The 144,179-nt window shown below is 41.4% G+C and overlaps 1 non-coding gene across 1 annotated transcript; it reads left to right on the forward strand.

Annotated features, from left to right (window-relative positions):
- Positions 1-50,089: 50,089 nt before the first annotated feature.
- LOC118485294 lies at positions 50,090-50,196 on the forward strand. Its single transcript, XR_004875598.1, has one exon. It is a non-coding gene; the product is annotated as a small nucleolar RNA R71 (small nucleolar RNA).
- The last annotated feature ends 93,983 nt before the right edge of the window (positions 50,197-144,179 follow it).

Consider the following 144,179-nt stretch of genomic DNA (forward strand, 5'->3'; position numbering starts at 1 on the left):
GCAGAAGCAGAGGGACTAGCAGCAGGGGTCTTCTTTCTTGAAGACTTGACATTGGCAAGTTCATCAATCCCGAACTTGGAGGCAGACTTAGCAGGTTTCCCAGCACCTACACAATCAAAACAAGATAAGTTCCCTTACTAACTAAACAGTCTTACATATAACTTACTTATTAATAAGGATACTTACTTGACATAGTGGCAGATGCGGAGGATACTTCTTGTGAATCTTGGATGGTGACTTGAAAACTTCTGGTCTCAGGATCAAGCTTCTTGAAAGCTAAAACTCTCTCTCTTGCAGCAGGAGTTAACTTGAGATGAGTAACGGATATAGCTGAAAAAACAACAAAAGACGAAAAAGACATTAGTGATCCTCATCATAAGAGACAAGTCTGATGGTGATCCTTCCAGGATCCTCTATCCTACCATGAGTAGCCCACTCCTTGGGCAGATCCTCCCCGTTAGGGATGGTATCTCTCCTAACAAAGAAGAATCGTCGCTTCCAGTTGGTATCATTTTTTGTGACCTTAAAAACAGGGTGATCCTCTCCAGCTTTCCATTTCAACAGGTATCGACAGGAACCAAATGTGGTAAGATCATATAACTCGGCCAGCTCCGGCATCCCTAAGTCAATCCCCTCCTGCTCGATGATCCTCTCAAGGGTACACAGAACCCTCCAGATCATCGGCATGGCCTGGATATAGGACATACCGGTCAGAGAAAAGAAGGACTGGGTGAAGGCTGGAAAAGGATATGAATATCCTATGGTAAACGGAGTTGCAGGAAAGGCCACCCAGGCGTCGGAAACGAAATCACTCAGAGCGGTGGGAGTAAAAGACTTGAAGACGGTATCCGCCGGAAAACAGTGACGGATCCTATCAACATGAGCATCAGTAAAGCAGCACCTCTCTGTAGGAGGGTCTTTGACGATCCCTTGGCTTTTCAAGGGACTGATCTTCTTGTGATCCTTGTGAGGAGAATTTCGGAGCAACATACTCTTGGCAGGATAAAAGCAGAAAAACAGAGCAAGAGAGGGAAGAAAGAGAAGAGAATACCTGATTGATCTTCGGTAGAGATTATAAAGGGAGAATATCTTGAATTTAAATGAGGATCGATCCCAACCCTATCTCCTATTTATAATCATGATTTGCAGGGATGTCACTTCAGTGACGTAATGATCGCAACGGCTAGTTGTAACGGCTAGTTATTCGGAGTTGCCCGTTGGAGATAAAGATCAAAACAAAATACAACTCGTTAATTTACAATAAACTCCTTATATTTTGGGGGCAATTGTTAGGGCTGGATTTTTTACAATACATGATCCTCACATGTGATCCTAACCAGTGATCCATGTTTCTTTGGCAGATAGTGATCCTCAGCAGACCTCCAGGATCAGGATCACGGACCATCATAGGATCCTCATGCTAACAGTTGCTTTCGTTGAATTTGGTGTTGTTTTGCAGGAATGACTAGCAGGATCCGCTCTTAGCATCACAATTAAAGGACACGTCTTCACAACTATGGCATGTGCTTAATCGGAGATGGACGTTGTGAAGGATACGGAAACTTGGCATGATTTAAGGGCGATAATTTAGGCTAGATTTACTTTTATTTCTAAAGGGGTAATGAGCTGATTATTAGTCTTTTTACCTAAAATAGGTCACCTACACTTGTATATATAACACTCTTCCTCATTCGGAAGGACACACAACACAACTCTCACACGCTTAGACACTCGAAACTATAGTGATCCTTGTACTCAGCTCATTATCATCCAAAGTTGTAACTATTTTTCTTATATTGAAGTTTGGTGATCGGTAGTTGCCATCACCCGAGGTTTTTTATGCCACTTTGGTGTTAAAGCAGGTAAATTCTTAGGATACATGGTGACCAAGAGAGGCATTGAAGCTAGCCCGGAACAAATCAAAGCCTTAGTGAATATCAAATCTCCTGCCAATGCTAAGGATGTCCAGAGGCTAACAGGCAGGATAGCAGCTTTGAACAGATTTATATCCAAATCCTCAGAGAAGTGCAAAGAATTCTCTGATATCCTAAGGAAGAACAAGAAATTTGAGTGGACTGAGAAGCATGAAAATGCCTTAAGAGCTCTCAAAGATTACCTATGCTCAGCCCCGGCCTTGATGAAACCAGAAAAAGGCGATGTGTTATCCTTATATCTTGCAGTATCCTCAAAAGCAGTAAGTGCAGTCCTTGTTAAGGATCATGAAGGTACACAACATCCTGTCTATTATGTAAGTAAGAGTTTACTTGATGCCGAATCCAGGTATTCACACCTTGAAAAGCTTATTCTTGCATTAATCATGGCATCTACTAAGTTGAGACATTATTTTGAAACTCATGTTATTGTTGTTGTTTTGGTCAAAAATCTAATGAGAATAATGCAACCAAACTCTTAGTTACGGGGAATGATGCTTGAAATGAAGAACAATAATAAGGATCACTTCGATGTAAATTGCACAAAGAACACAAGGATTTATACGAGGAAAAAGCCCTTGATCAATGAATGATCTCCGGCATAAAAAACCTCGGGTGATGGAAACTACCGATCACCAAGCTCAAATAAATCAATAAAAGTTTACAACTTCGGATAGTGACGAGCTAAGTACAAGGATCACTATGGTTATTCGTGTGAAAGTGTGAGAATTGTTAAGTGTTTGATGAAAGCTTTGAGACTGCAATTGCTCGAGAGTGTGTGTGTAACTGAAAATGGCTAAGTGTTCTAAATTTAGCTCGTCACCCCTTTTAAAAATGAAAGCTAACTAAGCTAACTAATTGTCCGACTTTCGTGCCATGCTCCCACGTTCTCCACAACGTCCATTTCTATTCAAATGTGTGCGAAATACCCGTGGAATATTCCATAGTAACGTTGCCAAGACCAAGTCAAGCTCAATACTCCTGCAAAATAATACGAAACACAAACAGCCAATCGTTAGTATGAGGATCCTTAGGGTGATCCATGATCCTGATCCTGAAGCTCTTCTGAGGATCACCATCTGTCACAGAAGTAAGGATCACTAATTAGGATAGCAAATAAGGATCACTAATTATTAGAAAATCCTCCCCTAACAATTGCCCCCAAAATATAAGGAGTAAAATGTAAAATTAACGAGTTATGTTTTCCTGATCTTATCTGCAACAAACTCAACGGATTTATAGCCGTTAATATCGAACTATCCTTTGCATTATAACGTCACGGAAGTGACACCCCTTCAAAAATCATGATTATAAATAGGGATATAGATATAGATGTTTTGGTCAAAAATCACACAAGGATAATGTAACCAAACTTTATGTATTCGGGCTATGATGCTTGGTTAATTATGAAAATAAAGGATCACTTTCGTGATAGAGATGCAAAGACACAATGATTTATACGAGGAAAAAGCCCTTGATCAATGTATGATCTCCGGCATAAAAAACCTCGGGTGATGGCAACTACCGATCACCAACTTCAATATAAGAAAAATATGATTACTACTTCGGATAGTAATGAGCTGAGTACAAGGATCACTATTGTTTCGAGTGTCTAAGTGTGTGAGAGTGGCGTTGAATGTCGTGTGTCCTTCCAAATGATGGAGAGTGGTATTTATACAAGTATAGGTGACCTATTTTAGGTAAAAGGACTAATTATCAGCTCATTACCCCTTTAGAAATAAAAGACAATCTAGCCTAAATTGCCGCCCATAAATCAAGCCATGTTTCCATATCCTGTGCAACGTCTATCTCCGATTAAGCTCTTGCCATAATTGTGAAGACGCGTCCCTTGATCTTAGAGCGTATCCTGCTAGATATTCCTGCAAAAATAACATTGCATTAAGCGAAGATGATCGTTAGTATGAGGATCCTATAATGTCCCATGATCCTGATCCTGAAGTCTTGCTGAGGATCACTATCTGCCAAAGAAACAAGGATCATTGGTTAGGATCACGTGTAAGGATCACCTATAATAAAAATCCATCCCTAACAATTGCCCCCAAAATATAAGGAGTTTATTGTAAATTGACGAGTTATATTTTGTTTCGATCTTATCTCCAACGGGCGACTCCGAATAACTAGCCGTTACACATGGACTAGCCGTTGCGATCATTACGTCATAGATGTGACAATCCCTGCAGATCATGATTATAAATAGGAGATAGGGTGAGGATCAGTTTGTATTTAAATTCAGGATACACTCCCTTTATATTCTCCACCGAAGATTGATCAGGTATTCTCCTCTTCTCTCTTTCCTTTCTATATTCTCTTTGCTCTGTTTTTTGCTCCGTCTCTGTTTCTGTTCCGTCACAAACATGTTGCTCCGGAATTCTCCACACAAGGATTCCAAGAAGGATAGTCCCCTAAAAGGCCAAGGGATTATCAAGGATTCCCCTACGGAGCGATGTTGTTTTACTGACGCTCACGTAGACAGAATTCGTCATTGCTTTCCGGCAAATACTGTTTTCAAATCCTTCGTTCCTACAGCCTTGAGCGACTTTGTTTCAGATGTTTGGGTGGCTTTTCCTGCTACTCCGTTCTCCATAGGGTTTTCATATCCTTTTCCAGACTTTACCCAGTCTTTCTTTTCCTTAACCGGCATTTCTTACATCCAAGCTATGCCGATGATCTGGAGGGTTCTGTATACCTTCGAGAGGATCATCGAGCAGGAAGGGATTGATCTGGGGATGGCGGAGTTGGCCGATTTTTATGATCTCACCACATTTGGTTCTCACCGGTATTTGTTGAAACGGAAAGCCGGGGAGGATCATCCTGTCTTCAAGGTCACTAAGAACGATACCAACTGGAAGCGTCGCTTTTTCTTTGTTAGGAGGGATTCCATCCCAGATGGGAAGGATCTGTCCAAGGAATGGGCCACTCATGGTAGGATAGAGGATCCTTGAAGGATCACTATCAGCCCTGTCTCATATGATGAGGATCACTAATGTCTCTTTTTATCTCTTGTGCAGCTATATCCATTGCTCATCTGAAATTAACCCCTGCTGCAAAAGAGAGAGTCCTAGCTTTTAAAAAGCTTAATCCTGAAGTCAGAAGTTTCCAAGTCACCGTCCAGGATTCTCAAGAAGTATCCTCTGCATCTGCCACTATGTCAAGTAAGTATCCTTATAGAAAATAAATTATATGTAGGATTGTTTGATTAATAAAGCAACTTATCTTGTTTTTTGATTGTGTAGGTGCTGGAAAGTCTGCCAGGTCTGTCAAATCTTCCTCTAAATTTGGGATAGATGATCTCACCAATGTCAAGTCTTCGAGGAAGAAGGCTCCTGCTGCCAGTCCTTCAGTTTCAGCCCCAAGGCACCTATCCGGGGCAAGGGAAAAAAGAGGAAAACCTCTGAAGATCTCCAAGGATTTCCCCTCCTCCGTCAGCAATTCCTTGACTACGTGAATGAGGTAAGGATCACTGCCCCTGTTGATTATCCGTTTCGAATATCCTGTTTGTGTATCCTGTTTCTTTGAGGATCATCCGGTTCTGAATTTACCTTATTTCCCTTTTTGCAGAAACTTGCCGAGATCGAGACCTATCTTGGCCATGTTGAGGATCAAGAGAGCCAGATTGCCGACCTCCAGCAAATGGGTGTGTTAAAGGATCTCAAGATGGCAGATCTAGAGAAGGAACTCCAGGCTACCAAGGATGAGGCTGCTCAAAGGCTGATTGATATGGACAACGAGAAGCAGGAGATCACCCAAGATGCCAAGGTCTCCGCGGCAATTGCTATGTACAAGATACAACTTCAGATGGCTGAGGAGGCTCATGATCCTACCTTTGACAAAAGCTCGTGGGACGTTGAAGGTTGGAAGGCAAGGCTGGCGGACCTGGAGGACGAGGATGAAGCCGAGGATATCCCAATGCTGGAGGGTGGTGATGCTGACAAGGATCAAGGCGGAGAAGCTGGTGGTGACGAAGCAGCGAAGGTGTAGGCTGCATGATTGGGCGATGATGGATATTTTTGACTAGGCCGGAGCCCAATTTTTTAGGTTTAGTAATGGTTTTTTGTGGTTGTTGATGGTTTGTGAACAATTATGGTCTGTAATCTTCGAACAATAGTTTTTAGGGTTAAGGATCCTGGATCCTTTGAACAGTAGGTAGGATTGCAAAAGGTGGAGGGATCCTCTGTTTGGGGGATGAAGCCTTTGTGATCCTGCCGCTTTTAATTTCCTGCACAATGCTAAGACCGCATAGACAATGGACACCCTTTGCCAACCCATGTGGATGGGCCACGTTTTGCTGGTAGAAATGTGGGTTGGCAATTTTGACAACTTTTTGAAAGGGTTAAAGATCCTTTTGTTTAATAATATAACTTTAATTTTCCTGGCTTATCTCGTGTTGTTATCCTTATCTTCTTGTTTCTCAATTGTTTTTGTAGTATATTTGTTAAAGTGACAAGAGTTGGAAATATGTTATCCAAATTTAGGATATGATCCCAGATCAAATATCCTGATATTGAAAATTTTCAAAGTACTTTAATTCAAGGATCATAGGTTTGGTTGTCAAAGTGTAAGGGTCGGTTAGGATAGTGAGTATAATCAAAATGGTCAAGGATCATACCTGAGGATCCAAGTTAGGATCCTAACCTTCAATCGAGACAATCGTAGATAAGATTTTGATGGATAATAAGGATTAAGGATCCTTATGTGGTCTAACTTTGACAATCCTGAAAAACGAAGCACAACTTGGGACTAAGCCAATGTAAGAAATAAATTAGTAACTGGGGGCACGCCCAAAGGATAACTGAAGATGATCCCGGAGGATTACTGGGGACAAGCCCATAGGATAACTGAGAATGATCCCGGAGGATCACTGGGGACAAGCCCAAAGGATAACTGGGGACAAGCCCAAAGGATAACTGGGGACAAGCCCAAAGGATCGTATGTAAACTGGAGTATGGCCCTTTCTGGCGACTATCCAAACTTAGTGACATGAAAATGTCAAAACCTTAGCTAACGTGAAAACGTTAGAAACCTTAGGAACGGATGTATGGTACGTCTACCATTATACGTAGGATCCTAAATATAGCCAGTACGATGAGGTTGTCAGCCCCGGAAGTGGGTACTGGTCCCAAAGACGCGAACTATATCAGGATCATCGTGCGCTGCTGGCGGAAACTGGGGATAATCCCAAGGATTACTGGGGTTGGACCCAAGGATCTGCGGTGCTTTTGAAGATCTTTGACGATATGCTGAAGATACCTGAACTATCATAACTCAAATGTTTCGTGAGTAGAGGATGAAGGATACATGATCCTTATCCTTAGGTAAAGAGTAAGAAAATGCAATAGTCTCTAGGACAAGCATATTACCAGAGTAAGGATCACTGATATCACCGGGATCCTTCAAGGATACTTCAATGTAAGGATCACATGCATGAAGGATCATGTTCACATGAAATATTTCTTTAAGTGAACAGCATTCCATGCTCTTGGCAACAAGTTTCCTTCCATGGTTAGCAACCTGTATGCCCCCTTTCCTGCTTCTGCTTCAATCAAGTACGGACCTTCCCATTTTGGTGCTAACTTCCCGTCAGCATGATTGATAGTATTTTGAATTGCTTTTCTCAACACCATATCTCCGACTTGGAATTTCCTTAATCTGACATTTTTGTTGTAGGCACCAGCCATTCTTTGTTGGTAGCTTGCCATCCTTATCCTAGCTAGATCCCTGATTTCTTCAATAGTATCCAAATCCTGAGCTAGAATTGTAGCATTTTCTTCAGGATCACGAGCACTTGTTCTAGCAGTTGGGATCACCATTTCTGTTGGGATCACTGCTTCTGCCCCAAATACTAAAGAGAAAGGTGTTTGACCAGTGGCATTCTTGGGAGTTGTTCTATCAGCCCATAGCACATAAGGTAACTCCTCTGCCCATTTCCCCTTCTTGGATCCTAGCTTCTTCTTCAGATTGTTGATGATGATCTTGTTGGATGATTCTGCTTGACCATTGGCTTGTGGATGAACTGGTGTTGATGTTATCATCTTGATTCCCCAACTGTCACAAAAGTTAGTGGTTCTGCTTCCAATGAATTGGGAGCCATTATCACATACAATTTCAGAGGGGATGCCAAATCTAGTTATAATGTTTCTTTTAATGAAGGATATGACTTCCTTTTCTCTGACTTGGGCGAAGGCTTCAGCTTCTATCCACTTAGAAAAATAGTCAGTCATGGCAAGCATAAATACTTTTCCACCAGGTGCTTTAGGAAGCTTGCCAACTATATCCATTCCCCATCTCATGAATGGCCAAGAGGATGGTATTGGGTGTAAAAATTCAGCTGGCTGATGGAGGATATTGTTATGTCTTTGGCAAGGATCACACTTCTTAGCATACTCTACAGCATCCCTTTTCATGGTTGGCCAGTAGTATCCTGTTCTAAGGATCCTCGAGAACAATGCTTTGCCCCCAGTGTGGTTTCCACAATCTCCTTCGTGGAAATCTTTCAATACTTCTTCAATTTCAGGATCCTCAATACATCTCAAATATGGTCCTGCAAGAGATCGCTTATATAATACATCATTTAAAATTGTGAACTGAGATACCTTAATCCTGAAAGCTCTAGGATTTTCTTCCATCGGAATCTCCCCGTGTTGCAAGTATCTCATGATTGGTGGGATCCATGATCCTGAATAAGGTTGAGCTTCTTCACTAGGGATCATCGCATTATCCTCTTCTATTTCCATGGCCACCTGATTTTTGATAGCAGGAGCCAGGATATGGATGATAGGGATACTTATATCTTCTGGAATCTTCAAGGATGATCCTAGGTTGGCCAATGCATCAGCCTCTGTGTTTTCCTCCCTTGGTACCTGTGTCAAGCTGAAAGAAACAAAGGAGAGTGCCAATTCTTTGACTATCTCTAAATACTTGGTTAGTTTTTCACCTTTAACAGCATAGGACCCATTAAAGTGATTAGTGATCAACAATGAGTCTACATATACTTCGAGATATTTTACCCCCATATCCTTAGCGATTTGCAAGCCAGCGATTAAGGCTTCATATTCAGCCTCATTGTTAGTTGCTTGGAATTCACAGGCTATGGAGTGGGGTATTATGTCCCCCTGTGGCGATTTTAGTAGGATCCCGAGCCCTGTGCCCTTGACATTTGAGGATCCGTCAGTGTGTAATATCCAAGGATCCTTGGTTTCATCCAGCTGCTGGACCTCCAATTCTGCTTCTTTTTGTAGATCACTACTGAAATCAGCTACAAAGTCAGCTAAGGCTTGTGATTTAATGGCTGTTCTTGGTTCATATCTTATATCATGGGCACTAAGCTTTACTGCCCACTTAGCCATTCTCCCTGACATCTCCGGTTTCCTGAGGACATTCTTAATTGGAAAATTAGTCTTAACAATAATAGTATGGGTTTCAAAATAATGCCTTAACTTAGTGGATGCCATGATTAATGCGAGAATAAGTTTTTCGAGGTGTGAGTACCTGGATTCGGCATCAAGTAAACTTTTACTTACATACTAGATAGGATATTGTGTACCTTCGTGATCTTTGACAAGGACAGCACTTACAGCGGTTGAGGATACCGCCAGGTATAAGGATAACACATCTCCTTTTTCCGGTTTTGCTAATGCTGGTGCTGAGGACATATATTTTTTAAGGTCTTGTAAAGCGTTCTCATGCTTCTCAGTCCATTCAAACTTCTTATTCTTCCTTAGGATATCGTAGAATTCTTTGCATTTTTCTGAGGATTTCGATATGAACCTGTTCAAAGCTGCTATCCTGCCTGTCAGTCTTTGAACATCCTTGGCAATGGCAGGAGATTTGATATTAACTAATGCTTTGATTTGTTCCGGGCTTGCTTCAATGTCCCTCTGGGTTACCATGTATCCTAAGAACTTTCCTGCCTTAACACCAAAATGGCATTTCGAAGGATTAAGTTTCATGTTGTAACTATCAAGGATATCGAATGCTTCTTCCAAATCCCTTAGGTGATCCTCAGCTTTCTTTGACTTGACCACCATGTCATCTATGTATACCTCCATAGTTTTTCCAATTTGATCTTTGAACATCATATTCACCAGCCTTTGATATGTTGCACCTGCATTTCTTAGTCCAAAAGGCATGGCAATATAACAATATAAACCGGTTGGGGTCATAAAGGCTGTATCCTCTTGGTCAGATGGTTCCATCTGAATTTGTTGGAATCCAGATGATGCATCCATAAAGGTCAACAGTTCATGCCCCGCCGTTGCATCCACCATGGAGTCAATGTGGGGTAATGGGAAAGGATCCTTGGGACATGCCTTATTCAAATCAGTGAAATCGACACATACCCTCCACTTTCCATTTTTCTTTTGGACAACGACCACATTGGCTAACCATTTTGGATATTTTACCTCTCTGATCATACCTGCTCGAAGTAGTCTTTCTACTTCTTCTTGGATAATGGCATTCCTTTCTGGTGCAAATTTCCTCCTTTTTTGATGGATTGGTTTGATAGCCCTGTCAATGCCGAGTTTGTGAGTAATAATATTCTTAGATATACCTGTCATGTCTTCATGTTTCCAAGCAAAGGTGGATTTTCGTCTTTTGAGGAAGGATAGTAAATCTTCTTTCATCTTGCCTAGGATCCCTGACCCGATATAGATTTTTGACTCAGGATCACTAGGATCCAAGAGGATTTCGTCCACATCTTGTTCCCTTGCCTCCAAGACATTCCTCGGAGGATGCTGTAATTGCTATTGCTCCCTTGGCTTCGAGGTTGGCTTCATGGATGAGGTATAACAATCCTTAGCCTCCTGCTGATCACTGTCGATCTTGATTATTCCCCATGGGCTAGGGAGCTTTACACATTGACGGTAGGTGGATGGGACTGCTTTCATATCATGTATCCAGGGCCTGCCAAGGATAACATTGCAACAAGATAAACAGTCAATAACACAAAATTTTTGATAATTATGTAATCCTTCCACGTAGATTGGGAGTTTGATGTCCCCCAGTGTTTTCTTCGTTTCTCCACTGAATCCTACAAGCACGGAAGATCATGGTGTGATGTCTGATTCTGGAATACCCATTTTCTTCAGAACATCAAGCTGGATAATGTTCACTGAGCTTCCTCCATCGATAAGGATCCTGCGGACAAAATGGTTAGAGATAAAGAGAGTAATAACTAAACTATCATGATGAGGATCCTGAATGTTAATGCGATCATCCTTATCAAATGTTATCGTCTTCCCTTCTGAAACACTTGATGTTCTAATAGGCCTCTCTCCATTATCCATTTTTGATTCTTTTGCATGTCTTTTGGCCGCCGAGAAGGATGTACCACAGATGTCTGATCCTCCGGATATAAAGTTGATCACTTGTGCATTTGCCGGAGGTGCTGGAGCTTTTTCGGGGATCCTTTCAGGATCCTGGGTCCTTTGCTTTTTTCTTCCCAATAATTCTTTTAGGTGCCCCTTGGTTAACAGATATCCAATCTCTTTTCTTAAAGCTATGCATTCTTCAGTTAGATGCCCGAAATCCCCATGGTATGCACACCATTTTGACTTGTCTTTAGTCCCGGATGGTTTATCATTCTTCCTGGGCCACCTAGCTTTTTCACCTAGATTCTGCATTGTAAGGATTAGTTCATGATTATCAACGGAAAAACAATATTCTGAGATTGGAGGATAATCCTCATCATCCTCTTCTTGGTCAACAGCATGCACATTCTGATTCTCATTTCTATGGTAGGTTTTGAATTTGTTGTTCTTGAAGGAGGATCCTTGCTTCTCCTGTTTCGAGGATCCTACTTGTCTCTCCTGGATCCTCTTGTCATCCTCTAGCCGGATGAACCTGAGTGCTCGAGTTCTTACTTCATCTAGATTCCTGCATGGTGTCATAACAAGATCATCATAGAATAGTGAATCCTTAAGCAGTCCCATTTTGAAGGCTTCAACAGCCGTAGCCATATCCAAGTTGGGAATGTCCAAGGATTCTTTACTAAATTTAGTTATATAATCCCTTAATGATTCATTATGTCCTTGAGTTACCCTATATAAATCACTGGTTAATCTTTCAAATTTTCTACTACAAGAGAATTGGTTATTGAATAAATTAACTAAATTAGCAAATGAAGTAATAGAGTAAGGGGGAAGACTTAGCAGCCATTTAAGAGCTGATCCAGTAAGAGTGGATCCAAATCCTTTACATAGGCATGCTTCCTTCAACTTTTCTGGGATAGGATTGATCTCCATCCTCTCCCTGTATTGTGCTATGTGCTCCTCTGGATCCGTTGTACCATCATACAGCTTCATAGTAGGGATATGGAACCTTTTGGGTACCTCTGCATCGCAAATTGGCGGTGCAAAGCGAGATACCTTATGGCTTCCATCTGCAATCTCTGGGATAGGCTTGACTACCCCTGGAACACTTGAGATCATATCTTTTAATTTCTGCAATTCCCTGGCCATAGCATGATTGACACCCGTATCCTGCATGAATCCATGGTTAGTAGTAAGATGATTATTTAAAGTGTTACCTCCCCTTGAGTTCAAGTTAGTGAATCCATATTGCTGGGATTCTGGGATAACGGAGGGACCAGTGGAAGCAATGGTCTGCATTGGAATGAAGTCCCCTTGATGGACATCCAGACTTCCTGTTTGCAAACTTTTTAGGGATCCTGGCATCTGGAAGGATCCTGGTATCTGGGATGATCCTGGAACGAAGGAGGATCCTTGAACCTGGGATGATCCTGGAACGAAGTAGGACCCTTGAAATTGCTGTGCACCCGGATAAACTCCTGAATTCATGAAGGATCCTATATACTGAGGGTAGGATCCTGCTGGCTGAAAATGTGAGCCTGATGTCTGAGTCATTGCTGCCGACTTGAAATGTAATCCTCTTGACTCCCCTATGATCTGTACGTCGGGGATCCCCGATGGCTGGGAAGTGATCATTGGAGTCTCGAAGCTCAAGGATTTGGGCATTAGTGGGGAATGATCCTCTACCGCTTTCTTTTGTCTTTTGAGGTCTCCAATTTCCCTGAGGATCCTGTCATTAGTCTCATCTTGCCGCTGCATACGATCCTTCATCTGCAAAATTAAAGCAAACACATCACTAGTATTGGGAATAGAAGAGTTCATAGCAGAAGAAGATGGAGGTTTAGAGAAAGAGGGTGTTGGTCTCTTCTTAGTATTTTTCTGGGATCCTGCCGGTGGTGGAGGTAGAGTGGTCTGTGATGAGGTGACTGCAGACATCGCCGTGGACGTGTTCTTCAATGATGAAGCCATGTAACTCTTTGAAATGATTTCGAATAAAAGGTTTTCTTATGAATGAAGCACCAATTGCCCCACGGTGGGCGCCAAACTGTTTTGGTCAAAAATCACACAAGGATAATGTAACCAAACTTTATGTATTCGGGGTATGATGCTTGGTTAATTATGAAAATAAAGGATCACTTTCGTGATAGAGATGCAAAGACACAATGATTTATACGAGGAAAAAGCCCTTGATCAATGTATGATCTCCGGCATAAAAAACCTCGGGTGATGGCAACTACCGATCACCAACTTCAATATAAGAAAAATATGATTACAACTTCGGATAGTAATGAGCTGAGTACAAGGATCACTATTGTTTCGAGTGTCTAAGTGTGTGAGAGTGGCGTTGAATGTCGTGTGTCCTTCCAAATGATGGAGAGTGGTATTTATACAAGTATAGGTGACCTATTTTAGGTAAAAGGACTAATTATCAGCTCATTACCCCTTTAGAAATAAAAGACAATCTAGCCTAAATTGCCGCCCATAAATCAAGCCATGTTTCCATATCCTGTGCAACGTCTATCTCCGATTAAGCTCTTGCCATAATTGTGAAGACGCGTCCCTTGATCTTAGAGCGTATCCTGCTAGATATTCCTGCAAAAATAACATTGCATTAAGCGAAGATGATCGTTAGTATGAGGATCCTATAATGTCCCATGATCCTGATCCTGAAGTCTTGCTGAGGATCACTATCTGCCAAAGAAACAAGGATCATTGGTTAGGATCACGTGTAAGGATCACCTATAATAAAAATCCAGCCCTAACAATAGATATGATCGTTTACATTTAAATTCGAAAGCTACTCCCTTTATAACCGCATTCAGAAGATCAAACAGGTATTCTCCTCTTCATCTTCTCTCTTTGCTTGCTCTGTTTTTCTTCTCTTTTCAGTTATTCTGTTCAAAATGTTGCTCTGGAACTCCCCTGCTAAGGATCACCGGAAAGAAAGCCCCTTCAAGAGTCAAGGGATCATCACAGATTCCGCTAAAGAACGCTGCATTTTCACCGATCCTCAAACTAACAGGGTCCGGTATTGTTTTCCCGCAAACACCATGTTCAAACCCTATGATCCTACTGCCCTGAGCGATCACACTTCTGATTCATGGGTTGCCTTCCCTGTGACCCCGTTTGCCATAGGCTACACATATCCCTTTCCAGCTTTCACCCAATCCTTCTTTTCCCTGACCGGCATATCTTACATCCAAGCCATGCCGATGATCTGGAGGGTTTTGTATACCCTTGAAAGGATCATCGGACATGAGGGGATAGATTTAGGCATGGCTGAGTTGGGAGAACTGTATGAACTTACCACCTTCGGTTCCCATCGATATCTGTTCAAACGAAAACCAGGGGAGGAGCACCCAATCTTCAAGGCTACCAAAAACGATACCAACTGGAAGCGGCGCTTCTTTTTTGTGAGAAGAGATACCATCCCTGATAGGAAGGATTTACCCAAGGAATGGGCTACCCATGGTAGGATGGAGGATCCTGAGGAGGATCACCATAGAACTTATCCTTCAGAATAAGGATCACTGACATTCTTTTGCTTTCTTGTTGTGCAGCTATCTCCGTTTCACACCTCAGATTGACTCCATCTGCTAAAGAGAGACTCTTGGACTTCAAGAGACTTGATCCTGAAACAAGAACTTTCAAGACTACCACCCAAGATTCTCAGGAAGTATCCTCTGGTTCTGTCACGATGTCAAGTAAGTATCCTTGTTTAAAGATTCAATTAAATAATGAAATTCAAGTAAAATTAAGATACTTATCTTGTTTTGGTTATGTAGGTGCTGGAAAATCCACCAAATCTGCTTCAAAGTTCAACATCACCGATCTCACCAATGTCAAATCCTCGAGGAAGAAGACTCCTGCCAGCCCAACTGCTTCAATCCCCAAGGCACCCCTCAGAGGGAAGGGAGGCAAGAAGAGAAAGGCCTCCGAAGATGAGGATCTGCAAGGCCTCCCCTTGATCCGCCAACAGTTCCTGGACTACTTCAATGAGGTAAGGATCACTGTCCCTGCTTGTATATCCTGCTTGTTTGAGGATCATTTGGTTCTGACGTTATCCCTTGTCTTCCTTGCAGAAATTTGCTGAGATTGAGACCTATGTTGGCCACGTTGAGGATCAGGATAGCAAGATTGCTGATCTTCAACAGGTTGCCGTGCTGAAGGACCTCAAGATAGCTGATCTTCAGAAGGATCTCTAGAACACCAAAAATGAGGCTGCCAAGATGCTGATCAACTTTGACTATGAGAGGCACGAGATCACCCAGGATGCCAAGGTCTCTGCCGCCATAGCAATGTACAAGACCCAGCTGCAAATGGCCATGGAAGCTCAGGATCCTGCTTTTGATAAGAGCACCTGGGATGTGGAGGCCTGGAAGGCAAGGCTGGCTGAACTAGAGGACGATGAAGAGGCTGAGGAGATCCTGACACTTGAGGCTGGAGGCAGTGGCAAGGATCAGGGTGGTGAGGCAAGTGGAGCTGGTGGTGATGATGCAGCGAAGGTCTAAGCTGCAGGATTGGGCGATGAAGGAAACTTCTAGACATAGCCGGAGCCCAATTTTTTTTTGTTTAGTGGTTGTTTTATTGAACAATGATGGTCTGTACTCTTAAACAATAGCTTTAGGTTTAAGGATCAAGGATCCTTCGGACAATAGGCAGGATTGCAAATGGTGGAGGGATCCTCTGTTTGGGGGATGAAACCATTGTGATCCCGCCACCTTTATGTTCCTGCATAACTTCAAACCTATTATCATGGACACCCTTTACCTACCCCAGCGGACGGGCCACGTATTGCTGGTAGATGCTTGGGGTAGGTAATTTTGACAACCTTTTAATGGTTAGTCTTTTTTGTTAATAAATAAAATCTTAACCTTTTGTCGCTTATCCTGTGTTGTTATCCTTCTAGTTCCTTTGATTCTCAATTGTTTTGGTATACATTTATTAAATCAGTAGTTTTAAATAAGTCAGATTGAAAACATTTAGGATATGATCCTTGATCAAATATCCTATAGTTGAAAAATCCCAAAAAGTAATATATGTTTTAAGGATCATAAGTTCAGTTGTCATACTTCAAGGGTTACTCAAAGAAAAAATGAATAAAATTAAAAACAAACAAGGATCATACCTGAGGATCCAAGTTAGGATCCTAACCATAATTAGGATAACTATAAGATAAACCTTAGAGAGAAATAAGGATCAAGGATCCTTAGTTGTTTAACTTCAAGGACCTGAAATAGAGCACAACTTGGGACTAAGCCAATATAAGATAAGAGTTAGCAACTAGGGACAAGCCCAAGGATAACTGGGGACAAGCCCAAGGATAACTGGGGACAAGCCCAAGGATAACTGGGGACAAGCCCAAGGATCGTGTGTAAACTGGAGTATGGCCCTAACTGGCGACTATCCAAACTTACTGACATGAAAATGCCAAAACCTTAGCTAACGTGAAAACGTTAGAAACCTTAGGAACGGATGTATGGTACGTCTACCATTATACGTAGGATCCTAGGTATAGCCAGTAATTATCAGCCCCTAAAGCGAGTACTGGTCCCAATGCCTTGAACTATACCGGGATCATCATGCGCTACAGGCGAAACTGGGGTCAAGCCCAAATAACTGGGGTTAAACCCAAGGATCTGGATTGCTTCTGTAGATAATTAACATTATGCTAAGGATACTTGAACTTTCAAAACTCAAAGTCTTGTGAGAGAAGGATAAAGGACACATGATCCTTATCCTTGTATGAGAAAATAAGTAAAGGAAATAGTTCAAGATTAGGACATTACCAGAGTAAGGATCATTGATGCTTTAAGGATCCTTCAAGGATACCCCTAATGTAAGGATCATACGTGCCAGGAGGATCCTGCTCACATGAAATATTTCTTCAAATGGACAGCATTCCAAGCTCTTGGTAACAAATCACCTTCCATGGTCAGCAATCTATATGCCCCCCTTTCCTTTTTCAGCTTCAATCAAATAAGGGCCTTCCCATTTCGGTGCCAACTTTCCATCAGCAGGATTGGTGGTATTCTGGAATGCTTTCCTCAATACCATATCTCCAACTTGAAACTTCCTTATCCTGACATTTTTGTTATAAGCACCAGCCATTCTTTGTTGATAACTAGCCATCCTTATCCTAGCTAGATCCCTGATTTCTTCAATAGTATCCAGGTCTTGAGCCAAGTTCTCATCATTTTCCTCAGGATCACGGGTACTTGTTCTAGCAGTTGGAACCACCATTTCTGTTGGGATCACTGATTCTGCCCCAAATACCAAAGAGAATGGTGTTTGACCAGTAGCATTCTTGGGGGTTATCCTATCAGCCCAAAGCACATAAGGTAATTCTTCTGCCCATTTCCCTTTCTTGGATCCAAGTTTCTTCTTCAAATTGTTGATGATGATCTTGTTGGATGATTCTGCTTGACCATTAGCTTGTGGGTGGACTGGTGTTGATGTTATCATCTTAATCCCCCAGCTGTCACAAAAGTTAGTGGTTCTGCCCCCAATAAATTGGGAACCATTATCACATATAATTTCAGAAGGAATGCCAAATCTAGTTACAATATTTCTTTTAATGAAGGATATAACTTCCTTTTCTCTGACTTGGGCAAAAGCTTCAGCCTCTATCCACTTGGAGAAGTAATCAGTCATAGCAAGCATGAACACTTTCCCACCAGGTGCCTTAGGGAGCTTACCAACTATATCCATACCCCATCTCATAAATGGCCAAGAGGAGGATATAGGATGTAGAAATTCAGCCGGCTGATGAAGGATATTGCTGTGTCTCTGACAAGGATCACACTTCTTAGCATATTCCACAGTATCTCTTTTCATAGTTGGCCAGTAGTATCCTGTCCTTAAGATCCTTGAGAACAATGCCCTGCCCCTAGTGCGGTTTCCACAATCCCCTTCATGGAAGTCTTTTAAAACTTTTTGAACTTCAAGATCCTCAATGCATCTTAAATATGGTCCTGCAAGAGATCGCTTATACAACATATTATTCAAGATTGTGAATTGAGATACCTTAATTTTGAAAGCCCTAGGATTTTCTCCCATAGGAATCTCTCCGTGTTGTAAGTATCTCATGATTGGTGAGATCCATGATCCTGATCCTGGATAAGATTGAGTATCCTCACTAGGGATAATTGCAGAATCCTCCCCTATTTCCATAGCCACATGATCCTCGATAGCAGGAGCCAAGATATGGATAATGGGGATGGTTATATCCTCCGGGATCTTCAAAGATGATCCTAAATTAGCCAATGCATCAGCTTCTGTATTTTCTTCCCTTGGTACCTGTGTCAAACTAAAGGAAACAAAAGAGAGTGCCAATTCTTTGACTATCTCTAAATATTTGGTTAGCCTTTCACCTTTAACAGTATAGGATCCATTAAAATGATTTGTAATTAATAATGAATCTACATGTACCTCAAGGTACCTGATCCCCATATGCTTAGCAATTTGTAAACCAGCAATCAAGGCTTCATATTCAGCCTCATTGTCAGTGGTTTGGAACTCACAAGCTAAGGAGTGGGGTATTATGTCCCCCTGTGGCGATTTTAGTAGTATACCAAGCCCTGTGCCTTTGACATTTGAGGATCCATCAGTATAGAGTATCCGAGGATCCTTGGTCTCCTCCAGCTGCTGGACTTCTAATTCGGCTTCCTTTTGTAAATCACTACTGAAATCAGCCACAAAGTCGGCCAATGCTTGGGATTTGATGGCTGTCCTAGGCTCATATCTTATATCATAGGCACTAAGCTTCACTGCCCACTTAGCCATCCTTCTAGACATCTCAGGTTTCCTGAGGACATTCTTAATTGGAAAATTAGTTTTGACAATAATAACATGAGTTTCAAAATAATGTCTCAACTTAGTAGATGCCATAATTAATGCAAGAATAAGCTTTTCAAGGTGTGAATACCTGGATTCAGCATCAAGTAAACTCTTACTTACATAATAGACAGGATGTTGTGTACCTTCATGATCCTTAACAAGGACTGCACTTACTGCTTTTGAGGATACTGCAAGATATAAGGATAACACATCTCCTTTTTCTGGTTTCATCAAGGCTGGGGCTGAGGATAGGTATTCTTTGAGAGCTCGTAAAGCACTCTCATGCTTCTCAGTCCACTCAAATTTATTGTTCTTCCTTAGGATATCATAGAATTCTTTGCACTTCTCCGAGGATTTGGATATAAATCTGTTCAAAGCTGCTATCCTACCTGTTAGCCTTTGCACATCCTTAGCATTGGCAGGAGATTTGATGTTCACCAAGGCTTTGATTTGTTCCGGGCTAGCTTCAATGCCTCTCTTGGTCACCATATATCCTAAGAATTTACCTGCTTTAACACCAAAGTGACATTTTGAAGGATTAAGTTTCATGTTATATCTGTCAAGGATATCAAATGCTTCCTCCAAGTCTCTTAGGTGATCCTCAGCTTTTATGGACTTTACCACCATATCATCTATGTAAGCCTCCATAGTTTGTCCAATCTGATCCTTGAACATCATATTCACCACCCTTTGATATGTTGCACCTGCATTCCTTAATCCAAACGGCATAGCAATATAGCAATATATACCGGTTGGGGTCATAAAAGCCGTATCCTCTTGATTAGATGGTTCCATCTGAATTTGTTGGAATCCAGATGAAGCATCCATAAAAGTCAACAGTTCATGACCCGCCGTTGCATCCACCATGGAGTCAATGTGGGGTAATGGGAAAGGATCCTTGGGACATGCCTTATTTAAATCAGTGAAATCGACACATACCCTCCACTTTCCATTTTTCTTTTGAACAACAACCACATTGGCCAGCCATCTGGGATACTTAACCTCTCTAATCATACCTGCTCGGAGCAATTTCTCTACCTCTTCCTGGATAATGGCATTTCTTTCTGGTGCAAACTTCCTCCTTTTTTGGTGGATTGGTTTGAATGACCTGTCAATGCCAAGTTTATGAGTGATAATATCCTTAGATATACCTGTCATATCCTCATGCTTCCATGCAAAAGTAGTCTTTCTTCTTTTGAGGAAGGATACAAGATCTTCTTTCATTTTCCAAGGATCCCTGATCCGATATAGATTTTGGATTCAGGATCATCAGGATCCATGGGGATTTCTACCACAACCTACACTCTTGCCTCCAAGACATCCCTTGGAGGATACTTTGATTGCTATTGCTCCCTTGATTTCGAGGCTGGTTTCATTGATGAAGTGTAGCAATCCTTAGCCTCCTGCTGATCACTATCAATCTTGGCTATTCCCCAAGGACTAGGGAGCTTCACACATTAATGGTAGGTAGATGGGACTGCCTTCATATCGTGTATCCAGGGCCTGCCAAGGATAACATTGCAACAAGATAAACAGTCAATAACACAGAATTTTTGATAATTATGTAATCCTTCAACATAAATTGGGAGTTTAATGTCCCCCAGGGTGTTCTTGGTTTCGCCACTAAATCCCACGAGCATGGAGGATTTTGGTTTGATATCTGATTCAGGGATACCCATTTTCTTCAGAATATCTAGCTGGATAATGTTCACTGAGCTTCCTCCGTCAATAAGGATCCTGCGGACAAAATGGTTAGACATAAAAAGAGTAATAACTAAACCATCGTGATGAGGATCCTGGATGTCAACACGATCATCCTCATCAAAGGTTATGACTTTTCCTTCAGAGACACTTGATGTCCGAACAGGTCTTTCTCCATTATCTATTTTAGCTTCCTTTGCATGCCTTTTAGCTGCTGAGAAGGATGTACCACAGATGTCTGATCCTCCAGAAATAAAGTTTATCACTTGTGCATCTGCTGGAGGGGCTGGAGCTTTCTCAGGGATCCTTTCAGGATCCTGAGTCCTTGACTTTTTTCTACCCAACAATTCTTTTAAATGCCCCTTGCTCAATAAGTATCCAATTTCCTTTCTCAATGCAATGCATTCCTCTGTTAAATGCCCAAAATCCTCATGGTATGCACACCACTTTGATTTGTCTTTGGTTGCAGCCGGTCTGTCATTTTTTCTAGGCCATCTGGCTTTATCTCCTAGATTCTGCATCGCAAGGATTAGTTCATTGTTATCAACGGAAAAACAATATTCAGAAATTGGAGGATAATCCTCATCGTCATCTTCTTGATCAACAGCATGCACGTTCTGGTTATCGGATCTGTTATAGGATTTGAATTTGCTGTTCTTGAATGAGGATCCTTGCTTTTCTTGTTTTGAGGATCCTGCTAATCTCTCCTGGATCCTTTTGTCAGCCTCTAGCCGGATGAACCTGAGTGCCCGGGTTCTTACCTCATTTAGGTTCCTGCATGGTGTCATAACAAGATCATCATAGAACAATGAATCCCTAAGCAATCCCATTTTGAAGGCCTCAACAGCTGTGGCTATATCCAAGTTGGGAATGTCTAAGGATTCTTTACTAAACTTGGTTTTGTAATCCCTTAATGATTCATTATGACCCTGGGTTATCCTATATAGATCACTAGTTAACCGCTCAAAATTTCTACTACAAGAAAACTGATTATTGAATAAGTTAACTAGATTAGCAAACGAGGTAATAGAGTAAGGGGGAAGACTTAGCAGCCATTTGAGAGCTGATCCAGTAAGAGTGGATCCAAATCCCTTGCATAGGCATGCTTCCTTTAACCTTTCTGGAATTGGATTGATCTCCATCCTTTCCCTGTATTGTGCTATGTGTTCCTCAGGATCCGTCGAACCATCATACAGCTTCATAGTTGTAACATGGAATCTTTTGGGTATCTCAGCATCATAGATTGGTGGTGCAAAACGAGATATCCTGTGGCTTCCATCTGCAATCTCCGGGATGGGTTTGACCACTCCTGGAACACTTGATATCATATCTTCAGTTTTTGCAATTCTCTAGCCATAGCATGGTTAATACATGTATCCTGCATGAATCCATGGTTAGTGGTAAGAGAATTATTATAAGTGTTACCTCCCATCGGGTTCAAGTTAGGAACATTGGATGTGAATCCATATTGCTGGGACTCTGGAATGATGGAAGGACCAGTAGAAGCAATGGTCTGCATCGGAATAAAATCTCCTTGATGGACATCGGAACCACCTGTTTGCAAACTCCTCAAGGATCCTGGCATCTGGAAGGATCCCTGAAACTGGGATGATCCTGGAACAACGGAGGATCCTTGAACCTAGGATGATTGTGACACTCGAGGTTTTTCCGAACGATCACCTTGTAATATTTCGTGTGTATATAAATATTATTAAATGGAAACGTGATTTTTGCATAATATGTGATGTATGTATGTATTATATATTTATATATGAGAGCTGAAACCACGACCCGAGACCATGACTCGCAACCGGGCGGTTGCGAGTGGGCCGCTCGGTCTCGAGTGGACCGTTGAGCCGAAACCGGTTTGGGCCGAAACCCCAAGCCCAACCCGAAACCCCCTTAGTCTTGTTGACACTTGGTATATAATCCCCCACTTTCCTTCATTTCCTTCATTTGGCACAACACACCAACACATACACTCCTTATTTCTCTCTCAACTAGAACACCCCAAAACAACAAACCATCCTCTCCTTCTCTTCTCGGTTCAAGCTTGGATCCCGGACAAGAAACTCGGACAAGTTCATCACCACTCATTCGGACACTTCATCTCCTCGGCTTCTTCCTTTATTTCGGCTCATTCTTCTCCTTCTCAACCGGTTAGTCATCATTGTGTGCATAGGACTTATGTTGTGAAAATGTTTGGTTAGAAACATTATGCATGATTCTAGGGTGATTTGTGAAGAAAACCATATGTGAAAACCATTTATGTGTGAATGCTTGTGACATGTTTAAAATGACTAGAAAAAGGTAGATCAAGAATGATTATGGCTAACCATACTATGCTTCTTTGTTTCTTGCAAGAATGATGATGTTTAACATAAGATTTTCGGCTATATAATGTATGTTTTCTTGTTTAGCTTCATGATCTTGTCATAATATGTGATTTTTGGTTCATAAAATGTATGATTTGTTGTGGTGAAAACCCTAGAAAAATGAATATAGGATGAACTTGTTGAATGTGGGTTTGAAGATTCAAAATAAGGCAAAGTTTGATCTATTTTTACTACTAGTCAAATGAGGAAAAGTGTTAGTGAAATATTATTGGTTGTTTCCTATTATGGGCCTGAATTCTTGGTACAATTTGGACTGTCATATCTGCATCATCACGTGTGTATGAAAGTGACAGATTACGACTCGCAACCACGACATTACGACTCGAAACCACACGGTTGCGACTCGCAACCATAGCAGGACAACTCGAAACCACGAGATTTCGACTCGAGACCACGCCGTTGCGACTCGCAACCAAAACGTGACAACTCGAGACCACGGTTGCGACTCGCAACCACAGCGTGACAAGCCGAGACCACCTGGTTGCGACTCGAGACCAGCTGGTTGCGAGTGGGCTGCCCATTTTGGTTATTGGGCCATTCTGTGTTAACTTGGGCTATCTGTTAAGTGGACTATGTGTTGCTGTGTTCTGTTTGACTGCGTTACTGTTAGGGCCGGCCCAATAACCCCATGACTATTTACTTGTATGCATGCTACGTGCCCGTATGTGTTTTACGTGAATGCTTGTATACCGAACCTGACCTATACCGGTAACCATGTTAGGACGTGGTGACCAACGTGATTGGCAAGCAACCTAAACCTACCGAGCAACCCAAGGTGAGTTCACAACTTAAAAGCATGCGTCCCGGTGGTTTGGGACGCGAGACTGACAACCCTATCCCCTGGTAAAAAGGGGATACCATTTACATACCTTCCCTAGTTATTGGGAACAAAACTTACTTTTCCTTCCCGGGTATTGGGAAACCTTTTGGTTAATTACTGTTTATACGGATTGCAACTAACAGCACTAAACGAAACTCTATCACTCAAGTCCCTACTACAAATACCGATTAGTCGCCGGGTTCAGGCGAGCGGGTTATTAGTTGATAGCGCTATTTAGGTGTTTACCAGCCTCACACCGTGCCCTGGTTTGGGACGGTCGTGAACTAATGTACTCAGAAATCCGTCAATGATGATAGAACATTGACATCGGGGCATCCTGCGGATACGCAACGGTTACCTAGTGTTCGGTATTGGAAGAACAGTTTAGTCGCTAACTTTTGGGGTAGCTCCCCAGGGCATGTATAAACGGATAAATTAACCGGTGAAACAAGTTTTTGGTAATTAAAACTGGACAACTAGTGAACTCACTCAGCATTATTGTTGACCCCTTACTGCATGCTTTGCAGGTAACCAGTGACGAAGGAGCTTGCAGCTTGGGGACGTGTAGTGTCTGTTCACCCTTGTGTTGGGTGTTACCTTATTTTGAACCATGGACTTGTTTTAAACTACCTTACCTATGCTTCCGCTACTTATTACTGTCTTGAACTTAAGACTTTAAACTCTGAACTTAATATTTGCTAAGCTTATGAATAGTAAGTATTACTTTTGTTATCAACTTAAGTATTCGGTATAATTGGTGGCTGGATCCTGGTCAGTCACGCCCCCGAAGCGGGTGTTATCCGCAGGTGGATTTTGGGGGTGTGACAGATTGGTATCAGAGCCATTGGTTATAGTGAACTTGGTTTTAAAAAGGGGAAAATCTTTTTGGAGAAAACCAGACTATAACCCGTGACTCGCGACGACACTACACTCCAAGTGCAAGGCTCGACACATTTGACCTCACAGCTCGGATCAGTGTTTACTTGTTGCTTACTCTATGTTTCCTGTTATGCTATACGTACTAGTGTGCCTAAACTAGATAGATACACCTCTCTCTCTTCTATCTCATTCTCGCTACATTACGGCATCACACTCATACTGTGTTTTCTGGTTATGAAGACAATGAGTGGACGTGGAAGGGGAAACATCAACATGACTCAGGCTCAGTTCACTAACCTACTCAACACAGTGGCTGCGGCTTTTGCAGCTCACCCTATAGGTAAGCTCGTTGTTTTAGGATGTATAGATCCTACCGCCACATCGACTTTTCGCCTCTAAACCTATACGCTTCGCTTCTCACGAACAGGTCAGCAAGCACCTGCGCAACCACCAGTGTGTACTTTCAAAACCTTCATGGATTGCAAGCCTCTCCCTTTCAACGGCACTGAGGGTGCCATAGGTCTACTACATTGGATTGAGAAAATTGAAGCTGTTTTTGCTGTTTGCGAGTGTCCCCCTGCAAATTGGGTGAAATTTGCTACTGCTACGCTTGAAGGAAGCGCGCTTTCTTGGTGGAAGGCGCAGATTCAGATGTTTGGTTTGGAAACTGCTAATGCTACCGCATGGGAGGATTTCAAGGATATGATTAAGGATGAATACTGTCACCGGGATGACATCCACAAGCTTGAGAATGAGTACTATGAGCTCAAGATGGTTGGGTCGGAAATTGAGACTTACACCAAGCTGTCTAATGACTATGCTGCTCTTTGCCCAAACATGTCACGACCAATGTACCGAAGGATCGAACTGTATATCAAAGGTTTGGCTCCAGAGATTCGAAGCCATGTCACTTCAGCCAACCACACTACCATTCAGCCGATTGTTCGACTTGCTCACAAACTTACTGATCAGGCTGTAGAGGAGGGCAGGTTGCCCAAAAGGGTCAGTGCTATTGTCGGAACTTCTAGTGACAGCAAGCGTAAGTGGGAAGGAAGTCAAAGCAAGGATGCTAACCCCACTCAGGCCCCAGCACAACAAAGGAAAACTGAAAACAACAAAGGCACCCAGCAACAGGGTGGCTACCGGGGAAGCTATCCTAAGTGCAACAATGGGGCATGTAACAAGGGCCAGTGTCAGCGATGCCACAAGATGGGGCACGACGCCAAGGATTGTCGAAGCCAGTTCCCGGCAAGACAGAATCAGCAACAACCCCAACAGCAACAGCAGCAGGGAAACAACCGGGCATGTTTTAAGTGTGGAGCTGAGGGGCACTTTAAGAAGGATTGCCCTGAACTGAATCAGAACCGCAACAATAATCAGGGAGCTGGGAACAACAATCAGAACAACAATGCTGGGAATGGTGCTAGAGGAAGAGCCTTCGTGATTGGAGCTGGTGAAGCAAGGAATGACCCCAATGTCGTGGCGGGTAAGTTCCTACTCGATGATCGTTATGTTTCTGTGTTGTTTGATTCCGGTGCCGATGCTAGTTATGTGTCCCAACGTATTAGTAAGAAGTTTAAGCGTCCGCTTTCGTTACTAAGTTCTCCTCATATCGTCGAGTTAGCTAATGGTAGAAACATCGAGGCCTCACATGTTGTCAAAGGCTGTGAACTAGAGTTGTCTGGTCAGACATTTAGTATCGATCTTTTCCCTGTTACTCTCGGAAGCTTCGACGTCGTTATTGGTATGGATTGGTTATCCAAGCATCGCGCTGAGATCCTCTGTCAAGAGAAAGCAGTTCGTATACCTCGCCGTTCTGGCAGACCCCTCATTGTACAAGGTGGCAAAAGTGGAGAAATCTCCGGCGTTATCTCGTTCTTGAAAGCCCAGAAGTGTTTACGAAAAGGGCACACCGCTATCCTAGCACTTGTTACCAACACGCAGGAAAAGGAAAAGAGGATTGAAGACTTTCCAGTAGTGCGCGACTATCCCGAGGTATTTCCTGAGGAATTACCTGGACTCCCTCCCCACCGTCAGGTCGAATTCCAAATCGAGCTAGCTCCCGGAGCAGCGCCTATAGCTCGTGCACCCTATCGACTAGCCCCCGCAGAATTGAAGGAACTCTCGACGCAACTACAAGAACTTTTGGATAAAGGATTTATCCGTCCTAGTTCATCACCCTGGGGAGCACCGGTACTCTTTGTTAAGAAGAAGGATGGCACGTTCCGAATGTGTATTGACTACCGTGAGTTGAACAAGGTTACCATCAAGAATCGTTACCCTCTCCCGCGAATCGACGATTTGTTTGATCAATTGCAAGGATCAAGCTACTATTCCAAGATTGACCTGCGATCAGGCTACCATCAGTTAAGGGTCCGTAATGAAGATATTTCCAAAACTGCATTCAGAACTCGTTATGGTCACTATGAATTCCTCGTTATGCCCTTTGGAATGACCAACGCCCCTGCAGTGTTCATGGATCTTATGAACCGGGTATGCAAACCCTACCTCGACAAATTTGTGATCGTGTTTATAGACGACATCTTGATCTACTCGAAAAGTCAGGAAGAGCATGAACAGCACCTACGACTTATCCTCGAACTCCTTCGCAATGAGCAACTGTACGCCAAGTTCTCGAAATGCGACTTCTGGCTTCGAGAAGTCCATTTCCTTGGGCACGTGGTTAACAAGGACGGAATCCACGTCGACCCTACAAAGATCGACTCTATAAAGAATTGGCCTACCCCTAAGACTCCGACTGAAGTTCGCCAATTCTTGGGATTGGCAGGTTACTACCGCAGATTCATCCAGGGATTCTCAAAGATTGCACAACCCCTCACTACGCTCACTCAGAAAGGCGTCACCTACAAGTGGAATGAAGCACAGGAATCTGCTTTTCAGAGGCTTAAGGATAACCTCTGCAGTGCTCCTATTCTCTCGTTACCTGAAGGAACGGACGACTTTGTGGTTTACTGTGATGCGTCTATTCATGGACTCGGTTGTGTGTTGATGCAACGCGAGAAAGTTATTGCTTACGCCTCTCGACAACTTAAGACACACGAAAAGAACTACACAACACACGACTTGGAACTGGGAGCAGTGATATTTGCGCTTAAGATATGGAGACATTACCTGTACGGTACCAAGTGCACCATTTACACCGATCACAGGAGTCTCGAGCATATCTTTAAGCAGAAAGAATTAAACATGCGACAACGTCGATGGGTTGAACTTCTGAATGATTATGAATGCGCCATCAAGTATCATCCGGGCAAGGCCAATGTTGTGGCGGACGCCCTCAGCCGGAAGGACACTATACCACGGCGCGTGCGAGCATTACAACTTACCATCCAGTCTAGTCTTCCTACCCAGATCCGAAATGCTCAGATTGAAGCTTTGAAACCGGAAAATATCAGGGCTGAGTCCCTGCGAGGATCGAGACAGCAACTAGAACAGAAAGAGGACGGCGCCTACTATGTGGCAGGGCGCATTTGGGTCCCACTTTACGGAGATCTACGAGAGCTTGTGATGGACGAAGCCCATAAGTCCCGTTATTCAGTACATCCTGGTGCAGATAAGATGTACCACGACTTGAAAACCACATACTGGTGGCCTGGCATGAAAGCCCACATAGCAGCCTATGTTGGCAAATGTTTGACCTGCGCAAGAGTCAAGATCGAGTATCAGAAACCAGCAGGCCTACTACAGCAACCGGAAATCCCGAAATGGAAATGGGAACAGATTTCCATGGATTTTGTTACAGGGCTACCTAGATCTCAACGCGGGAATGATACTATTTGGGTGATAGTAGATCGATTGACTAAGTCTGCACACTTTTTGGCCATTAAGGAAACAGACAAGTTTTCTACCTTAGCAGAAATCTATTTAAAGGAAGTAGTCTCCAGGCACGGGGTGCCAACTTCTATTATTTCCGACCGAGACGCTCGTTTTACTTCCGAGTTGTGGCAAGTTATGCACAAATCCTTTGGCTCACGTTTGGACATGAGCACCGCTTACCACCCGCAAACGGATGGGCAGTCTGAACGCACCATCCAAACCCTGGAAGACATGCTTAGAGCATGTGTGATCGATTTTGGCAAGAACTGGGAGAAGCATCTACCGTTAGTGGAATTCTCCTACAACAACAGCTATCACACTAGCATTCAGGCGGCACCTTTTGAGGCATTGTACGGTCGTAAATGCCGATCACCTCTTTGCTGGGCGGAAATAGGTGACAGTCAGCTCACAGGCCCAGAACTAGTGGTAGACACAACAGAAAAGATTTCCCAGATCAGGCAACGCATGGCGGCAGCTCGTGACCGTCAGAAAAGCTACGCTGACAAGCGTAGAAAACCACTAGAATTCCAGGTCGGGGACCGGGTTCTACTTAAAGTCTCACCCTGGAAGGGTGTGGTTCGTTTTGGTAAACGAGGCAAGCTGAATCCACGGTATGTTGGACCATTCGAAATTAACGAGAAGATCGGTAAGGTTGCTTATAGATTAAACTTGCCTACAGAGCTGAGTGCAGTGCACAACGTTTTTCACGTATCTAACCTAAAGAAGTGTTTGTCGGATGAAACACTTGTAATTCCTTTTAAGGAACTGGCGATTGATGAACAGCTACACTTTACTGAGGAACCGATTGAGATCACGGATCGAGAGATCAAAACCCTCAAACGTAGCCAGATACCCCTTGTACGAGTTCGTTGGAACTCACGACGCGGCCCAGAGTTTACCTGGGAGCGGGAGGACCAGATGAAGTCCAAGTATCCCCAGTTATTCCCAAACGAAAACCCCAGCACTGAAGCTACAACCGAATTTCGGGACGAAATTCCAAACTAACGGGGGGATGATGTGACACCCCGTTAAAACACGCTAGCTTGGCAGTGGCTGCTTCAACTTTCGGGACGAAAGTTCTTAAAACTTGGGGATAATGTGACACTCGAGGTTTTTCCGAACGATCACCTTGTAATATTTCGTGTGTATATAAATATTATTAAATGGAAACGTGATTTTTGCATAATATGTGATGTATGTATGTATTATATATTTATATATGAGAGCTGAAACCACGACCCGAGACCATGACTCGCAACCGGGCGGTTGCGAGTGGGCCGCTCGGTCTCGAGTGGACCGTTGAGCCGAAACCGGTTTGGGCCGAAACCCCAAGCCCAACCCGAAACCCCCTTAGTCTTGTTGACACTTGGTATATAATCCCCCACTTTCCTTCATTTCCTTCATTTGGCACAACACACCAACACATACACTCCTTATTTCTCTCTCAACTAGAACACCCCAAAACAACAAACCATCCTCTCCTTCTCTTCTCGGTTCAAGCTTGGATCCCGGACAAGAAACTCGGACAAGTTCATCACCACTCATTCGGACACTTCATCTCCTCGGCTTCTTCCTTTATTTCGGCTCATTCTTCTCCTTCTCAACCGGTTAGTCATCATTGTGTGCATAGGACTTATGTTGTGAAAATGTTTGGTTAGAAACATTATGCATGATTCTAGGGTGATTTGTGAAGAAAACCATATGTGAAAACCATTTATGTGTGAATGCTTGTGACATGTTTAAAATGACTAGAAAAAGGTAGATCAAGAATGATTATGGCTAACCATACTATGCTTCTTTGTTTCTTGCAAGAATGATGATGTTTAACATAAGATTTTCGGCTATATAATGTATGTTTTCTTGTTTAGCTTCATGATCTTGTCATAATATGTGATTTTTGGTTCATAAAATGTATGATTTGTTGTGGTGAAAACCCTAGAAAAATGAATATAGGATGAACTTGTTGAATGTGGGTTTGAAGATTCAAAATAAGGCAAAGTTTGATCTATTTTTACTACTAGTCAAATGAGGAAAAGTGTTAGTGAAATATTATTGGTTGTTTCCTATTATGGGCCTGAATTCTTGGTACAATTTGGACTGTCATATCTGCATCATCACGTGTGTATGAAAGTGACAGATTACGACTCGCAACCACGACATTACGACTCGAAACCACACGGTTGCGACTCGCAACCATAGCAGGACAACTCGAAACCACGAGATTTCGACTCGAGACCACGCCGTTGCGACTCGCAACCAAAACGTGACAACTCGAGACCACGGTTGCGACTCGCAACCACAGCGTGACAAGCCGAGACCACCTGGTTGCGACTCGAGACCAGCTGGTTGCGAGTGGGCTGCCCATTTTGGTTATTGGGCCATTCTGTGTTAACTTGGGCTATCTGTTAAGTGGACTATGTGTTGCTGTGTTCTGTTTGACTGCGTTACTGTTAGGGCCGGCCCAATAACCCCATGACTATTTACTTGTATGCATGCTACGTGCCCGTATGTGTTTTACGTGAATGCTTGTATACCGAACCTGACCTATACCGGTAACCATGTTAGGACGTGGTGACCAACGTGATTGGCAAGCAACCTAAACCTACCGAGCAACCCAAGGTGAGTTCACAACTTAAAAGCATGCGTCCCGGTGGTTTGGGACACGAGACTGACAACCCTATCCCCTGGTAAAAAGGGGATACCATTTACATACCTTCCCTAGTTATTGGGAACAAAACTTACTTTTCCTTCCCTGGTATTGGGAAACCTTTTGGTTAATTACTGTTTATACGGATTGCAACTAACAGCACTAAACGAAACTCTATCACTCAAGTCCCTACTACAAATACCGATTAGTCGCCGGGTTCAGGCGAGCGGGTTATTAGTTGATATCGCTATTTAGGTGTTTACCAGCCTCACACCGTGCCCTGGTTTGGGACGGTCGTGAACTAATGTACTCAGAAATCCGTCAATGATGATAGAACATTGACATCGGGGCATCCTGCGGATACGCAACGGTTACCTAGTGTTCGGTATTGGAAGAACAGTTTAGTCGCTAACTTTTGGGGTAGCTCCCCAGGGCATGTATAAACGGATAAATTAACCGGTGAAACAAGTTTTTGGTAATTAAAACTGGACAACTAGTGAACTCACTCAGCATTATTGTTGACCCCTTACTGCATGCTTTGCAGGTAACCAGTGACGAAGGAGCTTGCAGCTTGGGGACGTGTAGTGTCTGTTCACCCTTGTGTTGGGTGTTACCTTATTTTGAACCATGGACTTGTTTTAAACTACCTTACCTATGCTTCCGCTACTTATTACTGTCTTGAACTTAAGACTTTAAACTCTGAACTTAATATTTGCTAAGCTTATGAATAGTAAGTATTACTTTTGTTATCAACTTAAGTATTCGGTATAATTGGTGGCTGGATCCTGGTCAGTCACGCCCCCGAAGCGGGTGTTATCCGCAGGTGGATTTTGGGGGTGTGACAATGATCCTGGAACAAAGGAGGATCCTTGAACCTGGGATGATCCTGGAACAAAGGAGGATCCTTGAACCTGCTGCGCTCCTGAGTAGGCTCCTGAATTCATGAAGGATCCCATATGCTGAGGATAAGATCCTGCTGGTTGGAAATATGAACCTGATGCCTGAGTCACTATTGCTGAACCGTAGTGCACTCCTTTTGGTCCACCCACATATTGAACATCTGGAACCTCTGATGGCTGAGAAGTAATCACCGGAGTGTCAAAATTCAAAGATCTGGGCACCAGTGGGGAATGATCCTCTGCCGCTTTCTTTTGTTTCTTGAGATCTCCGATTTCTTTGAGGATCCTATCATTGGTCTTATCATGTTGTTGTATATGTTCCTTCATCTGCAAAATCAAAGTAAACATGTCACTAGTAGTGGGAGTGTAAGGAGCAGAAGAAGTTAGAGGTTTAGAGAAAATGGGAGTTGGTTTCTTCTCAGCATTTTTCTGAGATCCAGCAGGAGGTGGAGGCAAAGGTGGAATGCCCTGAGACGAATTGACTGCAGACATTGCAGTAGAGGTATTCTTCAATGATGAAGCCATATATTCGTATGCAATGAACCGGAATGATCACCAACAGAAAACTTTCTAAGAAATGAAGCACCAATTGCCCCACGGTGGGCGCCAAACTGTTTTGGTCAAAAATCTAATGAGGATAATGCAACCAAACTCTTAGTTACGGGGAATGATGCTTGACATGAAGAACAATAATAAGGATCACTTCGATGTAAATTGCACAAACAACACAAGGATTTATACGAGGAAAAAGCCCTTGATCAATGAATGATCTCCGGCATAAAAAACCTCGGGTGATGGAAACTACCGATCACCAAGCTCAAATAAATCAATAAAAGTTTACAACTTCGGATAGTGACGAGCTAAGTACAAGGATCACTATGGTTATTCGTGTGAAAATGTGAGAATTTTTAAGTGTTTGATGAAAGCCTTGAGACTGCAATTGCTTGAGAGTGTGTATGTAACCGAAAATGGCTAAGTGTTCTAAATTTAGCTCGTCACCCCTTTTAAAAATGAAAGCTAACTAAGCTAACTAATTGTCCGACTTTCGTGCCATGCTCCCACGTTCTCCACAACGTCCATTTCTATTCAAATGTGTGCGAAATACCCGTGGAATATTCCATAGTAACGTTGCCAAGACCAAGTCATGCTCAATACTCGTGCAAAATAATACGAAACACAAACAGCCAATCGTTAGTATGAGGATCCTTAGGGTGATCCATGATCCTGATCCTGAAGCTCTTCTAAGGATCACCATCTGTCACAGAAGTAAGGATCACTAATTAGGATAGCAAATAAGGATCACTAATTATTAGAAAATCCTCCCCTAACACTTGTTAAAACTAATTTTCCAATTAAGAATGTCCTCAGGAAACCAGAGATGTCAGGAAGGATGGCTAAGTGGGCAGTGAAGCTTAGTGTCTATGATATAAGATATGAGCCTAGGACAGCCATCAAATCCCAAGCATTGGCTGACTTTGTGGCTGATTTCAGTAGTGATTTACAAAAGGAAGCTGAGTTAGAAGTCCAGCAGCTAGAGGATACCAAGGATCCTTGGATACTCTATACTGATGGATCCTCAAATGTCAAAGGCACAGGGTTTGGAATACTACTAAAATCGCCACAGGGGGACATAATACCCCACTCTATAGCTTGTGAGTTCCAAACCACTAACAATGAGGTTGAGTATGAAGCCTTGATTGCTGGTTTGCAAATTGCTAAGCATATGGGGATCAGGTATCTTGAGGTATGTTAGGGGAGGATTTTCTAATAATTAGTGATCCTTATTTGCTATCCTAATTAGTGATCCTTACTTCTGTGACAGATGGTGATCCTCAGAAGAGCTTCAGGATCATGATCATGGATCACCCTATTGATCCTCATACTAACGATTGGCTGTTTGTGTTTCGTATTATTTTGCAGGAGTATTGAGCTTGACTTGGTCTTGGCAACGTTACTATGGAATATTCCACGGGTATTTCGCACACATTTGAAAAGAAATGGACGTTGTGGAGAACGTGGGAGCATGGAACGAAAGTCGGACAATTAGTTAGCTTAGTTAGCTTTCATTTTTAAAAGGGGTGACGAGCTAAATTTAGAACACTTAGCCATTTTCAGTTACACACACACTCTCAAGCAATTGCAGTCTCAAAGCTTTCATCAAACACTTAACAATTCTCACACTTTCACACAAATAACCATAGTGATCCTTGTACTTAGCTCGTCACTATCCGAAGTTGTAAACTTTGATTGATTTATTTGAGCTTGGTGATCGGTAGTTTCCATCACCCGAGGTTTTTTATGCCAGAGATCATTCGTTGATCAAGGGCTTTTTCCTCGTATAAATCCTTGTGTTGTTTGTGCAATTTACATCGAAGTGATCCTTATTATTGTTCTTTATTTCAAGCATCATTCCCCGTAACTAAGAGTTTGGTTGCATTATCCTCATTAGATTTTTGACCAAAATAGTTTGGCGCCCACCGTGGGGCAATTGGTGCTTCATTTCTAAGAAAGTTTTCTGTTGGTGATCATTTCGGTTCATTGCATACGAATATATGGCTTCATCATTGAAGAATACCTCTACTGCAATGTCTGCAGTCAATTCGTCTCAGGGCATTCCACCTTTGCCTCCACCTCCTGCTGGATCTCAGAAAAATGCTGAGAAGAAACCAACTCCCATTTTCTCTAAACCTCTAACTTCTTCTGCTCCTTACACTCCCACTACTAGTGACATGTTTACTTTGATTTTGCAGATGAAGGAACATATACAGCAACAGGATAAGACCAATGATAGGATCCTCAAAGAAATCGAAGATCTCAAGAAACAAAGAAAGCGGCAGAGGATCATTCCCCACTGGTGCCCAGATCTTTGAATTTTGACACTCCGGTGATTACTTCTCAGCCATCAGAGGTTCCAGATGTTCAATATGTGGGTGGACCAAAAGGAGTGCACTACGGTTCAGCAATAGTGACTCAGGCATCAGGTTCATATTTCCAGCCAGCAGGATCCTATCCTCAGCATATGGGATCCTTCATGAATTCAGGAGCCTACTCAGGAGCGCAGCAGGTTCAAGGATCCTCCTTTGTTCCAGGATCATCCCAGGTTCAAGGATCCTCCTTTGTTCCAGGATCATCCCAGGTTCAAGGATCCTCCTTTGTTCCAGGATCATCCCAGTTTCAGGGATCCTTCCAGATGCCAGGATCCTTGAGGAGTTTGCAAAAAGGAAGTTCCGATGTCCATCAAGGAGATTTTATTCCGATGCAGACCATTGCTTCTACTGGTCCTTCCATCATTCCAGAGTCCCAGCAATATGGATTCACATCCAATGTTCCTAACTTGAACCCGATGTGAGGTAACACTTATAATAATTCTCTTACCACTAACCATGGATTCATGCAGGATACAGGTATCAACCATGCTATGGCCAGAGAATTGCAAAACCTGAAGGATATGATATCAAGTGTTCCAGGAGTGGTCAAACCCATCCCGGAGATTGCAGATGGAAGCCACAGGATATCTCGTTTTGCACCACCAATCTGTGATGCTGAGATACCCAAAAGATTCCATGTTCCAACTATGAAGCTGTATGATGGTTCGACGGATCCTGAGGAACACATAGCACAATACAGGGAAAGGATGGAGATCAATCCAATTCTAGAAAGGTTAAAGGAAGCATGCCTATGCAAGGGATTTGGATCCACTCTTACTGGATCAGCTCTCAAATGGCTGCTAAGTCTTCCCCCTTACTCTATTACCTCGTTTGCTAATCTAGTTAACTTATTCAATAATCAGTTTTCTTGTAGTAGAAAATTTGAGCGGTTAACTAGTGATCTATATAGGATAAGCCAGGGTCATAATGAATCATTAAGGGATTACATAACCAAGTTTAGTAAAGAATCCTTAGACATTCCCAACTTGTATATAGCCACAGCTGTTGAGGCCTTCAAAATGGGATTGCTTAGGGATTCATTGTTCTATGATGATCTTGTTATGACACCATGCAGGAACCTAGATGAGGTAAGAACCCGGGCACTCAGGTTCATCCGGCTAGAGGATGACAAAAGGATCCAGGAGAGATTAGCAGGATCCTCAAAACAAGAAAAGCAAGGATCCTCATTCAAGAACAGCAAATTCAAATCCTATAACAGATCCGATAACCAGAACGTGCATGCTGTTGATCAAGAAGATGACGATGAGGATTATCCTCCAATTTCTGAATATTGTTTTTCTGTTGATAACAATGAACTAATCCTTGCGATGCAAAATCTAGGAGATAAAGCCAGATGGCCTAGAAAAAATGACAGACCGGCTGCAACCAAAGACAAATCAAAGTGGTGTGCATACCATGAGGATTTTGGGCATTTAACAGAGGAATGCATTGCATTGAGAAAGGAAATTGGATACTTATTGAGCAAGGGGCATTTAAAAGAATTGCTTGTGACAACCGTCACTTTTCCGTACATTCCGTACACTAAATGAACAGTGATATGTGCCTTAATGAACATACATGATCTAGTTTACAAGAGAAATAAGTTTCTGAATTCCATACAAGTGAATTCATGTACGTTTTATACTACAAAATATTGCTTTATGCAAAATCGAGAGCGTCGCGTTAAAAATATTAGTAAACTCACCGGTAAGACACACTGTGTCAACGGAACTGCAGAAAGCAGTCAGACAATAAAATTGGAGCCTAGGTGTAGGTCCAATAACAAGAATACATTAAAACCCAAGAGTACATACAAGGGTTTAATATATATGCTATATGAAAGCAAAAATAAGCACTAAAAAGCACCCGAAACACACTTTAAGAGCAGAACTAATTGCGACAAAACTGCGAAACGAACGTTGATGGCCGCCCGGATAATATTTAATCCCACAAATATTCTGTTATGATTAAAATTTTATTTTAATCAGGTTCGTGTTGAAAAATAAATTAAAACGCTTAAAAACGTTATTTTTCAAGTTTAAGCACGTACCGTGTGTTCCTACGCGACACAGTGCTTACACTGCAAAACGCAGACAACGTAGAAAACCTAGGAATATTCCAGGAATATGCTAGGAATATGCTAGGAATATTCCAAGAATATGCTAGGAATATGCTAAGAATATTCCAGGAATATGCTAGGAATATTCCAGGAATATTCCAGGAATATGCTAGGAATATTCCAGGAATATGACAGGAATATGCTAAGAATATTCCAGGAATATGCCAGGAATATGCTAAGAATATTCCAGGAATATGCCAGGAATATGCTAGGAATATGCCATATGGAATGTCTATAAATACCTTGAGATGGCACACTAGACAATTCACCACCCAACACCACAAAACTACTATCTCCTCTCCCTCAAAAACTTTCGGCCGAAAACCCCTTGATCGTCCATCATATTTTTCGATTTTGTTCTTCACATTCCAACATCATACAAGTGTCAAGTGTCACGCATAAGAAGGCTTGGTGCACTCGGATCTCGAAGGACCTCTTTCTCTAGCTTTTATCCACCACATTCGCGTCTAGATACTTCCCTAGCCTCGAGCTAGTGGTATGTTGCTTAAAACACATTCTTGAGCTATTTTGAAGTGGTTAATGTGATGTGTAATGATTAAAACTCGAAATCTTACAAAATGATGCATTAAAGTCTACTAAAAACATGAAAAATGATGGTTAAAAGCTCACTAGTTGTGTAAATGTTGTAGTAATTGAAATTTGTGATTATTTAGGCCCGATCTACGTTGTGGTAGCTCGGATCATCATTTAACCCTGTTTGGTTAAGATCATGGATCTTGACATAAGCTTGTCTGAAATGGTGCAAGGGTTAAAAGGTGAAACTCTACCACACAAGAAACATGAACTTGTGTAAAAGTATTTTTACTTATGAAATAGTGTCTAAAACTAGCCGATCTATGTGTCCACAAGTGGTATTTTCAAAAGACCAAGCGTCAAAAGAAATCACATGTTCTAATCCGGATCTTACACAAACAAAAGTGATTTTTTGTGATCAAACAAGTGTGCGAACACTAGTGTAACAAAAGTTTTAACAAAGAAATAATTTTCGTAAAAACCGACTAGAAGTTGTGGAACTTCATATTCTTTAAAAATAAAGTTTTTTTTAAGAAATTAAACTTATTTTTAAAGATAACAAGACTTACTAAATGTGCTAGTAAATTACTACACATTTTTGTAAATATGCAAGTTCATGAAATGGGGAAAATTAGTGATTGTTGTTGATGATTATTGTTGATAATTGTTGTTGATGATTATTGTTGATAATTGTTGTTGATGATTATTGTTGATAATTGTTGTTGATGATTGTTGACGATTTAAAAGAAAATAAACACATGTTTTGAAAACATGGGAAACCTCCATTTTTAGGGGAAACTCTGTCAAAATTTTTATAAATTTTGACACTTAGAAAAATATAAGTTTTTGAAGAACTTATTCCCTAAAAATGTATTTAAAGGTATTACCAAGGTTTCCCTAATTTTTGGTGATAAGAAATGAGGATTTCTTCAAAAATAAAAGTGGATATAAATATGTATATTTTTGAGAGAAAAATATATATTATTTTATCACCAACTTTTGTGCTAAGTGTATATAGTATGTGTTATACGTGCTAGCGTATTGAGACGTAAAGATACACTAAATACTCATGAGGAGTATAAACATGAAAATACACATACAACATGCTTAGACACATACAAGAGGATATATTTATGAAAATATATTACTTGGACAAAATACATAATTCGGGTGCAAAATACAAGATACGTATATTTATTTTTGAGAAAATGATATAAGACAAATAGTTAAAAATATAAATATTTTTAACACAAGAACACAAATACAAAAGATAGTGACTTGCACTTGTGCGATACAAGTCTAGTGACTAACGTTAATAAAACGCGTTTAGGTCACGACGCTAGATAAGCAACTCCGGTGAAGTTTACGACGCAGGAACGCAAAGTTGTGAGTTCATGCTCCCCCTTTTCTTTAACTGTTTTTGGTTTTATAACTCTCGGGGGTGAAATACATGTTACAAATATTATAATTTTTTTACAAGTAGTAAAAATACAAGAAGCACTCTTGGTGAGAACGAGTACCGAGTGCAATACGAATCGAGAATACAAAAATACGAGAAGCACACTTGGTGAGAACGAGAACCAAGTATGATGTGCTTTAAGAAATGCCTAGAAATTACTAGATCATGTGAGCATAGACTTAATACTAAAAATGCCATAATGTCTTGGTGAAAACTAGTACCAAGCCATTAAAAACATTCAGTAATTAGGGACGAGGGTTAGATCTAACGGGTACGGCCGAGCCCCACTCATGGTCCTTATGTGACCTCTTGAGTGCTTCGGTGTCCCAGTCGAGGTAAATCGACACAGTCGAGGTAAATCGACACAGTCGAGGGTAATCGACACAGTCAAGGGAAATTGACACAGTCGAGGTTAATCGACACAGTCGAGGGTAATCGACATAGTTAAAGGAGCCAACACTAATGCTCCATAAGTCCTCACATGCCTTAAAGGAGCCAACACTAATGCTCCATATGTCCTCACATGCCAAAATGTCTTTGTACAAACATTCAATTAGTACGTGGTGTACACAAGAAAACTTGATTTTTGCAAGAATACTTTATTTATACAAGATACATACCATGTTTTCATACTCGGTATGCAAAACGCATGAACTCGCTCAACTTTATGTTGATGTTTTCCAAAATTACATGTATTTCAGGTGACAGGATGGATCTTGGGCACAAGTGTTGTAACTAGAAGTAGACTACAAGTTTAGATGTCATCCACTTTTGTTGAATTGTAACCTGGATGAAGGTTGTGTTTTAAAACTTAAATGACAAGTGTTTGTGATCCTCAAAATTTTCCGAATGGATGAACATCGTTTTAAATCATGTAGTTGTTTATTATGATCGAATGCAATGATAACAAGCTAGTCACACATCATACGCTTCCGCAAAAGACAGGGTGTGACAGTTTGGTATCAGAGCCTCGATTGTAGTGAACTAGGATTCCTTCTCGAGTCTAGACTACAATCACTAAAGTGCTTTCGCAAAAACATTTTACAAAATGGTTTTCATTGCATTCACGAAAGCGCCAAGATCCACGAGTCAGACACTTTTCAAAGAAAAGACAAGGCAAGGACATTAGTGAGGAATACCCATAGAGTAAGGTGCCAACCAAGGCATAGTCTACAAAAGTTAGACTTGACAAAATGACCCCCCCCCAAAAAAACGAGAGTTATACGTGGTATAATGCATTAAGTTACTTGATTATGCTAAGTAGCATATTTGTTATTTGTATTCATGCATACGAATAAGTGTACGGAATGATTATTGACGTGAATAAAATTCTTTCGACTCCGACTCCTATTACGGTACGTAACTCGCACGATGAAGCTATCGACCTCGCGTCCTTTGCAAAGCTCGTGGCTGGGAGTGATTACCAGACAAGACTCTGAGCTAACTTCCGTAGGAGATGGCTGCTCTTCCCTCTCGAACGTGAAGATGCCAAACTACGGTGGTGATGACGAGGCAGAGGCGGCGACCTTGAACGAACTCTTAATCAACGGGACGAGATCCCTCCGGATTATGTGAAGCAAAATTGACAACATACTTGACTAGAAAAGGAAGATGAAGTATTCATCACGAAGGTGCCCCTCCAACTACTAGGAATTCTCTCCATTCCTATTCCATCTAATCATCGTGCCTATACGCGCATAACAGTAACGAATGTTAGCGCATGGACCTCCGCAATGGTCCTTTCCATGGCAAGGAGTGTAAGGACAGTAGTGTCCCCTCCTAGATCAATCATCTGCTTGGACGAGAGAAAATTGGGGTAACTGTGCAAGACAATTTATTATTACGGGGGCCCACGTAATAACGACTTGTAGTGCACAGAAATCCTGGTGGACTCTACGGGTCGAGCTAATGAAAACCACACCAAATTCAATGTATAGGTGTCCTCACCTTCATCTGGTAGAACATCACATAGATCAGTGCTTTAGCACGTAAGAAAGTAGGAAGCCTGTCTCAGCCTACTTCGTGACTGACACTTCTACCTGCGTACGAGACGTTTGAGGAAAACGACATTTAAGCAAGTGAAGATGAGAAACATTCAAGAGATTCAGCGACTTTGCACTCTCTATCACCCATACACGAGCAACCCCCTCTAAGGGAAAATGTACGCCCCAGTAAAGCCAAAAACCTAAGAAAACCAATGTAGCGGGAAATAACTGAAACCTAAATGACCGAGGCAATGTAACCTCAAGTTCGTTTTAAGCCAAGTTGGCAAGCCTAAGTGAAGGCTCAGTAACTGTTTCCCGCTCATACATTGAGTATTTATGTATACATGTGAAATTGGGTGATTACATAATGGCTTATGGTGATATGTACCTCATAGACACCTGGAATGTTGCCTAACCTACTTCATACCGTTTTGGCAGAAGGGAATGCCGCCCAGGCGAGACACAAACACCAGTACGCTACCAAGAACAGAAGCCGAGCTGCAAGAATGCATCTCACAGGCAATTGCACGACATGAAGCCCTCCGCTCTAAGCACATCAATGGCACGACTGAGAATAACCCTCCAACTGGCTGCACCTATAAACAGTTCCTGGACTGCAAGCCTTTGAATTTTGATGGCACAGGAGGTGCCGTTGCATTTGTTCGTTGGACAGAAAAGACGGACTCAGTTCTAAGAATGAGTAACTGTTCACCCCAACAAAGCGTTACCTATATCTCAGGGTTATTTCTGGATGGCGCACTCTCATGGTGGAACCTTCAGGTTCAGACCCTTGGTGCAGATGCTGCTTATGCACTGAGCTGGGACGAGCTCAAGGAAATGATGGAAAAGAAATACTGTTCTAGGACTGAAATCCAGAAGCTTGAGGTGGAGTTCTGGAATTTGAAAATGGACGGACCGAAGATTCCTGAATACGTCCAGCGATTTCACGACTTGTCTAGGGTCGTCCCCTACCTAGTCAAACCGGAATTCAAGAGGATAGAACGATTCATTTGGGGACTTGCACCCCAGATTAGGGGCATGGTTACTACCTCAAAACCCTCAACCATCGCAGAGGCTATCGATATGAGTGTCACCCTTACTGAAGAGGCTCTACGTGCGGGAAAATTTTCTGAATCTGAGGATAACAAGAAAGAGACTCATGTGGAGTCGTCAAGCAACAAGAAGAGGAAGTCCTCAAACCTAAAGATGAGCACCCAACTCAACTATGGAAGCTCTAAAGCAAACAAAAGAAAGAAAGTGAATTCGCCACATGGCAGGAGCACTGATGGAGCCATTAATAGGGCAGGTGGTAATGTTTACTCGGGGACTAAGCCGAGGTGCAGAGAATGCACTTTTCACCATAAAGGTCGATGTCTGAAGCCTAGGTGTGGAAAGTGTGGAAAAGAAGGGCACAACAGGGACGCCTGTTGGGCGAAGGACCCAGATGGAAGAAATAAGAGAATACCCGGTTGCTACAAATGTGGTGAAGCAGGGCACTTTAGGAAAGATTGCCCAAAGAAGAAACAAGCAAGGAAGGGTTTTCACGATCGAAACTCGTGAACCACGCTAGGATCCAGATGCGGTTACGGGTACGTTCCCTATTAACCACCCTTATGCATCTATTTCTAATACTGGCATCAACCTTAACCTTGCATGCTTAGAACTTAAGAAACTTCTTGGCCTAGTCTCAAGTAAGATAGACGTCCTGTATTCTTTAGAAATGGGCATATAGAAGGATAGCTTAAACAGTCGAAGCGATTAAGGATCGTGATTAGGCACTCAGAGGGTCGTAACCTTCTGTTACCATTGACTCGTGAGGTCATAATAATCAGCATGGATCGGAAATCCAAGTATGCAGCTGAAGTCGTCAATACGAGAAAATCAGACGCATCCCTCGTGCGAATGATGAAACCCAACTTTACTGTAATAGGCGCAAGGATGCTAGACCCCATAAGGCGGCAGATCTACGACATCCTTCATTGGTCGAAGAGGCATAGAAATGCCTCTGAGTAGACTGCAGAACCTGGGAACATCCCCGCGATGGAAGAAGTTCTAGTAGCCTTTTCAAAAGACTTGCCAGAAATGCCCCTTCGCAGCGTCAAGAGAAGTTTAGGATAAACCACGTGCCAAGAGCAGCACCAGTGTCGAATAATGTCTTACCGACTAACTTCGTCCGTAAAGCATGAGCTCTGGACGTAACTGCAAGAGCTACCAGACAGAGGAAGTTAAGGACATGACGCCTTTAGTTAGGGATATGAGGAGAAAGTTGGCAGTTCCATTTTGCGTAAATTCCTGAGAATTGAGAATCAGAATCCTTTGCCAACGACTGGCAACATAAACAGACCAAATCATAAGATCCTAGTTGCCACCCAAGGATCAACTTGAGGACATGATGTCCATGACTGTGTATACCAGAAGGAAGTGTCCCTGAAACGACCTTTAGGACTCGCTTTGGAAGTTACGAGTTCCTTGTCGTACCATTTGGCCTAACATATGCATCGACAATATTCATGGACCTCATGAAATCGAACGTGTAAGCCATACCTAGATAAGCCATATACTTATTTGTCACACCCCCAAAATCCACCTGCGGAGTATCACCGCTTGGGAGCGTGACTGACCAGGATTAAGCCACCAATCATATTGAACATGTAATTAATATTAAGTAAAATAAATGTAAACCATCCATTCAATACGATAGGTGTTCAAAACATAACCATAGTTTCAAAGTGTAGCGGAAGCATAGTAAATAAATCAACAATAGTTAATAGTTTTAAATGTCATAATAGTTCAACGTAGAAACCACGATCCTTGCCCACAACGACCCGCTTCTCCAGTGCAAGCTCCAAGTACCTAACGATCTGCAAGGCATGTAACAGAATGATCAACAAACTAGTTGAGCGAGTTCACAGTAAGTAAATGCGTAATAGTAAGTAACGGGTGGCTCTACAGGGCCAATAGTAAGTTATACAGGTGGGGGCTTCCCATGTTATGTGACCACTAGACTATTCGTATTATCCCTGTTCTTCGTCCGAGAACAGTAGCGCGTATAGGGTGTACGTGGGTTTCACGTACGTATCCTTTGTACCGAGGATAGAAGTAAGTAATGCGTACACGTAGGTTTTACGTGCGTGCCTGACATCCGAGGCAGTAATGGCATATGACCACGTAGGTGTTATCCAACCTACGGAACCACGTAGGTGTTATCCCAACCTACGGAACCGTCCTGACATCCGAGGACCATGATAGGTGATAGTCTAGGAAAAGCGTTTGTACGTTATAAGTCAATTGAAACCTTTAACCCATTCCCACGACCCGGGAATCCCATGCCTTAGTAGGAGTGTGAACTCACTTTGGTTTGCTCGGTATGCTAGGTTATGTACTCACAAGTAATTAATCAAGTCCTATTGTATGCACGTATAACAAATCAGTTCACGTTCGAAATGATACGCATGTAATCTAATGTCGTATGGTGCTTGACAGCCAATATCATGTATCAATCATGTATCACGTAACAGTTAACCCATTCATGCAATTCACGTAATTCATGTAAACATATACAGGATCATGCATCTCACAAAAACTCAGACAAGTATGGGGGTGTCTCCCTTGTTCAAAACCCTGATAGCACACGAAATCATACAATAAACTCAGACTATCATGTTGCACTGATGTGCGTGTAGTGTAATATAATTTTAGATATATTTTTAAGCCCTTTTTACACTTTTAGCCAAGTTTTAAATTTATAAAACACGATATTCACTAACACTAAACACACATATGGGCAAGTGCACCCATCGTGGACGTAGTATAGTGTTGGTAAGATACCGAGGTCGTCCAAGGACACAAGAGCTTTTAATACCGGTTTATCCTCAACGTCTAATCAAATCAAAAAGTTAGAAAAATGTTTTAAACTAAGAAAAATAAAAACTAACTAAATGCTGAAAAATAAAATAAAATAAAAACAGATAGACAAGATGAATCACTTGGATCCGACAAATGTATTAGTATAACCTTTGATTATTTTCGCACTTTTGCACTTGTTTAAGAGATTATCTTAGTTATTGTAGTAGGCCCCTTTTTCGGAGGTGACGTTACCCTCAACCCAGTAGTTTGAGTCAGCAAGGATACAATCCTAAAGGGTTGGATTATTGAAAGATAATGAATTAAGTTATTAATGCAAATTATGGTAGGCCCCGCTTTTGGCGGCGACGTTACCCTCGGCTAAGTAGTCTGAGTTAGCAGGGATACAGTCCTAAATAGCCGGGTTATAGTATTAATAGTAGTTAGCTTATGAGGGGGTCAAAGAGTTTGGATCCCCGCCATCCAATACCTATGGGCATTGAAGGAGATCCTACTAAATTTGACCCAGGTCCCAAGCAGGACCTCTAAACGCTGAACAAGGGCAAGACCCTTACCAAACCGTTCCCTTAACCCCCGACCAGGTAGCCAACATACCTCCATATAGACCGTGGAGATATGAATGGTGAAAATCTTTTATTTTATATAGACAGTAAAATAATGCCAAGACACCACGGACAAACGATAAGGAAAGATCACCTTCAACATAAGTAACTAGTTATTAAAGTCATTAATACAAAACCAAATAAAAAGTGCAAAAGATTAAAAATAAAAAGTATTATACTAAACACTTGTCTTCACCAAGTGATGTAAGAGACTTAGGCAAACATGGCCTTGATTGTCAAGAACTCTTACGATCAATCTTGGATCCCGAGACGACTCACACACTCTATGATGGACAATGGGTGATGGTGGTGGATGATGGTGTTATGGTGGTGGTGGGTGGTGGATGAAGTGTGAGAGAGGTGGTGTGCCAAGGGATGAGAGAGAATGAAGCCAAGCTCCTCTATTTATAGGCTGAACAGAACGCTGGACACGGCCCCGTGTTCGCTGAACACGGCCCCGTGCCCGTCTGACATTCTCTCTCTTCATTAATTGTAATTGCGAATTACAATTAATGCGCCTGCTGTACTTTCAACACGCCCCCGTGTCCGCTGGGCACGGCCCCGTGGTGAGCAATGGAAGCTTCTACTGGTTTGTCTTTTCTGCTGCTTCCTGGGCACGCCCCCGTGTTCGCTGGACACGGGGCGTGTTCAGGCTCTGTTCTCTTCTCTTTGTCTTGGGAGGTGCCGTTGAGGGTCCGGGCAGTTCACTTTTGTTCCTTTTCTTGTATTTATGGTAGATTTAGTAGTCTTTTTGCTTCTTTTGTGATTTTGAGCTCATTTCATCCTGAAAATACAAAAGGAAGACAAAAACACTCTTTTTCCAACATTAGTACTTAAAAAGGGTTAGTTTTATGCCTTAAATGATGTGTTTTATATGTTGCATTTTACACACATCAAATACCCCCACACTTGAACTTTTGCTTGTCCTCAAGCAAAACTCTTTTAATGTGGCTTACACTCCCAAATGGAATAGGTAGAAGAGAAGTTTTTTTTTTAACTTGTCCTAGAGTGTCGGGAATCCAAGGTTTGTATAGGTTCTATTTTTATTTTATTTACAATCTTATTCGTCATGGTTTATTTTGAACTTTTCATAAGATAAACTACTTAATTTGGCATAGCATGCCTTATTAAAATTCCATTTATATACAAGTTCACATACCTCACGGGAGATCACTCAATCACTCGGCCGAAGGTGTATATTTAAGTGAATCGCTCGAGAGCGGCACGGATTTACATTTTCCATATGCTTGCCAAGCGATCAATCCTCCTCCTTTTTAACTTTTTACCTTTGTAAATATCAAGAGGTCTTTTGGGGTGAAGGCTTGGGTTTAAAGGTGGGTGGTTGGTTAGTGGTTAGTAAAAAGGGCGAAAATCGTAACAAGTGTCGGTTTTCGTAAAATACCTTATTTTTGGTGACATTTATTTTTGAAGTATTTCTCCAAACAAGCTTTTTGTAGCTTATGTTTGTTTTTGACTTCAACAAATTTTTTTTTTTTTTTTTTTTTTTTGATCACGTAAAGGTATGTTTATGAAAAACCGAGTTTGTCACTAAAATAAAGGTGAAAAAATGAAAAAGGTTTTTGATGGGTAGAAAATTGTTTTGGGGGTAATGAAATGAAAGGTTTAGGCTCAAAGGGGTTTTCTAGGGGGATTTTGGGTAGGTAAAAAAAAATGAAAAATAAAGGTTTTGAAAGAAAAATAGTTAGTCCTAATGCCTCCATCATTTACTTACTTGGGTTTAAGTTGGTAAGGACCGGGAATGTATCGTCGTGGCAAGTTCTAGATTTGTAAAAACCGAGCGGCTATTCACACAAGAAACGAAAAATGAGCATTTAATCTAAATATGTGTATTTTTATGCTCAATAAAGGCTCAAAACTCACTTTTTGTGGGAATGGGTTTTTAATGTGAACAAGCATATATAATCGAATTTTAGCTAGACTTGTTATACCGTTTCATAATTTTCTTATGTTAGTTCTTTTTATCACGACGCTATCGGTTGTAAGTTTGTAAAAATATAACCCTTTTATAACTTGTTATTCCCAACTTAAACTAAGACAAGTAAATAAAATAAAAAATTGAAAAAGTTTTTGAAAAAATTTGGGGTGTTTAGCGGTTCCAATAGAGTTTTGTGTAAGGCTTGTTTTAGGATTTTGCAAAATTCCAAGGTTTTAGCATCCCCCCCACACTTAAATTACACATTGTCCTCAATGTGTCCAAAAATAGAGTTTTTGGTTGATTAGAATATGTAAAAGTGTGTTTAAAAACAAAGATTTGTGTTACTGGCGCTCTGGACACGGCCCCGTGTTGACCGGGCACGGCCCCGTGGTCAAGTGCCAGTAACAAAAATTATAGAATTGAAACAGAAGCCTGGACACGGGGGCGTGTTCGCTGAACACGGCCCGTGTCCAGTTACCTGAACTGGGTGATTTCCTGCAGGGGGCTCAGCACGGGGCCGTGTTGGTTGGGCACGGCCCGTGTGGAGCCTTCTGTTATGGAGATTTTTGTCGGTTTGTTCTGTTCTTCTGCATGGTTCCATTTTTTCTCGTTCCCTTTTTCATCCATTACCACCATGAGTGTGTTTTATTCTGCAAAAACTAAAAGATTAAATTTAAACTAAGGATAGGTCCGCGGAATGCCTCCGTGGTGCGCCACGTTTATAAGGGTCCTTGGCTAGACCCAATTCCCGGTTACACGTCATTTGATTGGGGTGCCTTGCCTCCCAAGTTACACCGTCGGAGAGCGGCATCCAAGCTTGAGTCGATAACCTTCATGTAGTGGACCGGGTCGTCATCCTCTATTCTTTTCCCAACTCCGAACTTTACCTCATCGTCCCCATACCTCAATGTTAGTGTCCCTTCATTCATGTCCACTACTGCTTGTGCGGTGGCAAGGAAAGGCCTCCCTAGAATAAGGGGGACCTCGTTGTCTTCCTCCATGTCGAGTATGACAAAGTCAACAGGATAAACAAACCTGCTTACCCTTACCAAGACATTCTCGATGACACCTTGCGGGAACTTGACCGATCGATCTGCGAGTTGTATGCTTATTTTTGTGGGGCTTGTGGTTCCCAAGCCAAGCCTTTTAAACATTGAAGAGGGCATGAGATTAATGCTTGCCCCTAAGTCGGCCAAGGCATTGCGAACGGGAGATTCCCCTATTGAGCACGGAATCGTGAAGCTTCCGGGATCGATCTTCTTTTGGGGTAGTTTATTGAGTACGAGGGCAGAGCACTCTTCGCCTAAATTAACTAATTGCAAGTTCTCAATTTTCTTTTTATGTGTAAGGAAGTCCCTCATAAATTTAGAGTATTTGGGCATTTGGGTTAGGACTTCGATAAAAGGAATATTGACATGCAATTGTTTTAGCAAGCTTTCGAACTTTGCGAATTGCTCGTTGGTTTTTTGACGAATTAACCTACCGGGGTACGGAACTCGAGGAGCCTTGGTAGGCTCTGTTGATGGGGAAGGGTCCTTCTCCTGCAGATGTGTTGGCATTGATTCTTCCGCGGTTGGAGGTACTTCTGCAGGCCCTACGGTTCGGTTTCGTAGCGTGATGAGGTGAACTTGTGCCTTCGGGTTGGTTTCGGTATTGCTAGGTAACGCGCCTTGTGGTCTTTCGGAAAAATTTTGAGCTAGTTGATTTATTTGTTTTTCTATATTTTGAATGCTAGCTTGTTGATTCCTAAAGTTTGATTCTAATTGTAGGAATCTTTCCGAATTTTTCTTATCAGTGTCAGAGACGAGGCGAGATATAGTATCTTCGAGCCTTTCTCTCCCACTTTGTTGTTGAGTGAAATTTTGTGATTCATTTCTTGATTGCTGAAAGTTTGTTCGTTGTGGTTGTTGGTTACTACTATTGCCGGGCTCCCTCCAACCAAGGTTTGGGTGGTTTCGCCATCCTTGGTTGTAGGTCCCCGTTGGAGGACCCGACGGCCTAGGTCTATTATCAATGTAGTTTACCATTTCTTGTTGATCGTCCGTTTCTTTCATGCAACTCCAATTTTCATGTGACCCACCACACCCCTCACAAGCCATGACCGAGACTGTTTTTGTCATTTTTAATTTTTTTATTTTTGAAGAAAGGGCCTCGATTTGGGCTTGTAAAGAGGTGTTTTCGTCTACCTTATGGGCGCCCGGGGCAATAGTTTTATTTCCCCGGGGAGTGTGCCATTGAAAATTGGTTTGAGCAATTTCCTCAATTTGATTATATATTTCATGTGGGCGTCGATTACCTAAAAGTCCCCCGGAGCTAGAATCAAGTGTCTGCCTAGTATGTGGCAACAACCCATTGTAGAAAGTGGATACTTGTTGCCATATTGCGAGGCCGTGATGGGGACATTTGCGTAATAGCTCCTTGAACCTTTCCCAAGTTTCATATAAGGATTCCCCGTCCTCTTGTGAGTATGTGTTAATTTCAGCCATTAATTTAGCAGTTTTAGAAGGAGGGAAATACTTATATAGAAATTTTTGGGCTAGTTCATCCCAGGTGTTTACCGATCCAGCTGGGAGGGTGTTGAGCCAAGCTTTCGCTCGGTCTTTCAGTGAGAATGGAAACATACGAAGGCGGATGGCGTCGTTTGATGCTCCATTGATCCGAAATGTATCACATATTTCTAAGAAATTAGTTATATGTAGATGGGGATCCTCGTCCGCGAGCCCGTGAAAGGTTGCGGAGTTTTGGAGCATTTGTATCAAGTGCGGTCGAAGTTCGAAGTTATTGGCTTCGACATTCGGGGCATTGATAGCGGCGCCGAGATTACCTACGGTGGGCCGTAAGTAATCCATGAGAGTACGTTGGTCCGCCATTGGGGTTGGGTCACCCGAAACTTTCTCTTGATTTTTGGCTTTTAACCTTTTTCTGAGAAAGCGTTCGGGTTCTTCTAATGGTTCCTTTATGTCTTTATTGGAACTGGAGCTCATACACTACGTGAGGTTGGCGTCGGGTTCCAAGTCCTGCAATAAAAACAGAAAAGAACGTTGGTCAGAAGGTTCACCACGGCCCCGTGTCCAGCGAACACGGCCCCGTGGTCGGAGTTACAGTGGTTGTTTTTCAGATCCCAGTTACTGGAAGTTGGACACGGCCCCGTGTTGCACCGACACGGCCCCGTGGTCAGCCTTCTGTTAACTTGAAAAACAAGAACTGCCAGTATTGTTGCTGAGCACGGCCCGTGTCCGACCAGGCACGGCCCCGTGCTGAGCTCTGCAGAAGCTGAAAAATCTAACAAAAATCCTAAAAATTAAAGAAAAATAAAAAGATGATTAGGCCGTTGATTCACAACTTTCTTAAAATCCTTGTGTCCCCGGCAACGGCGCCAAAAACTTGATGTGCGTGTAGTGTAATATAATTTTAGATATATTTTTAAGCCCTTTTTACACTTTTAGCCAAGTTTTAAATTTATAAAACACGATATTCACTAACACTAAACACACATATGGGCAAGTGCACCCATCGTGGACGTAGTATAGTGTTGGTAAGATACCGAGGTCGTCCAAGGACACAAGAGCTTTTAATACCGGTTTATCCTCAACGTCTAATCAAATCAAAAAGTTAGAAAAATGTTTTAAACTAAGAAAAATAAAAACTAACTAAATGCTGAAAAATAAAATAAAATAAAAACAGATAGACAAGATGAATCACTTGGATCCGACAAATGTATTAGTATAACCTTTGATTATTTTCGCACTTTTGCACTTGTTTAAGAGATTATCTTAGTTATTGTAGTAGGCCCCTTTTTCGGAGGTGACGTTACCCTCAACCCAGTAGTTTGAGTCAGCAAGGATACAATCCTAAAGGGTTGGATTATTGAAAGATAATGAATTAAGTTATTAATGCAAATTATGGTAGGCCCCGCTTTTGGCGGCGACGTTACCCTCGGCTAAGTAGTCTGAGTCAGCAGGGATACAGTCCTAAATAGCCGGGTTATAGTATTAATAGTAGTTAGCTTATGAGGGGGTCAAAGAGTTTGGATCCCCGCCATCCAATACCTATGGGCATTGAAGGAGATCCTACTAAATTTGACCCAGGTCCCAAGCAGGACCTCTAAACGCTGAACAAGGGCAAGACCCTTACCAAACCGTTCCCTTAACCCCCGACCAGGTAGCCAACATACCTCCATATAGACCGTGGAGATATGAATGGTGAAAATCTTTTATTTTATATAGACAGTAAAATAATGCCAAGACACCACGGACAAACGATAAGGAAAGATCACCTTCAACATAAGTAACTAGTTATTAAAGTCATTAATACAAAACCAAATAAAAAGTGCAAAAGATTAAAAATAAAAAGTATTATACTAAACACTTGTCTTCACCAAGTGATGTAAGAGACTTAGGCAAACATGGCCTTGATTGTCAAGAACTCTTACGATCAATCTTGGATCCCGAGACGACTCACACACTCTATGATGGACAATGGGTGATGGTGGTGGATGATGGTGTTATGGTGGTGGTGGGTGGTGGATGAAGTGTGAGAGAGGTGGTGTGCCAAGGGATGAGAGAGAATGAAGCCAAGCTCCTCTATTTATAGGCTGAACAGAACGCTGGACACGGCCCCGTGTTCGCTGAACACGGCCCCGTGCCCGTCTGACATTCTCTCTCTTCATTAATTGTAATTGCGAATTACAATTAATGCGCCTGCTGTACTTTCAACACGCCCCCGTGTCCGCTGGGCACGGCCCCGTGGTGAGCAATGGAAGCTTCTACTGGTTTGTCTTTTCTGCTGCTTCCTGGGCACGCCCCCGTGTTCGCTGGACACGGGGCGTGTTCAGGCTCTGTTCTCTTCTCTTTGTCTTGGGAGGTGCCGTTGAGGGTCCGGGCAGTTCACTTTTGTTCCTTTTCTTGTATTTATGGTAGATTTAGTAGTCTTTTTGCTTCTTTTGTGATTTTGAGCTCATTTCATCCTGAAAATACAAAAGGAAGACAAAAACACTCTTTTTCCAACATTAGTACTTAAAAAGGGTTAGTTTTATGCCTTAAATGATGTGTTTTATATGTTGCATTTTACACACATCATGCACACACAAGCTCGGACCCTTGATACATTCATTAAACTCGGCCCAATGTCCTCATATTAAACTCGGACCATGTTGATTTCATTAAACTCGGACACACAACATCCATTAAACTCGGTCCAAGGATGATCCAATAAACTCGGACCAAGCAATTATCATTAAGTTCGGACCAACATAGGTAACATTAAACTCGGACCAATATTCAACAATCATACTCGGACAACATTTAAAGATTATACTCGGACCGATCATTTAACAATTATACTCGGACCAACATTCATCAATTATACTCGGACAACATACATCAATTATACTCGGACAACATACATCAATTATACTCGGACCATTGAAAGTCAATTATACTCGGACCATTGTAAGTTAATTATACTCGGATCAAGGTAATGCCTATTATGTTCGGTCCAAGTCCATTCAATATATTCGGACAAGGTCAATTTTATTTAAACTCGGACCCAAAGTGGTCCAATTAAACTCGGGCATGATGAATTTATTTAAACTCTGACTAACAACAACGTACATTCAAATGATCAATACGACAGGATTACAACAGTTACGTATATCATTCAACAAACCCTAAATCTAATCATATGACGGCAGGCAACAAGACCATTCAATCGATTGTTAAACCACACAATTATCACCATGATACCTATCAAGCATGCATCTAATCATCATTGTAATCTCAACTATCCAGGATTAAATCACAGAATATTACATGAGAAGCTAGGGTTTTTCCATGAACACAAGAATCAAGAATTCAATAAACAATCAACAATTAATCACAACAATGATTAAACAATTACCTTGTGATGATCCTAAAGAGAGAGTAATCAAGATTGATGATTTTCTTGTGCCAAATGATTTGGTGATGATTGCTAGAGAGCCAAGGAAATGAGAGTACGTGCTTTGGTTTTGGTGAAAGTGATTAGTGAAAAGGGGATTAGGGTTAAGTATAATCAAGTTCACTAATGGCTCTCTACACCCCTAACTAATATAATTTACAATAGTACACCATCTCATAACTATTTCATAGTTCCACCACCAAGTTTACACATTTGACAAGTTTCACAAATAACAAACAACTATGCACAATCAAACAACCAAAACATATCTAATCCCATGGAAATCAATTATGCAATTACATGAACGTGCAATAAATACGACATAGAATCTTGAAAATTCGAGTTGTCACATTATCCCCAACTTAAAAGAAATTTCGTCCCGAAATTTGGTACGCACTCACTGAGGAAGCTAGGTAAGGTAAGTCACATCGTTCACTGGTTTTCCTGGGGTGTCACATCATCCCCCCGTTGATTTGGAATTTCGTCCCGAAATTCAGTAGTAGTAGCTTCAGCCTCAGAAGTGGATGCATTGGTTTCGAATAGCTGGGGGTACTTTTCTTTCATCTGGTCTTCGCGTTCCCAGGTATACTCTGGGCCACGCTGGGAGTTCCAACGAACTCGAACAAGAGGGATTCTCTTGTGTTTGAGGACCTTAACATCCCGGTCCGTGATTTCAACTGGTTCCTCGACGAACTGCAACCGCTCGTCGATAGTGAGTTCCTTAAAAGGAACTATAAGGGTCTCATCTGATAGGCATTTCTTCAGATTCGACACGTGAAATACATTGTGAACTGCACCGAGTTCAGCTGGTAGATTTAATCTGTAGGCTACTTTGCCAATCTTTTCTAAGATTTCGAATGGTCCGACGTACCGCGGATTCAGTTTGCCTCTTTTACCAAATCGAACCACACCCTTCCAGGGTGAAACTTTCAATAAAACACGATCCCCGACCTCAAATTCCAATGGCTTTCTACGCTTGTCCGCGTAGGCTTTCTGACGGTCGCGTGCTGCCGCCATGCGTTGTCGTATCTGCGCAATCTTTTCTGTGGCGTCCACTACAATCTCTGGACCCGTAATTTGACTATCCCCCACCTCTGCCCAACAGAGAGGTGACCGGCATTTACGTCCGTACAATGCCTCAAATGGAGCGGCTTGAATGCTGGTGTGGTAACTGTTATTGTATGAAAACTCCACTAAAGGGAGGTGCTTTTCCCAGCCGTTGCCGAAATCGATGACACACGCTCGAAGCATGTCTTCTAGAGTTTGGATAGTTCGCTCAGACTGCCCATCCGTCTGAGGATGATATGCTGTGCTCATGTCTAATCGTGAGCCGAAGGATTTGTGCATCGCTTGCCAAAGCTCTGACGTGAATCGTGCATCGCGATCCGAAATAATAGAGGTGGGCACTCCGTGCCTCGAAACAACTTCTTTAAGATAGACGTCTGCGAGAGTGGAGAACTTGTCCGTTTCCTTGATCGGCAGGAAGTGTGCAGACTTGGTGAGTCGATCAACTATGACCCATATTGTATCGTTCCCACGCTGAGATCTAGGTAGGCCTGTAACAAAATCCATGGAAATTTCTTCCCATTTCCATTGCGGTATCTTAGGCTGCTGAAGTAGACCAGATGGTTTCTGATATTCAACCTTGACTCTCGCACAGGTTAAGCATTTTCCAACGTACGTAGCGATGTGAGCCTTCATACTAGGCCACCAATAAGTAGTGCTGATGTCGTGATACATTTTATCCGACCCTGGATGTACTGAATAGCGAGACTTGTGAGCTTCATCCATTATAAGTTCGCGTAAACCGCCATAAAGTGGGACCCAAATACGCCCCGTTACATAGTAGGCGCCGTCTTCCTTTTGTTCCATGCGTTGCCTTGAGCCGCGTAAGGCTTCAGCTTTGACGTTTTCGGGTTTCAGTGCTTCCAACTGAGCAGTTCGTATCTGTGCAGGAAGACTGGACTGAATAGTAAGCTGTAGCGCTCGCACGCGCTTAGGTAGAGTGTCTTTCCGACTGAGGGCATCAGCCACAACATTGGCCTTGCCTGGATGATACTTGATGGCGCATTCATAGTCGTTTAGAAGTTCAACCCATCTCCGTTGACGCATGTTCAAATCCTTCTGCTTAAGGATATGCTCGAGACTCCTGTGATCGGTGTAAATCGTGCACCTGGTACCGTACAGGTAGTGTCGCCATATCTTAAGCGCGAAAACAACAGCTCCCAGCTCTAAATCGTGCGTCGTGTAGTTTCGTTCATGAACCTTGAGTTGCCGCGAAGCGTAGGCAATAACTTTATCCCGCTGCATCAATACACAACCAAGCCCCCGTATCGATGCGTCACAGTAAACCACGAAGTCATCTGTGCCCTCTGGCAATGAGAGAATAGGTGCGCTGCAAAGCCTATCCTTTAAGTACTGAAAAGCAGTTTCCTGCGTATTACCCCATCTGTAAACGACACCTTTCTGTGTCAGCATAGTGAGCGGCTGCGCGATCTTGGAGAAGTCTTTGATAAACCGCCTGTAGTATCCCGCCAAACCCAAGAATTGGCGTATTTCTGTTGGTGTACGCGGTGCTGGCCAATCCCTGATCGAATCTACCTTGGATGGATCGACATGAATCCCATCCTTGTTCACCACATGGCCTAAGAAGTGGACTTCATGAAGCCAGAAGTCGCATTTTGAAAACTTTGCGTACAGTTGCTCCTTTCGAAGAAGTTCCAAAATAAGGCGAAGATGCTGCTCGTGTTCCTCCTGACTCTTGGAGTAAATCAGAATGTCGTCTATGAAGACAATAACGAACTTGTCAAGATAAGGTTTGCACACCCTGTTCATAAGATCCATGAAGACTGCAGGCGCGTTCGTAAGCCCGAATGGCATGACCAGAAACTCGTAATGACCGTAGCGAGTTCTGAAAGCGGTTTTGGAGACGTCCTCATCCCGGACTCTCAGCTGATGATAACCTGACCTCAAGTCTATCTTGGAGTAATAACACGACCCTTGCAACTGGTCGAATAAGTCATCTATGCGCGGAAGAGGATAACGGTTCTTCACCGTCACCTTATTGAGTTCACGGTAGTCGATGCACATTCTGAACGTACCGTCTTTCTTCTTCACAAATAACACTGGAGCTCCCCAAGGCGAAGAGCTTGGACGAATAAAGCCCTTTTCCAAGAGCTCTTGTAGCTGCTTCGACAGTTCTTCCAGTTCGGTTGGAGCTAAACGATATGGTGCGCGGGCTATTGGTGCTGCTCCAGGAGCTAACTCAATCTGAAATTCGACTTGACGATGAGGAGGTAAACCAGGTAAATCTTCAGGAAACACTTGAGGAAAATCACGCACAACCGGTATATCCTCCAGCTTCTTTTCCTTTGCTGATGCGTCAGTGACAAGTGCCAGAATGGCAGTATGTCCCTTTCGTAAACATTTCTGCGCCTTTAAGAAAGAGATGATGCCAACCACAGCACCACTCTTGTCACCTTGTACTTCGAGGGGTTCTTGACTGGAGCGAGGAATACGAATAACTTTTTCTTTGCATAAGATCTCCGCGTGATGTTGGGATAACCAATCCATACCGATGACGACGTCGAAACTACCCAAAACTATGGGTATAAGATCAATCGAGAAAGTCTGACCCGCTAAAACAATGCTACAACCCTTGACTACATGAGCGGCCTCTACACTTTTACCATTGGCTAGTTCTACGACATGTTTGGTGTCTAGGGGTGTTGGTGTACGTTTTAATAATTTACTCATTTTCAATGACATATAGCTTGTATCAGCACCCGAATCAAATAAGACAGTAACATAAATATCGTCGAGAAGAAACTTACCCATAACCACATTGGGATCATTCACTGCGTCACCCCGACCTAGCACAAAAGCACGACCCCGAGCTTCGTTGCCATTGTTGTTGTCGTTTCCCCCGTTATTGTTGTTATTGTTCCCGTTGCCCTGATTGTTGTTGTTGTTCTGGTTCCTGTTTAGTTGAGGGCAGTGTCTCTTGATGTGACCTTCAGCACCACAATTATAGCACCCCTTGTTGCCCTGTTGCCGATTCTGCTGTGCCGGTGGCTGCTGCTGATCCTGATTCGCAGGACGAGGGCTTCTACAATCTTTGGCCTCGTGACCCATCTTGAGGCATCTTTGACAACGACCCTTGTTACACTGACCGTTGTGGTGTTTGTTGCAGTTGTTGCACTTTGGGAGATTTCTTCGATACCCTCCCTGTCTGTGGCTGCCTGAGGAGTGCTGACTTGGACTCTGGTAACTGTCTGTCTTTCGCTGTTGAGCTTGCGACTGCACTGAAGCTGATCCCTTGCTAGAATCCCCATCCCATTTTCTCTTACTTTCACTGGGAGTAGCAAGTGTAGTAGAAGCAGTAGCGGTAGCAGTAGCACTGATTCGCTTAGGCAGTTTATTCTGATCCACTGCCTGATCGGTGATGCGATGAGCGAGACGCTGGATTTCCTGGATGTTGTTGAGGTTAGCCGAGGTAACGTGGCTCTGTATTTCTGGTGCCAAACCTTTGAGATACAACTCAATACGCTTGTATGGAGGGTCCACCATAGTTGGACATAACACAGCCAACTCATTTGATCTCTTGGTGTAAGCTTCGATTTCCGAACCAACCATTTTCAAGTTATACAACTCGTCCTCCAACTTGTGAATGTCTTCTCTAGTGCAGTATTCCCTCTTGATCAGTTCTTTGAAATCATTCCAGGGTGTGGCGTTAGCAGCTGCCAACCCTAAGATCTGCACTTGTGCGTTCCACCAAGTGAGCGCAATCCCTTCAAGTGTGCCAGTGGCGAACTTCACCCTGCGAGCCTCAGGGCATTCACACATTTCGAAAACCGACTCGAGCTTTTCAAACCAGTGGAGGAGTCCAACTGCTCCCTCCGTGCCACTGAACGAGCTAGGACGACAATCCATGAAATTCTTGAAGGTGCACCCAGGTTGTTGCTGAGCGGGTTGACCTATTGTGTACGAATAGGGCAAAGTTAAGTACGAGAATTAATGTAGGATCTAAAGATCCTAGTGTCTAAACTGCAAGGTATGCTACCTGCTTGGGCGGCTGCAACTGCCGCAGCAACGAGAGCCTCTAGCTGGGCTTGAGTCATGTTAATTCGTGCGGCCATTGATCTTCACATCAAAGGCAACATAAGTGAGAAAGGTTCGCGAATAGTGCGATGACAGAAGAGTGTAAGCACATAAGTATTCTCATGCAATGACAAGTTGTGAGCAAAGTAATGTAAGCATACTACGAGCAAAGTTCTATGCAAACTCTAGCATGTAGGCAATAAACATAAACCTTATTACCTAGGAAGTTGAGTCTTGCACGTGGAGCGAAGCGTCGTTGTGGATCGTTGAGAGCACTGTTCTGGTTATAGTCTGGTTTTAATAAAAACGTTTTTCCCATATTAAAACCAAGTTCTCTATAACCAATGGCTCTGATACCAATCTGTCACACCCCCAAAATCCACCTGCGGAGTATCACCGCTTGGGAGCGTGACTGACCAGGATTAAGCCACCAATCATATTGAACATGTAATTAATATTAAGTAAAATAAATGTAAACCATCCATTCAATACGATAGGTGTTCAAAACATAACCATAGTTTCAAAGTGTAGCGGAAGCATAGTAAATAAATCAACAATAGTTAATAGTTTTAAATGTCATAATAGTTCAACGTAGAAACCACGATCCTTGCCCACAACGACCCGCTTCTCCAGTGCAAGCTCCAAGTACCTAACGATCTGCAAGGCATGTAACAGAATGATCAACAAACTAGTTGAGCGAGTTCACAGTAAGTAAATGCGTAATAGTAAGTAACGGGTGGCTCTACAGGGCCAATAGTAAGTTATACAGGTGGGGGCTTCCCATGTTATGTGACCACTAGACTATTCGTATTATCCCTGTTCTTCGTCCGAGAACAGTAGCGCGTATAGGGTGTACGTGGGTTTCACGTACGTATCCTTTGTACCGAGGATAGAAGTAAGTAATGCGTACACGTAGGTTTTACGTGCGTGCCTGACATCCGAGGCAGTAATGGCATATGACCACGTAGGTGTTATCCAACCTACGGAACCACGTAGGTGTTATCCCAACCTACGGAACCGTCCTGACATCCGAGGACCATGATAGGTGATAGTCTAGGAAAAGCGTTTGTACGTTATAAGTCAATTGAAACCTTTAACCCATTCCCACGACCCGGGAATCCCATGCCTTAGTAGGAGTGTGAACTCACTTTGGTTTGCTCGGTATGCTAGGTTATGTACTCACAAGTAATTAATCAAGTCCTATTGTATGCACGTATAACAAATCAGTTCACGTTCGAAATGATACGCATGTAATCTAATGTCGTATGGTGCTTGACAGCCAATATCATGTATCAATCATGTATCACGTAACAGTTAACCCATTCATGCAATTCACGTAATTCATGTAAACATATACAGGATCATGCATCTCACAAAAACTCAGACAAGTATGGGGGTGTCTCCCCTGTTCAAAACCCTGATAGCACACGAAATCATACAATAAACTCAGACTATCATGTTGCACACACAAGCTCGGACCCTTGATACATTCATTAAACTCGGCCCAATGTCCTCATATTAAACTCGGACCATGTTGATTTCATTAAACTCGGACACACAACATCCATTAAACTCGGTCCAAGGATGATCCAATAAACTCGGACCAAGCAATTATCATTAAGTTCGGACCAACATAGGTAACATTAAACTCGGACCAATATTCAACAATCATACTCGGACAACATTTAAAGATTATACTCGGACCGATCATTTAACAATTATACTCGGACCAACATTCATCAATTATACTCGGACAACATACATCAATTATACTCGGACAACATACATCAATTATACTCGGACCATTGAAAGTCAATTATACTCGGACCATTGTAAGTTAATTATACTCGGATCAAGGTAATGCCTATTATGTTCGGTCCAAGTCCATTCAATATATTCGGACAAGGTCAATTTTATTTAAACTCGGACCCAAAGTGGTCCAATTAAACTCGGGCATCATGAATTTATTTAAACTCTGACTAACAACAACGTACATTCAAATGATCAATACGACAGGATTACAACAGTTACGTATATCATTCAACAAACCCTAAATCTAATCATATGACGGCAGGCAACAAGACCATTCAATCGATTGTTAAACCACACAATTATCACCATGATACCTATCAAGCATGCATCTAATCATCATTGTAATCTCAACTATCCAGGATTAAATCACAGAATATTACATGAGAAGCTAGGGTCTTTCCATGAACACAAGAATCAAGAATTCAATAAACAATCAACAATTAATCACAACAATGATTAAACAATTACCTTGTGATGATCCTAAAGAGAGAGTAATCAAGAGTGATGATTTTCTTGTGCCAAATGATTTGGTGATGATTGCTAGAGAGCCAAGGAAATGAGAGTACGTGCTTTGGTTTTGGTGAAAGTGATTAGTGAAAAGGGGATTAGGGTTAAGTATAATCAAGTTCACTAATGGCTCTCTACACCCCTAACTAATATAATTTACAATAGTACACCATCTCATAACTATTTCATAGTTCCACCACCAAGTTTACACATTTGACAAGTTTCACAAATAACAAACAACTATGCACAATCAAACAACCAAAACATATCTAATCCCATGGAAATCAATTATGCAATTACATGAGCGTGCAATAAATACGACATAGAATCTTGAAAATTCGAGTTGTCACATTATTGACTACATTCTCATATGACCAATGACCAAGGAAGGTCGTGAGCAACAACTGCAATTTACCTTGCAACTCTTAGAGAAAGAACAGTTAAGCGCTATGATGACGAAAAGCGGATTTCGAATTCGCGAAGTGAGAACTTTCAGATCCATGATGGATAAGAACGAGATTCATGCCAACCCTGCAACCAAGAGCTAAGGAGCTAGAGTTGCAATTATGTGACGACTCTCGACAAAGTCTCGATTGTATGCCGATGCAACAAGACCACGACATTACATACGTGGCACATTGATTAAGGAATCATGAGAAGAGCCCTTGAGATAGGTACAGTCATTGCGCGCAGCAAACTGGGCGTTATTACCTGAAAGAAAACGTTGCACGATCTTTACTGATTGCAAGGGATTGCAGCACACCGATGATCGTAAGAACTCGAATATGAACTGAGCTGTTGAACGATGCAGACTGTATGAACAAGATGCGTGCTTGTGTGATAAACTTTGATAAAAAGTTGGAACACTCACTTACCCTTAGTAGAGTCTTCCTACAACAGTATTTATCACGCCGCCGTCTAAACCGCTTTGTGTAAAGCTTTAGATGGAACGTAATGAGTCAATTCCCGTTGTGTTGAACGGAGACCGGGAATAATGGATCAACTGGCCGAGATGGTCCAGGAAAAATCTAGAGGCAAGGTCGTTCATATATGCGATTATATCAAGACAGCCCGCAGAACACAGAAAGATTACGCCGATGAGAGGCAGAAATCGTAAGAATTTGAGACAAGAAGCACGACTAAATTGAGAGCCGCGCCTAGAAAGGGCGTAGTGTGAATTGGAAAACGAAAAGATTGAATCCCCGGTGTAGGGATCAGAACCATTGTTCACAAGATGAAGCTTCCAGAAAAAGATCAGTAGTGATCGCGACACATTCATGTGTCTAGTCTTTAGAGGAGTCTGACGCAAGGAACAGTCATAGTTCCCACAAATAAGATTCACATCAATGATATACTATACAACCTGTTGAGGTTTCGGACCAAGAGTCCACAAAATGCAGAAAAGACATGATTGATTTACTTGAGCATGATAAAATACATGACATGAGAACACAAAGACGTGTTTCAAATATAAGTGACCATATTGGTTTCACAACTCCCCTGCGACCGATGGCATCGCTTGAATTTCGGGACGAAATTCTTTTAACGGGGGGAGACTGTGACAACCGTCACTTTTCCGTACATTCCGTACACTAAATGAACAGTGATCTGTGCCTTAATGAACATACATGATCTAGTTTACAAGAGAAATAAGTTTCTGAATTCCATACAAGTGAATTCATGTACGTTTTATACTACAAATTATTGCTTTATGCAAAATCGAGAGCGTTGCGTTAAAAATATTAGTAAACTCACCGGTAAGACACACTGTGTCAACGGAACTGCAGAAAGCAGTCAGACAATAAAATTGGAGCCTAGGTGTAGGTCCAATAACAAGAATACATTAAAACCCAAGAGTACATACAAGGGTTTAATATATATGCTATATGAAAGCAAAAATAAGCACTAAAAAGCACCCGAAACACACTTTAAGAGCAGAACTAATTGCGACAAAACTGCGAAACGAACGTTGATGGCCGCCCGGATAATATTTAATCCCACAAATATTCTGTTATGATTAAAATTTTATTTTAATCAGGTTCGTGTTGAAAAATAAATTAAAACGCTTAAAAACGTTATTTTTCAAGTTTAAGCACGTACCGTGTGTTCCTACGCAACACAGTGCTTACACTGCAAAACGCAGACAACGTAGAAAACCTAGGAATATTCCAGGAATATGCTAGGAATATGCTAAGAATATTCCAGGAATATGCTACGAATATGCTAGGAATATTCCAAGAATATGCTAGGAATATGCTAAGAATATTCCAGGAATATGCTAGGAATATTCCAGGAATATGCCAGGAATATGCTAAGAATATTCCAGGAATATGCCAGGAATATGCTAGGAATATGCCATATGGAATGTCTATAAATACCTTGAGATGGCACACTAGACAATTCACCACCCAACACCACAAAACTACTATCTCCTCTCCCTCAAAAACTTTCGGCCGAAAACCCCTTGATCGTCCATCATATTTTTCGATTTTGTTCTTCACATTCCAACATCATACAAGTGTCAAGTGTCACGCATAAGAAGGCTTGGTGCACTCGGATCTCGAAGGACCTCTTTCTCTAGCTTTTATCCACCACATTCGCGTCTAGATACTTCCCTAGCCTCGAGCTAGTGGTATGTTGCTTAAAACACATTCTTGAGCTATTTTGAAGTGGTTAATGTGATGTGTAATGATTAAAACTCGAAATCTTACAAAATGATGCATTAAAGTCTACTAAAAACATGAAAAATGATGGTTAAAAGCTCACTAGTTGTGTAAATGTTGTAGTAATTGAAATTTGTGATTATTTAGGCCCGATCTACGTTGTGGTAGCTCGGATCATCATTTAACCCTGTTTGGTTAAGATCATGGATCTTGACATAAGCTTGTTTGAAATGGTGCAAGGGTTAAAAGGTGAAACTCTACCACACAAGAAACATGAACTTGTGTAAAAGTATTTTTACTTATGAAATAGTGTCTAAAACTAGCCGATCTATGTGTCCACAAGTGGTATTTTCAAAAGACCAAGCGTCAAAAGAAATCACATGTTCTAATCCGGATCTTACACAAACAAAAGTGATTTTTTGTGATCAAACAAGTGTGCGAACACTAGTGTAACAAAAGTTTTAACAAAGAAATAATTTTCGTAAAAACCGACTAGAAGTTGTGGAACTTCATATTCTTTAAAAATAAAGTTTTTTTTTAAGAAATTAAACTTATTTTTAAAGATAACAAGACTTACTAAATGTGCTAGTAAATTACTACACATTTTTGTAAATATGCAAGTTCATGAAATGGGGAAAATTAGTGATTGTTGTTGATGATTATTGTTGATAATTGTTGTTGATGATTATTGTTGATAATTGTTGTTGATGATTATTGTTGATAATTGTTGTTGATGATTGTTGACGATTTAAAAGAAAATAAACACATGTTTTGAAAACATGGGAAACCTCCATTTTTAGGGGAAACTCTGTTTTTATAAATTTTGACACTTAGAAAAATATAAGTTTTTGAAGAACTTATTCCCTAAAAATGTATTTAAAGGTATTACCAAGGTTTCCCTAATTTTTGGTGATAAGAAATGAGGATTTCTTCAAAAATAAAAGTGGATATAAATATGTATATTTTTGAGAGAAAAATATATATTATTTTATCACCAACTTTTGTGCTAAGTGTATATAGTATGTGTTATACGTGCTAGCGTATTGAGACGTAAAGATACACTAAATACTCATGAGGAGTATAAACATGAAAATACACATACAACATGCTTAGACACATACAAGAGGATATATTTATGAAAATATATTACTTGGACAAAATACATAATTCGGGTGCAAAATACAAGATACGTATATTTATTTTTGAGAAAATGATATAAGACAAATAGTTAAAAATATAAATATTTTTAACACAAGAACACAAATACAAAAGATAGTGACTTGCACTTGTGCGATACAAGTCTAGTGACTAACGTTAATAAAACGCGTTTAGGTCACGACGCTAGATAAGCAACTCCGGTGAAGTTTACGACGCAGGAACGCAAAGTTGTGAGTTCATGCTCCCCCTTTTCTTTAACTGTTTTTGGTTTTATAACTCTCGGGGGTGAAATACATGTTACAAATATTATAATTTTTTTACAAGTAGTAAAAATACAAGAAGCACTCTTGGTGAGAACGAGTACCGAGTGCAATACGAATCGAGAATACAAAAATACGAGAAACACACTTGGTGAGAACGAGAACCAAGTATGATGTGCTTTAAGAAATGCCTAGAAATTACTAGATCATGTGAGCATAGACTTAATACTAAAAATGCCATAATGTCTTGGTGAAAACTAGTACCAAGCCATTAAAAACATTCAGTAATTAGGGACGAGGGTTAGATCTAACGGGTACGGCCGAGCCCCACTCATGGTCCTTATGTGACCTCTTGAGTGCTTCGGTGTCCCAGTCGAGGTAAATCGACACAGTCGAGGTAAATCGACACAGTCGAGGGTAATCGACACAGTCAAGGGAAATTGACACAGTCGAGGTTAATCGACACAGTCGAGGGTAATCGACATAGTTAAAGGAGCCAACACTAATGCTCCATAAGTCCTCACATGCCTTAAAGGAGCCAACACTAATGCTCCATATGTCCTCACATGCCAAAATGTCTTTGTACAAACATTCAATTAGTACGTGGTGTACACAAGAAAACTTGATTTTTGCAAGAATACTTTATTTATACAAGATACATACCATGTTTTCATACTCGGTATGCAAAACGCATGAACTCGCTCAACTTTATGTTGATGTTTTCCAAAATTACATGTATTTCAGGTGACAGGATGGATCTTGGGCACAAGTGTTGTAACTAGAAGTAGACTACAAGTTTAGATGTCATCCACTTTTGTTGAATTGTAACCTGGATGAAGGTTGTGTTTTAAAACTTAAATGACAAGTGTTTGTGATCCTCAAAATTTTCCGAATGGATGAACATCGTTTTAAATCATGTAGTTGTTTATTATGATCGAATGCAATGATAACAAGCTAGTCACACATCATACGCTTCCGCAAAAGACAGGGTGTGACATTGCTGGGTAGAAAAAGTCAAGGACTCAGGATCCTGAAAGGATCCCTGAGAAAGCTCCGACCCCTCCAGCAGATGCACAAGTGATAAACTTTATTTCTGGAGGATCAGACATCTGTGGTACATCCTTCTCAGCAGCTAAAAGGTATGCAAAGGAAGCTAAAATGGATAATGGAGAAAGACCTATTCGAACATCAAGTGTCTCTGAAGGAAAAGTCATAACCTTTGATGAGGATGATCGTGTTGACATCCAGGATCCTCATCACGATGGTTTAGTTATTACTCTTTTTATTTCTAACCATTTTGTCCGCAGGATCCTTATTGACGGAGGAAGCTCAGTGAACATTATCCAGCTAGATGTTCTGAAGAAAATGGGTATCCCTGAATCAGATATCATACCAAAATCCTCCGTGCTTGTGGGATTTAGTGGCGAAACCAAGAACACCCTGGGGGACATTAAACTCCCAATTTATGTTGAAGGATTACATAATTATCAAAAATTCTGTGTTATTGACTGTTTATCTTGTTGCAATGCTATCCTTGGCAGGCCCTGGATACACGATATGAAGGCAGTCCCATCTACCTACCATCAATGTGTGAAGCTCCCTAGTCCTTGGGGAATAGTCAAGATTGATAGTGATCAGCAGGAGGCTAAGGATTGCTACACTTCATCAATGAAACCAGCCTCGAAATCAAGGGAGCAATAGCAATCAAAGTATCCTCCAAGGGATGTCTTGGAGGCAAGAGAGCAGGATGTGGTAGAAATCCTCATGGATCCTGATGATCCTGAATCCAAAATCTATATCGGATCAGGGATCCTTGGCAAAATGAAAGAAGATCTTGTATCCTTCCTCAAAAGAAGAAAGACTACTTTTGCATGGAAGCATGAGGATATGATAGTTATATCTAAGGATATTATCACTCATAAACTTGGCATTGACAGGTCATTCAAACCAATCCACCAAAAAAGGAGGAAGTTTGCACCAGAAAGAAATGCCATTATCCAGGAAGAGGTAGAGAAATTGCTCCGAGCAGGTATGATTAGAGAGGTTAAGTATCCCAGATGGCTGGCCAATGTGGTTGTTGTTCAAAAGAAAAATGGAAAGTGGAGGGTATGTGTCGATTTCACTGATTTAAATAAGGCATGTCCCAAGGATCCTTTCCCATTACCCCACATTGACTCCATAGTGGATGCAACGGCGGGTCATGAACTGTTGACTTTTATGGATGCTTCATCTGGATTCCAACAAATTCAGATGGAACCATCTGATCAAGAGGATACGGCTTTTATGACCCCAACCGATATATATTGCTATATTGCTATGCCGTTTGGACTAAGGAATGCAGGTGCAACATATCAAAGGCTGGTGAATATGATGTTCAAGGATCAGATTGGACAAACTATGGAGGTTTACATAGATGATATGGTGGTAAAGTACATAAAAGCTGAGGATCACCTAAGAGACTTGGAGGAAGCATTTGATATCCTTGACAGATATAACATGAAACTTAATCCTTCAAAATGTCACTTTGGTGTTAAAGTAGGTAAATTCTTAGAATATATGGTGACCAAGAGAGGCATTGAAGCTAGCCCGGAACAAATCAAAGCCTTGGTGAACATCAAATCTCCTGCCAATGCTAAGGATGTGCAAAGGCTAACAGGCAGGATAGCAGCTTTGAACAGATTTATATCCAAATCCTCGGAGAAGTGCAAAGAATTCTATGATATCCTAAGGAAGAACAAGAAATTTGAGTGGACTGAGAAGCATGAGAGTGCTTTACGAGCTCTCAAAGAATACCTATCCTCAGCCCCAGCCTTGATGAAACCAGAAAAAGGAGATCTGTTATCCTTATATCTTGCAGTATCCTCAAAAGCAGTAAGTGCAGTCCTTGTTAAGGATCATGAAGGTACACAACATCCTGTCTATTATGTAAGTAAGAGTTTACTTGATGCTGAATCCAGGTATTCACACCTTGAAAAGCTTATTCTTGCATTAATTATGGCATCTACTAAGTTGAGACATTATTTTGAAACTCATGTTATTGTTGTCAAAACTAATTTTCCAATTAAGAATGTCATCAGGAAACCCGAGATGTCTGGATGGATGGCTAAGTGGGCAGTGAAGCTTAGTGCCTATGATATAAGATATGAGCCTAGGACAGTCATCAAATCCCAAGCATTGGCCGACTTTGTGGCTGATTTCAGTAGTGATTTACAAAAGGAAGCCGAATTAGAAGTCTAGCAGCTGGAGGAGACCAAGGATCCTTGGATACTCTATTCTGATGGATCCTCAAATGACAAAGGCACAGGGCTTGGTATACTACTAAAATCGCCACAGGGGGACATAATACCCCACTCCATAGCTTGTGAGTTCCAAACCACTAACAATGAGGCTGAATATGAAGCCTTGATTGCTGGTTTACAAATTGCTAAGCATATGGGGATCAGGTACCTTGAGGTACATGTAGATTCATTATTAATTACAAATCATTTTAATGGATCCTATACTGTTAAAGGTGAAAGGCTAACCAAATATTTAGAGACAGTCAAAGAATTGGCACTCTCTTTTGTTTCCTTTAGTTTGACACAGGTACCAAGGGAAGAAAATACAGAAGCTGATGCATTGGCTAATTTAGGATCATCTTTGAAGATCCCGAAGGATATAACCATCCCCATTATTCATATCTTGGCTCTTGCTATCGAGGATCATGTGGCTATGGAAATAGGGGAGGATTCTGCAATTATCCCTAGTGAGGATACTCAATCTTATCCAGGATCAGGATCATGGATCTCACCAATCATGAGATACTTACAACACGGAGAGATTCCTATGGGAGAAAATCCTATGGCTTTCAAAATTAAGGTATCTCAATTCACAATCTTAAATAATATGTTGTATAAGCGATCTCTTGCAGGACCATATTTAAGATGCATTGAGGATCCTGAAGTTCAAGAAGTTTTAAAAGACTTCCATGAAGGAGATTGTGGAAACCACACTGGGGGCAGGGCATTGTTCTCAAGGATCTTAAGGACAGGGTACTACTGGCCAACTATGAAAAGAGATGCTGTGGAATATGCTAAGAAGTGTGATCCTTGTCAGAGACACAACAATATCCTTCATCAGCCGGCTGAATTTCTACATCCTATATCCTCCTCTTGGCCATTTATGAGATGGGGGATGGATATAGTTGGTAAGCTCCCTAAGGCACCTGGTGGGAAAGTGTTCATGCTTGCTATGACTGATTACTTCTCCAAGTGGATAGAGGCTGAAGGTTTTGCCCAAGTCAGAGAAAAGGAAGTTATATCCTTCATTAAAAGAAATATTATAACTAGATTTGGCATTCCTTCTGAAATTATATGTGATAATGGTTCCCAGTTTATTGGGGGCAGAACCACTAACTTTTGTGACAGCTGGGGGATTAAGATGATAACATCAACACCAGTCCACCCACAAGCTAATGGTCAAGCAGAATCATCCAACAAGATCATCATCAACAATTTGAAGAAGAAACTTGGATCCAAGAAAGGGAAATGGGCAGAAGAATTACCTTATGTGCTTTGGGCTGATAGGACAACCCCCAAGAATGCTACTGGTCAAACACCATTCTCTTTGGTATTTGGGGCAGAATCAGTGATCCCAACAGAAATGGTGGTTCCAACTGCTAGAACAAGTACCCGTGATCCTGAGGAAAATGATGAGAACTTGGCTCAAGACCTGGATACTATTGAAGAAATCAGGGATCTAGCTAGGATAAGGATGGCCAGTTATCAACAAAGAATGGCTGGTGCTTACAACAAAAATGTCAGGATCAAGAAGTGTCAAGTTGGAGATATGGTATTAAGGAAAGCATTTCAGAATACAACCAATCCTGCTGATGAAAATTGGCACCAAAATGGGAAGGCCCTTATTTGATTGAAGCTGAAGCAAGAAAGGGGGCATATAGATTGCTAACCATGGAAGGTGATTTGCTACCGAGAGCTTGGAATGCTGTCCACTTGAAGAAATATTTCATGTGAGCAGGATCCTCATGGAACAGATGATCCTTACATTAGGGGTATCCTTAAAGGATCCTTAAAGCATCAATAATCCTTACTCTGGTAATGTCCTAATCTTGAACTATTTCATTTCCTTATTTTCTCATATAAGGATAAGGATCATGTGTCCTTTATCCATCTCTCAGGTGATCTTAAGTTTTGAAAGTTCAGGTATCCTTAGCGAAATATTGGTTATCTGCAGAAGCAATCCATTCCTTGGGTTTAACCCCAGTTATTTGGGCTTGACCCCAGTTCCGCCTGTAGCGCATGATGATCCTGGTATAGTTCAAGGCAGTGGGACCAGTACTCGCTTTAGGGGCTGATAATTCCATTGTACTGTCTATACCTAGGATCCTACGTATAATGGTAGACATACCATACATCCGTTCCTAAGGTTTCTAACGTTTTTACGTTAGCTAAGGTTTTGGCATTGTCATGTCACTAAGTGTGGATAGTCGCCAGTTTGGGCCATACTCCAGTTTACATACGATCCTTGGGCTTGTCCCCAGTTATCCGTGGGCTTGTCCCCAGTTATCCTTGGGCTTGTCCCCAGTTGCTAACTCTTATCTTATATTGGCTTAGTCCCAAGTTATGCTCTATTTCAGGTCCTTGAAGTTAAACAACTAGGGATCCTTGATCCTTACTTCTCTTTAAGGTTTATCTTATAGTTATCGTGATTATGGTTAGGATCCTAACTTGGATCCTCAGGTATGATCCTTAACTATTTCAATTCTATTCGTTGATTATTTGAATAACCCTTGTAATTTGACAACTAAACTTGTGATCCTTAAAATATATTACTTTTTGGGATTCTTCAAATATAGGATATTTGATCTTGGATCACATCCTAAATATTTTCATTCTGATTTATTCAAAATTACTTATTTAAACAAGTGTACATCAAAACAATTGAGAATTAAAGAGACAAAAAGGATAACAACACAAGATAAGCCACAAAAGATTAAGGTTTTATTTATTAACAAAAGTTTAACCCTTAAGAGGTTGTCAAAATTACCTACCCCGAGCATCTACCAGCAATACGTGGCCCGTCCGCTGGGGTAGGTAAAGGGTGTCCATGATAATAAGTTCTAAGTAGTGCAGGAATATAAAGGCGGCAGGATCACAATGGCTTCATCCCCCAAACAGAGGATCCCTCCACCATTTGCAATCCTGCCTATTGTCTAAAGGATCCTAGATCCTTAAACCTAAAGCTATTGTTTAGTACAAACCATCAAATTGTTCAACAAAATAACCATCAAACTAAAAAATTGGGCTCCGGCTATGTCTAGAAATTTCCATCATCGCCCAATCACGCAGCCTAAACCTTCGCTGCATCACCACCTCCGGCTCCACTTGCATCACCACCTTGATCCTTGCCACTGCCTCCAGCCTCAATTGTCAGGATCTCTTCAGCCTCCTCTTCATCATCCAGTTCAGCCAGCCTTGCCTTCCAGCCCTCCACATCCCAGGTGCTCCTGTCAAAGTCAGGATCCTGAGCTTCCAAGGCCATTTGCAGTTTAGTCTTGTACATTGCTATGGTGGCAGAGACTTTGGCATCCTCGGTGATCTCATGCCTCTCGTAGTCAAAGTTTATCAACACCTTGGCCGTCTCGTTTTTGGCATTATGGAGATCCTTCTGAAGGTCGGCAATCTTGAGATCCTTTAGCAGAGCAACCTGTTGAAGATCAGCAATTTTCCTATCCTGATCCTCCACATGGCCAACGTAATCCTCAATCTCAGCAAATTTCTGCAAAGAGGATAAAGGATAATTTAGGATCAGGTGATCCTCAAATAAGCAGGATATACAAGCAGGGACAGTGATCCTTACCTCATTGAAGTAGTCAAGGAATTGTTGGCGGATCAAGGGCAGACCTTGCAGGTCCTCAGCTTCGGAGGCTTTTCTCTTCTTGCCTCCCTTTCCTTTGAGGGGTGCCTTGGGGATTGAAGCAGTCGGGCTGGCAGGAGTCTTTCTCTTGGAGGATCTGACGGTGGTAAGATCGGTGACGCTGAACTTTGAAGCAGACTTGGTGGATTTTCCAGCACCTACACAACCAAAACAAGATAAGTATCTTTACCTTACTTATACTTCACTATTTATTTGAATTTTTAAACAAAGATACTTACTTGACATCGTAACAGAGCCTGAGGATACCTCCTGTGAATCCTGGGTGGTTGTCTTGAAAGATCTTGTTTTAGGATCAAGTCTCTTGAAGGCGGCGAGTCTCTCTTTGGCAGTAGGAGTCAGTCTGAGATGTGAGACGCTGATAGCTGCACAACAAAAAAACAGAATGTGTCAGTGATCCTTATATGAAAAGAAAGTTCTCTGGTGATCCTTCCCAGGATCCTCCATCCTACCATGGGTAGCCCATTTCCCGGGTAGATCCTTCCCATCAGGGATAGAATCTCATTTGACGAAAAAGAAACGCCGCTTCCAGTTAGTGTCATTTTTGGTAGCTTTGAAGATCGGGTGTTCCTCACCAGGTTTACGTTTGAACAAATAACGATGAGAGCCAAAGGTAGTTAGATCATACAACTCTCCCAGCTCTGACATTCCTAGGTCTATCCCCTCCTGCTCGATGATCCTTTCAAGGGTATACAAAACCCTCCAGATCATCGGCATGGCTTGGATGTAAGAGATGCCGGTTAAGGAGAAGAAAGATTGGGTGAAGGCTGGAAAAGGATATGTATAACCTATGGTAAACGGGGTCACAGGAAAAGCAACCCAATCATCAGAAATATGGTCACTCAGGGCATTGGGGTCAAAGGATTTGAACACAGTATTCGCCGGGAAGCAATAGCGGATCCTATCAATCTGCGGATCGGTAAAACAACAACGTTCTTTTATGGAATCTTCAATGATCCCCTGGCTCTTCAGCGGGCTGTTCTTCTGGTGATCCTTAGCAGAGGAGTTCCGGAGCAACATTGTTGACAGAATGATGGAAGGAGAAAGAAAACAGAGTATGAGAAGGAAGAGGATGAAGAGAGAATACATGTTTGATCTTCGGATGGGATTATAAAGGGAGTATCTCTGAATGTTAAATGCAAAACGATCCTATCTCTATCTCCTATTTATAATCATGATTGTGCAGGCTTGTCACTTCCGTGACGTCAGAATACAACGGATAGTTCTATATCAACGGCTATATATCCGTTAGTTAGTTGCGGATAAGATCAAGAAAATATAATTCGTTCATTTTACAAATTACTCCTTATATTTTGGGGGCAATTGTTAGGGGAGGATTGTAACACCCCGTGTTTTCCCAAAAGTCAAGGTCAAAGTCAAGGGTTGACTGTTATTGGAATTAAAGATTAATAAAGATTAATTTCATTTTAGTTTCATTTTGATTTTCATATTATTTGGAGTAAGTGTTGTATAATCAAACTAATCGGCCGATAATCGAACTGTGAATCAACGACCGACTGTGAATGATAGGAAGTAACAATGCAATAAAGCTAGTCAATCAATAATCAAGCTAATCAAATCAATCATCGAACTCAAGTGTGGATAATTTTAATGCTTTTATACGTGTGTGTGTGCCTTACGTGTTACTTGTGCATGATATTTTATGTGAAAAGGTGTGGTGAATCAATCAAATCAATCAAGAATCGAAGGATAATCAAACACAATCGAAACCAACTTTGAAAATAGGTCGTAAGGATGCTTATATGTTAAGTATAGTCCCGACTACTGAAAGTAATTTGAATAGAAACTCTATCCTACTCTACTCCTCAGCTATCGAACTCGAAATATCAAAAATCGTCGCGAAACACTCAAAACCAGGCAAGCCGATCGAACAGGGCAACCTGATCGAACAGGCTAGCCGATCGAACAGGCTGTTCGATCGGGCAGCCGCTCGATCAGGGATGCTGTTCGATCAGCCAACCCTTTCCTCTTTTGGAAGCCTATAAATAGGGCTGTCCTTGTCAAACTTTCCACTTTTGGAAAAGCTCTGACCGATCAGCCTCTTCTTCTCACTAAATCTCAGATTTCTCTCAAACCGGTAAGTATTTCGCTCTAATCCTTGTACGTTTTTGTTCATTAATCGATTCTACATCTTTCTATCTTTCAAAACTTGGATTTCAACCGCGAAATCACCAAGATCTAGGTGTTCTTGGATGATGTCATCATGGTGTTCTTCAAGAACACTAAGTTTTGACATCATTCCACCATGAATAGCTTAGATCTAACCGATTTCCACATAAATAACCTAAAATCTACCAAAGATCTTAACATTTCACGGTGGAAAAGGATTGGAAGATGGGTTTTCATCTATCTTTCAACTCTTTTACACTCAAAACGGTGAAAACGAGACTTGAACCGATTTATAAATCAATCTAAACAAACACATGGTTCAAGATTCGGGTTCTACCGAGAGATATACCGATTTCGGGTTAAACGTTAAACTTAAGTTCCAAACCGCCTCTGGCCGAGCTTGGGTGATTCCTGCTCGAGTCAGTAGACTAAGTAGGGATTTCAGCTTTGTGGTTCAACTCGTAGTCAAAATATCTCTAAAACATCAGCAATTAACGGGAATAACCAAGTGTTAAGTGATAGGCTAACCGAATCGAGAAGCTGGCCGAACGGCTAGGCTGTTCGATCGAACAGCCCAACCGAACGACTACGCCAGCCGATCGACTAGGCTAACCGATCGACTAGCACTTAGACCCACCAACTCACAAAGTGTAGTATTGACGAGGTACTGTTCGATCGACTACGCCACTCGATTGAACATTACTGCTCGAATCATGAGATACTATACTTCAACACTTAACCTTTTCAAAACATTGGAATGTCACCCGATCGAGCATGCCACCCGATCGAGTGACACTTTGCCAAACCTCAGCTGCTAACCGATCGGTTGGACCAACCGATCGAACGGACTGTTCGATCGGCCAACTTGAAAGGTAATACAAACCATCATACACAAACACATCCTTCACATCAAAGGAAGAAACAATCCACTTGAAGGAACCAGCCGATCGAGCCAGCCGGCCGATCGAACGGGACGTTCGAACGGACTTTAACCCAATCGAACAGCCCACTCGATCGAACAGCCGTCCGATCGAATGGTCTATCCGATCCAGTTTCCACTGTTCACTTTTTTCCGCTTTACTCATTGTATTGTTATCGAACTATTCAGGCTAACCTATTCTCAGTGCTCCTCTCAATCCACGACCAACCACTGTGAGTATACTCGATCCCTTTTTGCTTTCAGCACTTTTGGGTGTTACATACGTAATCTATCAAATTCACGAACAACACAAACGATTTGAACGCTAACCTACTTGCATGTATTACTTGTCTAAATGATTGCTGTTTATCATGTTTACACGTGGAGTGCTATCTGCCTGCTTTAGCAACGTAGTACTATAGTTTGGACTCAGCACCCGTTCACACGGGGGTTGCTAAGGACAATTACTTGCATGGATTACAGTGGTAATCATGTATTGCGAACTGTCTCGGACAGTCAACTCGAAGTCATTGGTATCGATGGTCCCATGTTGATAATTTACATGCATCGTTTGCCCTTGTGTACGTGCTTGGTTATGCGTAAACTTTTCGAACTTTATATGCTATATCAAACTTGTGTACTCACCTTTACATTATATGTATTGACTTTTATTTTAACGTATGTGACAGGTGTTTAAGCTACTAGCGTGCTAGGGAAGCGAGGCAATAATAAGCTTCTAGGAGCCTGTGACCTTAGGACAGTGTCCACATACCTGCTCCAGGGCCATAATTATCTGTAGATCTTGTACTGGCACCTGTAGTCAGTAAGATCTACAGTTAGCCGTCTAGAAGTCTTAAAACAATATTTAATTCGGTCTGTAATAATTAAGAATTTGAGTTGTCGGAACAGTTCCCATATTGTTTAGTTGATTTCTATGATAACTTGTTATTATTTGGGACACGGTATGGGACGTGTTATATAACTGAATTGTATGATAGTTGTTATGGAAACTTCTGAACAATCTGTTTCGCTCAGTGCCACGCCCCGATGATTCCGCCATCGGTTGGGGTGTGACAGATTGGTATCAGAGCCATAACTATAGGGAATTAGGTTAGACACGATCTAGTCCGGATCGCTGTCTTAGAGACCTAGACTATAGTTAGGAACCAAGAGACCAAGTTTATGTGCTTATTTTATGTTGTTTCCTTCTATTCTATCATTACATCCGAACTCCGAGCCCAATTTTGTAGTTTGGACGGGATTAGGAGTGAAACCCGCGAATTCCTGCCTAAATTACAAATTTTGCCGATTACTTTGTGCAAATTTCTATCAACAAACGGGGGAGAATTATACCAAATTAGGGCTGAAACCCGTAATTTGATGAAAACTTTCCTCTAAATTTTCTTAAAACAAGGAAGAAATTGCTGAGCTAGGGGTGAAACCCTAACCTTGGCAGTTATTCCGACTTTATTTTATCTCGCCAAGGCAATTGACGGACTCCAACGACCTGAACTCACGAGTATGGCCTAGAATGCGCATGCATAATGCCCAAGAATCGAGGCCGAAACATGTCCCCTAGAGTCGAAAGTGACGACAAGTCAACTGTGAATAGTTAAATTGCCATGGTTAGTCAAAGTCTAGTAGCCGCAGACAATCCATTTTCCGATTTTGAGTGTTGCTTCGTTGATTTTATATGATTTACCTGTTTACGTGTTTTAAAGATTCGTTGATTGCTCCATTTGTTATCAATCTGCGTGACTTTTGTTGCTATCCTATCTCGATTCAAACCCCTGTTGATGTGATCTAACGAAACCAGTATGCTATGCTACGCTATACGACTAAGATACAATGTGATGCTATCCGATATGCAAAACGGACGACACTCGACTTGTGGTTATAGGTTTCTGTTTTCTGACAGCCTCTGTGATAAAATTTCGTACGTGTTTAGGAAATTAAGTGCTCTATTTGCTTAATTGCTTCTGTGCTTATGTGCCTCTATGATTATGTGCTTATGTGTTTATATGTGTTACGTGACGTGAGATGCGACGTGATTCTAAGCTTTAGTAAACTAAGACGTGCGAGATTCGAATTCGTTGTGTTGAGCCCTATGGCGATGTCTATTGCAGACCATGTCGTCATCATCAAGAACTCGCCAAAACCTTTCCCGTCAGGAAAAGAGAGACCGACGTCTCGCCAAGCTCATCTCAAGGTCTGTAGCGAAAGCTGTCAGTGAGGTGTACGAAAACACCAGCAAGTCGTCGGAAGAATCCCGAACCCTCACTGAATCCAGCAAAGCTCCGTTCAGTTTCAAGCAATTTAAGGCGTGTGGACCGAAGGAGTTCACCGGCGAAGAGGGCCCTACAGGCTTATTTCACTGGTTTGACTCTGTGGAAGTTACCCTTCGTCAAAGCGGATGCCCGGATCATCTTCGAACTCTCAATGCTACCGGTGTCTTCCAGTCGCGGGCATTGGACTGGTGGACAGCCGAAAGGAATAAGCGCGGGAACGACGCTGCCTACGAGCTGACGTGGGAGGAACTGAAGGCTATCATGCTGGACGAGTTCTGTCCTCCCCACGAACGCCAAAAGTTGGAAGATGAGTTCTGGACCATCAAGCAGAAGGAGGGCGACAACGCTGGTCTCACCGCCCGTTTCAAACAACTGAGCATCATCTGTCCAGACCAGGTCAAGACTCCCGAGATGACCATCAAGAAATACATCCGTGCTCTTCCGGATTGTGTTGCAGATTTTGTGTTCGCCGCCAAACCCGCATCAATCGAGGAAACCTACCTACTCGCTGCCGAGATTAACGACAAGCGAGTTAAGGCTGGTGTCTGGGATAAGCCATCCAAGTCGTTGCATCAAGTTACTGCCGCATCAACCGACAACCCTACTGCTCAAGCCTCCAAGTCCTCGAGAAGAAGAAAGAAGAACAAGAGTTGCGCCGCCGCAACCAATGCTGCTCCTCTTCAGTCAGTACCGCCACAACAGCAGCAACCACAGCGCACTGCGCCAGTGATCAATGCGCCGCCGGCTAAGCGTGCGTACACCGGCCCCCACCCACTCTGTGCTACATGTTCTTATCATCACCCGGTGGGTGTGGCCTGCCGTTACTGTGCCCACTGCAACGTTTACGGGCATTTCACTGCGAATTGCCGCTATGGTCCTCGTCAAACGCAAGCTCAAGCCGCTGTTAACCAAGCCCTGCTACCTGCTCCTCAAGCTCCTCAAGCTCCTCAAGCTGCACAGGCCCCGGCAAACAATGTTCGGACCTACTTTGCATGTGGTGACCCTAACCACTTCGCAAACCGGTGCCCGAACAGAGTGGTGAAACAAGAAGCTCAACAACCCCAGCAACAACAACAGCAGCCTCAACAACAAGCCGCTCACGTCAGGACTTTCAACATCAACGCACGCCAGGCTCAAGCTGACAACAACGTGGTCAATGGTACGTTCCTCGTGAATGGTATATATGCATCATGTTTGTTTGATACTGGAGCCGATAACTGCTTTGTGTCATTTGAATTTGAGAAGCTTCTTAGACGTAAGCGCTCTTATCTTTCGTCACCCTTCGAAGTAGAAGTCGCTACCGGAAGAACCATTGCTGTCAATTCTGTGCTCCGTGATTGTACTCTCGAGCTCAACAATCATATATTCCCGATTAATCTCATTCCAATGCAGCTCGGAAGTTTCGATGTCATAGTAGGCATGGACTTTCTTCGTGAAAACCATGCTGAAGTTGTGTGTTCCGATAAGATGATTCGTTTTGTGCTAGCTAGTGGTGATATTCTATGTGTTTATGGTGAAACTACTGCAAAAGATCTCAAGCTCATGTCCTGTCTTCAAGCTCGCAAATATCTCCGCAAGGAATATCGAGCCTTCTTGGCCAACGTTGTTGTAGCAGAGACGAACAAGAAAAGGAAAGTTGAAGTCAAGGACGTTCCTGTTGTCCGAGAATTTCCTCAGGTGTTCCCTGATGATCTTCCTGGATTACCTCCAAGTCGTGATATCGACTTTCGAATCGACCTTATTCCAGGAGCCAACCCAGTGGCCAAAGCTCCGTATCGACTCGCTCCATCTGAGATGCGAGAACTCTCAAACCAACTCCAAGAGTTACTTGAAAAAGGCTTCATTCGCCCGAGCACTTCTCCATGGGGCGCACCAGTCCTTTTCGTCAAAAAGAAGGACGGGTCGTTCCGAATGTGCATCGATTACCGGGAATTGAATAAGCTGACCATCAAGAACCGATACCCCTTACCAAGAATCGATGATCTGTTTGACCAATTACAAGGTGCTCAGTGTTTCTCCAAGATTGATCTACGTTCAGGCTACCATCAGTTGCGGATTCAAGAGGAAGACATACCCAAAACCGCTTTTCGAACCCGATACGGCCACTACGAATTTGTTGTCATGCCTTTTGGTTTGACCAACGCACCCGCGGTCTTTATGGATCTGATGAATCGCGTGTGTAAACCGTTCTTAGACCGTTTCGTCATTGTATTTATCGACGATGTCCTGATCTATTCCAGATCGAGGGCCGAACATGCGCAGCACTTGCGATTGGTTCTCGAGTTGCTTCAGGGAAACCAACTCTACGCCAAGTTCTCCATGTGTGAGTTCTGGTTGGAGGAAGTTCAATTTCTGGGTCACATTGTGAATAGTCGGGGTATACACGTTGATCCTGCAAAGATTGAGGCAGTCAAGGGATGGGTTACGCCAAAGAATCCGTCAGAAGTTCGCTCTTTTCTCGGATTAGCCGGTTACTACCGGCGATTCATCGAAGGGTTCTCAAAGATTGCTGTACCGCTTACCTCCCTTACTCATAAGGACAAGCCTTTTGTGTGGGGAACCGCGCAGGAGACTGCTTTCCAAACCCTCAAACACATGCTGTGCCATGCACCAGTTCTTACACTGCCGGACGGAAGCGATGACTTCGTTGTCTACTGTGATGCTTCAAACCTTGGACTTGGCTGTGTTCTCATGCAACGAGACATGGTTATAGCTTACGCATCTCGACAGCTCAAAATCCACGAGAAGAACTATACAACCCATGACCTTGAGCTAGGCGCAGTTGTCTTTGCCTTAAAGATTTGGCGACACTACCTGTATGGTACAAGGTGTACGATCTTCACCGATCACAAGAGCCTACAACATATCTTTAACCAGAGAGAACTCAATATGCGTCAACGCCGATGGGTAGAACTTCTCAACGATTACGACTGTGAGATCCGTTATCACCCAGGCAAGGCGAATGTAGTTGCAGACGCCCTCAGCAGAAAGAATTACGTGATAGGTGTTCGAAACATCCAGGCTCAGTATAACCTCGAAGCTCTCATCCGCGAAGCACAACACGCTTGCTTTAACGAGCGTACGTTGAAGAAAGAACGAATCTATCACGATGGAACTCAGCTCGTGAGCAAAGCCAACGGGATATTCTATTATCTGGACCGAATCTGGGTTCCGAGGAGGACAGATTTGCGAAAGATCATCATGAACGAAGCCCACAAATCCCGATATTCCATTCATCCCGGTGCGGACAAAATGTACCAGGACCTTCGCTACAAGTACTGGTGGCCTGGGATGAAAAGGGATATTGCTCTATATGTTGGTAGCTGTTTAACTTGTGCAAGAGTCAAGGCTGAACACCAAAGACCTTCAGGCTTACTCGAACAACCGCCGATACCCGTATGGAAGTGGGAAAGCATAGCTATGATTTCATAACTAAGCTTCCGACCACGCCATCAGGTCACGACAGTATTTGGGTTATAGTCGACCGTCTAACCAAATCAGCCCACTTTCTGCCAATACGAGAAGACTATAAGGTGGCCAAGTTAGCCCAAATCTACACCGACGAGATCATTAAGAATCATGGTACGCCTCGAGACATCATTTCTGATCGCGATGCTCGGTTTACATCGAGATTGTGGGAAACTTTTCAAGCAGCTCTTGGTACGACGCTGAATTTGAGTACCGCATTCCACCCGCAAACCGACGGGCAGACTGAAAGAACGATTCGTACTATTGAAGACATGCTCCGTGCGTGTGTTATCGATTTTGGTGGTAGTTGGAGCAAACACCTACCGTTGGTCGAATTTTCGTGCAATAATAGCTATCACTCCAGCATCGAAATGGCACCTTTCGAAGCCTTGTATGGTAGGAGATGTCGCTCGCCTATTGTATGGCACGAGGTCGGTCATTCACAATTGACTGGGCCCGAGATTCTGCAAGAAACGACTGACAAGATCCACCAGATAAGGGAAAATTTGGTGAAGGCCCGGGACAGACAAAAGATGTACGCCGATAAACGACGCAAGCCCCGCGAATTTGCAGTTGGCGACTACGTACTCCTAAAGGTATCACCTTGGAAGGGAGTAGTCCGATTCGGCAAAAGAGGGAAACTTGCGCCTCGATTTGTTGGACCTTTTAAGATTCTGGAAAGGATCGGTAAAGTTGCCTACAAACTCGAATTACCGGAGGAACTCAGCAATGTCCACCCGACTTTCCATATTTCAAACCTTCGAAAATGCGTAGCCGACCACGACGCAATAATACCATTCGACGATCTTCAGGTCAATGAGACGCTACACTTCGTGGAAAAGCCTGTCGAAATCATGGACCGACAGACCAAGCAACTCAGACGCTCTCGCATTCCTATTGTAAAAGTACGATGGGAGGGCAAACGGGGCGCGGAGTTCACTTGGGAACTCGAAAGTGACATGAAGGCCAAGTACCCGCAGTTGTTCAGATAGATCTGAAGCATCAAATTGGTAAAAGCACACGGCGATGTACGGTTCTCGGCCTAATTTCGGGACGAAATTTCCTAAAGGAGGGGAGACTGTAACACCCCGTGTTTTCCCAAAAGTCAAGGTCAAAGTCAAGGGTTGACTGTTATTGGAATTAAAGATTAATAAAGATTAATTTCATTTTAGTTTCATTTTGATTTTCATATTATTTGGAGTAAGTGTTGTATAATCAAACTAATCGGCCGATAATCGAACTGTGAATCAACGACCGACTGTGAATGATAGGAAGTAACAATGCAATAAAGCTAGTCAATCAATAATCAAGCTAATCAAATCAATCATCGAACTCAAGTGTGGATAATTTTAATGCTTTTATACGTGTGTGTGTGCCTTACGTGTTACTTGTGCATGATATTTTATGTGAAAAGGTGTGGTGAATCAATCAAATCAATCAAGAATCGAAGGATAATCAAACACAATCGAAACCAACTTTGAAAATAGGTCGTAAGGATGCTTATATGTTAAGTATAGTCCCGACTACTGAAAGTAATTTGAATAGAAACTCTATCCTACTCTACTCCTCAGCTATCGAACTCGAAATATCAAAAATCGTCGCGAAACACTCAAAACCAGGCAAGCCGATCGAACAGGGCAACCTGATCGAACAGGCTAGCCGATCGAACAGGCTGTTCGATCGGGCAGCCGCTCGATCAGGGATGCTGTTCGATCAGCCAACCCTTTCCTCTTTTGGAAGCCTATAAATAGGGCTGTCCTTGTCAAACTTTCCACTTTTGGAAAAGCTCTGACCGATCAGCCTCTTCTTCTCACTAAATCTCAGATTTCTCTCAAACCGGTAAGTATTTCGCTCTAATCCTTGTACGTTTTTGTTCATTAATCGATTCTACATCTTTCTATCTTTCAAAACTTGGATTTCAACCGCGAAATCACCAAGATCTAGGTGTTCTTGGATGATGTCATCATGGTGTTCTTCAAGAACACTAAGTTTTGACATCATTCCACCATGAATAGCTTAGATCTAACCGATTTCCACATAAATAACCTAAAATCTACCAAAGATCTTAACATTTCATGGTGGAAAAGGATTGGAAGATGGGTTTTCATCTATCTTTCAACTCTTTTACACTCAAAACGGTGAAAACGAGACTTGAACCGATTTATAAATCAATCTAAACAAACACATGGTTCAAGATTCGGGTTCTACCGAGAGATATACCGATTTCGGGTTAAACGTTAAACTTAAGTTCCAAACCGCCTCTGGCCGAGCTTGGGTGATTCCTGCTCGAGTCAGTAGACTAAGTAGGGATTTCAGCTTTGTGGTTCAACTCGTAGTCAAAATATCTCTAAAACATCAGCAATTAACGGGAATAACCAAGTGTTAAGTGATAGGCTAACCGAATCGAGAAGCTGGCCGAACGGCTAGGCTGTTCGATCGAACAGCCCAACCGAACGACTACGCCAGCCGATCGACTAGGCTAACCGATCGACTAGCACTTAGACCCACCAACTCACAAAGTGTAGTATTGACGAGGTACTGTTCGATCGACTACGCCACTCGATTGAACATTACTGCTCGAATCATGAGATACTATACTTCAACACTTAACCTTTTCAAAACATTGGAATGTCACCCGATCGAGCATGCCACCCGATCGAGTGACACTTTGCCAAACCTCAGCTGCTAACCGATCGGTTGGACCAACCGATCGAACGGACTGTTCGATCGGCCAACTTGAAAGGTAATACAAACCATCATACACAAACACATCCTTCACATCAAAGGAAGAAACAATCCACTTGAAGGAACCAGCCGATCGAGCCAGCCGGCCGATCGAACGGGACGTTCGAACGGACTTTAACCCAATCGAACAGCCCACTCGATCGAACAGCCGTCCGATCGAATGGTCTATCCGATCCAGTTTCCACTGTTCACTTTTTTCCGCTTTACTCATTGTATTGTTATCGAACTATTCAGGCTAACCTATTCTCAGTGCTCCTCTCAATCCACGACCAACCACTGTGAGTATACTCGATCCCTTTTTGCTTTCAGCACTTTTGGGTGTTACATACGTAATCTATCAAATTCACGAACAACACAAACGATTTGAACGCTAACCTACTTGCATGTATTACTTGTCTAAATGATTGCTGTTTATCATGTTTACACGTGGAGTGCTATCTGCCTGCTTTAGCAACGTAGTACTATAGTTTGGACTCAGCACCCGTTCACACGGGGGTTGCTAAGGACAATTACTTGCATGGATTACAGTGGTAATCATGTATTGCGAACTGTCTCGGACAGTCAACTCGAAGTCATTGGTATCGATGGTCCCATGTTGATAATTTACATGCATCGTTTGCCCTTGTGTACGTGCTTGGTTATGCGTAAACTTTTCGAACTTTATATGCTATATCAAACTTGTGTACTCACCTTTACATTATATGTATTGACTTTTATTTTAACGTATGTGACAGGTGTTTAAGCTACTAGCGTGCTAGGGAAGCGAGGCAATAATAAGCTTCTAGGAGCCTGTGACCTTAGGACAGTGTCCACATACCTGCTCCAGGGCCATAATCATCTGTAGATCTTGTACTGGCACCTGTAGTCAGTAAGATCTACAGTTAGCCGTCTAGAAGTCTTAAAACAATATTTAATTCGGTCTGTAATAATTAAGAATTTGAGTTGTCGGAACAGTTCCCATATTGTTTAGTTGATTTCTATGATAACTTGTTATTATTTGGGACACGGTATGGGACGTGTTATATAACTGAATTGTATGATAGTTGTTATGGAAACTTCTGAACAATCTGTTTCGCTCAGTGCCACGCCCCGATGATTCCGCCATCGGTTGGGGTGTGACAAGGATTTTCTGATAACCCGTGATCCTTACTTGTTATCCTAACAATGATCCTTACTTCTGTGATAGATAGTGATCCTCAGAAGAGCTTCAGGATCAGGATCATGGATCACCTTAAGGATCCTCATACTAACGATTGTTTGTTTGAATTTCATATTGTTTTGCAGGAGTAACAAGCTTGACCTGGTCTTGGCAACGTTGCTATGGAATATTCCACGGGTATTTCACACACGTTTGACTGGAAATGGACGTTGTGGAGAACGTGGGAGCATGGCACAAAAGTCGGATAGTTTGTTAGCATAGTTAACTTCTATTTTTAAAGGGGTAACGAGCTAGTAATTAGAACACTTAGCCATTTTCAGCTACACACACTCTAGTACAACGGCACTCTTGAAGCATTCGGCAAACACTTAACAGTTTTCACACACTTCTACATATTTCACCATAGTGATCCTTGTACCTAGCTCGTTACTATCCGAAGTTGTAAACATTTATTGATTAATTTGAGCTTGGTGATCGGTAGTTTCCATCACCCGAGGTTTTTTATGCCGAAGATCATTCATTGATCAAGGGCTTTTTCCTTGTATAAATCCTTGTGTCGTTTGTGCAATTTACATTGAAGTGATCCTTATCATTGTTCCTCGTTTCAAGCATCATACCCCATAACTAAGAGTTTGGTTGCATTATCCTCATCAGATTTTTTACCAAAACAGGCACCAAAATGGGAAGGCCCTTACTTGATTGAAGCTGAGGCAGGAAAGGGGGGCATATCGATTACTAACAATGGAAGGTGATTTGCTACCTAGAGCTTGGAATGCTGTCCATTTGAAGAAATACTTCATGTGAGCAGAACCCATGATCCTCACATCATAAGTATCCTTGAAGGATCCCTAGAGCACAGATGATCCTTATTTTGGTAACATTCTACTCTCAAACTATTTCATTTTCTTACTTTCACACATAAGGATAAGGATCCTGCATCCTTTATCTACCTTTCACTTGATTATGAGTTTTGAAGGTTCAGGTATCCTTAGCAAAGGGTTGATTATCCACAAAAGCAACCAGTTACTTGGGCTTGACCCCAGTTATTTGGGCTTGACCCCAGCTTCGCCAGTAGCGCACGATGATCCTCGTATAGTTCATCGCAGTGGGACTAGTACTCGCTTTAGGGGCTGATAATTCCATTGTACTGGCTATACCTAGGATCCTACGTATAATGGTAGACGTACCATACATCCGTTCCTAAGGTTTCTAACGTTTTCACGTTAGCTAAGGTTTTAGCATTTTCATGTCACTAAGTTTGGATAGTCGCCAGTAAGGGCCATACTCCAGTTTGCATACGATCCTTGGGCTTGTCCCCAGTTATCCTTTGGGCTTGTCCTCAGTTATCCTTGGGCTTGTCCCCAGTTATCCTTTGGGCTTGTCCCCAGTTATCCTATTTCAGGTATTGGGAGCCAAACATTTAAGGATCCTTGATCACCTTTTTGCAAGGTTTGTCTTATGGTTATCCTGGTTATAGTATTAAGTGTTAGGATCCTAACTTGGATCCTCAGGTATGATCCTTAACTATTTTGATCTTATTCATTGTTTATTTGAATGACCCTTATACCTTGACAACTGAACTTATGTTTCTTAAACTTTACCACTTTTTGAAGTTTATCGGCTATGGGATATGTGATCCTTGATCATATCCTCAACTTTTTGAATGATTTTTAATTTTTCAAGGCTTGATAAGTATAAACAAAACAAACATTATAACAGTTGGAAAGTAAAATATTAACAAGGATATCAACACAAAATAAGCCAAAAAGTTAAAGTTATTTTATTCACAAAAGTTTAAACCATTTAAGGTTGTCAAAATTGCCAACCCACGTTTCTACCAGCAAAACGTGGCCCGTCCACATGGGTTGGCAAAGGGTGTCCATTGTTTATGCGGTTATAGCAAGTGCAGGAAATAGAAGACGGCAGGATCACAATGGCTTCATCCCCCAAACAGAGGATCCCTCCACCATTTGTAATCCTACCTATTGTCCAAAGGATCATAGATCCTTAACCCTAAAAACTATTGTTCGAAGTACAAACCAACCATTGTTTAACGAAAACACCACAACCAAAAACCACTACCAAACCTAAAAAAAAATGGGCTCCGGCTATGTCTAAAAGTGTCCATCATTGCCCATTGCTGCAGCCTACACCTTCGCTGCATCACCATCTCCAGCTCCACTAGCTTCACCACCATGATCCTTGCCACTGCCTCCAGCCTCGATCGTTAGGATCTCCTCAGCCTCCTCCTCGTCGTCCAGCTCAGCCAGCCTCGCCTTCCAGCCTTCCACATCCCAGTTGCTCCTGTCGAAGTCAGGATCCTGAGCTTCCAAGGCCATCTGCAATTTGGTCTTGTACATAGCTATGGCAGCAGAGACTTTAGCATCCTGGGTGATCTCATGCTTCTCGTAATCAGCATTGATCAGAACCTTGGCCGTCTCAGCTTTGGCATTTTGTAGGTCCTTTTGGAGATCAGCAATCTTAAGATCCTTAGCACTACGACTTGTTGGAGGTCAGCAATCTTCTTGTCCTGCTCCTCAACATTCCCAACGTAGTCTTCAATCTCAACAAATTTCTGCAAAAAAGACAAAGCAGTTCAAGATCAGGTGATCCTCAAATAAGCTGGATACCTAAGCAGGGACAATGATCCTTACATCATTGAAGTATTCAAGGAACTGGTGGCGGATCAGAGGCAGACCTTGCAGATCCTTAACCTCGGAGGTTTTTCTTTTCTTGCCACCCCTTCCTTTAGTGGGTGCCTTGGGGATCGAAGCAGTTGGGCTGGCAGGAAGCTTCTTCTTGGAGGATCGTACAGTGTCCAGATCGGTAACGCTGAACTTGGAGGCAGATTTTGAAGTTTTTCCAGCACCTACACATTCGAAACAGATAAGTATCCTTATTTTTATTTAATCATTCAGTCACATACAAATACAAATACTTACTTGACATGGTAACTGATCCTGAGGAGACTTCTTTTGAATCTTGGGTGTTTGCTTTGAATGATCTTATAGCAGGATCAAGCCTTCGAAAAGCAAGAAGCCTTTCTCTTGTTGCAGGTGTTTTGAACAGGTGTGAGACAGAGATTGCTGCACAAAAGAGGTGTAAACATGTTAGTGATCCTGGTCAGAAGCGAGTTTTCACCTGGTGATCCTTCTAAGGATCCTCTATCCTACCATGAGTGGTCCATTTGCTAGGTAAATCCTTTCCATCAGGAATGGAATCTCTTCTGACGAAGAAGAATCTCCGTTTCCAGTTGGTGTCGTTTTTGGTAGCTTTAAAGATGGGATGCTCTTCACCCGGCTTGTGCTTGAGAAGATACCGGTGAGATCCATGGCTGACAAGGTCATACATTTCAGAAAGCTCTGACATGCCTAAATCGATACCATGTTGCTCAATGATCCTCTCAAGGGTGATCAAAACCCTCCAGACCATGGGCATCGCTTGGATGTAAGAAATGCCAGTAAGAGAGAAGAAGGATTGGGTAAAGGCTGGAAAAGGATAGGTGTATCCTATGGTGAATGGGGTAACAGGAAAGGCAATCCAGGTTTCAGAGGCATAATCACTTAAAGCAGTGGGATCAAAGCATTTGAAAATGGTGTTCGCCGGGAAACAATAGCGAATTCCATCAATTTGTGGATCGGTTAAATAGCAGCGTTCTTTTGCGGAATCTTTGATGATCCCTTGGCTCTTTAAGGGGCTGTTCTTCTTGTGATCCTTGCCCGGTGAGGATCGGAGCATCATTTTTGTTTTGATGGTGGTAAAGAAAGAAAGACAAAACGAGAAGATGAAGAGAGAAAGGAGAAAGGAGTACCTGAATAAGTCTTCTGATAAGGATTTAAAGAGGAAACGCTCGGATTTAAATGCCCTTTAGCTCTTATCTCTAACTGCCATTTATAATGATGATTTTGCAGGATAAGTCACCTCAGTGACGTCAGGATTTCAACGGCTAGTTCGATCTTAACAGCTATATATCCGTTAGTTTTTTGCGGATAAGATCGACAAAATACAACTCGTTTATTTACAATATTACTCCTTATATTTTGGGGGCAATTGTTAGGGGAGGATTTCTCAATGACTTGTGATCCTTACTTACTGTTGGGTTTGGTGATCCTCACTTCTGTTTCAGATAGTGATCCTCGGAAGTGATTAAGGATCAGGATCATGGATCACCTTAAGGATCCTTATACTAACGATTGTCTGCTTTGGTTACGGTGTTGTTTTGCAGGAGTACCGGCTTGGACTTGGTCATGGCAATATTCCTGGAGCATATTCCCTTTTATTCTGCACGTGCTTGACCATTGTGAACGTTATGGAGAACGTGGGGAGAAGGCACGAAATGCAGACACTTAGATAGGCCAGATATTTTCTATTTTTAAGGGGATAGCGAGCTATTTTTAGAACACTTGGCTATTTTTGGCTACACACACTCGTACAACTGCTCTCACCAGCTCTCGGCAAACCACTTAGCATTTTTCATACACTTTTACACAATACACTATAGTGATCCTTGTACTTAGATCGCTATCATCCGAAGTTGTAATACATTAATTGTTTAATTTGAGTTGGTGATCGGTAGTTTCCAGCACCCGAGGTTTTTTATGCCGGAGATCATTCATTGATCAAGGGTTTTTTCCTCGTATAAATCTTTGTGTCACTTGTGCAATTCATTTCTGAGTGATCCTCATTGTTGTTTATCAATTCAAGCATCATTCCTCACTACAAAAGATTTGGTTGCATTATCCTTGTGTGATTTTTGACCAAAACACTTGTGTATCATTGAATCTTGCTTCAACCATATTTCTGATCATTTCCATGTAGATATTGTGGGTGACATCTACAGATTGCTTTTGTAATTGAAGATAGGCTTGGGCATGGAACCAAACTTTTTCAGCAAGTTCTGCATTTGTTAGAGGAGGCTTAGAGTTTTGTACCAATATCTTCATCATGTCTTTTTTTCTCAACCACTGAAGATTCTATATCGGGCACTCTATCCATCAATTCTTAGTATCTTAATTCATCACCTAAACTAATAGGATCATCTGAATTCTCACCAGAGTTGGTTGTACCTAGTTTTGAACTAGGTGCCCCTTTTTCTTGGTACAAGGACTTCCAACTGTTATAGAGTGTACTATTGTAAACTCGACAATTGTTGCCTTCAAGGAGGTCTTAGGAATGTAACTATTGTTCAATTGTGAGACTGTTGTCTCTATAGTTGTAGTAGTTGTCTCTCTTGAAAACTTTTCAAGTGTCTCGTGAGACACAAAAGATATAGCCTCCTCTGCTTGTAGGCTAGCACTGATTCCAGGACTTGCCTTAGTCAGTTGTTGAGTTATACCCCATGTGACTTGTTGTTGAGAGGAACTAGGTATATGCAAGTCAGGGTTGTCAAGTGCATCAAGCAATGGTTTTATGGTAGATAGGACAAGTGTAGTGGGTGGTGATGGTGTGACAACTCGAATTTCCAAGATTTCTGTTTCGCATTTATTGCACGTTCTTGTATTACTTAGTTGATTGATTGCACAAATAAATTGCTACGAAATTGTACGCGTTTTAAATATGATGAATTGTATTGTGTGAGTATGCATGGTTATGTATTGCTGGGAATGATTTGTCAAATACTTAAAGGTGGTGGTGAAACTGTAAATTGTATATCTTGTGCATGAAATACGTGATAGATAATTCCTTAGGGTGTTTTGTGCAAATAGTGAAACTTTAACAACTTAAAACCCTAATCCCTTTCACTAATCATTCCCTAATCATCACAAGAAACCAAAACACGTACTTTCACCTCCTCTAATCCTCTCTACAACACCTTCTCATCATTCTTGGATTCACAAGTTCTTTGCATCAAGTTTGATTGCCAATCCATCTAGGATCGAATCAAGGTAATTGTTTAATCATTGCTTGTGATTGTTTGAGTGTTATTGATCCTTGATTATGTGATTCATGTTAAAAACCCTAGTTCTCCATATATGTTAGTTCTGTGGATGTTGATTGAATCATGAATATTGTGAAATAATATTGATTTGTGGTGTAATCGTATGCTTGTGTCAAGATGCTTAGTATGTCATAACTGTGGAATGAATTGGATGAATGATGTTCATAATTAGGGTTTCACGATCAAGGAGAAATGAAAGCGTAACTGATGGAACGTATGTGTTTGTAACTGTTACCATTGTGATTATGCTTGTCTGAGTTAAATTGATATGTTAATCCGAGTATATTGATCAAGCAAGTGTCTGAGTTTAATGGATTTCCCTTTGGACCGAATATAATGTTTACATATGTCTGAGTTTAATGAATTAACAATGGTCCGAGTTTATTAAAACCACACATGATCCGAGTTTATTAAAATTGCATAAGGTCCGAGCTTATTAAAACTGCACATGGTCCGAGTTTATTAAAATTACATAAGGACCGAGTTTATTAAATTGGCACATGGTCCGAGTTTAATATGCCTTCAATTGGTCCGAATATAATATCCTCATAAGGTCCGAGTATAATAACTTGTTTTTGGTCCGAGTTTAAGGGAATTGGACCTTGTCCGAGTTTAATTGGACCACCTTGGTCCGAGTTTAAATAAATTGAAGTAGTCCGGGTTACTTGATGAATGTTATGTCTGAGTTTATTAAAAAGGTTGTGCTTGTCCGAGTTTATTTAACACACATGATTGGGCCCGAGTTTAATGGATCACATGGACCGAGTTTAATGAATTCCCTTAGGTCCGAGTTTGATGATCAACCGGTTATCCGAGTTTAATGTAAATTGAATGGGTCCGAGTATGTTAGTTAATGAATGGACCGAGTTTAATCAATTGGTCCGAGTTTATGAGATTGGGCCGAGTTTATTCAATGAAAATCAAATGGTCCGAGTATATTAAGTTAATATGACCAAGGTTGTATGATTGCATGTGCTATCTGAGTTTTGAACAGGGGAAACCCCCCCATACTTGTCTGAGTTTTTGTGAGATGCATGATCCTGTATATGTTCATATGAATTACGTGAATTGCATGAATGGGTTAACTGTTACGTGATACATGATTGATACATGATATTGGCTGTCAAGCACTATACGACATTAGATTACATGCGTATCATTTCGAACATGAACTGATTTGTTATACGTGCATACAATAGGACTTGATTAATTACTTGTGAGTGCATAACCTAGCATACCGAGCAAACCAAGGTGAGTTCACACTCCTACTAAGGCATGGGATTCCCGGGTCGTGGGAATGGGTTAAAGGTTTCAATTGACTTAGAACGTACAAATGCTTTTCCTAGACTATCACCTATCATGGTCCTCGGATGTCAGGACGGTTCCGTAGGTTAGGATAACACCTACGTGGTCATATGCCAATTACTGCCTCGGATGTCAGGCACGCACGTAAAACCTACGTGTACGCATTACTTACTTCTATCCTCGGATGTCAGGACGGTTCCGTAGGTTAGGATAACACCTACGTGGTCATATGCCAATTACTGCCTCGGATGTCAGGCACGCACGTAAAACCTACGTGTACGCATTACTTACTTCTATCCTCGGTTGTGAAGGATACGTGCGTAAAACCTACGCACACCCCATACGCGCTACTGTTCTCGGATGAAGAACAGGGATGATACGAGTAGTTGATACGAATAGTCTAGTGGTCACATAACATGGGAAGCCCCCACCTGTATAACTTACTATTGGCCCAGTAGAGCCACCCGTTACTTACTGTTACGCACTTACTTACTGTGAACTCGCTCAACTAGTTTGTTGATCATTCTGTTACATGCCTTGCAGATCGTTAGGTACTTGGAGCTTGCACTGGAGAAGCGGGTCGTTGTGGACAAGGATCGTGGTTTCTACGTTGAACTATTATGACATTTAAAACTATTAACTATTGTTGGATTATTTACTATGCTTACGCTACACTTTGAAACTATGGTTATGTTTTGAACACCTATCGTATTGGATGGATGGTTTACATTTACTTTACTTAATATTAATTACATGTTCAATATGATTGGTGGCTTGATCCTGGTCAGTCACGCTCCCAAGCGGTGATACTCCGCAGGTGGATTTTGAGGGTGTGACAGATTGGTATCAGAGCCATTGGTTATAGAGAACTTGGTTTTAATATGGGGAAAACGTTTTTTTATTAAAACCAGACTATAACCAGAACAGTGCTCTCAACGATCCACAACGACGCTTCGCTCCACGTGCAAGACTCGGCATACTAGGTAATAAGGTTTGTGTTTATTACCTGCTTGCTAGAACTGCTTAGAACTTTGCTCGTAGTATGCTTACCCTACTTTTGCTCACTACCTGTTATTGCTTAAGAACCCCTATGTGCTTACACTCTTCTGTCATCGCACTATTCGCGAACCTTTCTCACTTATGTCGCCTTTGATGTGAAGATCAATGGCCGGACGAATTAACATAACTCAAGCCCAGCTAGAGGCTCTCGTTCAAGCTCAAGTTGCTGCGGCACTTGCAGCTGCTCAAGCAGGTAGTATACCCTGCAGTATGGACACACACTAAGATCCTTAGATCCTACATTAACTCTCGTATTTAACTTTGTCCTATTCGTACACAATAGGTCCACGTGCAGCAGCCCGTCTGCACTTTCAAGAACTTCATGGACTGTCGTCCAAGCTCATTCAGTGGCACCGAGGGAGCAGTGGGACTCCTCCATTGGTTCGAGAGGCTCGAAACTGACTTCGAGGTGCATGATTGCCCTGAGTTTCGCAGGGTAAAGTTTGCTTCTAGAACACTCGAAGGTGCTGCATTAACCTGGTGGGAAGCACAGATTAAGATGTTAGGGCTGGCAGCTGCTAATGCCACCCCCTGGAACGAGTTCAAGGACCTGATTAAGGAAGAGTTTTGTAGTCGTGAAGACATCCACAAACTAGAGGTAGAGTTCCTCAACCTACAGATGGTGGGGTCTGAAATTGAAGTTTATACGAGGAGATCGAATGAATTAGCCACATTTTGTCCTACTATGGTAGACCCTCCCACCAAACGTATCGAGCTGTATCTCAAGGGTCTGGTGCCAGAAATTCAGAGTCATGTGACTGCAGCTAATCTTGACACCATTCAGCAAGTCACTCGTCTTGCTCATCGTCTCACAGATCAGGCAGTGGATCAGAACAAGCTGCCAAAACGCAACAGTACTACCACAACTGCTGTCACTACTTCTGCTACTCCCAGAGACAACAAAAGAAAATGGGATGGGGATTCCAGCAAGGGATCAGCTTCAGTTCGGTCACAGGTTCAGCAGCAAAAGACTGACCGTTATCAGAGTCCCAGTCAGCACTCTTCAGGCAACCAGGGGCAGGGTGGATATCGGGGAATTCACCCACTATGTAACAGGTGCAACAGACACCACAGTGGATGGTGTCGCAAGGAACAATGTCAGAGATGTCTCAAGATTGGTCATGAAGCAAAGGATTGTCGAAACTCACGTCCTGTAACCCAAGAACAACAACGACTGCCTCAACCTTCACAGAACCAGCAACTGCAACTACCAGCTCCACAGAACACACAGCAGCAGCCACAGCGTGGGAACGGGGGATGTTTCCAGTGTGGGGCTGAAGGTCATTTTAAACGCGATTGCCCTCAATTAAACCAGGATCAGACTCAAAACCACGACCATGGAAACAGGGATGACAACGGGGAAAGTGTTGGGGGAAGCAATGGAAACCATGACGCCGGGGCAGCGTGTACATGATTGGTCAGGGAGACGCAATGAACGATATTTGAACTTATAACTTATCTTGGGTTTTCATTATTATGTTTACGCTACTCAAACAAAGTTTGGCTCGAACATTAATCGTATTGAGTTTTATGAATTATTTTACCTACTATATTTTATGTTTGATATAATGGATGGTTTGATATTATTGAACGCACCTGCCATAATTATGGGCCTTACGAACAGGGTGTGCAAACCCTATCTTGACAAGTTCGGCATCGTCTTCATCGATGACACTTTGATCTACTCCAAGAGTCGGTAGGAGCACGAGCAGCACTTACGTCTTATCTTGGAACTTCTTCGAAACGAGCAACTGTACGCAAAGTTTCCAACATGCGACTCCTGGCTTCGTGAAGTCCACTTCTTAGGCCACGTAGTGAACGAGGACGGGATCCATGTTGATCCATCCAAGGTAGATTCGATCAGGAACTGGCCTGCACCGCGCACACCGACAGAAATACGCCAATTATTGGGTTTGGCGGGGTACTACAGACGATTTATTAAAGACTTTTCGAAGATCGCGCAGCCACTTACACTACTGACACAGAAGGGTGCCACCTACCGTTGGGGAGATCCCCAGGAAACCGCTTTCCAGTACCTAAAGGATAGGCTTTACAGTGCACCTATTCTCTCATTGCCAGAGGGCACGGACGATTTTGTAGTCTATTGTGACGCATCGATACAAGGGCTTGGTTGCGTATTGATGCAGCGGGATAAAGTGATAGCCTACGCTTCTCGGCAACTCAAGGTTCACGAACGAAACTACACGACGCACGATCTAGAGCTGGGAGCTGTTGTTTTCGCGCTTAAGATATGGCGACACTACCTGTACGGTACCAGGTGCACGATTTACACCGATCACAGGAGTCTCGAGCATATCCTTAAGCAGAAGGATTTGAACATGCGTCAACGACGATGGGTCGAGTTACTTAACGACTACGAATGCGCCATCAAGTACCATCCAGGCAAAGCCAATGTTGTGGCTGATGCCCTCAGTCGAAAGGACACTTTACATCGGCGCGTGCGAGCGCTACAGCTTACGATTCAGTCTAGCCTTCCTGCACAGATACAAGCTGCTCAGACAGAAGCACTGAAGCCCGAAAACGTCAAGGCTGAAGCCTTACGCGGATCACGGCAACGATTAGAACAAAGGGAAGACGACGCCTACTATGTGACAGGACGTATTTGGGTCCCACTATATGGCGGCTTACGGGAACTTGTGATGGATGAAGCTCATAAGTCTCGCTACTCGGTACATCCAGGTTCGGATAAAATGTACCACGATATCAGAACTACATATTGGTGGCCTAGCATGAAGGCCCACATTACAACCTACGTCGACAAATGTTTGACTTGTGCGAGAGTCAAGACAGAGTACCAGAAACCAGCTGGTCTACTTCAGCAGCCTAAGATACCGCAATGGAAATGGGAAGAAATTTCCATGGATTTTGTTACAGGTTTACCTAGATCTCAGTGTGGGAATGATACAATATGGGTCATAGTTGATCGACTCACCAAGTCTGCACACTTCCTGCCGATTAAGGAAACGGACAAGTTCTCCACTCTCGCAGACGTCTATCTTAAAGAAGTTGTTTCGAGGCACGGAGTGCCCACCTCTATTATTTCGGATCGCGATGCACGATTCACGTCAGAGCTATGGCAAGCGATGCACAAATCCTTTGGCTCACGATTAGACATGAGCACGGCATATCACCCTCAGACGGATGGGCAGTCTGAGCGAACGATTTAAACACTTGAAGACATGCTTCGGGCATGTGTTATCGATTTTGGCAACGGCTGGGAAAAGCATCTTCCTTTGGTGGAGTTTTCATACAATAACAGTTACCATACCAGCATTCAAGCCGCTCCATTCGAGGCATTGAACGGACGTAAATGCCGGTCACCTCTCTGTTGGGCAGAGGTGGGGGATAGTCAAATTACGGGTCCAGAGATTGTAGTGGACGCCACAGAAAAGATAGCACAGATACGACAACGCATGGCGGCAGCACGCGACCGTCAGAAAGCCTACGCGGACAAGCGTAGAAAGCCTTTGGAATTTCAGGTCGGGGACCGGGTATTATTGAAAGTCTCACCCTGGAAGGGTGTGGTACGTTTTGGCAAAAGGGGCAAACTGAATCCGCGGTACGTCGGACCATTCGAAATCTTAGAAAAGAATAGGCCAAGTAGCCTACAGACTAAACCTACCAGCTGAACTCGGTGCAGTTCACAACGTATTCCACGTGTCGAATCTGAAGAAGTGCCTGTCAGATGAGACCCTCATAATTCCTTTTAAGGAACTCACTATCGACGAGCGGTTGCAGTTCGTCGAGGAACCAGTTGAAATCACGGACCGGGATGTTAAGGTCCTCAAACACAAGAGAATCCCTCTTGTCCGAGTTCGTTGGAACTCCAAACGTGGCCCAGAGTACACCTGGGAACGCGAAGACCAGATGACAGAAAGTACCCCAGTTATTCGAAACCAATGCAACCACTACTGAGGCTGAAGCTACTACTACTGAATTTCGGGACGAAATTCCAAATCAACGGGGGGATGATGTGACACCCCAGGAAAACCAGTAAACGATGTAACTTACCTAGCTTCCTCAGTGAGTGCGTACCAAATTTCGGGACGAAATTTCTTTCAAGTTGGGGATAATGTGACAACTCGAATTTCCAAGATTTCTGTTTCGCATTTATTGCACGTTCTTGTATTACTTAGTTGATTGATTGCACAAATAAATTGCTACGAAATTGTACGCGTTTTAAATATGATGAATTGTATTGTGTGAGTATGCATGGTTATGTATTGCTGGGAATGATTTGTCAAATACTTAAAGGTGGTGGTGAAACTGTAAATTGTATATCTTGTGCATGAAATATGTGATAGATAATTCCTTAGGGTGTTTTGTGCAAATAGTGAAACTTTAACAACTTAAAACCCTAATCCCTTTCACTAATCATTCCCTAATCATCACAAGAAACCAAAACACGTACTTTCACCTCCTCTAATCCTCTCTACAACACCTTCTCATCATTCTTGGATTCACAAGTTCTTTGCATCAAGTTTGATTGCCAATCCATCTAGGATCGAATCAAGGTAATTGTTTAATCATTGCTTGTGATTGTTTGAGTGTTATTGATCCTTGATTATGTGATTCATGTTAAAAACCCTAGTTCTCCATATATGTTAGTTCTGTGGATGTTGATTGAATCATGAATATTGTGAAATAATATTGATTTGTGGTGTAATCGTATGCTTGTGTCAAGATGCTTAGTATGTCATAACTGTGGAATGAATTGGATGAATGATGTTCATAATTAGGGTTTCACGATCAAGGAGAAATGAAAGCGTAACTGATGGAACGTATGTGTTTGTAACTGTTACCATTATGATTATGCTTGTCTGAGTTAAATTGATATGTTAATCCGAGTATATTGATCAAGCAAGTGTCTGAGTTTAATGGATTTCCCTTTGGACCGAATATAATGTTTACATATGTCTGAGTTTAATGAATTAACAATGGTCCGAGTTTATTAAAACCACACATGATCCGAGTTTATTAAAATTGCATAAGGTCCGAGCTTATTAAAACTGCACATGGTCCGAGTTTATTAAAATTACATAAGGACCGAGTTTATTAAATTGGCACATGGTCCGAGTTTAATATGCCTTCAATTGGTCCGAATATAATATCCTCATAAGGTCCGAGTATAATAACTTGTTTTTGGTCCGAGTTTAAGGGAATTGGACCTTGTCCGAGTTTAATTGGACCACCTTGGTCCGAGTTTAAATAAATTGAAGTAGTCCGAGTTACTTGATGAATGTTATGTCTGAGTTTATTAAAAAGGTTGTGCTTGTCCGAGTTTATTTAACACACATGATTGGGCCCGAGTTTAATGGATCACATGGACCGAGTTTAATGAATTCCCTTAGGTCCGAGTTTGATGATCAACCGGTTATCCGAGTTTAATGTAAATTGAATGGGTCCGAGTATGTTAGTTAATGAATGGACCGAGTTTAATCAATTGGTCCGAGTTTATGAGATTGGGCCGAGTTTATTCAATGAAAATCAAATGGTCCGAGTATATTAAGTTAATATGACCAAGGTTGTATGATTGCATGTGCTATCTGAGTTTTGAACAGGGGAAACCCCCCATACTTGTCTGAGTTTTTGTGAGATGCATGATCCTGTATATGTTCATATGAATTACGTGAATTGCATGAATGGGTTAACTGTTACGTGATACATGATTGATACATGATATTGGCTGTCAAGCACTATACGACATTAGATTACATGCGTATCATTTCGAACATGAACTGATTTGTTATACGTGCATACAATAGGACTTGATTAATTACTTGTGAGTGCATAACCTAGCATACCGAGCAAACCAAGGTGAGTTCACACTCCTACTAAGGCATGGGATTCCCGGGTCGTGGGAATGGGTTAAAGGTTTCAATTGACTTAGAACGTACAAATGCTTTTCCTAGACTATCACCTATCATGGTCCTCGGATGTCAGGACGGTTCCGTAGGTTAGGATAACACCTACGTGGTCATATGCCAATTACTGCCTCGGATGTCAGGCACGCACGTAAAACCTACGTGTACGCATTACTTACTTCTATCCTCGGATGTCAGGACGGTTCCGTAGGTTAGGATAACACCTACGTGGTCATATGCCAATTACTGCCTCGGATGTCAGGCACGCACGTAAAACCTACGTGTACGCATTACTTACTTCTATCCTCGGTTGTGAAGGATACGTGCGTAAAACCTACGCACACCCCATACGCGCTACTGTTCTCGGATGAAGAACAGGGATGATACGAGTAGTTGATACGAATAGTCTAGTGGTCACATAACATGGGAAGCCCCCACCTGTATAACTTACTATTGGCCCAGTAGAGCCACCCGTTACTTACTGTTACGCACTTACTTACTGTGAACTCGCTCAACTAGTTTGTTGATCATTCTGTTACATGCCTTGCAGATCGTTAGGTACTTGGAGCTTGCACTGGAGAAGCGGGTCGTTGTGGACAAGGATCGTGGTTTCTACGTTGAACTATTATGACATTTAAAACTATTAACTATTGTTGGATTATTTACTATGCTTCCGCTACACTTTGAAACTATGGTTATGTTTTGAACACCTATCGTATTGGATGGATGGTTTACATTTACTTTACTTAATATTAATTACATGTTCAATATGATTGGTGGCTTGATCCTGGTCAGTCACGCTCCCAAGCGGTGATACTCCGCAGGTGGATTTTGAGGGTGTGACAGATGGTGTGAGAAGAGAAGCAGCCCTGGAAGAGGGGCTTGGGAAGAAATGCTCAGGTGAGTCATCTCCCTCTTGATGTGGGTCTCATTTGCTTATAACACAATCCTTTTGTGATGATATTTGAGGAGTTTGGATAGGTTGAGATGTTTGCATTTGTGAGTCATCCGCCACAGGTCGGGGTGTGACATACTCATAGTGTGTAAACTACATTGTAACATGATGTACAGCTTAACGTTCAATGTAGTATCTTTATAAACAATGTGTTTGTGCCAGAGGTGTGTCTGTTGCATCCCTTTTGTTTCCGCTGCTAGTTGGGGTGTGATATCAACAATAAATTATGTGGCTAAAACTATTTTAAAATATTATAAAGGACCTGTAGCCACACATTTATCAAATGTGTGACAGGACGGTTTGGGCATATATGTGGCCAGCCGTAGCCCTTATTCAAGAAGTGTCTTATGTCATGTTTTCCATTTGTAGCTTGCTAATGAACTGATCCATAGTTGCAATATTTGAACCCGACGTCACATCTGATTAAGATGAAACCTTTCCCTGGTTGGGTGTATGTGTGTCACACATAATGCATTTGGCTTCATCGTATCGAAGACTTGCAGGAATGAACTTGATTGACGCATAGTAAAATACAAAGAGTATTTCTCAATAAAAGTGGATAACCAAAACTAGTAAACTAATACAATAGATTCCTATCATTTGGATTTTCTAAATTCGGCAGGTTTACTAATTTCAAAATTATAAATTGACTAACAAATCTTGAAAATAAAACAATAAATAGACATGTAAGTTATGCTAATTGGTGATCCACGTGTTTTAGGCTTAAAAAGAAAAGTACCAAAGATTGGGAAATTTGGAAGGAAATTGTGGGAAATTCTTGATTGCAGAAACCAGAGAGCTTTGAATCAAGGATGACTTCAGGTCTCATATCTTGACGTAACACCTGTTTGGCACATGATGTAGTTTCTCGATACCATTTCACCTATTTCTATGTCCATGTACCTCCAATCGTAACCCAAGTTTTGTCCGTTTAGGGTTTAAGTCGTTTCTGTCATGTTTATTTATCTAGTTGGTCCAGATAAGAGTGCCAACTCTTGGATCAGCTTCTCGTCACTCCCCTTTACATGTGAAGAATCTCAAGTTCTCAGGATAATTAGCAAGTTCTCATGATTATTGTTTGTAGATGTCACCTACATTGAAAGCACATAAATTGACATGCTTTTTGGGAGGCCCACAACATATTAACATTAATCTATGGAACAATCAAATATCGAGCTTGTTGTAGGTGCCAACCATAATATTGTCACCAACTTCAAAAGTTTTGACAAGCCTATGCTTGTTTGGTGTTGTTTAGTACTTGATGTTTTGACTCCTCGATCTTTTATCTGATTGCGTCATGAGTAGCCTGCGTATCTTCAACTAGATTACTGGCCTTGTCTACTTTTCCTGGTAGAGTAACTACATCTACCATATGAAGAAATGAGTGCTTATAGATAAACGAAAAGGGTGATCCTTTTATAAAGGACTGTGAATCACACTATTATAGGAAAATTCAGCTTGGGCAAGTGTCGCATCCCTCCTATTTGGCTACTACATACAAACAATGAATCATATTACCAAGTGTGAAATGGAGCATCTTTATTTGACCATTTGGTTTGTGGTTTGACGCTGATTGTTGATGTAGTCACCACCCTCAAAATTTTTTATGACCATTTCAACCAAATGCGATCATGGTATGTAGTTCTTCAATAGCTATGAGTATTTTGTCAAACATAGCAATGAGATCATCCATTGCTCTCCACGACCCTTCTACGCCACCCGTGCACCATTTTTAGTTGGTTGTTGAACTCCTCCATCATTGGCAATCAAGTTGCTAATGAGCTTTGATACCAACTGACATAGAGCAAAAGCAAAAAAACACATAAAATAATTTTCAAGAAACGTCGAAGATTCGACTTCAATCAGGCAAGAAAGGCAGTTGATGAAGCAAATAGAAGCGTCTTGATGTATGCTGCAAAGCATAATCAAGTTTAAGGAGGTTATGTTAGACTAATGATTAAACTTAATTATGCTATTTATGTATAAGTATTAGAACATATATATTCGGTTGTATGATAACTTATATTTGGGGTTGATAAGCGGGTAATATTCAAATAACTGCAATGGCAGTTATTCCCCTCCAAATGGAACCTCCAAATTGTTATGTATTTAAGATTGATACCCGGCAACAACTTCCGGGATCAAGACATTCTATCACCAAGAATTTCCCTCTCATTCTTATCATACCCGTTGTTCATTGTTGTTTCTGCACACTTCCTGTCCAAATATGAACACTGATTCGAGTATACCACAAACATCTGCTGCATATGAACGTGATTCCCAACATAGTGGTATCAGAGCCACGGTGGGAAATCGTGCAGAAATTAAACCAACCTCTACCACACTACCCTGTCAACACTATATCACAAGAAGAACGAGAAAGATAGAAGAATTCACCGTGTAAGGGTTTGTTACTATTGCCATCAACTAGGCCATCAAATATACAACTGGAAAGCGAAAGAGAACGATGAAGCCACTCAACTGATTAATCAAGCAATCAATATCGGAATTCGAAGACAAGATGATGAAGTGGTCTGCCAGAACGGGATGAAATCACCGGAACAGAGGGTGGCCAATGGGGAGACATCTGGTATGTAAGTCCGACGTTTAATCATCACTTCGTTGGTAATTTAAACGTTTTTAAATGTATTAAACACATGATCGGTGTTGAAACAAAATCGGGTGAGAATAATTTCCTCTTTATACGAGGGATTGGGGTGGTAGAAATAAAATTCTGTAATGATACATAAGGATGCAAAACGTCTTGATCAGTTAACACTGCAAGGCTTTACGGTAAGAAAATCCGGTTACACGTGTAAAATCTTTCCAATGTTTTCACCCCCTGTTGTCAATTCAGTGAACGATGTAAGTGGTTTAACCAAGTAAGAAGAACTTGGTTTAAACCAAAAACAAAGAATGATAGAATTATGTTCGGTGAACGAAGAATTCAAAGAAAATTACTTAAATTCTTACTTTGAAACTCTCAATTGTATCCAATGATGAATCGGATTGGAGCCTGATGATTATCCGGGCCTTAGAGTTTCATGACTTCGCTGACTGCAAGTCATTACTAGACATGATAGATGACCGAGAGTTTGTATTTAAATACAAACACGAGTTGGAGGGAAAATTTGAGGAAATGGTGACATGGTTTTTAAATGTCAGGATGGGAATTTCTTCAAGACCAATCCCACCATTTGCATCGGATAACAAGAGGGTGGATTTACTAGGGCTGTATGTGGTGGTAGAGCGTGATGGAGGCTACCAGAGTGTCACGAATGAAAATCTATGGTCGATGACAGCAAAAGACTTAGGATACGAGTATCATGATGGCGAGTTCATGAGACTTATTGCACTATGTATCCTGATGTCTTGGTCTATTATTACAAGTTCGAAGTTGTTCAAGAGAAAGTGATTGACAAGGAGATGATAAAGGTAGGAGAATGCTCATCAACCAGCTGCCATGAAAGGAGGAGGAGTGAAGATGCTGCACAAGATGAGGCTGCCATGGATCAATATACTCTTTATGCAGGAAATGATTGGGAGGGAGCCTGGAAAATGCACAAGAAACGTCGAAGATTTGACTTCAATCAGGCAAGGAAGGCAGTTGATGAAGCAAATAAAAGCGTCTTGATGTATGCTGCAAAGCATAATCAAGTTTAAGGGGGTTATGTTAGACTAATGATTAAACTTAATTATGCTATTTACGTATAAGTATTAGAACATATATATTCGGTTGTATGATAACTTATATTTGGGGGTGATAAGCGAGTAATATTCAAATAAATGTAATGGTAGTTATTCCCGCCAAATGGAACCGCCAAATTGTTATGTATTTAAGATTGATACGCGGCAACAACTTCCGGGATCAAGACATTCTATCACCAAGAATTGTCCTCTCATTCTTATCATACACGTTGTTCATTGTTGTTTCTACACACTTCCTGTCCAAACATGAACACTGATTCGAGTATACCACAAACATCCGCTGCATATGAACATGATTCCCAACAACAAAAAGGGTGAACCTTTTATAGAGGGTTGTGAACCACACTATTATAGGCAAATTCAGCTTGGGCAAGTGTTGCATCCCTCCAATTTGGCTACTACACACAGACAATGAATCATATTACCAGGTGTGCGATGGAGCATCTTTATTTGACCATTTGGTTTGTGGTTTGACGCTGATTGTTGATGTAGTCACCACCCTCAAAATTTGTTGGTGCATTTATGTGTCTATAACTTTATCTTGTTTACGTTGCATGTTATTTAGTCTTTTGTTATCGAGTCTGTAAGTTCCGCGAAATCTACCTAGTCGGATATCCTCCTATCCTACTTGGTATAATGTTTGTCTCTGTATTTTGTAATGTATGTTAAACACATGCTTGTGTGCATAGTGTTTACCTATAGCTAGTCTTATCTTATGTCTTCTGTTAACTTAGTCATATATTCTGTCCTTGTTTAGTGTTTGACGAAGAGTCAATCTTCGTCAAACCCATGCTTGGAGAACCTTCAATCTTCGTCATTGTTTGTGTGTGACGAAGGTTCTATCTTCGTCACACATGAATCTTCGTCAATCAAGATTCGTCTGAGGACAGTATATATAGCTTGGTGTGTTTAACAGTGTTGGTACACTTTATGTGGACGCGACTAGGCTCGGTTCGACTCGGTTCGGTTCAACTTGGTTTCAACACGGTTAGGTCCGGCTCAAGCCCGACGTCACGACATTCCTCCGTCGTGCGCCCCAGAGTTCGACACGCGAAGCACGGAGAGCCGCGGCCTTTCCCGCCAACACATCACCATGACATCACCTTAGTAATGTCATGATGATGTCATAAATTTTGTCTTTAGTTGAAAATGTTGACTTTGTGAATTCTTTGAAAGCAAACGACGAAACAAAGTGTGTTTCGTCGAACTTTGTAGTAGGCTGTCCCTGTTTCGTCGCCTGCTGGGCTTCTTCAGGCCCAAATGTGTGGCCCAAGTTTGTTTCGCCGAGTTCCTTCTGTTTCGTCATGTATGTGTCTCAGTTTAGTATATATAGCTCTCATTTGTTTCTGTGTGAAACTGGGATGAGACGAGAGCTGTGACTATGAGAGAGAGTCTTTAAACATTGTTTGTATATGTTTGTATCGTTCTCATCCCTAATCAATAGATATTGAATCTTTTGGTTACGTGTGTTCTTGTTTTATACTTTGTTTGGTTTGCACCGTCACGGGGATTCCGCACCCGTTACCGGGTTTGTGATAAACAAGGATAGGTTTACGTTATCGATCCACCGGAAAAACGGGACCTACAATTGGTATCAGAGCATTGGCTCTTTTCCTTGTTTAAAACCAAACATTGTGATTGTTTGAAACAAGTGTGTTCATCTTTTCAGAAATTTTTCTTATTTGAAAAATTATATTTTTCTGGAAATTTTATTAAAAAAAATCAGTAAAAACCTTGTTATTTTGCTATAAGTTTCATTGAAAACCTTGTTATATTACATGTGTGCATGTTTAGAGTTTGGTTTTTATTGAAAGTTTAAGCAAATTTGTGTTCGACAAAACTCTCCGGCACCGGAATCTTCATATCTTCATCAAACCTTCATAGAGTTAATATGTTTTCTTCATGATATTTACTTTTTGATCTTGTGTAGTTACTATTTGAATTGTTTGTGAATTAAAAAAAATTATATATTGTTTGAAAATTGTGTTCAAAGCATGATGGTAGTTTGAAAGTAAGGTTGAGTGTGTCAGACAACATCAGGATAAGCTTTACTTTATCTCACCAACTGATCTTATCTCCTTGTTGACTTTGTGACAAGATACGAAATCACCCAATTGATTTCGTCACCGCCCATTTTCGTCAATCAAAGACTTCTATTCAAACAAGTTTCATCACAATTGTTTATCCAATTTCGTCCATATCTAACCAAACTTAACAGATTTCGTCCAACTTTATCCAGATCTTATCCATCCATTCGGTTTCGTCGTCATCAAATTTGGGTTTCGTCGATCACATTTTTATTTGGGTTTCATCGACATCAAAAAAAAAAAGATCATCACTTTCGTCGACATACATCATCATTTCTGTTTCGTCGTACCTTTCAAGGATTCACGGTTTCATCGTTCATTAATCAACATCAACATTAGTTTCGTCGCCTAGTTTCATAACTGAGTTTCGTCGATAGCGTTTCATCGAGTTTGTTATCATTTTTAAACAGAAGGTTTGCAAAAGTGGTTTAACAGTTTGAGTTCAAGTGTGTGATCAGTTTTTCACATACATACATCAATCATGATTGGTACGAGCCCATGGGATTGGAGTACGGACTCACAACCAGTTCAAAAACCGACTTCGATGGCCGAATATTTAGCGAGTACCATACCTCGACAACAACAGTCAATAAGTGCAAGTCAATGGGCTTTGGTGTCGAATCAAAATCAAAACATATACAATCTTTTGGTAGCAAGAGGAGAAGGAAATGCAGCTACTAAAAAGACACGTCATGATCTACTGAAGAAGAAATTCGAAACATTTCATTTCTTAGAGAACGAAACCCTAAATGATATAACTACTCGTTATTATCATTTGATGAGTGAAATGTATTATTTTGGTGTTCTTGCATCTCAACAGGAAATGGTAGCACGGTTTGTTGATGCTCTACCTCCAAAGTGGAGCCCATTCATTGAGCTTTTAAAGCATACGGGCGTTCTAGATGCTGTCAATGTTAATATCTATGAATTCATTCAGAAGTTGGAGCACAAGAACGAAGAGGAAATTCGGAAAGCTAAAAGGATTGCACCTACTCAAAACACAGAAATGTATTTGCCGGGTTTTGGTCCTTCAGCTAGTTCTAGTTCCATTCAGCAACCGAAACTTCAAACGGCGTTTGTATCAAATACAAGCTCATCTGCGTTTCCACAGTTCAATCAAAGTGCTTATCTTTCGCAATCTAAACCCCAACCTCAACCTCAACCTCAAGTTTCCACAACACAACCTCAATTCGATCCAAGTGTCGATTGTGGTCCGGCCATACAGTTGCGAAACGGTGATCAAACAAGAACTGCGTTTTACGCTGAAATTGTCAAGAATGTTAATGATGGTGAATCTTCAGGAAATGATGACAGTTCAGGATATGGTGGCAGTACTGATGCAGACAGTTCGGGTGTGAGTGATTACAGTTCAGAATCGGACGTGAAGGAGGGAATGGATTCTGAAGCTGATAATTTGTCAAATGATGCTAACAAGAAATCTGACTTGATCAAGAAAGCTGACGCTACATTAGAAGAAATGGAGAAGGTTCTCACTGAAGATGGATCTTTCTCTTCTCAGACTGCTTTTATGGCTAATGTCGCAGTTTTTACAAGTCAGGTAAAATCTGAAACTCCTAGCATATGTAGTGATTGTGCTAAGATGAAACATGAATGTGCTGAATTGAAACGTGAATCTGAAACGGTTCGTAGTCACAATCAGAGTTTGGTTGTTGAACTTTCAAAGTGCAAAGAGGCAAATATGGTTTTAGTTCGAAATGAAAAGGAATTTAAATCTGTAATTGAAACCTTAAAGAAAAATGTTTCCGAAGTGAACAAAGTTGTTTATCATAAACAAGTTAGTATTAATGATTACATTAACATCATTGAGGAAACCAAAAAGGAACTAGCCATTGCCAAATGCGAGCATGATGCTATCAAGCAAAAATTGGAGAGTTATTCTAACTCCCGATTTGTGCTTGATCACATCATTGACGTTCAACAGCAAAAAGGGAAAAGAAAAGGCGTAGGGTATAAGGCGTCTCCACCTCCTTTGAGACACAACTATACCAAAATGCCCGATGAAGAGGATATGCCTCGGTATGAACCCAGTGTGCCTCTTGATTATGAGGAAGTTACTACTGGCCTAGGGTTCAAACCGGACAATTCATCGGAGGGCTCATTTGATAACAAAGAAAAGTCATCATGTGCTTTAAATCAAAGTCCTCCAACCATTGAGGACTATGATTCTTCAGATGATGAATCAGATGTGAATGACCAGGATGAATCACTTGATGAGACGAAAGGAGTAGAAATTCCAATTGAGAATCATATTCTTTGTGATCCTCCTACTCCTGTCGTGCAACCTGTTGCCAAGCAAGTGATAGATCCTGTCAAGGATGTCAAAGATGACAAGGAAAGTGTGTCTACTATTAAAAGCAATAACTTGTTGTATACTTTAGTCGGTGATAGTAAAATTTATTCAGACAAAGATTTTCCAATCAAAAACGTCAATCAATCTTTGATTGACAAAGTGTTTGAAGATACTACAAACAAGTTTTTGGGAAAGACAATTCCAGGAGTCATTGTAACTCAATGTGACCCAATTCCAAAAGCTGAAATCCGAAAACGATTTGGAAAACAGAAATCACCGACAAAGCAACAACCAATTGCTTTTAAGGGTAAACAACAACAATGAGCTCCAAAGCCAAAGGCTAATGTTGAATCAAAAGATGTTAAATTTGTAGCATCAAATGGTACGGATAAAATTGAGACTTTTGAAAACAAATCAAACACCGATTTTGTTCAACAAGTCAAGATTTTATAACGCAACAGTCAAAACAATTACACTCAACATACAAACGGGTGTGATGAGAAAGCAAGTACCTCAGGTTCTATAGGTTCGACATCTGTTGGTCGATCAAATTCTCCTAAGTTTGTTGAAAGGAGAACGTGTTTTAAATGTGCGAAGTTTGGGCACATCATTAAAGACTGCACAAACTCGCCCAAACCAAATTTTGTTGAAAGAACCCCTTCTGAACAAGGTCACTCACAACGTCGTCCTGTTTCACCTAAACATGACAAAAGAACTGTTAAAGAACAAGAAACGAAACAACAACGTCAAAACATCAAAGCTGTTGAAAAGGCTTTAAAATCTGAAGTCAAAACGGTCAAAAGGGAACCAAGTTCTTCACAAACATTAAAGCTAGAAGTTTCAAAATCTGTTTACAAAACTCAATCTGGTAAACAAAAACAAACTTGGAAACCTAAATCGGGTGAAAGTTCAGGGGGAGGTGCTGCGTTTAAAAATCATCAGGAAACTGAAATTACATTTCTTGATTCTCAGGGGCAACCCAAGTCTATTAAGGCTTGGGTCCCCCTCTCCAACTAATCTCTGAGTGAGTGTGTAGGATGTTCCAGGAGGAACTTCCGATAGTCGTAAGATTGTTGATAGTGGAGCGTCCTTGCATAAGATAGGCGACAGAAGAAATTGTTGCCTTTGATGGAGAGAAAAAGGAAAGGGAAACAGAGTTGTCTGTTGAAAGATATTGATAACTTCGACAAAATGCAAATCATTTCAAAGTGTGATTGTTAAAGGCTTTGATCGGGTCCCCGGGATAGATTCAAATCAAAATGTACGCACCTGCAGCACGTCTGAAGTTCAAAATCAACAAAATGAACGTGCAGTGTACATTTCTTCGCGGTGTGATTCAAGAAAATGTGTTTGTTGAACAAACCAACCGGGTGTGCGGATGCCTTGGCGTGGATTGAACAACCGCACACTACTTCTGAAAGAGAAAGACAAAGACCTTCGCTGGTGCAATGTGGAAGACCAGCCAGACCTGGAGGTTTCTGATCTTGTTGCTATGAAGAGATTTCTCAGTAGCTACAAAATCGACTTTGAAATCCACACCGGGTGGATATCTAGTTTGGGAGTGTGCTCAAATTCCTGGCAATGCACGAAGCAGTTGCAGGATATGGTTTTGAATTTCTAATCTCTCCTATACTTGTTGATATTTAAGTTGCTTTATGAATTATTATCATCTCGTATAGCACTCTTTGGCCTGACACGTTGAACTCAAGTATCACCTCGCACGTGATTGTTTCACTATGAAACTCATCAATGTGGTCATGGTCCGCACCACTTACCGACGTGCCAACTCATTTTCCCAAAATTCGATAAAATCATTTCTGATTAAAATTAATTTTGGTAAACAACATTGAGGTAAAACATGAGTTAACCGACATCGGGAAATCGTTTTTGTAAATATCTTTGTGTCTTTTTAATTTTATCTTAGTTTGTTGATTTTAGGGGGAGTAAATCCAAATTTTAAAAATCCAAAAACATCGAAAAATTTCAAAAACACAAAAACAATAGAAAATAAAAAATGAGTTTCCACGCGAGAAAAAGAGAAAATGATAGTAAATCAGTGGTTTGTTGAAACATCTTTAAACTGAACTTAAAATGAAAAACAATAAGCAGCTCTATATAAGATGTATCGGTAGGCTCACAATCAGATTAAAGTGTGCAGGGTGATATAAACCTTAATCGACTGAAGACCAGGTGGGAACCATTCATTGGCATATGGTCTTAGTACCGAAATTTCGTTTGAGAGATTGCCGAGGTTCTGAGATATTCGGTCTTTATGCTGCTTATCATCTGGGTATCATGGTTGTATCTTTTACCGAAAAAAAGGGGACGCATCTAGATCTTCCATGATACTATACATACGTGTACATATTGCATTCGACCTCAATAAGTGATCAACAATCACATGTCCAATCAAATAAGTGATAAAATATCACATTTATCTGGGAGTCAAGTTCGTCTCTCTGTTGTACGAAAGTACTGACCTGTTCACGGACTTGCTCCTGTGCCCTCATGCATCTGAAAATCAAGTTCCTCATCAATAAGTGATTCTATCACATAGGGCTTGTTTTTAATCAAAATAAGTGAGTTTCTCACATTCTTTTATACGGTCAAACAGATGATAATCGGTATACTCACCGGTAAGATGAACTCTCGTGCATACCTTGATACGGGAATGTGTCGTGTGTGGATGAACACCAGTCGGTAAGTATAAATCATACCTTAACGTATCCCCGCGCCATGATTACATTTGATAAGTTGAGCTTATGTGGACAACAATACCGATAATTCTTATAGGATGCTTATCTAAATATTAACTAATTGAACAACAAGAGCGTTTTGACATGACCGTACACTGATATGATTCTCTTACCCTCGAAACGCGCAAAAAGAATGTTTGTAAATATTTATTTACTGTGTTTCGTTTCTGCATCTTTGTATATATTTATTTATTGTTTTCCGTCTTTACATTTGAAAAATGAAAAATACCAAAAAGATTTTAGGTGTGTTTTAATATAAACTTTATAAAATCCAAAAAGATTTTGCTTCTAGTTTATTTTTGATTGACCGATGTTGGAACTCGAGTCTATCCTACCCAAAATCCTGATCGTAAGCCGGAAAACAATTGCATCTTCATAAACAGTCGAAGTTAACAAGTTTTGAAAGTTATAGGATTAAAATTGATCATTCTCTATACTTTCAAATAGTTGTCGGTCGGTAGTTGATTGGAAAATGGTCACATATGTGTCATTTGTTTATGGAAACTATATTCCAAGCAGTTGTTCTCATTATGCGTTTAGATTTCTTGCATGTGCAGATGCTAAAGGCGAGGAGAACATGCTCGATAACAAGCTTCGGAATGAAGACACGACGTGAAGGCACTCAAAGGATAAAAATGATCGAGTTGCCGCTGACCCTTCATCAACACCACAAGGATCTGAAGAATTAACGATCAAAAGATTCACGAGCATGACTCAAAGGAGAGTTCATTCTAAGGGGGGTGTTTGTTAACACACTTCCTAAATGAAATGGGGAGTTTGTTAATACACTTTCTTCTTACGACGCGTGAAGACTTTGAAGATCCTCCGACAAGAAAGACACAGAAGATGAACAATCACAGAAGACGAACCATCACGAGTAGCATCCAAGGGAGAGTTTGTTGGTACACTTTATGTGGACGCGACTCGGCTCGGTTCGACTCGGTTCGGCTCAACTTGGTTTCAACACGGTTAGGTCCGGCTCAAGCCCGACGTCACGACATTCCTCCGCCATGCGCCCTAGAGTTCGACACGCGAAGCACGGAGAGCCGCGGCCTTTCCCGCCGACACATCACCATGACATCACCTTAGTGATGTCATGATGATGTCATAAATTTTGTCTTTAGTTGAAAATGTTGACTTTGTGAATTCTTTGAAAGCAAACGACGAAACAAAGTGTGTTTCGTCAAACTTTGTAGTAGGATGTCCCTGTTTCGTCGCCTGTTGGGCTTGTTCAGGCCCAAATGTGTGGCCCAAGTTTGTTTCGCCGAGTTCCTTCTGTTTCGCCATGTATGTGTCTCAGTTTAGTATATATAGCTCTCATTTGTTTCTGTGTGAAACTGGAATGAGACGAGAGCTGTGACTTTGAGAGAGAGTCTTTAAACATTGTTTGTATATGTTTGTATCGTTCTCATCCCTAATCAATAGATATTTTATCTTTTGGTTACATGTGTTCTTGTTTTACACTTTGTTTGGTTTGCACCGTCACGGGGATTCCGCACCCGTTACCGGGTTTGTGATAAACAAGGATAGGTTTACGTTATCGATCCATCGGAAAAACAGGACCTACAAACAGTTAGGGTATGAGAGCATAGAGAGACTACTGAGAGTTTATCGTTCAAGCATTGTGTGTATATGTTTGATGTTGTTCTCGTCCTTTTAATCTAAAGTGAATCTTTGGTTATCTGTTGTATTGCCAGCATTACTTTGTTTGGTTTGCACCGTCACGTGGTTTCCGCACTCATGACCGTGTTTGTGATAAACAGGGACTAGGTTTCATAATAGATCCTCTGAGAAAAACGGACCTACAAGTGGTATCAGAGCTATGGCTCTTATCCTTGTTTAAAACCAAACATTGTTGTGTTTTTAAAATAAGTTATTTTAACTGTTTTTCAGATTGTTGTTCTTGAAAAATTATATTTTTTGAAAAAGTCTTTAAAATCAGTGAAAATCTTCATTTTTTGCTATAAGTTTTATCATAAACCTTGTTACATTGCATGTCTATATGATAAAAATGGGTTTTTCTTGAAAGTTTTAGCAAAATTTGTGCTTCAGAATATTCAAGTTTTTCTTGATATTCAAAGTTTTCATAAAGATATTTATAACATTCTTGAGATTTGATCTTGATTTGTGTTTGGATAAATTGTTTGTGTTTAAAGTATAATTGTTTGACAAATTGGTACATGTAATGATGGTTTGTTAAATCAACTTCTGTCACAACAACTTGTTTAGTTTGAAAAAGGGGTCACCAACTTGTCTGTAGGAATTGATTGCTTTTGCAAAAATATCTTATCCTCTGTCAACGAAGTTTCCCTTAGACGAACAATCAAAGTTTCGTCAAAAATTGTTTCAGATGAAGATTCAAATACTCTCCATTCTTCGTCAAAAGATGTGTTAGCCGAAGAATCAAACTTCGTCATTCATTCTTCCTCACTGATACTTCGTCGTCCATACTTCGTCACAATGACTAACAAAAGCTTCGTCCATACTTCGTCATTTGATACTTCGCCGTTTTAACTATCATTTGTTAACAAAAGCTTTCAAACTGTCTTAACCGTTTCTTTTCAAGTGTTTGATCAGGTACACTCATACATACATTAATCACGAGTACTAGCCCCTGGGATTGGAGTAGTAGCTCAAGTACCGCTCAAGATCCGACCTCTGCAGCAACGTGGATCAAGAATATGATGCCACAACAACAAACAATTTCTGCAAGTCAGTGGGCATGCGTAGCAAATCAAAATCAAAGTATTCAAAATTTACTAATGAGCGAAAGTGGAACGGGTAGCAACAATCGACCACCAAAGCTGAATCATGTGAATGAATATCCATCTTGGAAAGGCCGATTTCATACTTACGTTCTAGGGCAAGGAAGACTCGACACAACTTGTTGAAAAAGGAGTTTGACGCATTTTTGTTTATAGAAAACGAAACTTTAAATGAAATGGCAACTCGTTTTTATCATTTGATAAGTGAAATGTTTTCTTACGAGGTTACTACAACTCCACAAGAAATGGTGTCAAAGTTTGTTGATGCTCTACCACCGAAGTGGAGCCCCTTTATTGAGCTATTAAAGCATACAGGTGTATTAGATACTATTAGTATCTATGAATTCGTTCAAAAGCTGGAAAATAAAAATGAAGAAGAAATTCGGAAGGCGAAACGAATCTCAATCCCTCAGAATACAGAAATGTACTTTGGAGGGATTAACCCTGTTGCAAGCTCAAGTCACCAACCAAAACTTCAAATGGCGTTCATGTGAAATTCAAGCCCGTTTCCTCAAGTGACTAATGTAAATCCCTTTGGATTTGTACCAGAGAAACCTCAATCTAAACCTCAATTTGATCCTAGTGCCTGGTTCCCTAAACCACAAGCTGTTACCCCCTCCCCTTAACCACAATTTGATTTGAGTGCCTGGTTCCCTCAACCTCAACCTCAAGTTACTCAACCTCAATTTAACCCTAGCGCTTGGTTCCCGAAACCACAAGTTGTTACCCCTTTACCTTAACCTCAACAAGCATTCTATGGTAACAATTTCACTCAACCGCAAAATTCCAACACCACCAGACTTGATACTTCAAACCTTCCCAAAGTCAATGTAGAAGTTGCCAAGGAACACATGGAACTTCTTTGCACAATGGTCAATGCTTATTGTGGGTTGGTTGCAGGTCAGATTGGAAACATAAATCTGACCAATGAAGATTATCAACAGAATGATAGGGATGAAATGGAGTTAATGGACATCAAGTGGGCTTTTGCAAGCGCGGTTAGACGAGCTAAAGACTACATGAGCAGAACTGGGAAGATTACTTTTAAAGCAAAAGGGATACAAAGTACGGGTTCAACAAAGATGTTGTCACCTGTTTTAACTGCGGAGAAAAGGGTCACTTCAAGCGTGAGTGCACTTGTCCGAGCAGACTAACAAGTCAAAATCCCTTCAGGAATCAAACAAGTACTTCTAACCAGAATCAAGCTAACCAGGAAAGAAGGATAGTAGCTGTCCACAACCAGACTAACACTGCCAACGCAAACCAATCGGGTCCTTCTAACACCAACTGTGCATTAAATGTTCAAGCTGATGAAAGTCGTGATTGGTCTGTACAGTTTGGAGGTGGCGATCAAGGAGGAACCCCATGCTATGCTTAGATCATCAATCACATCAAGCATGTGCATAAGGAAGAATTCTCAGAAAGCGATGATAGCTCGGGTTATACTGGCGGTTCAGATGAGGAAAGCTCGAACATTGGAGATTATTATTCAGAATCGGATGTAAAAGAGGGAAGTGATTCTGATATTGATAGTTTGTTGATGAAAGCTGAGGAGTTAAAGTGTCAAAAGTCTATTCTGATCAAGAAGGCTGATGTTGCATCGAAAGAGATGGAAAAGTTCTTTTCTGAAGACGGATCTTTCTCTTATCAGACTGCCTTTATGGCTAATGTCGTAGCCTCTTCGAGTCAGGTAAATTCTAATACTCCTACTCCTAGCATATGTAGTAATTGTGCAAATCTTAAAAATGAATGCTCTAAATTGAAGCTTGAATCTGAAACGGTTCATGGTCACAACCATAGTTTTGTAATTGAACTGTCAAAATGCAAAGAGGCAAACATGGCCTTGGCTCGCAATGAAAAGGGTTTCAAACCAGTCATTGAAACTTTAAAGAATAGTGTTTCCGAATTGTCTAAAATTGTTCTTAACAAACAAATTGGTATTAATAACTATATTAATATCTTTGAAGAAACAAAGAAAGAGTTGGCCGCAGCTAAATGTGAGTATGAAGTGATCAAGCTCAAATTGGATAGTTATTATAACTCCCGATATGTGCTTGATCACATCATTGAAGTTCAACAACTGAAAGGAAACGTGAAAGGCATTGGGTATAAGTCGTGTCCACCTCCTTTGAGACACAACTATACCAAGATGCCCGATGAGGAGGAAATGCCTTGGTTTGAACCAAGTGTACCTCTTGATTATAAGGAAGTAACTACAGGATTAGGGTTCAAATCGGACAGTTCCTCAGAGGGATCATCTGAAACAAAGGAAAATTCAACATCCACGAAACAAAGTGCTCCAACTGTTGAGGACTATGAATCGTCGGATGATGAATCGAATGTGAGTGATCAGGATACATCTGTTGATGATAAGAAAGGAGTTGACATTCCTATTGAGAATCACATTTTGTGTGATCCTCCTACTCCTGTTGTGCACTCTACTGACAAGCAAGAGATGGATCCTATCACTGAGACAGTGTCTGCTGTTAAAAGTGATAACATGTTGTATACTTCGGTCGGGGATAGTAAAATATATTCAAACAAATATTTTCCAATTAAAAACGTTAATCAATCTCTGATTGATAAAGTGTTTGAAGATACTACAAGTAAGTTTTTGGGAAAAGCGATCCCGAGAGTTCCTATAACTCATTGTGATCCTATTCCAAAAGCTGAAATTATGAAACAATTTGGAAACTGCTAGTGCACGATGTCTAAAGCCTACGTCTTAGTCTAGGATATGCTTGTATAGGGTCTAGGGGTCTAATATGTCAATTATGTATTGTATAGGGGCTGAAATGTAAAGTTTATGGGTTTAGCATGTGATGCCACTTGAAATGACAAGTTGTCATTTCAAGCCAAATCAGAATCATGTGATTCCGCTCGAAATGACAACGTGTCATTTCAAGCGGAATTAGAACCCTATATATAGTTGTTGATGTTTCTCATTTGGCATTGAATCACGAAGTTGTAACCGAATTGCTACCGGCTTTTCAAGTGAATCTTAATGAGAAACAAGTGTTAAAAGTGATATTCTTCTGTTTTCTACTCAATTCTCTCTGATTCAACACTGTTTGTTTATTTCCGCCACTCAAACAGTGGTATTTTGACTCTGATTGACTCATTAGATCGTCAAATCGGTCCTACAGAAACCAATGATTCCCGATAAAGCAACAACCTATCCCTTTTAAAGGTAAATAGAAGGAACAACGAGCTTCAAAACCTAAGGTCTCACCACCAAAGGTAAAACCAAAAAGAGTTCGTTTCAAAAAAGAAGTATTTTGATGTCTAATTCGTAGCATCTAAGGGTACTGACAAGGTGGAAACTTTTGAAAATAAATCAAACACCGATTTCGTTCAAAAGGTTAGAATTTTAAAACGTAATAATCAAAATAATTACACCCAACACACAAACGGGTGTGATGAAGGCACAAGTACCTCTGATTCTACAAGTTCGACATCGAGTCGTCAAGAAGGATCTCCTAAGTTTGTTGAAAGGAGATCCTGTTAAAAATGTGGGGAGTTTGGACATATCATCAAAAATTGTACAAACTCGCCCAAAGAAAAATTTGTTGAGAGAGCCCCTCCTGAAAAGGATCACCCTCAACGTTGTTCAGTTTCCCCAAAACAAGATAAACGAACTATTAAAGAATAGGAAATGAAACAACGACCCAAAAATATAAAGGTGATTGAAAGGGCTTTGAAACCAGATGTAAAATCTGTTAAACGGGAACCAAGTTCATCTCAACCAATAAAACCAAAAATTAAAAAAAACCGTTAATCTTACACAATCTTGTGACACATGTTCCTCTGCGACCATCAAACAAAAACCAAATCAATGAAATATTGTGTTTCATACTTGGGATTTGTGTAAACATGTGTATCGTTCGCACATATCAATTCTTGTTCGATTACGGGCCTTAAATCGCTTTCTGGAAGGTTATACGCGATCTGTTGCGTAAATATAACCAGTTTAATGCAACAAACACTCCGGAATAGTGAAATAGGCTTAACATACCTTAAATAACCTTTACATAACTTAGAAATAAGTTTTGGACGGTTTGGTACACCGAAATCAAGTTTGTTCGCTTACGGGGACTAAAATCGACAAACTGCGAAAGTATGCCGATTTGAACTGTAACGAACAATCTGGAACTTGATCATAAGTTAAATATGCCCAAAATATCATTTACATAGCATATAAATAGGCTTTGAGGTGTTCCGTGCGCAAAAATAAACTTTATGTTCATTTAGGGACTAAAAGCGTCAAAAAGTGCATAAGTTTACATTTTCGCGTATATCTTACGTTCTGAATACATCCAGACATCCAAAAATTTATGTATGCATTAAAATATTTTATTTTAGTGTTTGGCATAAGCAAATTCCATTCGTCGCTTGATTTGGATCGTTTTTGCATTCGTTACGACTTCCGTCGTAATTAACCGAACAACGCAACCGTACAACCAAACGAACCGACATCCGACATATTTTTGAGCATGTTTCATGTCCCCTATACTTAGGCATCATTGTAAAGCCTTGAAAATGGCTTAACGGGCCTTAAACGCATCAAAAAATGGCCTTAAAAGCATGCAGGGACCAAAACTACAATTTCTGAAACCTTACGCGGCCTGCGAGAGCCTTCCAGATGTGCAGAAAGTGGGTAACAGCCTATTTCTAGTTGTTCCAGCCATATTTTCCACTTGCAAATAGTTTTTATCATACCATGGGCTCATACTAGGGACTCCAATGGTATTAGGAAACATGGGGCACACTTGGACGGCTTAGATCAAAGCTCGTTTCCCGATAAACGATCCTAACGGTTCTAGCTTTCCTATAAATACCCCCACCATTTCCTTGCAAACTCACACTTGATCTGATTTTGGCTCCCTAAGTTGAAGTTTATGCTTCATACCTGAGAGTAAATCGGATCAAGAGCTTGCGGGGACCTTCTGTAAGTATTCTTTCATTCTTTTCATTCGTTTCTATCGTTAAAGTCAAACTGCGTTTGACTTTCTGCTTTGACCAGTTTATGGTCAACGCGAAGTTCGTTTGAACTTCATAACGTGAGCATAATCACGATGGTTATGATCCCTAGTGACTATACCTACTGATTACAACGTTATCTAGGCTCAATGACGAGTCGTAGTTTCGGCCAAAATGTGTTTTCTCGCGTATCTTTTAACCAACCTACTTATAGGTATCAAAACCGTTTGTTTTGATACCAAACCTGTTTTCCAACTTAACTAAACATGTTTTAGCATGTTTAGCTCGTCACTTTTTAGTTTAGTGTTTGTGTAGAGTCGTAAGTCAAGCGGACTAAACACCCGCTTAGACTTTCGAACACGACCCGTTTGGTCGATCATTAGGATCCGAACAAACATGTTTAGTGACCATACTAGCATAGGGAATAACCTTTCGAGGTTATACCTTATGGTCACCTAGGTTTAATTAATCGTATGATAGGTAGTTTATATGCCTTAGGAAAATTACCGAAATACCCTTTTTACGCATAAATTCATTTTAAGTATACGTAACCTAAATTTTGACATCTAAACAGACTAGACAATAATATTAGACATTTTAAGGCATATTACTTGTCATAGGACTAGTTAGGCGTTCCGAACGCGTTTTACGCGAACGACGCGTAAATGTAGCGTAAGCTACCTAAACGGGTCATATCGGGTCGTAAGCACTTAGGTTAGGTTTCATTTTAGTATGTAGGCTTTGTTAGACCATATCATATGAGTTTCAATACTCATTTGGTTTACGAAACCTCATACTATCCGATCTTCCGAGTTAGGTCCGGTTATTAATGTAGTTACCTATATTAGGTGCCGTATTTCCGTGATCCCTCTAGCTTTGCTTGGTTGTTGTTCAAGACTTCTAAGCACCCTCAAGTGAGTACATAGTCCCCTCTTTTACTGTTTTTCAAACTGTTTTGGGGTGAAACACATGTACCTACTTGTTACTTTCAGGTTCTTATGTTTTCATATCATATACTTGCTATGTTCATTAGTACACTATTAGTACATGATTTCATTATGTTTTTGCTATGTATGTCCATTGTGTGCATACTTAGTACATTGTTTTACATTACATTTTGTTGCATATGCTCATCCAGCATATGGACATATTAAATTACATTTTGAACCGTTTGTAACTATTTGACTATGTGAACCGTTGTTACCATTTGATTTTGTGAACCGTTTGTAACTGTTGAATTATGTGAACCGTTTGTAACTATTGAACCGTGTGAACCGTTTGTATCTGTTGATTGACATGAACCACGTGAAATCTGTTTGAACCGTTGGGTTAGGGAAGTGATTAGGTAACGGGGCGGGTGTAATGTGCTAAAAACATGGTGGATACACCGCTGGTACTTCCTATATATAAGTGCTTTTAACACATTATATATCGTTGCGTAATCTAGATCACTTGGGCAAGGTTATCAAAACAAAGTTATATTGCAAGGTTTTTCTAACGATATATATACTATTCGAATTTTTATTTCAAAAATGATTTACATTCTGGGTTTAACTAAACAAATGTTTTGGAGTTAAGAATCATGGCTGTGGGATTTTATAAATTATAACCAACTTGATTTGAGTTGGTTAATCTTGTCGCAATACTATACTTTTCAAAAACAAGGTTTTTAATTAAGTATTGCAACATGCAAACTAGCCATGAATCCGACACTCAACTAAAACCTATGTACTCGCCGGCATTTTTATGCTGACGTATTTTCACATGTGTTTTCACATGTGTTTCAGGTACAATAGTTGATGATATTTGATGATGATATTGGTGTATGCTCACATAGGAATGGACGAGGCCTTAGTGACTTAATAACAACGAAAGACTATTTGTTTATATTTTGTTTTACTTTCCAATGTAATATATTACATTTGATTTAATAAAACGAAACTATTTATTCCATGGTTGTGAAACAATGATTCTGTTACAATACTCCCCGACGTTTCCGCCACATTTTGTTGTTTTACGTAGTCGGGGTGTGACAGAAAAGTTAGTATCAGAGCCAATGGTTATAGGGAATTAGGTTATTAGTAATGCTTTGACCTAGACTATAACCTTCCTAGGACCCTAACGCGAGTTTACTTGCGTTTAGTCATAAAACAATACCGTTGCCTATCTTTAGGCAGCAACCACAATAAGAACACAAAATTCGAATCTGCTTTGAAAACTAATCATCTGTTCTAGGATGATTTATTATAAGGTTTTGAACCTTCAAAATTTTCAACATATCGTCAAAGTTTGGGTCTCATTAATGTGAACACGTGCAAACTGGAAGGGTGGGTGCCTGTACCCTGGGTTTTCTATCTGAGGCTAGAGTCTTCGTACAAATCCGCAGTATCAGACCAGTCACTCTTACCTGGGAACTCTTGGGGTGAGTGTCCACTTATAGGCGAGCATGTCTTCGCGATACATTATGAGGACCTATTTACTTTAATTCGGCCTTTGAGTGTCATTTGTTTGCTTCATGGTTCAAAGAAATGACCATCACCCATGCTTTTGGTCGGTAATTGTAACATCCTATTCTTACCCAATGCCATTTCACTTGTTTCCTCTCTTGTTTCCCCTTTTTAGAATGCCCCCACGACGCGAAAATCAGGTACCTATTGAAGAACTGGCAGCTGTCATTATGCAGCAAATGACTGCTGCAATCCCGAACATCGTTGCTCAATGTAACCAAGCTCTCAACAACAACAATGCCCCCTGCAACTTCAAGACGTTCAACTCAGCTAAGCTATCAAAGTTTTCTGGGTCTAAATGAGCAACTGCACTTCTACAATGGTTCGAGATTCTAGAGAGCATCTTCAGACATGTTCAATGTCCAAACGAGTGAAAGGTAGACTTCGCTTCTAGTGTCTTTGAGAAGCGAGCTTTGACGTGGTGGAACGGTGTGATGAGAGATAGGGGTTCTGATGTGGCACTGACTCAAACGTGGGAAGAGCTTCGAGCTCTGATGATGAAGGAATTCTGTCCTCTTCACGAGATCAGGGCCTTGGAAAGGGAATTTGACGATCTTAAGCAAGATAGCGGTGAGCATCGAGCCTACACGGTTCGTTATGAGGAGTTATGTCTGTTATGCCCAAACATGGTCAACCCTTTGGATAAGGCAATCGAAAAGTATATTGATGTCCTCCCTGACTCAGTACAAGACATTGTGACTGGTAGTAATCCCACTATAGTTAGACAGGCCATTGAGCTATCTGCTACCTTGACTGAATCTCAGATCAGGAAAGGTAAACTTTTTCGAAAAAGTGACAAGAAACCGGTCGAGGAATTGAAACCCAAGGAGGAACAGGCTGGATCCCCTAAAAGTCAAAGAAGCGAAAGGCTTCTCAGAACTTCGCCGTGGTCACTCACAATGATCAAGCCGTCCCCAACCAACCAGCTCAACCCCCTGCTAGAAAGCCCTACAACGGAACTGCACCCTTGTGCAACCAATGTAGCCTCCGTCATCATGCCAATGAAAAGTTTCGCAAATGCCAAACTTGTGGACTTATAGGCCATACAACAAGAGTTTGCCCAGCTGCAGCTGCACCAAATCAAGCTGGCAACAATCCTGCTCAATGTCGTTTTCCACCAGGTTCTTGCTTCAATTATGGCGAGATGGGCCATTTCCGAAGAAATTGCCCAAAGCTTGCTAATGCGAATCCAGCGCAGGGATGAGCATCTGACCAATTGGAAGACAACACTGTTTAGAAATAATCAAGCCTTATGTATTGTTTTCTTTTGAGGTCATGGTCCATGAAATAGTTGTAATTGTTGTTTATAAATAAATCTTTTATTTAACATCGCAATATATATATATATATATATATATATATATATATATATATTGATGTGGTTGCATGTATAAACAACATATCCCCTACAATACCAACAATCAAGGAATCGTATTCCTTGAAGAACATACTACCCCCAAAATTTTCTCCCACCTTATGATCTCTTGCGTTTTCCACGAAAATCATATGTACCTGTTTCCTCCAAGGAAAACGAAGTAGAAGGCGCAAGTTACAACTCTGGACGAATACCCAATCCTTGATAGGATACCTAAGGGTATTTCCGTAAGTCCTTAATTGTTGTATACCTTAATTCGAATGTGATGATTCCTTGTAATCAAAAAATCGAATTTTGGAAGATTATCCTATCTTTCAGATAGATGCTTGAGGACGTTGAAGTCCATCGACTGGGTTCCTGGTATACCTTGAATACCCATGTTCAAGTCGTCGTCAAGTTAATAGCAATCAATGACAAGGCAATTACAAGTTAAAGGTCAAGTTAAACAATTATGTGATTATGTGCTTATGTATGTTTTTGTGTGATCCAAATTTTTGTTACCCAAATCCTCGTAAAATCTTCCATATCTTCATAAAAGGAAATGCATAGTAGGATACCCAAAGATACTACCTTAAATCCTTAATGGGCTTCTACATTGTAGTTAAGTCCCTTGGATTATAAAGTACTATTCCATAATTAGACCCCTTGAGTGGTCTAGTTAAACATATTGATCCAAAAATTTGGTTAGGAATATCATGTGATGATATAGCTGAAAGGACTCCATAGCTTGTCTAATTAAAGAGATCATTTATCGATTTAATTAAAAGGACCCTATGGTGGTTTAGTCACACTCATCACAGATTTGATTTTATTCCCCTACACATTATGAAACGCACTGTGCGGACTATGCAAGGAATCACGTAATTATGGACGCGTACATAATTATGGAATTTAGTGCACAGAAACCACAACAAGTTTTGTCATGTGTCTAGAGTTAACCCTATTCATTTCCATTTCTGATGAAGCAACCGTTGAAAATGACTCTGTCCGTTCATTTTTGTTTTTGAAGATTGTCCGTTGAGGAAATGAATATCCGTTTGTTTATCCTTTTCATTTCCGTTTCTGAGGAAGTAACCATTGAAAATGACTCTGTCCGTTCATTTTCGTTTTTGAAGATTGTCCGTTGAGGAAATAAATATCCGTTTGTTTATCCCTTCATTTCCGTTTCTGAGGAAGCAACCGTTGAAAATGACTCCGTCCGTTCATTTTTGTTTCTGAAGATTGTCCGTTGAGGAAAGGGTTATTGGATTTTATCACCCCCAACTATCTATCGGCCTTTGGCCGTTGCCACCCCTAACTAACACTTTGACACCCGGCACCCCCAACTTGACTTTTAGTTTGTGCTGGCACCACTCAGTTAAATCTTTACTAACGGAGTTTGTTTCTGATCCTATGTGGCACAGACTTGATGAGATGGATAGGATGACATGGCGATTACGTGGCACATCTCTCTCTTTGCTCTACACCTCGTTAAACAAAGTCAGATCCCAATCATATACTAACTTACAAACCCTAAATTACAACGGTTTGGAGATGGTGAGGGTGATTCGAGGGTGGTTGTGGGTTGAGGGTGATTACTTCAAGCTATTACACCGCCTCCATTTAAAGTGCAGTTGCAGCAGATTAATGCCCCTGCTGGTAGAAATCTTATGGAGTCAAAAAACAAAGATCTTCAGGTTGTGACATCATCTACTAGGATGAATAATCCGAAAAGCGAAGCACATGAGAAGAAAGCAATTGCAGGTACAACAACTAATGCACAAGGTACAACTGTAATTAACGCAACTCCATCGGTTTCTCTTCCTGCGAAAGAAAAACAGAGAAATCCTAGGGTGTAGAGTTGAAACGCAAACAACTAATTAACTAATAACACAAACATCTAGCAACGATATTCTTCAAAAATACCGCAAAATCAAACACAAACGATGAATAAACCAAAAACACAATCATCTAACAACAATTTTCTTCAAAATACAGCAAAATCGATGATTCAAACTGAAAGTAAACCTGTCGGAGCCTCTAGCGGAAGCCTACCGGGGGTTTATTATACCACTAAGGCCAGATAAGAGTGTGGTTGAGGCCCAACTGATGCACAAACAAGACTATATTGAGCAAAGAAGGAACGCCTTAGAGAAATATTTGCAAAGGTTGAGCCACCATCCTGTCATTCGCCAGAGTGATGAATTCAGAGTCTTTTTGCAGAACCTTCCATTCTTACCAACTGCTGGGCCTGGGTGCTAACAAAGAATTTGTTGGGAGATCAGGATGCTGCAGGTAGGTGGGATTTTCTAAGGATTATGAATCACTCCATGAGTAAAAATAATGATTCTGTTTATGAGCAAGATGCCCAGTGTCTTCAAAATAAGGAGAGGTTTCTTCAAGATAGTGGAGATTTAATTTGCCATGAATCGAATCACACATATGCTTCAAAGGCCATGAATCGATGAGAACCCGGATGATTGTGAGGAAAGTAGGGTTTTTATTGACTTGTATGCGTTATAAAGAAGGAGATGAGGTTTACATACACATCATCGCCACGTAATCATCTCCAACTCAGCAAACCTGTGCCACGTCGGACAAAAAACAAACTCACTTAGTGGAGATTTAACTGGGTGGTGCCATTGCAAATAAAAAGTCAAGTTGGGGGTGCCAGGTGTCAAAGTGTTAGTTTCGGGTGGCAACGTCCAAAGGCCGATAGTTGCGGGTGATAAAATCCTATAACCCGTTGAGGAAATGAATATCCATTTGTTTATTCCTTCATTTCCGTTTCTGAGGAAGCAACCATTGAAAATGACTCCGTCCGTTCATTTTCATTTCTGAAGATTGTCCGTTAACGAAATGAATATCCGTTTGTTTATCCTTTTCATTTCCGTTTATGATGAAGCACCCGTTGAAAATAACTCCGTCTGTTCATTTTCGTTTCTGAAGATTGTCCATTGAGGAAATGAATCTCTGTTTGTTTATTCCTTCATTTCCGCTTCTGAAGAATACTCGTTCAGGAAAATTACCCCGTCCGTCCATTTTCGTTTCTGAAGAATGTCTATTAAGGAAATCACAGGATTATGCCTTGCATATCTCTGGTGGTTATTTTACACAAAGACACAGACAGACTCCTACGAATAAATTTCGGGACGAAATTTCCTAAAGTAGGGGAGACTATGACACCTATGCCTCTACGAACATCAAACAAAAACCGAATCAATGAAATATTGTGTTTCATACTTGGGATTTGTGTAAACATGTGTATCATTTGCACATGTCAATTCTTGTTTGATTTCGGGCCTTAAATCGCCTTCTGAAGGTTATACGCGATCTGATGCGTAAATATAACCAGTTTAATGCAACAAACACTACAGAATAGTGACATAGGCTTAACATACCTTAAATAACCTTTACGTAACTTAGAAATAAGTTTTGGATGGTTTGGTATGCCGAAATCAAGTTTGTTCGCTTACAGGGACTAAAATCGACAAACTGCGAAAGTATACAGATTTGAACAGTAACGAACAATCTGGAATTTGATCATAAGTTAAATATGCCCTAAATATCCTTTACATAGCTTAGAAATAGGCTTTGAGGAGATTTGTGCTCAAAAATAAACTTTATGTTCATTCAGGGACTAAAAGCGTCAAAAAGTGCATAAGTTTGCATTTTCGCGCATATCTTACATTCTGAATACATCTAGACATCCAAAAATTTATGTAAGCATTAATATATTTTATTTTAGTGTTTGGCATAAGAAAATTCCATTCGTCGCTTGATTTGGATCGTTTTTCCGTTCGTTACGACTTCCATCGTAATTAACCGAACAACGCAACCGTACGACTAAACGAACCGACATCCGACATATTTTTGAGCATGTTTCATGTCCCCTATACTTAGGCATCATTTTAGAGCCTTGAAAATGGCTTAACGGGCCTTAAACACATCAAAAAAATGGCCTTAAAAGCATGCAGGGACCAAAATTGCAATTTCTGAAACATATATGCAGATCAGAAAGCTCAGGCGGCCCGCGTAAGCCCCCCCCCCCCACCATAAACCTTACGCGGCCCGTGAGAGCCTGCCAGATGTGCAGAAAGTGTCTAACAGCCTGTTTCCAGTTGTTCCAGCCATATTTTCCACTTGCAAATGGTTTTTAACATACCATGGGCTCATACTAGGGACTCCAATGGTATTAGGAAACATGGGGCACACTTGGACGGCTTAGTCGAAGCTCGTTTCCTGATAAACGATCCTAACGGTTCTAGCTTTCCTATAAATACCCCCACCATTTCCTTGCAAACTCACACTTGATCTGATTTTGGCTCTCTAAGTTGAAGTTTATGCTTCATACCTGAGAGTAAATTGGATCAAGAGCTTGCGGGGACCTTCTGTAAGTATTCTTTCGTTCTTTTCATTCGTTTCTATCGTTAAAGTCAAACTGCGTTTGAGTTTCTGCTTTGACCAGTTTATGGTCAACGCGAAGTTCGTTTGAACTTCATAACGTGAGCGTAATCACGATGGTTATGGTCCCTAGTGACTATACCTACTGATTACCACGTTATCTAGGCTAAGTGACGAGTCGTAGTTTCGGCCAAAATGCGTTTTCTCGCGTATTTTGTAACCAAGCTACTTATAGGTATGAAAACCGTTTTTTTATACCAAACATGTTTTCCAACTTAACTAAACATGTTTTAGCATGTTTAGCTCGTCACTTTTTAGTTTAGTGCTTGTGTAGAGTCGTAAGTCAAGCGGACTAAACACCCGCTTAGACTTTCGAACACGACCCGTTTGGTCGATCATTAGGATCCGACCAAACAAGTTTAGTGACCATACTAGCATAGGGAATAACCTTCCGAGGTTATACCTTATTGTCACCTAGGTTTAATTAATCGTATGATAGGTAGTTTATATGCCTTAGGAAAATTACCAAAATACCCTTTTTCCGCATAAATTCATTTTAAGCATATGTAACCTAAATTTTGACATCTAAACTGATTAGACAATAATATTAGACATGTTAAGGCATATTATTTGTCATAGGACTAGTTAGGCGTTCCAAACGCGTTTTACGCGAACGACGCGTTAAAGTAGCATAAGCTATCTAAACGGGTCATATCGGGTCGTAAGCACTTAGGTTAGCTTTCATTTTAGTATGTAGGCTTTGTTAGACCATATCATATGAGTTCCAATACTCATTTGGTTTACGAAACCTCATATAATCCGATCTTCTGAGTTAGGTCCGGTTATTAATGTAGTTACCTATATTAGGTGCCGTTTGATTTCCGTGTGTTGGACTCTGTATGCCCAAGACACATATTAAATTGATGTGGCTAGTACGTTATGATCCAAGTCGGGTCATACCCAATAACAAGCTAGACAAACACCTACAATATTTATTTATGATATGATCAAACAAATAAATATTAACACTTACAATATTTAGAAATCGGTTTTCTAAATAAATTGCACTTGACAAGCTAGTAAATTATATGGATAATTTATTTTGAGAGAATATTTTATTTGTTATTTAATGGGTTAAATAACAATTTTAAAAGGTTGCATAAGTCTTGTAAACATGAGATGTTATATTTTATAAAAGGTTATAAAATAAACAAGACTTAAATTTATAAAAGAAATTGTGAATTTTTTTTAAATAAAAGCTAGGGGCCGCCCCCCTCATGGGAACTCACAAGTTTTTTTTTGGTCCAATCATAGTGCATGCATTTTGCATAAATAGATGATTGTTGATTGGCCATTTTGGGTGGCAACTCTATCTCTCGTCCTTTTAAGAAAAGGGTGTTCCAAGACTTGTAACTATCTATCATTTTTCAAGAATTCAAGTGCAAGAACACACAAGAACTCTCTCAAATTTTCGGCCAAAGTTCGTTGGAAGCTTGGGGTATGCGAGCTTGAGATCTTCTCCTTTGAAGATTTCCATTCAAGAATATCATCATCTTCATCTCCTTGCTCCAAAGAAAGGTTGAATTCTTAAACACCCTATGGTTGTATTTTGATAGCATGCATGTCATATATGGATCCGATCTTGGATTTTTACATTTAAAATGGTTTTAAATCTTGCAAAGTAACATGTTTTGAATCCTTATTCCGCTGCGTTTTAATTTTATTCGGATAAAATTACTTTGATAAACATGTGAAAAACCCAACAATGGCATCTAGAGCCGCTTATATGAGTGCTTGCTTCATCGGATTTAAAATTTCGGGTTTTCGGGTTTGTAGAAACCCTATGGCCGAAATTTTATCCATGGTTTTCCTTTTGTTTTTTCAAGATTTATTTCCTACATGCATAAAGGAATCTTGAAAAAATTATGTCATATGGATGATTTGTTTTGTTTGGACAAAAATCCACATTTTTCGGTTTTTCATTCTTGGCCAAAAAAATAGGTTGTAAAAGGAAACCATTTTGCTCTTGAAATTTATATATATTCGGATATATATTTTGGTGTTCATAACCTAGCCATGACCTTGTATGAATATGTTTGTGTTTGTGATTTTTGTTAATTATTCAATGGGTTGTAATAATTATTATTTTTGTCTTCCATTTGTAAAAATATGTAATTTATTTATTTTCATTTGGTATGTAAGTAAATAGATTAGATGCATTTTATTTTACTAGAAAAATGTATTAGGATACTTTTATGTAAAAGAAGATGCACACAAAAATGCGGTTTTGGGTTTAGCCATTTTCGGGCATAAAGGACTTCATAGTTCTTAACGGGATTTTAGCCCGATAACCAAAACACATTTTGAAATCCAAAGGAGTTTGGAGCTGAATATTAAAGACATTTGGAAGTTCAAAGAATGTGAAGAAATCACAACACAAGATGAAGACTTGGAGCATTTGGATGCGGGATCAAGTGGGAGTTCACCTACACCCCTCTTGTGTCTATTTTCACCCTTTAGGAAGAACCTTTTGACACACTTGTTTCGGCTAACAAGTGTGGTCAAAATAGTTGGCTATGGTTATGCACCTATTATCATATGTGTTGTGTGCTTGTATGGTTATTTTTTTATGGTTATTTGGATGATATTTGGATATGCATGCTTAACAACAAATAATCCGGAACAAGCCTAAAATTGGTTCTTACAAAATCATTAAAACGGTTAATAAAAGGTTTTATTAAAAATTAATGATTTTATAATAAAATGGTTTTATTAAAAGAACCTTGAAAATTGGTTTTCACTAAAGTACCATTGATTTGAATGCATGCAAATATATGGTACATAAAATTTTTCTGAACTAGAATTTTGAAAAATAAAAATCCCTTTTATAAAACAAGTCAAACACCATCCTTTTATACAACACTCGAATTACTTGGGAACTCTTTGTGGGATAAAGGTCACCTAACCACATTTGAGGAAACTTGTATATTTGAGGTGGGTTCACCATGTTTGTGGGATAAAGGTCACCTAACCACTTATGTGTGTAAACTCACATGTGTGTGTAAGTTGGACGACTTGATTTGGAAACCATGAACTTAGGGTCACCGAAGCATGGGGAACAAAGGTGTTGATGGGATTAAACATGCCAACTAAACATAAAGATGTTTAACCGATCCCATATAGCTAGAAGTTGCAAAGGGTTGCAATCGTCAAACGTTGACTACCTTGTTAATTTAAATAATGGGATAAAGGTCACCTAACCAATATTTAAATGTAACGTTGGATTCTAGATTTTAATTGTTAATTGTCTATGAGACATTAAAAGGGTATTAATAATTAGAATTTTAATAATATCGAAAATACTAAAATTGAACTTTGTTAAATTTTGTAGATGGCCGCTAACAATGCAAACCCGATTACCCAAACCGTCCGTAACCTATCACTAAGAACCATCCTAGAAAAGGATCATCTCAACCATAACAACTTCATGGATTGGTTTCGAAACTTGAGAATTGTTCTCAAGCAAGAGAAGATATCCTATGTATTAGACGATCCTATTCCCGATCAACCTGACGAGGAAGATATAGAAGCCTCCAATGATTGGGTTAAGTATACCGAGGACTCCATGCAAGCCTCATGCCTCATGTTGGGAACAATGATTCCCGAGATTCAAAAGGACTTTGAACATCATGGAGCATACGACATGATTACCCAATTGAAGGAAATGTTCCTACAACAAGCAAGGGTAGAACGCTTCGAAACGGTTCGAGCGCTTCATGCATGTCGAATGGAGGAAACCCAATCGGTCTCATCTTACCTCCTTAAAATGAAAAGCCACATAGATCGCCTCGAGAGGCTCAATTGTCTCGTCTCTAAAGAGTTGGCTACGGATTTGATCCTCAACTCCTTAACAAAGAAATTTGAGAGCTTTGTTATGAACAATAACATGAACGGATGGGACAAGAGCATTGGTGAGCTTCATGCAATGCTCAAAACGGCCGAAGCAGGAATGGGTAAAAAGGCTTTACACGTTCTAACAATCAATGAGGGAGGCAAGAAAGGGCATCACCCCGACACCAAAGCAAATGTTGCCAAGGGAAAGGGACACGTCAAAGGGAAGGGAAAAAGAAAGGCAAAAGCAGAACCACCAAAACCAAAAGAGAATAAGGCAAAAGTTGCCACAAGCGATCCATGCTTTGAGTGTGGAGAGATAGGACATTGGAAAAGGAATTGTCCAACCTATCTCAAAGAGTTGAAAAACAAGAGGGATGCGGGGCAAACCTCAGGTACAATATTTATGATACATATTGATCTAAATGTTATTTCTTCTAACACATGGGTATTAGATACCGGATGTGGAATTCATATTTGCAATTCGTTGCAGGGGTTCAAAAGAAATAAGCATTACAAGAAGGGAGACACTAGTCTTTTCATGGGCAATGGAGCGAAGGTTCAAGTTGAAGCCCAAGGAGACTATGTTTTAAAACTTCCAAGTGGTTTGGAAATATATTTGAAAAATGTTTTGTATGCTCCTAGTTTGACTAGGAACATTATTTCTGTTTCCCTTTTAAGACAATATGGATTTGATTTGAAGTTTGTGAACAATGAAATTTATGCTTTGATGAATGACATGTTCTACTTTAAAGCTACGCCTTCAAATGGTATTTATGAATTGGTTCATGATAATACATCATTTGATAATTCGATGTACCAAGCAAACACCAAGAAACTCAAAATGGATTTGAGTGAGACCTATCTTTGGCATTGTCGTCTTGGTCATATAAACAGAAATCGCATGCAAACACTTCAAAATAATGGTCTTTTGGAAACAAATGAAATTGGTTCATTTGATACATGCGAATCCTGTTCACAAGGAAAAATGACCAAGAAACCCTTTAGTGGCACAAACCAAAAGGCAAAAGATTTATTAGGCATCATACATTCAGATGTATGTGGTCCTTTTAAGCCAATGACTAGGAATGGTGAAAGATACTTCGTAACTTTTACCGACGACTTTAGTGGTTATGGTTATGTGTACTTGCTAACACACAAAGATGAAGTTTTTGAAACGTTCAAAGTCTTCCAAAACGAAGTAGAGAATCAACTCACCAAGACAATCAAAGTTCTTCGTTCCGATAGAGGAGGTGAATACCTTAGTGATGCTTTTCAAGATCATCTTCGGAGTTGTGGGATCATCTCACAACTTACTCCACCTGGAACACCACAACATAATGGTGTGTCTGAGAGGAGGAATCGAACTTTATTGGATATGGTTCGATCTATGATGGTTAGAAGCACATTGCCTCTATCATTTTGGGGTTACGCTTTGCTCTCCGCGGCTCGTATATTAAATATGGCCCCCAACCAAGAAAGTGGATAAGACACCTTTTGAAATATGGCATGGAAAGGTTCCATCATTATCATATTTGAAGGTATGGGGTTGTGATGCTTATGTAAAACAATACACCCCAAACAAGTTAGAAGTACGATCCAGTAAGTGTATCTTCGTAGGATATCCTAAAGATGATATAGGATATTATTTCTACGATCCAACAGAGCAAAAAGTATTTGTTGCTCGAAAGGGTAAGTTCTTAGAGGATAAGTTCCTTATGGAAGGAACTAATAGAACAGTGGAACTTGATGAGGATCAAGATGTGACAACTCGTACTTCGAACCTATTTTGTGTAACGTTACGTGCTTATATGAACTATGTGATTATATGAATGTTATGTTGATACGTGCCTTGTGTAATGTATGTATGTTTATTAACGGCCCAATCGCACAACACCTACTCGATTGCACAAACCCACTCGGTCCATATAGTTGGACTCGAGACCATGAGGTAGCCCAAGTGGGGGTTTCGGCCCACTTCCATTCCATACGTATACATGTTCACCCACACCTTTAGGGTTTTAGTTTCACAACTTTGCAACCAAGAACACACACACCAAACACCCTCTCTCTCTCGGCTCGGAACCGAAGGCAGCCAAGAATTTATCCCTCTCGAAGATCATACCTTGTATCGGATCACTCTCTTAATCGGTTAGTGTTTGGTTTGTGTTTTCGTGTTAAATGTTATTAACGTTCCATGTTTTGTTTTAGCCGATTAGGGTTACTTGTATGAATTGCTTACATGATGAAATAGAACCGGATGGGTGTTAATCGGCTACATGATTATTAAATCGGATTGGTATTGGTAACATGCTAAGTTGGTCCGAATATATACTTGTTAATCGGCTGTAGGCATATGATTGTGTTTAAGAAATCAGTTTGGAATGATTTAGGTTGCATGATAGTCTATGAATTTATTTATCACATGATCCGATTATATGTTCTGTACAAGATTGATTAATTGTTCTTGAATTGATGATGATTATGAACATGCTTGAGTATGGGGATTAATTGTTGATTTGATCTGTTTTCGAAACTGCCCAATGTGTTAGCTGAAATCACGGAAATTGATTGAGATTGAATTATGGAAATTAGGAAAGTTGTTACAATCGGATTGTCTCGACCAGGGTTGCGAGTCGAGATCTCCTAGTCTTGACTCGAGACCACGACACTCGCACACAGCAGCACCAGCCGAGACCGAGATTGCGGGTCCGGATTGCGACTCGAGACCGTGTGATCTCGACCGGACCATGACAACTCGAGACCAGCTCTATTGCGACTCGAAAACACCTCTGTTGCGACTCGAGATCTCATTCGTTGCGACTCGAGATCTCAACACCAATATGACTCGAGACCGATAGTCTCGACTCGAGACCGACAATGCTTGTTATTGGACCTGCACTGTTACAGCCCAACTGTTTGGGCCGAATACTTAGAATTGTTATCTGATTTCTTTTGGACTGCTGATACGTATGTGATTTGCCATGATTGCTTTTGTGTACAATATGTGTAGAACATACGTGCTCGTATACGAACCTGACTTGTATAATAACCATGATAGGACGTGGTTGACCACTTACTAGCTTACCTGTACTTTCTGTGTATCTGCCGAGCAACCCAAGGTGAGTTCACACAGCCAAGGCATGGGGTTCCCAGGGTGGGAATGGGATTGGATGATTATTTCGTGCGTACTTAGTTAATGGAACCTAATGATATGGTCCTCAGGGTGAGGATGGTAAATGATAAGATACGGCTAGACTAGTATACCTACTTGAACTGATCTTCGCACACACGCCAGGGGTTGGCTGCGATATTATGACTAATCTTCGCACACATGCCTCAGGAAGGCTGCGAACTATACATACTAATCTTCGCACACATGCCAGGGTGGCCAGCGATACAAATATACATAGTCTAGAATACTTGAGAACTTTCCCTAATCTTCGCATACATGCCTAGAGGGCTGCGATACGAACTAATACGATACATGATTAAACGAACGAACACAATACGACTCATACAATTACTATTACTGAACTTACTTTCTGTGAACTCGCTCAACTAGTTGTTGACTCTCTGCTGCATGCCTTGCAGGACCTTAGATACATTATGGAGCTTGCACAGGGAGGAGCAGGTCGTTGTGGGATACGGATCGTAAACGATATTTGAACTTATAACTTACTTTGGGTTTTTTATTATTATGCTTCCGCTACTTAAACAATGTTTGGTTATGAACATCAGTCATGTCACGATGAAATACATTTTCTACTTTTACACTTAAATGCTATGTTTGATATGATTGGTGGCTTGATCCTGGTCATGTCACGCCTCCAAGCGGTGGTACTCCGCGTGTGGGATTTTGGGGGTCTGACAGATTGGTATCAGAGCCATTGGTTATAGAGAACTTGGTTTTAATATGGGGAAAACGTTTTTATTAAAACCAGACTATAACCAGAACAGTGCTCTCAACGATCCACAACGACGCTTCGCTCCACGTGCAAGACTCGACATCCTAGGTAATAAGGTTTATGTTTATTGCCTACTTGCTAGAATTACATAGAACTTTGCTCGTAGTACACTTAGATACACATGATACTATTACATGAGACTACCTACGTGCTTACGCTTTTCTGTCATCGCCCTACTCGCGAACCATTCTCACTTACGCTACTTTTACAATGAAGATCATGTCTGGACGAATTAACATGACTCAAGCCCAGCTAGAGGCTCTCGTTCAAGCTCAAGTTGCTGCGGCACTTGCAGCTGCTCAAGCAGGTAGTATACCCTACAGTATAGACTCACAATAGGATCCTTAGATCCTGCATTAACTCTCGTATATAACTTCGTCCTATTCATACACAATAGGTCAACCAGCGCAGCAGCCTGTCTGCACTTTTAAGAACTTCATGGACTGTCGTCCAAGTACATTTAGTGGCACGGAAGGGGCAGTGGGACTCCTCCACTGGTTTGAAAAGCTCGAGTCTGTGTTCGAGATGTGTGAATGCCCTGAGGCTCGCAGGGTGAAATACGCCACTGGCACGCTAGAAGGAATAGCACTAACTTGGTGGAACGCCCAAGTTCAGATTTTAGGGTTGGCAGCTGCTAACGCCACACCCTGGAACGACTTCAAGGAACTCATTAAGAGGGAATACTGCATGCGTGATGACATCCACAAGTTGGAGAACGAGCTTTATCACTTGAAAATGATGGGGTCAGAGATTGAAGCCTATACAAAGCGGTCAAACGAACTGGCCATTCTGTGTCCAACTATGGTGGACCCTCCAGTGAAGCGCATTGAGTTGTATCTCAAGGGACTTGCGCCAGAGATCCAGAGCCATGTTACATCGGCAAACCTCGACAACATCCAAGACATCCAGCGTCTTGCTCATCGACTCACAGATCAGGCTGTAGAACAGAACAAGCTGCCCAAACGCGTCAGTGCAACGACTACTCCAACTGCTACTTCTGCTACACCCAACGACAACAAACGGAAATGGGATGGGGATTCCAGCAGGGGATCAGTTTCCGTTCACTCTCAAGCACAGCAGCGCAGGACGAATGACTACCAGAATTCGAGTCAGCAATCATCTGGCAGTCAGGGGCAGGGTGGATACCGGGGAGTTCACCCACTATGTAACAAGTGTAACAGGCACCACAGTGGAAGGTGTCGTAAAGAACGTTGTCAGAGATGTCTCAAGCTAGGGCACGAAGCCAAAGATTGCAGGAGCTCACGACCTGCGAACCAGAATCAGCAACTTCCGCCACCGGTTCCTCAAAACCCACAGCAGCAGCAACCACAGCGTGGAAACCGGGGATGTTTCCAGTGTGGAGCAGAAGGTCATTACAAGCACGATTGTCCTCAGTTGAACCAGAACCAGAACCGCAACAACAACAATAACCAGGGCAACGGGCACCACAACGGTGGGAACAACAACAACAATGGCAATGAGGCAAGGGGTCGAGCTTTCGTGCTGGGGCGAGGAGACGCAATGAACGATCCCAATGTGGTTATGGGTAAGTTTCTCCTTGACGATATTTATGTTACTGTCTTATTTGATTTGGGTGTGGATACAAGTTATATTTCTGTGAAAGCCAGTAAATTGTTAAAACGTACACCAACACCCCTAAACACCAAACACGTCGTAGAACTAGCAAATGGTAAGAGTTTAGAAGCCACGCAAATAGTCAGGGGTTGTAGTATTGTCTTAGCCGGTCAAACCTTCTCCATCGACCTCATTCCCATAGTCTTGGGAAGCTTCGACATCGTCATCGGTATGGATTGGTTATCCCAGCATCAGGCAGAAATCTTATGTAGCGAGAAGATCATACGCATTCCCCGTTCTGGTCAAGAACCTCTCGAAGTCCAAGGCGACAAGAGTGGTGTTGTGGTTGGCATCATCTCTTTCTTGGAGGCTCAGAAATGTTTGCGGAAGGGTCACACCGCAATCTTGGCACTCGTTTCAGATGCATCAGTGAAGGAAGAGAAACTGGAGGATATCCCAGTTGTACGCGACTACCCTCAGGTGTTTCCTGAAGACTTACCTGGATTACCGCCTCACCGTCAGGTCGAATTTCAAATCAAGCTCGCTCCAGGAGCAGCACCCATAGCTCGCGCACCATATCGTCTAGCTCCATCAGAATTGGAGGAACTGTCAAAGCAGCTACAAGAGCTCTTGGAAAAGGGCTTCATTCGTCCAAGCTCTTCGCCTTAGGGAGCTCCAGTATTATTCGTGAAAAAGAAGGATGGCACCTTCAGAATGTGCATCGACTACCGTGAACTCAACAAGGTGACGGTGAAGAACCGTTATCCACTTCCACGCATAGGTGATCTATTCGACCAGTTGCAAGGGTCATGCTACTATTCGAAGATAGACTTGAGGTCTGGTTATCATCAGCTGAGAGTCCGGGAGGAGGACGTCTCCAAGACAGCATTCAGAACTCGCCACGGTCACTACGAGTTTCTTGTCATGCCGTTCGGGTTAACGAACGCGTCTGCCGTATTTATGGACCTTATGAACAGGGTGTGCAAACCCTATCTTGACAAGTTCATCATAGTATTCATCGACGACATTCTGATTTACTCCAAGAGTCAGGAGGAGCACGAGCAGCATCTACGCCTTATTCTGGAACTTCTTCGAAAGGAGCAGCTGTACGCTAAGTTTTCGAAATGCGACTTCTGGCTTCGTGAAGTCCACTTCTTAGGCCATGTAGTGAACAAGGATGGGATCCATGTCGATCCGTCCAAGGTAGACTCGATCAGAAACTGGCCTGCACCACGTACGCCAACGGAAATACGCCAATTCTTGGGTTTGGCGGGTTACTACAGACGGTTTATTAAAGACTTTTCAAAGATTGCTCAGCCACTTACACTACTGACACAGAAGGGTGTCACCTATCGCTGGGGAGAGCCCCAGGAGACTGCTTTTCAGCACTTAAAGGATAGACTTTGTAGTGCACCTATCCTCTCATTGCAAGAGGGCACGGACGATTTCGTAGTATATTGTGATGCATCCATCCAAGGTCTTGGATGTGTATTGATGCAACGGGATAAGGTTATTGCTTACGCTTCACGTCAACTCAAGGTTCACGAACGGAACTACACGACGCACGATTTAGAGCTGGGAGTTGTTGTTTTTGCACTTAAGATATGGCGACACTACCTGTACGGTACCAAGTGCACAATTTACACCGATCACAAGAGTCTCGAGCATATTCTTAAGCAGAAGGATTTAAATATGCGTTAACGGCGATGGGTCGAGTTACTGAACGATTACGAATGCGCTATCAAGTACCATCCAGGCAAGGCCAATGTTGTGGCTGACGCCCTCATTCGGAAAGACACTCTACCTAGGCGTGTACGAGCTTTGCAGCTCACTATACAGTCCAGTCTTCCAGCGCAGATACGGAATGCTCAGGTAGAAGCATTGAAACCCGAAAATGTCAAAGCTGAAGCCTTACGCGGCTCACGACAACGAATGGAACAAAAGGAAGACGGCGCCTACTATGTAACGGGGCGTATTTGGGTCCCACTTTTTGGCGGTTTACGCGAGCTGGTAATGGACGAAGCTCACAAGTCTCGCTACTCGGTACATCCAGGGTCGGATAAAATGTACCACGACATCAGAACTACATACTGGTGGCCTAGTATGAAGGCCCACATCGCTACTTACGTCGGCAAGTGTTTGACATGTGCAAAAGTCAAAGTGGAGTATCAGAAACCAGCGGGCCTACTTCAGCAACCCAAGATACCGCAATGGAAATGGGAAGAAATTTCCATGGATTTCGTTACAGGCCTACCTAGATCCCAGCGGAGGAATGATACCATATGGGTGATCGTGGATCGACTCACCAAGTCTGCACACTTCCTAGCTATAAAGGAAACGGATAAGTTCTCCACTCTCGCAGACATCTATCTCAAAGAAGTTGTTTCGAGGCACGGGGTGCCCACTTCCATCATTTCGGATCGGGATGCACGATTCACGTCAGAACTATGGCTAGCGATGCACAAATCTTTCGGCTCACGGTTAGACATGAGCACAACATATCATCCTCAGACGGATGGGCAGTCTGAGCGAACAATCCAAACTCTTGAAGACATGCTTAGGGCATGCGTTATTGATTTCGGCAACGGCTGGGAAAAGCACCTCCCTTTGGTAGAGTTCTCATATAATAACAGTTATCACACCAGCATACAAGCCGCTCCATTCGAGGCATTGTACGGGCGTAAATGCCGGTCACCTCTCTGTTGGGCAGAGGTGGGGGATAGTCAGATCACGGGTCCAGAGATTGTAGTGGACGCCACAGAAAAGATAGCACAGATACGACAACGCATGGCGGCAGCACGCGACCGTCAGAAAGCCTACGCGGACAAGCGTAGAAAGCCATTGGAATTTCAGGTCGGGGACCGGGTTTTACTCAAAGTCTCACCCTGGAAGGGTGTGGTTCGTTTTGGCAAACGGGGCAAACTAAATCCGCGGTATGTCGGACCATTCGAGATCATAGAGAAAATAGGCAAAGTAGCCTACAAGCTAAACCTACCAGCTGAACTCGATGCAGTTCACAATGTATTCCACGTGTCGAATCTGAAGAAGTGCCTGTCAGATGAGACCCTCATAATTCCTTTTAAGGAACTTACTATCGACGAGCGGTTGCAGTTCGTCGAGGAACCAGTTGAAATTACAGACCGGGATGTGAAGGTCCTCAAACACAAGAGAATCCCTCTTGTTCGAGTTCGTTGGAACTCCAAACGTGGCCCAGAGTACACCTGGGAACGCGAAGACAGGATGACAGAAAAGTACCCCCAGTTATTCGGAACCAATGCTACCACTACTGAGGCTTAAGCTACTACTTCGGACAGATCAACGGGGGGAGGATGTGACACCCCAGGAAAACCAGTGAACGAACGATACAACTTACCAAATTCCCTCAGTGAGTGCGTACCAAATTTCGGGACGAAATTTCTTTTTAGTTGGGGATAATGTGACAACTCGTACTTCGAACCTATTTTGTGTAACGTTACGTGCTTATGTGAACTATGTGATTATATGAATGTTATGTTGATACGTGCCTTGTGTAATGTATGTATGTTTATTAACAGCCCAATCGCACAACACCTACTCGATTGCACAAACCCACTCGGTCCATATAGTTGGACTCGAGACCATGAGGTAGCCCAAGTGGGGGTTTCGGCCCACTTCCATTCCATACGTATACATGTTCACCCACACCTTTAGGGTTTTAGTTTCACAACTTTGCAACCAAGAACACACACACCAAACACCCTCTCTCTCTCGGCTCGGAACCGAAGGCAGCCAAGAATTTATCCCTCTCGAAGATCATACCTTGTATCGGATCACTCTCTTAATCGGTTAGTGTTTGGTTTGTGTTTTCGTGTTAAATGATGTTAACGTTCCATGTTTTGTTTTAGCCGATTAGGGTTACTTGTATGAATTGCTTACATGATGAAATAGAACCGGATGGGTGTTAATCGGCTACATGATTATTAAATCGGATTGGTATTGGTAACATGCTAAGTTGGTCCGAATATATACTTGTTAATCGGCTGTAGGCATATGATTGTGTTTAAGAAATCAGTTTGGAATGATTTAGGTTGCATGATAGTCTATGAATTTATTTATCACATGATCCGATTATATGTTCTGTACAAGATTGATTAATTGTTCTTGAATTGATGATGATTATGAACATGCTTGAGTATGGGGATTAATTGTTGATTTGATCTGTTTTCGAAACTGCCCAATGTGTTAGCTGAAATCACGGAAATTGATTGAGATTGAATTATGGAAATCAGGAAAGTTGTTACAATCGGATTGTCTCGACCAGGGTTGCGAGTCGAGATCTCCTAGTCTCGACTCGAGACCACGACACTCGCACACAGCAGCACCAGCCGAGACCGAGATGGCGGGTCCGGATTGCGACTCGAGACCGTGTGATCTCGACCGGACCATGACAACTCGAGACCAGCTCGGTTGCGACTCGAAAACACCTCTGTTGCGACTCGAGATCTCATTCGTTGCGACTCGAGATCTCAACACCAATATGACTCGAGACCGATAGTCTCGACTCGAGACCGACAATGCTTGTTATTGGACCTGCACTGTTACAGCCCAACTGTTTGGGCCGAATACTTAGAATTGTTATCTGATTTCTTTTGGACTGCTGATACGTATGTGATTGGCCATGATTGCTTTTGTGTACAATATGTGTAGAACATACGTGCTCGTATACGAACCTGACTTGTATAATAACCATGATAGGACGTGGTTGACCACTTACTAGCTTACCTGTACTTTCTGTGTATCTGCCGAGCAACCCAAGGTGAGTTCACACAGCCAAGGCATGGGGTTCCCAGGGTGGGAATGGGATTGGATGATTATTTCATGCGTACTTAGTTAATGGAACCTAATGATATGGTCCTCAGGGTGAGGATGGTAAATGATAAGATACGGCTAGACTAGTATACCTACTTGAACTGATCTTCGCGCACACGCCAGGGGTTGGCTGCGATATTATGACTAATCTTCGCACACATGCCTCAGGAAGGCTACGAACTATACATACTAATCTTCGCACACATGCCAGGGTGGCCAGCGATACAAATATACATAGTCTAGAATACTTGAGAACTTTCCCTAATCTTCGCATACATGCCTAGAGGGCTGCGATACGAACTAATACGATACATGATTAAACGAACGAACACAATACGACTTATACAATTACTATTACTGAACTTACTTTCTGTGAACTCGCTCAACTAGTTGTTGACTCTCTGCTGCATGCCTTGCAGGACCTTAGATACGTTATGGAGCTTGCACAGGGAGGAGCAGGTCGTTGTGGGATATGGATCGTAAACGATATTTGAACTTATAACTTACTTTGGGTTTTTTATTATTATGCTTCCGCTACTTAAACAATGTTTGGTTATGAACATCAGTCATGTCACGATGAAATACATTTTCTACTTTTACACTTAAATGCTGTGTTTGATATGATTGGTGGCTTGATCCTGGTCATGTCACGCCTCCAAGCGGTGGTACTCCGCGTGTGGGATTTTGGGGGTGTGACACAAGAACCACAACTCGATACACGTTTGATTGATACTAGCACTCAACAAGAGGTTGTTGAAAATGATCAAATGGTTGATCAACATACACAAAACGTTCGCAGATCTGGTAGAATTAGTAATCCACCTGAAAGATATGGATTTTTCATGGATGGATGCTATGTGGTAGATTCAGATGAGCCAACCACATACCATGATGCAATGTCAAAATCTGATTGCGACAAATGGCTTGAAGCCATGAACGTAGAGATGCAATCCATGTATGACAACCAAGTTTGGGAATTGGTTGTGCCACCTCTTAACTCCAAAGTAGTTGGAAGTAAGTGGGTTTTCAAGAAGAAAACAAATATGCATGGTAACTTGGATACTTATAAAGCGAGACTTGTAGCAAAAGGTTTCACTCAAACTCAAGGGGTTGATTATGATGAGACCTTCTCGCCAGTGGCAATGCTAAAGTTGATTAGGGTATTATTTGCCATAGCTGCATATTATGACTATGAGATTTGGCAAATGGATGTCAAAACGGCTTTCCTCAATGGATATCTTGATGAAGATGTCTATATGGTTCAGCCTGAAGGTTTTGTCGATCCAAAACATCCTAACAAAGTATGCAAGTTAAAGAAATCAATCTTTGGATTGAAACAAGCATCGAGAAGTTGGAATCACCGTTTTGATGAAGAGATTAGGAATTTTGGGTTCATCAAGAACGGCGATGAAGCTTGTGTGTATAAGAAAGCTAGTGGGAGCACCGTCACCTTCTTAGTATTGTATGTCGATGACATTCTACTATTTGGAAATGACATTCCAACCATGGAGGGTGTAAAAGCCTGGCTTGGAAGATGTTTTTCCATTAAAGATCTTGGAGAAGCTGCCTATATTTTGGGAATAAAGATCTATAGGGATAGATCAAGGCGCTTGATAGGTTTAAACCAAAGTGCATACATTGACAAAGTCTTGAAAAGGTTCAAGATGGAGAACTCTAAGAAAGGTTTGGTACCTATTCAAAAGGGGATAATATTGAATGTAACTCAATGTCCAAGCACAAAGGATGAGCAAGAAAGAATGAAAGGAATCCCATATGCGTCTGCTATTGGATCCATAATGTATGCAATGATATGTACTAGACCGGACGTGTCATGCGCTTTAAGCATGACAAGCAGATACCAGCAAAATCCAGGTAACAGTCATTGGATGGCTGTTAAGAGCATATTGAAATACCTTAGGAGGACTAAGGACATGTTTCCAATATATGGATCTGGTGAAGAGGAACTCGTTGTAAAAGGTTACACGGATGCGAGTTTCCAAACTGATCGAGATGGTTCTCGATCACAATCTGGGTATGTCTTCATTTTGAATGGAGCTGCAGTCTCTTGGAAGAGCTCGAAGCAGGATGTTGTAACATTGTCCGCTACAGAATCAGAATACATCGCCGCCTCATTGGCAGCACAAGAAGCTGCGTGGTTAAAGAAGTTCATTGCCGACCTAGGGGTAGTCCCTACCATTCAAGACCCCCTAGAGATCTTTTGTGATAACGAGGGTGCGATTGATCAAATCAAGGAACCTCGTGCACATCAAAAGACAAGGCACATTGAGCGGAGATTCAACTACATAAGGGATGAAGTTGAAAAGGGAAAAATATGTATTCGCAAAGTTCACACCGATCAAAACATTGCGGATCCACTCACGAAGCTCCTTGAACGGCCAAAACATGAGGGTCATACTTGTGCCTTAGGACTTCGATATTCTAGTGATTGGATTTGATCTATTTTGTATTTGGATATTGGAACAATTGTTATTTTAACTCTTTATGGTATTTTGAGTTATATTCCATTTTAGCATGTTTAAATCCGTGAATAAATTAATTATTCTAAATGTCCGTAGTCGATCATACTTGTGGGAACAAATATGAATGTAAGACTATTATGAACTTGGATTGGTGGATATTCATTAGGTATGAATATAGAGCAAAGTGTTGCTGCCAAAGTTCATAGATATTTGTAGGATACAAATATTGGACTGACCCGCTCTCAAATGTTACTGCATGGAATCATTTGTGATTGATCATAAGTAAATTTGAGAAAGGCGAATATCATAGTATCCTCTGACCTGAGATACATATTGGGTCTTGATATTCACCAAATATTATACCTTGACTTAGTTCTTCGCTATCTGTAATAAGACAGTACATAAGGCTAAGCTCAGGTGTGGTACGAGGTGATTGTGAGAGACGTATGTAGTCAAGAAGGGATTTGTTCCTCTTATTCGATAAGAGTAAGATGTCTAAGGCCTGTTAAAGTTAAATCAACAGAGAATGATCACACTGTGTCTCTGGATTTAACCTGACATCTGTAACGAAAGGATAAATGATAGATTCACTTAAATCATGTTCAAGTAAGGGAGTTGAA

The sequence above is a fragment of the Helianthus annuus genome, chromosome 12, assembly GCF_002127325.2.
Source record: "Helianthus annuus cultivar XRQ/B chromosome 12, HanXRQr2.0-SUNRISE, whole genome shotgun sequence".
Classification (NCBI taxonomy): domain Eukaryota; kingdom Viridiplantae; phylum Streptophyta; class Magnoliopsida; order Asterales; family Asteraceae; genus Helianthus; species Helianthus annuus.